At 43.7% G+C, this 141,971-nt stretch overlaps 5 protein-coding genes across 13 annotated transcripts in view; 4 read left to right on the forward strand and 1 right to left on the reverse strand.

The window, feature by feature from the left end:
- The first annotated feature begins 1,652 nt into the window (after nucleotides 1–1,652).
- MARK1 (microtubule affinity regulating kinase 1) lies at nucleotides 1,653–66,031 on the forward strand. Of its 9 annotated transcripts, none has more exons than XM_076334602.1 (18): nucleotides 1,653–1,784; nucleotides 27,219–27,422; nucleotides 28,099–28,152; nucleotides 35,944–35,992; nucleotides 37,128–37,193; nucleotides 38,213–38,283; nucleotides 39,269–39,325; nucleotides 43,154–43,390; nucleotides 43,480–43,599; nucleotides 47,816–47,915; nucleotides 48,519–48,631; nucleotides 49,919–50,093; nucleotides 51,230–51,423; nucleotides 54,623–54,723; nucleotides 57,694–57,855; nucleotides 58,680–58,934; nucleotides 61,769–61,813; nucleotides 63,927–66,031. In XM_076334602.1, exons 1-18 carry the CDS (start codon nucleotides 1,734–1,736, stop codon nucleotides 64,279–64,281), a joined length of 2,409 nt encoding a protein of 802 aa, XP_076190717.1. In that variant the 5' UTR covers nucleotides 1,653–1,733; the 3' UTR covers nucleotides 64,282–66,031. The 9 variants fall into 9 exon arrangements, with proteins under 9 accessions (XP_076190717.1, XP_076190719.1, XP_076190720.1 ...); XM_076334604.1 differs by having other exon boundaries at nucleotides 58,683–58,934; XM_076334605.1 differs by having other exon boundaries at nucleotides 49,919–50,072.
- Nucleotides 66,032–69,574: 3,543 nt separating this feature from the next.
- On the forward strand, nucleotides 69,575–73,830 carry C3H1orf115 (chromosome 3 C1orf115 homolog). Its single transcript, XM_076334612.1, has 2 exons — nucleotides 69,575–69,898; nucleotides 72,324–73,830. The coding sequence occupies exons 1-2, from the start codon at nucleotides 69,614–69,616 to the stop codon at nucleotides 72,441–72,443; spliced, it is 405 nt and encodes a 134-aa protein (XP_076190727.1). The 5' UTR covers nucleotides 69,575–69,613; the 3' UTR covers nucleotides 72,444–73,830.
- Nucleotides 73,831–82,703: 8,873 nt separating this feature from the next.
- PFN3 (profilin 3) lies at nucleotides 82,704–83,965 on the reverse strand. The gene is given in 3 exon segments (XM_076335568.1): nucleotides 82,704–82,817; nucleotides 82,820–82,988; nucleotides 83,525–83,965. Coding segments are annotated over 3 exon segments (399 nt in total). The 5' UTR covers nucleotides 83,641–83,965.
- Nucleotides 83,966–84,508: 543 nt separating this feature from the next.
- On the forward strand, nucleotides 84,509–96,012 carry LOC143158546 (mitochondrial amidoxime reducing component 2-like). The gene is made up of 7 exons (XM_076334613.1): nucleotides 84,509–84,783; nucleotides 85,025–85,198; nucleotides 88,752–88,914; nucleotides 90,592–90,732; nucleotides 92,828–92,889; nucleotides 92,978–93,049; nucleotides 93,586–96,012. The coding sequence occupies exons 1-7, from the start codon at nucleotides 84,509–84,511 to the stop codon at nucleotides 93,710–93,712; spliced, it is 1,014 nt and encodes a 337-aa protein (XP_076190728.1). The 3' UTR covers nucleotides 93,713–96,012.
- A 43,822-nt stretch (nucleotides 96,013–139,834) lies between these two features.
- Nucleotides 139,835–141,971, forward strand: part of HLX (H2.0 like homeobox) — a 3,548-nt gene continuing 1,411 nt past the window's right edge. The window contains exons 1-2 of the mRNA XM_076335569.1: nucleotides 139,835–140,731; nucleotides 141,341–141,520. Coding sequence (XP_076191684.1) covers nucleotides 140,146–140,731; nucleotides 141,341–141,520 — 766 coding nt within the window. The 5' untranslated portion in view covers nucleotides 139,835–140,145. The remainder of the gene's footprint in view (nucleotides 140,732–141,340; nucleotides 141,521–141,971) is intronic.

Raw genomic sequence — 141,971 nt, forward strand, 5'->3', positions numbered from 1 at the left:
CTCTGCCTGTGCCTGCATCAGCTAGAGGAAGAGCTGTTTTCCCAAACATCTGGAAAACTCCACTGTCGGCTGACCAGTGCTGAGGAGCTGAGGGCACCTCTTGAATCCCACCAGAACTAACACAGCCGGAACTAAATATACTCTATTATTTAGTGTGTTTACCTATAAATATAGGTCCATATATATATATATAAAACCTATAAATATGGGTAATAAATAGCAATCCATGCCCTTTCACAAGCACATAAGGGCTTCCTGGAGATAGACATACCACCCATCAAGTGCCTTCCAAAGTTATTTTTCCGGTCTTTCAGAACAAGGATTGTGTTTACAGCATTTACGAACATGTTTACAGCCTCAGCTACAAAAACCTGTCAAAATATTGCAATGGAAATTGAGGCACGTTGTTTTTCTTTTGTTTTTGGTGCAGGGGAGGTTATTTTTTTATTTTTACAGATTATTTTTAGAATTTGGTGAAGGGTTTGGCCAGTTTTATAGCAAAAGCTGCTGTCATGTAAACACTAGTTACTTCTCAAAGACAAAAATGCGTGTATGGTTCTAATTTTAAGTACATGAGGTCATCGGTTAAGTGTTCGAGAACTGTGTGCCGGTCGGACACGAGCAGATAGATGCATCGCAGAGTCTTGTTGATCTGATTTCAGCGTCAAGTGGGTGAAGGACAGTGGCTGGCTCAGGCGCACAAATAAACGTCTTGATTTACAGAGATGCTGACACAGGGTTTTACGAGCCTCCAGAAAGTCTGTGACTTGTGGACTCGGAGCTGTGCGGGAGGCGGGCAGGGCTGCCCCACCGTCCTTTCTAAGGCCGACTCCCGGTAATGGGCGAGTCCCTGTGGCAACCCACTCGCCAAGCTGCAGCGGGCCCCGTCCCCCCCGTGGGCCCCGTCCCGCGTCCCTCACGCAGGGGGCTGGGGGGTCCCCAAGCGACTGACTCCCCGAGCTCCGCTGGCCTCCTCCCGGGGCCCCCCGCATCCCGGCAGGCTGAAGGAAGCGCCCGGCCCCGCCGGCGGGCCCTGACCCAGGGGCACCGGGACGCCCCCTCCTCTCGGCCTCCCCCATGAAGCAGCACACCTGCCCCGGCCCACTTCACCTCGGGTCCGGGCCCAGCGCGCCCTCCCGGCCGGCCCCCGCCCCGGCTGGCCCCGGCGCGGCGCCACCCGTGACGGGTGCCGCGGCGGGAGGAACGGTGGCGCCGGCGGAGGCGGGCCGTTCGTCCGCGTTTGCCGCGCCCGCCCGCACCGCCCGGCGCTTCCTACGGCGCGGGGCGGTGGAGCCTGGCCGGCGGGGCCGGGCCCAGCGCGGCGGGGCGGGGGCGGGGAGGAGGAGGGCAGGGGAGGGGAGAGGAGAGACGGGGAAGGGAGCGCAGGGCAGCGGCGGCAGGAGGAGGAGTCGGTGCCGCCGCCGGATGCTGCGAGGAGGCGCCGCGGCCCCCCTGCGCTGCCGGCCGCTCACCTGAGCGGGCAGGAGGGAGGAGGAGGAGCCGGCGGCCGAGCTGCGCGGAGCCCGGCGGCGGCGAGGCGGGCGGAGGGTCGGCCGGGCGGGTGAGGCCATGGCTCCGGGCGCCTAGCGGGGCCGGCAGCGCGGCAGGAGGCCCGCGTCCCGCCGTGTGCGCCCGGCTGCTGGCGGGGGCAGCCGGCGGCCTCCGCCGCGGCCTAGGAGAGCGGGCGGCCTTCCCCTCAGCGCGCCGGGCGCGGCGCCGCCGCGACCCACAAGATGTCCACTAGGACGCCGCTGCCCACCGTCAACGAGCGGGACACGGAGAACGTAAGTGCCGCGCCGGGCCTCCCTCCGCCGCGCCCCCTCCGCAGCCGCCTTTCCTCGGCACCTGGCGGCGGCCCGGCCTGTCCTGCCGCCCAGGCCAGGTGCCCGAGGGGTGGGCGGGCCGCGGCCGTCCCCTCGCCCGGCGGGCCGGGCGCTCCCCAGTGCCGGGCCGGCACCGCCGCCTGCCCGCGCCTCAGGCTCCTCCATGCGGCGCTGCCGGGGCGGGTCCGGCGCGCTGGGCTCCACGTCGCCGCAGCCCGCCCGCGGCCCCGGGCCTCCCGCAGGGTCGGCGGGCGGCTGCCGCTCCGCTCGGCGGCCGGGCAACCCCTTCCACGCGTTGTTGGGCCAGGCCGGTCCGGTCCGGGCTGCCCTTATATGTACTTGGCTGGAGCCGGCGGCTGTAGGCGCGCACAGGCAGTTGGCTTCGGTTCCCCGCCGGGGAGAGGCCTCTAGCCCCCGCGGGCTGCAGGCCGGGCTGCCCTGCCTTCACGCGTCCCCCACACCGGGCACCCCTGTGCCTGGGTCGGGGCACCCACTCGTGGGGTTTCTAACTGCCTGGCACTCGGCTCCCTCTTGCCTTCTGGGATTCAGCCGTACTTGCTCTTTGTTTGGTTTGCACCTCGGAGATGGTCCCCGGCGTTGCTGTTACTGTACTCCTTCCTCTGTTTTGCTTTGTGTTGCGTCTGAGAGAGGCTGTTGTCGTGTCCTTGGTACCTCCCGAGCTGATTGTTTGGATCTTCCTTTGTGCTCTGTTTAAACATCTTTGCGCTCTTCCTCTGCTCCGCCCAGACTTGATGGTGTACAAGTGTAGGGTTGTTCTCCATTGTGGTGGTCTTCCCACAGAAAATAACCGGTCTCGGTTACAGTAGACAGTGTACCTGAGAAATCTTAAAATCGTGGACCATGTCTGGTCCTGTTCATCAGTGGTGATTATTTAAATAGGAGGTAGTATGGGAGGTGTGAAATTTTCGTCTTGGGTGAGGGGACCAATATTAAAAGAGGTATGTTTGGAATGTATACTAGATATCGTTAGTTGCCTTTGGGGAGGTGACAGAAGGCACAGGAGGGAAAAAGGAGTCGTATGAAATTTAACGCATGCAATTGCACCCAACTTCTAGTTGGGCGGAAAGCGATCAGTAAGAAACGAAGGAAGGTGGCCTGGTGGGTTGAAATGGGTCGAAGAAGATGCTTGTTTGTATTGCATCAAACCATAGAGGTTCTTGCCAAGAGTAGGAGCTCATAATGTTTGTTACTGTATGAGCCAAAGCAGCAGTGTCTGCTGAATAGGTTACTGAATTACATGAAATGAAAAGTGAATACGAGAAGAGGATTTGGAAGACAAAGGTAACAGAAATGAGCTAATATAGTTAAAGAAGTGAAACTCTAGCTTGTTGTATTATTATAATGAGCTTTTAGTATCAGTCACTCAGTGGAAGTTTAATTGACATAGCAATATCAGCGTGGTTCCTAGTTAAAGCTTAAAGCAAGTTAGATGCATTTGGTCTGTCCTTACTCTTCACAGACTGAGTCCTGCATTAGTGTCAGAACAAAAGCAAGTCCTTCAGATGAAAATGAAAGTTTAGATTTAATTAAATGACAAAGTCCACGTTTGAGTGATACATGTTACTTTTGAGTCTCCATTTCAAATGTATATAGGAATGTAGATGAGAGATGACAGGAAGAGATAAGTATTTATGCGTATATCCATTAATATAGCACATAAGACTTGCAGGGTACATTTACACAAGGCAAATGGAAATATTCTCAAACGTCATCAACTTCCATAGAATGAAAACTTCAATTAAAGTGTTCATTTAGAAAATACTATGCTACTTTTGAATGCTCTATTTTGACACCTAGAGATAGGTAAGGATTTTTTTTTATTATTATTATTTCAGTGAGTGCACTGGGTGTCTAAAAGAACAAGGTTTGTACAGGATATCAAAATACTCAAATTTGCACATTTGCTCCTGGAAATCTTGGTATAAGTCTGTAACCTAATACTAATGAATATAATCCTCCAGTCAGATAAACAGTAAAGAGCCGTGCAGTAGTAAGTTCCCAAATCTGCACAAAGTAATTCTAGTGCTGCCATTAGTATGGTGACTGCTGGGTTTTGGAGCAGAGGAGGTTGTCACTTCAGCCTGTGGGGGAGCCTCGGGAAGTCCTCTCTGGTACCTGTGATCTCCCTATGTAAGATCTTTTGCTAAAGTGGCAAACATGGGATGGAGGAGGAGGTGGTCCATTGCTGACTTCCCAAACAGCAGCATTCCTTGATTTAAAATGGACTCTGTCAGGGTAAGGCGAGACTCTTAATTTACTTTTAATGTGCTTCCTCCTGGTAGTAAACACTAATGGACTGGGGAGGTGTTTATGCTGATGGGTCTTGATGCACGCAGTTTAGCTAGTAAGCTCTGGGTAACTGAGGTGCTGAGAAGTTGCAACTAAAGGGAGAATTTGTTGGAAAGAGTGAGGAGTAAGAGTAGCATAAGTATGAGTGGTTTTGGCCTGGTAAATAAATCCATCTTTGCAGTGCATGTTTCCAATTCCCGATACATATATGAGCGAAGCTCTCCCAAGTTTGCAGCTAATGGTGATCTTCGGGAGAGCGCTCTTTTCTGTCTCATACGTGTGGCCATCTCAGCAGTGTTGCTCCATTGTGTGACTCTCAAGGGACAGACTGTAGCTCTGTATCCCGGAGAGAGCTGATTGATGGTTCTGAGTACAAACCTACGTACGCGTCCAGCTGTGCTTTGCACATGGCGTGAGGTCGTTGCATGAAATCATAGGGAACTATTCTACCACTGCCACCCCCTGTCTCTTGGCAGCTGCTTTCAGTGCTCTTTGAAATTTTATTTATTTTCCATTTTAATGTATGCTTTTCTCAGTGAGTATGCAAGCATGTGTTCTGTCATTTGAAAAAAAAAAAAATTGTAATAATTGGATATAGCACCTGTCATAAGAATATACAATCCTTGAGGAATAATGTGAGTTCCTGGTGGGATGGGTGAAAAACATGCGTATTTCCATAATTCTTTGTGCCTTTTATCCCAAAGCGCCCTTTGAAAATAGTATAGAAGGGATAAGATCATGCAGCAGATTACTTGATAAGGTCTTATCAGAGAGCTGGAGTGAAAGGTACAGGCACCGCCGACAGCGGACAAACAACAGGTAGACAAGTGGTTGTGAAACAGTCAGTATGTGTATAGCTGATAGGTCTGCGTTATAGAAATTCACACCCTTTTTTTTTTGTTCTTTTCCTTTTTGCTATTCTTTATGTCTCCCAGTGCTATGTTTAACTTTTCTAGCATATGTCCATAAATATTTTTCATTAGAGTTGTTATTTCTTTTTCATGAAAGTTATGTTTGAGGAAACAGAATATGAGTGCCAAGCACTTATTGCTATTCAGTGGTTTATTGGGGACATTAATGGGTGGAGGCAGTACAGTAAAGATTATTTTCATGCCTACTACTGGATTTATTTTTTTTTCAAGTGAGGGGTAAGAGTAGTATTCAAAATAATAATTTTCCTGTGTTTTGATTTTGTACATGTAACTATTTATAGCTTCCTCTTGATACATTTTATGTAGGCTGTGGTAGGTAATGTTTCGGTGCATTCAAACACTTGCAGTTGGGGTTAGTTTGGGTGAACTGATCTTCCCATCTCTGCTGAGGCTGGAGGAGGAGAGGGACAGGAATCAAAAGCTTTGAGCTAGAGTAGCTCTTTTGTTTTCGTTGAGTTGGTATTAATTGAGGAAAGAGGGGCTTTTATGTTTTTCCCTTCAAATTGTATTGTATTATGTCATTAAATTGGGGAATGGTTTTCCTGAATTAAGGCAAAAGAAAAGAAATATGTTGGTAATATATTCTCTTAAATGTTTTTGGGGAGCTCTGTGTAAGAAAAGACTCGCAGAGATTCAACAGTCAGCTGTAGACTACTTGCTTTAGTAAAATTAATAAAAATGAGAATGCTGTACTTTGCTTTTTCTGACATAAGAACCTCAGTCTGGCATAAGAATACTTTTTTTTTCTATAGTAAGTGTAATTTAACCTTTTGAAGGTATTACTATTATTTGCGAAGGTATTACTATTTATTTGTGTTATGGTGTCACGCATCTAGCTAAGTTTTAAGGTATTGTTTTGCTTTGTACTTTTCAGACACATAAGTTGGTTAATTCTACTGCAGAGATCTTGCATGTTTACGGCGGAAGAAGGAACAAACAAGGCAGGAGTGCTGGATGATAACAGTGGCCAGAGTTGAGGAGGAATGTGGGAATTGCAGTTTGTCTTACCTAGCCAGTGCCATATGAGAACGATTAAGAGAAGTCATGGCAGAGGGAGTTTTAAGGAAGGATAATACAGTGACCCATGATCATGTGATTTGCTTCATTATCATACAAATAATTATAATTTTGACACACGCACACCCATTTGCAGGCTGGCGAGGGAAGGGTGCTGTCTTGGATGCCAGCTAAAGTGGGTGTGGTTAAGGATGACTTCCTGATAGTGGAGGCAAGTAGACAGCTGCATATTAAAGAAAGGAAAAAAAATTGAACAGGGCAAGAGATAAGAGGATGCAATGGAGCGGTCAGGTTGGGGTAATAATAATTATACCATGTTTAATTTCTTTCTGGTTTTTTTTTCCTTCTGGATTTGCTTTTGCACAATAAGAACACATGGTTTTGATTTGGACGGAGGGGGCGTGGGAGAAAGTATCTGACAAGAATTCTTTCGTTCAGTGCCTTAAGCAGAAGAATGGCCTAGTTTCCAGGCCTTATGGGTTCAAGAGTACAGCTGTATCTTTCTTATCCACAGGAGATGGGCTTTAGCAAAGTGGAGAATGCGTGTGTTTTTTCCTTGTAAGATTATTTTCCTTGATCATAAATACACCATTAGGTCGTATGTTTGTTTGAATGGTAAGAACAGGGTATGTTCTCCTAATCTTATTTTGAAGGCTTGTGTTTGCTCTATGCAGACTACTTTTTTTGGTTCTGGTTCAGGTCTTGAGCAAGCTCCTGTGCTGTGGGGTAAAACACATGTTTAGCTAAGCATTATGCACGGAGAGAGCAAGGTTCATTTTGTTATGAGGTATGTTATCCATTTTGAAGTTAACCTTCTGTGTGAATCGGAGAGAGTCATGGGACAGGTGATGTAGATGTTTAGTTTCATTTTCCTTCTGTGAAGAGAAATATTTTGGAACAAATGAGTGAAAATGTAGCTTCATGTTTCAGTGTTCTTTCTAGGCATCGTAAAAGGGTATATAAAGTTCAAAAAGAGTTAATACAGTTTGATTGTACTGCTTGTTTCATTTCATACTTCATAGGTAAACATAAAGTTAGATTGTTTGTGGTTGGTGTTCTGAAAACTGTACTTACATGGTCAGCGGAGTTAAATGCTGAACTAGAACAAGGAGATTATGTTCCATGGAGCCTTGTTGTCGGTGGGATCTCTACCATCGTATTTTTCTGATCACGCAGACTTACTTTTTATATTAATATAGCTTTTTTAATTTTCTGACTCTGCACTTAAAATGTTTTAATCATCAGTAAAGGCAGGATTTTTTTCCCCCATGGCGCCCAATTATATTTGGAAATTAATGTTTCTACTATAAATGTGGTAAGTTTCTACTATGACAGTTGCTGTTGTCTAGCAGAGAGCGCCTGCTAACTTCTAATTGGTATGAATAGGTTAACCATAGAAAAAGTAGTAATTTCATTTTTCTTTCAAGTGCAGATACAGTGATTTCTGTACAATTATGTTCTTGATCAGTGATTTGTATTTGCACTTGCAGGTTTTTTTTTCTTGTTCTCAGAATTTAGTATAGACCTAGCCTTAATATTTTACTGATGCTTGAGAGAGAATTTTAAACACTTTTCCAGTAGTGCAGATTCATTGAGAAACTATCCTGTAAAAAGGAGGGATGATTTTACTTTTAATGTGGAGCTAGAAATCTATGGTGCAACTAAAGCCCTAAGATTTCTTACAAATTGGCCTACTAACAACTTGAGAGTTTGAGCAAACTTTTCAAATGTTCTGATATTAGAGAGAAAGCATTTTATTGCTTCTGTTTAGATACTGTCTTTTAGTAGCTTCAACCTTTCTTTTTTCTCTTTTTTTTTTTTTTTTAAATATACGTTTATACTCTGTGCTGTCCTCCAGGTTAAATATAATACTTGTAAGTTGCTGCAGACAGTGACATGTTTCAAACTTAGCTTATTTGTGTTGTGGTTATGACATGATCTATTTTTTTTGTTGTTGGAAACACAATGCTTGCTTTTTGTGGTTGGTTGGGGTTTTTTAATCTTTCTGGAATTTCAGAATCACAAAAATTTTTTTGATGACTTCACAATTTTTTCTGGGTCTTCATTCTTAAATGTTTATTCCCCTCTAGGTAGTGGTAAATTTAAGAAGAAACATTCTCCACAGTTGAATGTTTCTGAAAACAACTACGAAAGCAGGAAAGTTCCATTGAAACATTCACATCATTCAGTGTAATGAATATAATGCAACTGAATCTGAGTTTTAATAATAAGCTCTTTCTCCACATCAACTACCAAGCCTGTTTAATTGCTAACACTTTTCTACTTTTTTTCACGTTCTAAATTAACATTTTTGTGTTCTCTCTGCTCAGTGCTAAACTAAGCCTTAAATTAGGCCAGTTGTATTTCATCTAAGAAAGAAAATTTCTCCTTTTTTTTTTTTTTTTTTTTTTTTGTTTTCCTGTGAATAACTTAGTAAAATCAAAGGATTGCTGAGATCTCAAGGTCAGTTTAAGACTTCATTGCTGTATGTAATGATGCAGCTTAGACAGTTTCGGTGAGCATTCTAGCGAACCTACGGTTAAAAATTCCAAGAGGATAAGATGGTCCTTGTTTTTAAGGCAGGTTTCCCAGTGCTTGTTTCATCTTATTTTTTCTAAGTAGTGACCAAACACACTATAGCTATGATGGTAAAATAGTTTAAGGCAGAAGCATTGGAAAGTGTGCTCTCTGTGCTTATCATAATTCTGCTTCTTTTTGAACTGAGATGGCAGTTGGAAAAAAAAGTTTGGTTGTTTGTTTTATGGTTTTGTGGTTGTTTTGGTTTTTTTTCTTCAGATGAGCATTTTGTCAGGGATTTTTTTATGTATGCTTTCAAAGAAAACACCAACTTATGCTGAAAGACATATGTTCACAGTTGTAGTAAGGCATCTGCACAGTTAAATTCAGCTGGGCTACAATTAACCTTTAAAGCAACGAACCGGACGTGCTCATGGAGCAGTGCCACAGCTTAGGCTGTAATGATTGATCAATAGAGTGTATTTATGTAAAACCCAAAAGCGCAGGTTTTCTGTGCATCTCTGTAGAATGGAAGATCATTATGTTATTCTGAAATTCTCCATCTTATCAGGGCAGCTGATCGACAGTCACTTTACATCACTTAAATCATCATGGGAAAACAGGCTTTCTTCTGCTGGAATGAATGCATTGTCTGTGTGTTTTCAAGTTCTCGTATTCTGTTGTATATGGATCCAGGAAAAAATAATTTTCCTTCTTTTATCTTGCCGTTCCTATGCTTGTGGGACACCTTAGGTGTGGGCTGTGGGTGTCGCAATGAGAAGTGGTCTGCACTCCACTTATTTGGTTAGCATTAACGTGGTTTATGATCAAGACGACTTTTGTAAAGACTCCTGCTGAGCTGTTCAAGATTTAAGTGCTCACTACCAATGACTCCTGGCCATTTGTGTGCAAACTGTTTCAAGTTTGCAACATTTTATAAAAAATGTAAGACATGTTATAGAAACATACATTCATAATACAGTAATACAATGTGTTTTGAAAAAAAGGATTATTTTTCTTCACACTTGCATTCTTCAAAAGACTGGTAATATATCAGAAAGAGGACTTTGGGTTACAATAAGCTTTAGCCAGTTTCATTGTTTTAATTTCTAAGCTGTGTACAAAATCTAAAGAAGCACTTGCAAAAAAAAAAAAAAGGCAGTAAAACGTTCTTTAAATTGTTCGGTAATTTTGAATGCCCAGTAAGTATAATAACATGATATGTGTGTTCATAGTCCTAAAGATTTCTTAGGTAAGGACTGATAAACATAGTTGAGTTACACTGAGAGAATGAAACACGTTCATGACTTTATATCAGTGTCTGCCTTGTTCACCATGATCATAATGGTGTGTTGGCAGCAAGTAGAATAATAATCCTGTTTTACATTTAAACACGTTGCCTGCAGAATTCACAGAAGTAGCAAAATAAGAGATGTTAATCAGAGCAGAGAATGATATCCGAATGATATATTTTAGTTGATTCAACATGAGGAGCTTTGTCCAGTTGTGTTGCAGAATTGTGTTTTAAACATACATAGTTGTGATATGGATAGCTTGAATAATAAAACAGAACTTTTTCACCTCTGATGAAAGCACTTGTGTAGTACATCCATGTTAGCATAGCTGAACATACAGAGTTACTGGATAGCCCATGGCAGTCTCTTGCAAGAGCAGATAATGATAATATTACTGGTGACAAAGTCTAATTGGTTTTGTATTATAAAGTAATAGTAGTGCATGATAACTTCTAAAATCTCAAGCAGAGACAAAATTAGGCAAGGTTGTTAGGGAGAAGCGATATCTTTCATTAGACAGATGTGGTTGGAGAAAATAGATTAGATTTGGATAGATTAGATTAGGCTGTAGCAGGGCCTGCTGTAAAGGCACCTGCCCAAGGCTAACCTTGTGGTAAAACCTGTAGTGTCTAGTGTCTCTGCGCCGCCGTGCTTCTGTAGGAGGACCCACGCCTTACTCATGATGCAGTAAAACACGCTTCTTCTTGTAAGTGGAGGCACAGCCTTAGTCACTGTGATAGAGTGCTATTTTCAGCTCTCTTGAAGCTTTCCTCCCGGCTTCCTCCTTTCTCCACTGTTGGTTCGTATCTTTTCCATCTTAACCCAATACTTAGGAAGAAAGTAAAAGAAAAAGAAAGTAAAACACCTTTTACTTGTCTCCAAGCAGCCCCCTTTTTCAGAGGGGAAGAGGGCCATTTATTTGTAATCTTAATGTTAAAGGTTATTACATAGACCGTTTTTCTTATTTAATCCCTCAAATATTTGACCAATTTAATTTTAAACCTGGTGATAGTCTATAACCTGCTGTCACAGCAGCTTTATCCTTACATACTTCCCAATATCCATCTCTCTGAGATTCCATTTACCTGTGTTCATTAAGTTGCTGGCCATTTAACACCTGTAATTTCCTATCTTATCACATTCTTGCCCTCCCACCTTGTTTTTCCCCCCCATTTTGCTTACTAACGTGCTTTTGTGCTTGAGCTTGAGTACTTGTTGCCAACTTCCTTATGCTTCTCACTCTTTCTGGGACCTTTTCCAGTTTTGCTCATTTAATGACATAAGCAAAACCAATACAAAGCTTTACTAAAGCTACATAGTTGTAGCTCCTGTTTATCGTTCAAGTAATATCCTTTTGCATGAATCCCAAGGAGCATTTTAGTATGGGAATAATCTGAATTGTAAAGCTAAAGGGAGTGAAGAAATGCTTTGCTGTGGGTGGGTTGGGGGGGGTGTTTCTGGTTTGGGGGTTCTTGAAATTATTAGCAAAAAGGATTGTTACAACTTTAAATACTCATCGGTTAGACTATGTTTTCCTCACTCTGCATTTCCTTCCCTCACCCCTGGTAAAGTTACTGGGCTTTCTGCTTCCAGATAACAGCAGAGAGTAACCAAAGCTTTATAATGATTAGTTAGAAAGGACATACAATTTTACAGTGTCATTTGTAGAGAGAGATTTTCTTCGTAAACTCAGCAGGTACGTGAGGAACTTAATGTGCAAGAATTGCAGAGTTAGGGAAGCGAAGTGGAGGGCGTGCTGCAGTATGTGTAGCAGCAGTGTAAAATACGTACTTGTGCTTAAACAGTAAATATCTGAAATTCCTTTTGAGAGTGCATACTTGGCTTCAGTTGTATATAAGTATCTTTTTAATTCTTAGATGTTTCCATCATTACTTAAAATAAGCAGAGGCATAGCTCAAAAATTCAGAGAATCTCATGCATTAAGAGTCTGATTTTTGCCGTGGAAATTACCTTAGCCTGTTAAATGCTACGTTGGGCTTTTACAGAGGATATGGTTGGTTTCCACAAATGGATTACATGTGTAATGTATTTACTCACATCTCTATTCCAGATAATATTATCGATTGAAGGTAATAGAATTCTTTAAAGCATTTGGATTTTTATTTAGTGATTTTTTTTTTTTCCCAACAGTAATCAGATTTTCTTCCCCCTGCAATTATTACAGTAAGGACTGTCTACCGGTGGTCAAGAAAAATCAGGAAAATGTCATTACTTGGTAAAGGACTAAAACAGTATTTTACTCCTTAGGATCAGACTCCAGAAGGAATAACAATTATAATCATTCAATACAATAAGATGTATACAGAAAATATTATTAATACTGTCTCTGAGCAGTCTTTACCAGGCATACCTATGTACAATAGCTTTTCAAATTTGCTTTTCTTAATTTGATATTAAATGAACAAGGCTGGCTGCTTTTTAGAGTTCTTTCTTCCAGTGATGGACATAAGATGCACATGAACAAAGAAAATTTATGAAAGCACTTCATAATGAAACTCTTGCTCCATCTACTGCATAGTCTAGAGATATCTACAGAAAGTTGGTATGAGCAATGAGGGTCGATCTAATACAGATGCTGGAATTAGTCAATAGAAGACATAATTATTATTAGAGAATATATGCCTACAGCAGTGTTTGTAGACAGGCTAAGGGAAATCTAATCCCTCAACCTGTGCAAAGCAGACTGATAAAATAAAGACTGCATTTAAAGGTCCTTTTTAAGAAAGCTGTTCTTGCTTATCCAGTGATTGTAGAAGCATAGCACTTGTCAAAATCAAATCTGATGTTTTCTAAATACTACAAGATAAAATATTGATGATTTATTATTGCTGTTGTTATTTTGTTTGTGTGACCTTTTGTAAAACTTTGTATTTTGGCATTATGTACAAGTTTTTTCACTGTTACTCGTTAAATCCATTTCTTAGTGGTGTGTAATATTCTGTTTAAATAGAATTATTTTCAAAGTGAGTGGTGTCAAGCCTTCTGGAGCAGCATAGAAGAGGCAAACTGGACTCCTGTATCCATCTGTTTGTTTTTATTCCCTTCACATAATAATTACTAACCTGAAAAAGCTGAATTAAATATAGCACTTGACTATTAGACTAAAGTTATTATGATAAAGTGAAATATTAATGGTGCATGAGCCATTTTCCTAATATGTCTTGATTTAATTGAAGATATTTCTAAGACTAGCTTAGTGGGTGACAAACAGAAAAAAGAAGGAAGCAAACTGGGAGACTGTCAAGTATATTGGCAGGTAGTACGGTTATCATATATTGGAGTTAAGTTTACCTCCAGATAATTTTTGAGAAAGGGTAGAAAGCTGTGCCTGATTTCAGGTCAGTTATTGGGTGGTAGGAAGATGGTAGAAAATGAATAGATTCTTTGTTTGCTGCTTGGTGAAACAAAAAGGTATTTAATGCAATAGCTGTCTTCCCTTGGGATTGGAAGGGTTCTAGTTAGTTTGGTAAATTAAGGAAAAAATTACAGATGGAGTTCCCAGTGAGCCTGTGATAATTTAGGGATTGCAACATTGCATAAGGGGCTACATGATCATCTCTCCTACAGTGCTGTGGCTTTCCTCATCCCTTAAGAGGCAAGGACTGTGGGTGGGAGAGGGACCCTTGGCAGCTTGATGGTGGAAGAGGGAACATAACGTTGCCGTCTGACCCATCCTAAGACTTGGAATAATTCAGTGATGTCCATTTGATATCTGCATAAGGATGACTCTCCTTTAAGGTTTTGAGGACGGATTCCCGATTGCTGGCAGGGAGATTGATAGTTCCTGTCACTTGCTGACACTGTGCTCGGGTTTCCATGACTTCTCTGCTTTCCTGACTTTCCCTTTCGTAAGACTGAATCAAATTAATTCCTGTTTTAATATGAGACAGTGTCTGATTAGGTAAGCCACCTCAACTGGGGACTTCTAGACAGTGAGACACATTGCTCTAATGTTATCCAAACAGTTTCGATGTCCAGCTCAGCACAGAACCAAGAGTTGCCACTGCTAATGGTGAGCTGGAGGCCACCCCAGCTGCTACTGCTTATTTGCTGTACCTCATCATCTAGGTAAAGAAGTCTGATGATGCCTGACTTCGACAGCTTGCAGGCTGGGGTAGTGTCTAAAGACCATAGCTGGGAATCTGGCATTCCTCACCCACTGGTTGTCAAGGACTGGAGAGAAAAAGTTATACTTTCTTTTTGTACTTTTTTCTTATTGTTGGATTGGCTGTTTGTTTTAATGACCATGTTCATTTTGAATACATATTAAGTTTTGTTCAACCCTTTAATCGTAGATTCTTTTGGCTTGTATTCTTAAGCTTTACCCATATATATATATATATATGTACATTATTTCTTCCACATTTTCTTATCTCTTTATTTTAATGGGCTGGGTAAATCCAGCATCTATTGCTTTTAATATTCTCTTTGCCTCCTGTGATGTTTTTTTCGTTCACTTCCTTTGCTGACTTATGTAACATGGACTATTTCATTTGCTATGTTCGTTCTTGTGCTTGGCTTTTACATCTCGGCTATACTCACACATGATTTCTGTTGATGGTTTGAATTCAGTACATTGACAGATATCTGCGGAATATGTGTGATTGTCAGTATTCATTATCTACTGTATTACTGTATCTGCCTGTTTAAAGCATATAAAGAAATATTTTTTTTTTCTAGGTGTATTACGTACTTTGCAAAATCTTTCAGGAATATTGCTGCTGTTTGGGTTTTTTTGCCTTTTTTCAATTTAGCTTCCTAGTTGCATGTATTTCTAAAGTGCTAAATTGTGGTAGTTTGTGATCATAAATAATTGGAGCCCAACGGTTAAAATAGGTGGTTGCATGAGTTTAGAAACAAGGGGCTCTGAGGAGATTGTAGTCTGAGCTCTGTGTAGGGCGCACTCTTTGATCATAAGATATGAGCTGGTCCAAGGGGCATACAGTGTTTGGACAGCTTAAAGTTAAGCATAAATCTGTGCAAGCTTGGGAATATGTTTGCTAAGTTGAAATGTGGTGTAGCATTATCCACATAAAGGTAAATAGTTACTACAGCCCAACTGAGAACACTTTATTTGATCTGTTAATTAACACTTACATGAAAAACAAGGCAGAGAGCACTCAGCAGAAGACTGTCTTCATTTTGCTTTTCTTTTTTTTCCTCCCCCCAAGTTCACCATGTTCCACTGCATCTGCTGGCTTGGATACATCATCATAATCTTGCTCTGTATGTAAAACATGGTTTATGCTTTCAGAAGACCAGTTAAGTTTAGTGGTGTCCTTATAACTTTATCTGCAGCTCCTAACATCAGATCAGACTCTGCTAGACTGTTCTTGGTAGACAAAACCATTGTAACTGAATGCTGCTTGAGTGCAGGCTCATTGGTAGAAGTGTCCTATACCATCTAAGGTGCTTCTTCCTCTTAGGAAGGTGGCTGGTTTTCCTGAGCCAAAATTTGCATTACTCCTCAGAAAGTTAACCTTTGTATCAATGCTTATGAAAAAAATATGTCTGCAGAATGCTGAGTCTGATTAAATCCTGGCTTAAATATTAAAACCATCTTCTTGGCAGATGGGGACCAGTAGGCGCTCTGCAACTCAGTCCTCTGAGGCAAGACTTGTTAATGACATCAGGCAGCCTTGCTGCAGAGAGATGGACCAGAAAATATTATCAAGCCTTGAAGTTGAAGAAACTAAGCTAGTATGCTCTAATGCAAGAGGCCATGAAAGTGCTCTCCAGGTCAGGAAGGATTCCTTGTCCGTCCCCTGAAGGCTGTAGCTGCTGTGGGGGCATGAAATAGGCCCTATTAATCTGCTTGTAGGTCCATGCAATTTTTTCCTCTTCTAATTTTCAACGTGAACTGGTTGCCCAACTACTGTTAGATACGTTTGTGTTGTGTACTGTATTGTGTGAAGGGAAACATTAAGATGAGTCTCTATACCCTTTAAATTAGACTTTTAAGATCCCTTTCAAGATGAGTCTCTATACCCTTTAAATTAGACTTTAAAGACTTTCAAGGTACGTCTCAAAAGAATATTGCAAAATCCTTCTGAATATTGGGTAACTTCATTTGAAACGTAGCTTGACATGATCCTGAAACTTCAGAGTCCTGCGTTGCCCTACAGTTTCTTTTCTAGGACATGTGTGCATCAATTAGTATGTATTGCTATCAGGTTGGATATTTTAATTGGTTATCTCATCACTTTTTAGAAGCAGGCTTTACTTCAGAAAGTTAGTAAGACCTTGAGGTAAAATAGTCTTCAAAATAAGATGGTGATCTGTCTTGATGGATTCATCATTGGATGATGAATCTAAAGACTTTAGAAATGCTGTCCAGCTTGCTAAAGGAATAACTTAATTTTCTCATGTAGCAGAAGTGTTAAGGGTGCTTTGCCCATGCATGTCACTCTTAAAGGGTAGCTTAAGTTTGCATTGTGTGCTCTTCTGTCTCACGCAGCCAGTGCAGGTAAACACCACAAATAAGCAAGTCTATTTGTTTGTGGGATCTTTTTTCGGTGTGTCCATTCCCCCACGCCCCCACCCCCCCCAGTTCTTCTGGTTTTCTACCTTGTTATTGAATAGGAATAAGTATCTCCTAGCTAAAGTTTCACTACTGGTATCGATTTGCCTCTGGATTATCAAGAAAAGTGGTGTGATCAATTTTCTTTTCCATGTCGTTCCTGTCCTGACAGTGTGGTTCCATGAGAGCTTAACATGGAGCTACTGTGGCCCCATCTTCCCCAGGCTGGGCGTTCCCCTTTCTCCTTGGGCCTGCGCTGATGCTTGAGAAACTGGCTGGGGGTGCACGTGCTCAGGGAGAGAGTTGCTAGGTTTTGTCTGGCTTGGTTCCCTGTGTTGGCTCTCCATCCCACTGCACCGGTGGTAGCGCAGTTAGAAGTGGGTGCAGGCATGTAAGCAGTGTTGGATTGGCTTCAGCAGCCATCATGCCACATATGGACTCTTCCAGAGTTGTTTTAGGTATGCATTGGGCAAGGAAAAAATTCCCATTTCATAACCTTTGAGAGAAAGAACGAGTTGGGATTCAGAGCCTGGTCCCAATTAGCTGCATGTGTGTTTTCCTTCTGTAGAAGAAACCTCAGCTGGCCAAGAAGGCTGGTGGTTTGATCGTAAATGTTGGAGACACTTAGCTCTATAGTCTGGTCGCTCTTCTGTGAGTAAACCCTGCCTCTTGCTGCCATTCTCCTCATCTGGAGAAAAGCCTCAGGTTTCCAGATTGTAGGCTCCAGACTGGAGAAACAGCCCTTTCCCCTCAGTTTTGAAGTTTGATATTACAGCATTTTCCATTTCTTGTAGTCCTGCAAACACCTGAGAAGCTCCATGTGCTTGACATGATCCTGAACTGTAAGTTGTTTCATGTCTCTCTTCTCCTGCCTTTCACAGAATCATAGAATAGTTTAGGTTGGAAAAGACCTTTAAGATCATCAAGTCCAGCCGTTAACCTAGCACCACCAAGTCCACCACTAAACCATGTCCCTAAGCACCACATCTACATGTCTATTAAATACCTCCAGGGATGGTCACTCAATCACTTCCCTGGGCAGCCTGTTCCAGTGCTTGACAACCCTTTTGGTGAAGAAATTCTTCCTAATATCCAATCTAAACTTCCCCTGGCACAACGTGAGGCCGTTTCCTCTTGTCCTGTCACTTGTTACTTGGGAGAAGAGACCAACTTCCACCTCGCTACAATCTCCTTTCAGGTGGTTGTAGAGAGCGGTAAGGTTTCCCTTGAGCCTCCTTTTCTCCAGGCTAAACAACCCCAGTTCCCTCAGCCACTCCTCGTAAGACTTGTGCTCTAGACCTTTCACCAGCTTTGTTGCCCTTTGGACATGCTCCAGCACCTCAATGTCTTTCTTGTAGTGAGGGGCCCAAAACTGAACACAGTATTCCAGGTGCGGCCTCACCAGTGCCGAGTGCAGGGGCACGATCACTTCCCTACTCCTGCTGGCCACACTATTTCTGATACAAGCCAGGATGCCATTGGCCTTCTTGGCCGCCTGGGCACACTGCCGGCTCATATTCAGCCAGCTGCTGACCAGCACCCCCAGGTCCTTTTCCGCCAGGCAGCTTTCCAGCCACTCTTTCCCCAAGCCCGTAGCATTGCATGGGGTTGTTGTGACCCAAGTGCAGGACCTGGCACTTGGCCTTGTTGAATCTCATAGTTGGCCTTGGCCCACCGATCCAGGCTGTCCAGATCCCTCTGTACAGCCTTCCTACCCTTGAGCAGATCAACACTCCCGCCCAACTTGGTGTCGTCTGCAAACTTACTGAGGGTGCACTCGATCCCCTCATCCAGATCACTGATAAAGATATTAAACAGAACTGGCCCCAGTACTGAGCCCTGGGGAACACCGCTCGTGACTGGCCACCAACTGGGTTTAACTCCATTCACCACAACTCTTTGGGTCTGGCCATCCAACCAGTTTTTTACCCAGTGAAGAGTACACCCATCCAGGCCACGAGCAGCCAGTTTCTCCAGGAGAATGCTGTGGGAAAATATGTCAAAGGCTTTACTAAAGTCTAGGTAGACAACATCCATAGTCTTTCCCTCATCCGCTAAGCGGGTCACCTGGTCATAGAAGGAGATCAGGTTAGTCAAGCAGGACCTGCCTTTCATAAACCCATGCTGACTGGGCCTGATCACCTGGTTGTCCTGTACGTGCCATGTGGTGGCACTCAAGATGATCTGCTCTATAACCTTCCCTGGCACCGAGGTCAGACTGACAGGCCTGTAGTTCCCCAGATCCTCCTTCCGGGGGGCGTTGCATTTGCTAACTTCCAGTCAACTGGGACCTCCCCCATTAGCCAGGACTGCTGATAAATGATTGAAAGTGGCTTGGTGAGCACTTCTACCAGCTCCCTCAGTACCCTTGGGTGGATCCCATCCGGCCCTATAGACTTGTGTGTGTCTAAGTGGTGTAGCAGGTTACTAACCATTTCCCCTTGGATTATGGGGGGTTCATTCTGCTCCCCGTCCCTGTCTTCCAGCTGTAAGGGCTGGGTACCCTTAGAATGACTGGTCTCACTGTTAAAGACTGAGGCAAGGAAGGCATTAAGTACCTCAGCCTTTTCCTCATCCTTTGTCACTATGTTCCCCCCCGCATCCAATAAAGGATGGAGATTTTCCTTAGCCCTCCTTTTGTTGCTATGTATTTGTAGAAACATTTTTCATTGTCTTTTACAGCAGTAGCTAGTTGGGCTTTGGCCCTTCTAATTTTCTCCCTGCATAACCTCACATCTTTGTAGTCCTCCTGAGTTTCCTGCACCTTCTTCCAAAGGTCATAAACTCCTTTTTTTCCTGAGTTCGAGCCAAAGCTCTCTGTTCAGCCAGGCCGATCTTCTTCCCCACCGGCTCATCTTTTGGCACATGGGGACAGCCTGCTCCTGTGCCTTTAAGATTTCCTTCCTGAAGAATGTCTAGTCTTCCTGGACTCCTTTGCCCTTCAGGACTACCTCCCAAGGGACTCTGACAACCAGTCTCCTAAACAGACCAGAGTCTTCCCTCTGGAAGTCCAAGGTAGCAGTTCTGCTCACCCCCCTCCTTACTTCTCCAAGAATTGAAAACTATGATTTTGTGATTGCTATGCCCAAGACAGCCTCCAACCATCACATCACCCAGAAGTCCTTCTCTGTTCACAAACAACAGGTCTACTGGGGCGCCTTCCTTAGCTGGCTCACTCACCAGCTGTGTCAGGGAGTTATCTTCCACACACTCCAGGAACCTCCTAGACTGTTTCCTCTCTGCTGTATTGTATTTCCAGCAGACATCTGGTAAGTTGAAGTCCACCACGAGAACGAGGGCTAGCAATTGATACTTCTCCCAGCTGCTTATAGAATATTTCATCTGCCTCTTCATCCTGGTTGGGTGGTCTATAACAGACTCCCACCATGGTATCTGCCTTGTTGGCCTTCCCCCTGATTCTTACCCATAAACACTCAACCCTATCATCACCATCATTAAGCTCTGGACAATCAAAACACTTTCTTCAGGCCAGTTGAAAAATTACCTGGCTGCATCATTTATAAGTGCAATAAAAACTCCTGCCAGTTTCCTTTGCCAGAAGTTTTCCTTTCTGGGTGTGTTCCTGTTCTCGTCTGGTTGGTTCAATTAACAATCAACATTAGCATTTTGTTTTCTTTTTGTTTTACTGAGGAGTTTTGAGCAAACTGTGAGTGCCGTGGCATTCAGCAGCAGTGCCCTGTAGCTGCCTGCATCTACGGGTGCTGGCAAGATGTTTTGGGTGAGCTGGGAATGCTTGCTGGGAGCTCTGTGCTGGCGGGTTTGAAGATCTCATTAAATAAGTCAGAAGAGGTTGGGGAGGTTAAACTGATCACCTCCTGAGGAAAGAGCAATGGCTGGCAAGAAACGTTGAAAGAACTCTCTTTGTGTGAAGGGCAGTGTTTAAATGTGTCCAGGAGGCTGCAGGAGGAATAGTCTTTCTCCTTCTTTCCCCCTCCCATATGTCCTTTTCTTCAAAAACACGGGTTCATGTTAGGTTTCATGGGTGAGGGATCTTAACCCTTTTGTTTTGACAAGATAGGAAATATTTTACTCTTTTGCTTGGTAGGGCTGACTGTAGCTTCTAGTACTATACTAAATGGCAAATGAAAGTGAGTAAACATAACAGGATTTTAGGAAAAATTTTTTTTTTTCCTCCCGTTGGTTCCATCTGTGGTTTACTGCAGTAGCTTTTAGCTGGCTTGTCTCAATTTTCACTAGGGCTACAGGGAGGGTTCAGGTTTGTCGTAGCAATTAATGGAGATGATATGGGCCGACTGTCCTGAATTAGCCCTGGAAAATCTTGTTTGTGTGTTTGGGATGAGTCAGGAAGGAAAGTGCCAGGTTGAAATAACTGTGCCAATTCTGAGTGAAATGGAACAAAGGCAGGAAGGTCCTGTTCTGCACCTGCACGCCTGGCCGGGCCGAGGGCTTCAGGCCCAGGGAAAGGAGGAAGCATGTTAGCTGAGTTTGGGTTACAAGATCTGATTTAATGCTATGAAGGTATTTGTTTTTCTGAAATGTTTTGACTGACTTCTCGGGAAGACTGGTGCATTTTTTTTTTTTTTTTTTTTTTTATCCTTTAAATAAAAAGTATCTGTGATTCCATGTGATGATGAACTCCACCCTTCCATATGACATTACTGTTGTGTTTAAAAAAAACAAACAAACAAAAAAAACCCTGGGAGCAAGCTTACTATAGCATGGACAGGATTTATGACAGGGTAGTGTCACCATATGAAAATTACAAGTATTCTGAAGAACCTTGTGTATGAACTTTGGAAACCCACCGGTTAGCTGTGTATGGCGCTGCACTAGTAGATGGTGCGCTGTTTTCTGTCCTAGATGGCTTCAAGTATGGGGTTGTAAACATTGCATCCTGTGTAGTTTGTGATTAGAAAAACAATTCTGTCTCGAAGTTGGCAAACTTATTTCTGATATGTCTCACAAAGCTATGTTGAGCACTTAACAAACAAACAAACCCAAACAAAACAAAACAAAAAAAACCACCAAAACTTCTAAGGGCCTTAGATACCGTAGTAACAAGCAGAGGGTAAGATTTACTCGATGCTCAGCATAAGTTTACCTATCACCAGCATATATATGTATGCTTTTGGAAAGGAATCTTTATTGTGTAATAACATTAAGGAATTGTACTTCACCTTGCAATAGAAATGTTTTGCTATTAGCTTTGAAGTTGGTTTTTTGAAATATAGAATATTACAATTGGGAAGAAAAGAGATTTAAAAAAAAAGAGTAAGGGGAAGTTATTTTGTTTAGTATCTCACTTGATACTATATATTGAACTCCATGCTTATAGTTTGGATTTTTTAAAAAAAGTTTTATATAAAATGCTGTTCAGAGTTACAGCATCAGTTAACGAAATGTTTCCATATGCTTGACTGAGGCCAGCTTTATTCAAAATCATTGTTTCTTATTGCTGATAGCTTCAAGCTCTTTCAAAAGTTCATGCCTGGAATTCCTACATATTATGTAAATCTGATATAAACAGAAAGATGCACATGCATGTGTTTGATTATTTTCTTTGTGCACTTCTGGAAAGCCTGAGTGAGCAGGCTCAGGGTATGGTACAAGTTAAAGACAAACTTTTCACAATTTTGTCTGATTCTGTCCTGTCTCTGCCATGTATTGACCTTGGTATCTGATTTTAAAATCTATATATACTTTTTCCCTCACTGTGGTTTTTTGTTTGTTTGTCCTTTGGGTTTTTCTGAGCTGAGTCCTGCATATTATCCTGTTTCAGTGGAGCAGGTTTACTGCTTTGGGCTTTGTTTTTTTTAATAACAAAGTTTCTATCATGCGCTCCCAATCTAGTATGCATTTAATTGCTGTTGAGAAATTATGAAAAGAATTGTGTGCATACGCACACATTCAGTCTTTTTAATTGTCCCCTCCAAAGCACCCTTACATGTCTGAGAGCTATGAAAAATTAGAGTAGATAGTGCTATATTAATGCTTTGATTGAGATCAGAGATGCTTTAGTAATTGTAGTGTGATGTGACGGGTACATGAGGCAAAAGTAAGGTGTGGTTTTGTGCAGATGTGAGGTTTACCTGTAAGAGGAATGAATCCCCTTCTTCTGGCACTAGCTGATGGATCAGGTACTATCATCCCGTGCAGTTCAGAGTTGCACCATGCTTCATACCTGTAAACCTGGACCGCTGGGTACTCTTGATATGTGATGTAGAAGAAGCTGATCTGAACATCTCTGTTAGTTTCTACATGGAGGTTTACCAAGATCTTTCAAAACATTGGGCTCTTCTAGTTTGGTTTGTTTGTTACTTCAGCAAAAGAAAGAGACTTGCTTGAGGTCATTTGCTAGCAGCTCATAGGTCCTAAAGGAATAGTTATGGACAGCAAGCAGTTAAAACACACAAGCAGCTGGACATCCAGGACATTATTTTTCATCTTTTTCCCCTTTCCTTCCCCTGTATTGTGAATCAAAGCTGTTGCAGATCAGAGCCGTTTAGAAGTTGGCCTTCTAAACCTTTCAGACTCCCTCTGTCTGGGCTAGCTATTTTGATAACCTTGCAAAATATGACATCTGTTGCAAATGCTCATGTGTATGGCACATGCTTGAAAATGTTTGGAGTTATGAATATAAAAATTGGCTGCAAGAAACTTAAGTTCAGAACAGGAGATAATATTGAGGGAGGAAATGTGATGATATGCCTTTCTAGCACCACATGTGCATACTTTGCTTCCATGGGCTGACTGTACCAAGGAATTTGCCTTGCAGTAATTCAAGAAGGGGAAAATTCAGGACTAAGACATTTGCTTAATCGAGTGAGGTGTATTTGTAGGCAGGTCAATGTGTGGAAGTTACCCCGTTACTTGGAAGGACTATAGAGGCCTTCAGTGGTGTTTGATTGAGAGACTGTGGTTTGGTGGCCGGAATAGTTTTGGGGACTTTTTAAGACTACGCTGTAAGAGCAGTTAATATATGTGATGATGTAAGTTTAATTACGGTGTGTAAGCCGTGAGAATACTACTCCAGTGGCTAGCTAAGTGGCTAAAGGATGCTGAATAAGTAAAGTGGTGGAGCACACACTTTGTATCTACTTGGTGGGGTTAGTTCTTCTGCACTTTCTCACAGATAATGTGTCTGGGCATCGTGTCGATCTTGCTTTTGCAAAGCTGCCATGGGTAAACAAGGAAAACGATAGCTTTGAGTCTTGGGGAAGCAATGTGTCAGGTTAACGCTCTTACGATTTTAGTGCCATTGACTTTCTGTAATAATTCTAATGGAATGTGTCAGAAGCAAACCTAGTTAGGAGTAATAAGTGTTAATTGAGCTCTCAGTTGCAATCTAAAATTGAATGCTAGAATTACTTTTTTTGAGATTTCTGAAAAGGTGGTGGGTTTTGTTTTGCATGGTTTTTTCCTTGGTTTTGTTTTTCTTTTTTCTTTTTTTTGAAAGACTTGACTAATGTGTGAAATACCTAAATGGCTGCTCTAATACACTGTTTCAGTTCTAAACTTTTGTTACTGCTGCATCTTTTTTGTTTAAAATTGCATTTTATTTTAAGAAACATCTAATTTTGTGTTTGACTTCTAGACATTTTATTTAACACTGACATAAATGGAACATACAGGGAGTCATGTTTATGATGTACTAGTAAGGTAGTATTTCTCGCTACATTATATATATATTAAGATATATTATCAAGGTATCTAGAGAAATATCAGAATCCCTAATTAAAATCCTGTGTAGGAAATGCAGGTTGTTAGCTGGAATTGTTTTTAGATGGCAGTGAACTTCAAGGACAGTGTTGGGTTTTACAGCCCCCTTGTTTCCAGCACCCTGAAAAATTTCTCAGAATTTAGAGATTGTTCTTCTGAAATGGCATTTTTAAATAGCCATATAGTAGCTGATGCATAATGAATGAACATATTGTAATGGACCAGAAAGATCTTAAAACTACATAGCCTGTCTTTCTAGACAGTGTGGATATTGCATGCTTCCGTGGAATTCAGCTTTAGCATTGTTTGGAAATGCTTTCTGAAATACCGTTATTTGACCTAGCTTGATATCCCCCCCCCCCCCCCCAACATCTTAACCTTGTTATGTTTCAGTTTTGTTGAATGCTGATTTCTAGAAGTTGATGAGTTTCTAGTTTAAATTCCTCTGTACCGTCTAACAATAGCAAGCTGTTTATGTGCAAAAGAGGCCTACTGCAAGACTTAAGAAGAATAATATGAATTTCATTCAGTGCTGTTCAAATTCAGAAATTATATATGTGGCTCACAAACTAAGAAACTTGACCTTCTTTATGCATGTTTTCTGTCATCCTTGGGCATAGCTGGGGAGAAGGGTTGACTCTGAAGATAATCTAAGAGGGAATAATTAAGAAACTGTCCAGAGGGGCTTAGTTTTTCTGTCACAAAAAGACCAAAATCCAGAATCGTCACAACCATGAACCTTGCTACTTTTTTTTTCCCCCTCTTCAGATTTGGTTCTGCGTTATATTGTCATTATGATTAAATAACTGATTTCCCTGTTAAATCTGCATTAAATGATCTGTCCTGTGAAGCCGTCTTTCACTTTGCCTATGGCATTGGTTTTGCTTGCCTATCCAACTGCTTATCTGAAAGATCCCTTCAAGTACCTACTGGAAGTAGGCTAATCCTATGAAGCATATGGAATTGGCAATTGATATTAGGGTTGCTAATGCTTCTGGTAGGCATTGTATTTCAAGTAGTGAAGATCTAATTGTGTGCATAAATAGGCTCAAAGACTTCTAAAGCTTGCTTGTATAGCATAGTGCTGTAGCTCTGGCTGGGGTTCTAGGTACGGCTATAATATTCATTATTGGCACCATACAAATACTGATCTTGCGGAGTGTTTTCTTAGGTGAGACTTTTATTTGGGTTCTGGTTTACCGTATGTAGGCCTAGTGTCTGACGTTGAAAGAACGTTTCAAAGCCTCTGCCTAGAGCTGTCCTGATCCTCTCTTTCCAAGTCCACAGAAAGTATTTTCATTATGTGCTTCTAAAGGATAAATACTATTGCTAGTGTGTTATTTCTTGGTTGAATTAATTTGTCTGATATACAGAATCTAAACATGCCTGGCTTGCTTGGTTCTGCAGTAATTTGGAAAACAGTTTAGCAGTGGGGGTATAGTAGTATTTTGCAGAGAGACTCAGTTAATGAAAAGACAAACAGAAAATTATATTTAGGACCGTTCTCCTGGCCATAGTGAATAATTAATAATACGGGAGGTGATGTAAGCAGAGTTGTGCTACATTTGGGAAGAACATTCTGGTTGTGGTATACTCCTTGTTTTTTCCGGTTGTGTTGCAGCTGTTTGCTAGTTTTCCCAATTCTACTAATGCTTATGTCCTGAAATAACTCCGCTCAGCTCAGTGGGACTATCAGTAAGCCTGGGTGTTTGCAGGAGGGGATTGACTTCAGTCTGTAATAAATGCACACTGAAGTTGGAAGCACTGCTTTAAATTCTGTTTTGTATAAGAAAATAATTACTTGCATAAGGAATGACAAGTGAGATCAGCGTAGACCAACGTTTGGTTGGGTACTGGGAGAAACAGTGAAACCTCCCACTGCCTTCTGACTCTGCTTTCAGCTTAAGGTCAAAGATCTAGAAACCTTTGGTCTGTAAAGAAACAGGCTCTGTTGGTGCTCTGTACAAAGATACCGAGATACCCACTTTTTGATTGAAGCAGTGAATAATGGGGAAAATATTAAGGTGTCTTGAGTTTTGTCGGTGCTTAAGGCTTAGCAGGAACAGAGTGAGCTGGGAGTAAACATGCCTTTCTGTTACAAAATCTAAGAACTGGTCTGAGAAGACACTGTTCCTACCTACAGTATTTGCCTGTCTTAAAATTTGTAACTTAAAAGATTAGAGGCTAAATTTTACCTGTTAAACATTTGTACCCATCTGCCACTAATGTTAGAAAGCATTTGAAATGCTGAAACGCTTAACAACCCCTTTGACATCTTCTGTTATTTTGGTTTCTCCTTGGAACCTTTCCAAGCCCCATCTGTATCTTGCCCCTTATATACTTGGAAGTTAAAGAGTACAGAAGCACTGCAGATTTCAGTGACTAACATTTAGTGTGGGATGATGTGTTGGCATGCGTTAAAAATAACATCCTTTTAGTTCTTCAGACGTTTTGAGATTTAAAATATATTTATGAGGTATCATGGAGTTTTCTTTTTAAGAATAGATTATTATTTTTTAAATAAAGTTGTAGATTGTTCGTTACTTGAATGAGAACATGACTTACAAAAAGATGCAAACAGGTTTGGGGAACAAAGCTCACTTGAAAAAAGTATTTTTTTCTCATAATGTTATTTGAGATGAAGAAAGTTAAGAAAAAAAATAGAGTGCAACCTTGTTTCCAAATATGCCAAAATACAAATATTTTTTACTGTGTATTTTTAAAAGACTAAATTTGGTTATGATTAGACAAGTTTATTTGCAATATAGTGGTGTAGTGTGTAGTTTGGCATAGCTTCATATTAAAAAAAAGTTTGTAATTGTTTGTTGATTACTGCCTAGGTGTCTCTAGTTCTGCTTTTGGAGCTGGTAAAATCCTTCTGCAGACTTTTTTCTTGAGACATGCATCAAACTCTGCCCAAAGACAGCATTTTTTGCTTAAGCTACCATCCAAAGTTATCAGTTATACATGTAAAAGTAAATTAATTACTCCCCTCTACACCTTTTTATGCTTTTAGTCTGTTCTGCTGCAACTGTCTAAAATCCAAGTAGCTAAATTCCCAACTATTTTATCTGCCTTCCAGCATACCTCTGTGGATGGGTATACTGACCCACATGTCCAGCCTATCAAGTCAAGTAGCAGACAAAACATCCCCCGATGTAGAAACTCCATTACATCTACCAATGAAGAGCATCCTCACATTGGAAATTATCGCTTACTGAAAACAATAGGAAAAGGAAATTTTGCCAAAGTGAAACTGGCAAGGCATGTTCTTACTGGAAGAGAGGTAAGCATTAAAAAAAAAACCAAACCTGCTGTCTGTGTTTTATATTCTTTTTGGCTATCTTTATAATAAGTATTTCTACTATTCTTTTACCTTTCTCTTCTGAATAGAAAAAGCGCATTTTTTCTCATCATAAAGGAAGATGCAAAGAGGCTGTTTCAGGATATAAGAAAAATTACCTGAGGTGCCCGAGTTTTCTCCCTCTAACCACTCACCCCTTTTTGTAAAATGTAACTTCTTGGTGAAGAGATCAAAAATTTTGTTGCTCATCAAGGGGTATTTTGGGGCTGGGAGGGGGTCCATTCATCCCCAAGCATTTCCAAAACAGAAGAGAAATCTATTGATAGATAGATTTCATCGATATTGATAGTCTATTGAATAGATAGATCTTGTGTTTGGAGGGCCTGGTTTTGCAGTGGACAGGATAACACTGTTCTGTCCAAACACTGACAGAAGTATAAAACTGGTTCCTTGGTGGTACCATCTGGTGGCAAAGTTCTGAGCTCCTGCTGGTAGATCCTAACAGGTGAGAAATTTTGCTTCATGAAATGCATAAAAGCAGACATATATGCATGTCTTATAGGCACATCTATGCTTTTGCTCACAGAGATGCGATATATTTTTGTTCAAATATTTTTCTGAGTTTAATCATCCGTGGTTCGTTGTTTTTTCCCCCAAGGTTGCCGTGAAAATAATAGATAAAACCCAGCTAAATCCTACTAGTCTGCAAAAGGTAAGAATATACCATAACACCTGAAATTCTATAAACAGTTGAACTGTGATCTTTTATTTACTTGACAAAAATATTTGGTCCCTTTATCTTGCTAAACAAATATCTTTGTGTATGTATGACCTTGGGAGACAGTGGTATCCTGCTGTCTTTGCTATAATGTGCATGTGCCATTTGTCTGAGGGCAGTTACTCTACGTGGTTCCAGTCTAAGCATTGCTTCTTTGCTCTTCCTTCCTCCACCAGCTTTACCCCTTGCTGACAATAAAATTTGCATCTAATTAGGTACACAAGTAGTTTGTCTACATACTAAATCAAGATGTAATGCTGTAAAGGATAGTATTTTTCTTGGATTTTTCTTTAATGTAGTAATTGGGTTTTGTGGACTTACAAGAGCGCCAACTTTTATGGCTTTAATGGTTTTTTTACCTTTGTTTTTATATTCTTTCAACTTTAATAAAGTATTTGTTAAACTCAAGGGATCTTTGGCAATTACTTTTTGTGTATAGAATTGACAAAATGACTGAACGTAATCAGAACATTCTTGTTTGTTTGTGCCTGTAGATAGAAATTCAGAAGTCCTTCATAACCATTGTGATGTGTTTTAACAAAACCCTGGGGTTTTTTTGTTTAGTTTGGGGTTTTTTACTGTTTAACTATGCATATGTTTAGTTTTGGCTGAAGCACAGAAATGTTGTATTGTCCTGCTGGAGGTTGCCTGTTATAAAATTTGGGATATTTTTTGTTTACAAATACTAGACTGCTGCTGTCTGTAGCTGTAGAATGAAAGAAAGAGGCTAGGGCTTATTGCTGTTCTTTTATCTCTGGCTGCTGTGACATTTATTTTATTGTGTAACTTCGGCTATGGGGAGTTATAAACAACTTTGCTCTAATTTCTTTTTTTCTTTGATTTCTTTTAATTCTTTGATTTATTTGCTTTAATTTCTCTTCTGTAGTATTTTTGTTTGAGTATGGGTTCTTCAGGATTTTTTTTTTCTAATTCAACCTGCTGTGCAGAGTTCATGCAAAAGCTTTGCTATCCTTAAGTCCTATATTAAGCAAATCTGTTTGCTAATATTTGAGCTTTGACAGAGCATACTGGGGAAATCCTGTGCTGCTCACGTAGCTTGTTTCCTACCTAGCTTGGTATTTATGCTTGGAGAGCTAGGCAAGTTTGTCTCATTGTTGAGCAATGAGAGGGTAAAAAAAAAACATTAAAACTTTCTGGAAAACTAAACATGAGAAAATTACTTCTGGGATAATTGCTTTAATGATAGATAAGTTGTATTTCACACAAACATATTCAATAACTGGTTAAAAAAAATTAGTGTAAGCATAAATGAAATTTTTATAGCCTATACAAGATGCTGTCACACTGCACAAGTAGTACACAAAATATTCATATAATAGGACATTGCTGCTCTTAATTGTTTTTTTGACTGGGAAGCTGATAACAAAAAAAACATTTTTAGATACAGTTAGAAGCAGTTTATAGCAGAAGTAAACACTGAAGTTAGATTTAGTGATTTAACCACAATTCCATTCTTCGATAACTTCTAGAAGTATTTATCCCATGCATCTTCTGTTTACACTGGAAAGTGTGATCATTTGGTATAAAGTTTTCCTTCTAATATCTTGATTGTAATTTTCGGGGGGGGGGGGGGGAAGTCTTTGTTTTGAAGCTCTAAAAGTCTTTAGCTTCCTACAATTTTCTGAGCATTTTGAGTGAAACTGAATATTGATTCCCTGAAAGCTTTTAAGTAAGCTTTAGCACACTTTTTTGCAGTCACTCAAGCAACTGTAGTTTTTTTAAAGCAAATGGGGTGGGAGGGTAGTTTATCAGCATGCTTAGAATTATTTTTGTTAGTATTTTGATATGCCATTTGTGTACTGTAAATAAATTTTAAAAAAAAATCTTGTTCTATGAACTCTCCATGTTTCACAGTCATCTGTTTTTCTTTCTGCACTGAACTCTCGTGATTCTTTATGTACCACATAGTGTGACTGTAATGTGAATTTTTATAATTTTATCATCAGGATTGTACTGTATGGCTGTACTGTTAAGTAGTCAATTTTTCTTCAAGAGGTAACGTTGGGAAAGGGAAGCGGTGATAGTAGTACTGTTTTAATAGGAACAGAATGTTTGTAGAGAAATACTGTAGTAAGTTTCTGCAACAAAAATAGCACTCCTGAGTTTGAACCCATCTAAACTAGCGTAGTAGAGAGGACAGTCTCTCTACAACTTCGAAGCTGGTAGATTGTATGCAGATCAGCAAAACTTTTAGGCCTTCAATCACTTTTGACACACATTATTAATCAAATAAGACAAATATGTAGTGATCTTTGGTCTTGTGAATGACCCCGTGCCTTGCCTTGTTCCCTCGGTATAATATAAAGGATACCAAGTGCAAGTAGGTTTTGCTTTAGTATTTGCTACTGACCTAATTTAGGTAAAATGAATTGAGGCATCATAGCTTCTCATGCGCTGTTCTGTTTTGTAAACAGAAGTATCTGAGCACATACTTCAGCTGCTGGAAGTGTCATACAAGCTGGGTCTGTAGTTAGTCACGGGTATGAAAGCAGAGAAAGAGTTTAGTTTGTTCTTTGCCACTCTCCAATGTTATTTATGCCATATAAAATGGACAGGGTACTCTGCAGGCATAGTTATTTTAACTTAGACCGGGAGAGATGACAGAAGTAAGCTGACCTTGTGAATTTTTAATTTTTCATCCTTGTGCATGCAATGTGATAGCCTTAAGTTATAATACACTTTTTGCTTCAGGACCTCTACCTCTTTAAACAGATAAACAATGTTGAATTAAGGGCACTGCCTTTTATTTTGTTCTCAGTTTGTTCAATATGCGGTTCCCATCTTACTCAGTTCAGAAGACAGAACTGGCTTTTTTGTGAACTTGCTGTCTTGATAGTAACACATTGTACTGACGTAGCTTTTTCCACTGTCATGATTGTAATTTGTTACCAAATGTAAGTATTTGGGTTTCATCATAACTAGAATTTATATCAAAATAGCTGTTCTATTTTCTGCATGTCTGCTACATTGAAAGTGTCATCTTGTACTGGCTTCACTAGGGATGTTTCTGAAATGGCATTCTGTTGCTCTTCTGTCAACTGCTAGTGGAGCAGAAGGTGCTTTTTTTCTTAATAGGTTTGATTAGCAAGTGGCACTTCAGATTTTCCCTTTTTAGGGGTCAGCGGGCTTCTTTTTATTCTTTAAACATATCTAACACCTCAAACTTAGGTTTTTTTCTGTTGTTAAGAAAAGCAGAACAGAAGTAAAGAAGTAGAAGATTTGGAACAATGTCAATACGTTACCTATTGAAAGCTATGCTTTTTTGCAACATCCCTTCTCAGTAATGATTTAGAAACTGGAGAAGCATTCAAGCACATCTTTCAAAGCAAGCCAAAGCCTTGGTTAACTGAAGATTTTTAGTTTGATTGTAGTGACTTAAAATAGTAAATCTTAAACGTAGATGTCAACCTGACAGCAAGTAGAAGTGTTAGCAATGGTGTGACAGATGATCTTTGTACTTTCTTCAGTCTGTGCCCTGAAAAATGAAACTGGAAAAGCAGGAATTGAATTTTCAAGCTTGTGCCTTTTCCATCGGTACAAGTTCTACGAATTGAGTATGGTGCTGGCTGTCCTCTACTACAAGTGAAGCTATTGAGGCTACAACCCGTTTGCAACAAGGAGATGCTTGTTCAAGAGCTTTTTTTGAATGGTAGCATTCTACCAGTGAAGAGCGGTCCTAAGAAGGTGGGGTGGGGGGAGAGAAGTCAGGGAGCTCTTACACCTTCTGAGAGAGCAGTACACTGCTGCTCAAGAAAATAGAGGTGTGTGTGAATTCTGAGCGCGCTATTTTTTATCAGTAAAATATTGTTACATAATCCTGCAGCTTGCCTTGTTGCAAAAAGAGAACTAATCTCTCTGTTCTGTCCAGATTTCTATAAAACTAACAAACTTGGCATTGTAGGAAATAACTATGGTCTTGTTGCTTTCATACATCTCTTCCTTTGCGTATAGAGGTATCCTGGGTGTTATTGAGGGGTATAGTGGCTATTGTTTAAAGATATCTCTATTTGTGGATACATAGGTATTGGCATAAGGAGTGTTAATGACCAGCATACTTCAGGGGCGGGGGGGGGGGGATATTTATCCCAAAGTAGTGCTCCACGGAATGCAGAGTTACAATGTAAAATAATGTACCCTAATACTTGAATACTGTTAACACTTTTTTTTAATTCAAGTGTTATCCATTGTTCAGAGATTTTCTAGATTGTTTCTCTCGTTAGAGAAAATTGGAGGAGTGAACGTTGGCATTTTCTTAATTTGTATAAATGTGCATTTATACTGGGCCAAATAAAACCCGTGCACATCCCCTTGGACCATATGGGCTAGGAATTACACAAGGTGTAGCATGGCTGTGTTTGTGGTCTCTACGCAGTGCTGTTCCATTATTTCAGTTCTTTCAGCCTTTCAAACAATTGCTTTCTTCCAGCCTTCCCAGGTTGGAAGGTATCTGTCACGCCAAGCAGCTTTAGCAAAGCTGCTTGACTTCAGTTACATAGCAGTATTATGGAATATGTAAGTTACATCTGCCTAATTTGCAAGATGCCTATACCTGAGTTACTTCAGAAAAGGTCTGAAAATGTCGGTTTCCAGGTAAACAACTGCTGGAAACTTGTCAGAAGCCGGTAACAACTGCAAAACATGAACTCTCAGAGGAACAGGCATCTCCCCGTGAAGAAGGCAACCTTGTGTGCTGTAGTTTCAGTAATGGGCAGGCAGCTGGGAGAGGAGTTTTTTAGGGAGTACAACCACTTAGGGTTTTTTAATCTTTTCTCAGAGCAAGCCATTTAGTCAGCAGGTACCTACAGGTAGATTCCAAGATTTCAACTATTCTTTCAATTCTTACTCTGCTGACTTCTCTCTTTCCCTGCTCTCATACGTTTGTAGGGAGGCTGATGCCATCCCGTCTGTAAAATAAAATAGCCAGTTTCCATTCAGCTTATGCTTGACATGATTTGTGTGGATGAGCATCACTGAAGATAACTTCAGCTGCTTCAGCCTTGCCCCGTTCTTGCTCTAAGCATGCAAACGCATTGCAACCAACATTAAAAATGCCTTTGAGTCAAAATCCCCAAACAAACAAGAAGACCACCTCAGAGCCACTAACCACCAAGAAAATACCCAGATTCACCTTGTGACTTCGAGTTCATTTAGAATTTGCCTTAGAATAGCTGCTTCCTTTCAGAAGGTTGAGACTGACTGCTTCCTCTTGAGATACTCATGGTGACTACCAGGGCTGTGTACCTGCTTTTGTATGAGAACATATGCTTCAGTTTTCTGAAAAATGTCTATTCAACAGGATCTATAATACAAGATGTTGTAAAAAATTTTATTGGTGTTTGTATGGAATAAACAAACCTAATCCCATACTTCGGGTCTTGGTGAGGTCTTCTATTCAGAACCAGAGCAAGTAAATGTTTCTTTCATGTAACAAAGTATCTGCATCAGGCTAGAGGTCAGTAACGTTCTGTCTTGAGGAAAATAGACTTTTATGTCCGTTTCCTGATAGGCTGTTTGTGGAAGAAAAAAATTACATATTATGTGGAACAAAATTTCATGTCACTGTGAAATCAATTTGAATCTTATACCAATTAGTAAACTTCTAAATTCTGTGAGAATATCGAATAGAATAATGCACTTTTTTTTTTTGCAATTACTGTGTGCTTCACATTACATGTAAAATTGTTTCTTAATGATCTTTTTTCTAGATTTGAAATTATTTTATTTATAAAGTCTAATATTTTAATCCTGCTGATGAAGACATGCGTTCATTGCTGTAACTTTTATATCAGCATTAATACTGTTAAGTTATGAAATACCTTTCCAGTCTTTGGGCAGGAATTGCAGTTTTCCACATACCTGCTTAGAAGCTCTTCTGAAGCTGTACCATCTATTGATTTAGATTTGTTAGCTTCTGACCAATTGATATTGATTTAGCTGAGAAACTTTTTCTTGTGAACAAATTCAAATACTTAGAAAAACAAAAAAATGCACAAAGAACAGCCTAGTGTGATAGTTTTTTCATGGGAATAAGTGGCTTTATGAGGAAACAAGAATATTTGCTGAAGTTAATTCTAGTGCATAGTATTACATACCCATGTGTTACATTTTGAACACAAGCAAACTGCATCATACTGTTCATGTTTTCTCAGAGAAATGCTTTTATAGTCTTTGCTTTCTTCTGAAATTGTTTTAATGTCAAATATAAGGCAAGTGGGTAGTAACTAGCTTGAAATACTTAAATAATGTAAATACAGAACTGCAATAATATTACTTGATCAAAAGCTAAATTTCAAAAAGATGTTGTTCTATAGTCTTAACCTGTAGAATAAATGCAGAATTTTAGAAATGTTATGACTAAGTTGCACAAATGGAGTAAAATAACATCAGTGGTGTTTAAGCAAAAGAATTTTAATTTCTCTTAACTTGTAGCTTCAGCCGTCATAAAATAGAAACTGAAGTGCTACTGTTTGAGGAGGTGTTCGGTCTCTGGCTTGCATCATTGTACCCTTTTGCAAAGGTAGCATCTGAACAAATGGGACTAATTTTGAAAATGGAGGGAGAGATGTCCTCTGAGACATCAGACAAGCAAAACAGCAACAATGCACTTCTGCGTTGAGCCACGTTCCTCTACAAGGAGGACTGTAGTGCTAAGATGTTTCCAAAATGGCTAAGCATTACGCTGAAGCCAGTGAGCTTTTCTTCCTTCATTTCAGCATCCTACTTCAGTCCAATACGGGACTAAAGAGCGCGCAGCACAGTAAATAGGTTTGACAGTGGGGATATGCTGTTCACTTGAAGTAAAACAGTGCAAACTTACCACTATTGACAGCCTCAAGTATAGAGTGACAGAACTATGTAGTCATTTTGGTTTCCTTTCGTTTGCCTTCTTCCCTTTGAGCCCCTAGGTTAGTCTTGCTCCACCTCTTATTTAATCAATAAACCCATGAATGCTAGAAATTTAAAAGTGAAGACCTCTTGTTTCTGGTTTAAAAAAAAAAAAGTAAAGTAAAACCACCATTGTCTGAAGTGTATATACTTAGGGCTATAAGTTTGTCCAATTGTTTGTAATTATGTGACTCAGGATCATAAACCAGACTTCCATCAATCATAAACCTTCAGGATTTGCCGGGGGGAGGGCGGGACATCGCTGTTTGTGACCCAGTGTAAGATTTGGTATTTGTGAGAAAAGTGAATTCGCCCGCTTCACCTCTGTGGAACGGCAGGACTGGGGGACGTCAGGATTCCTGGTATCTAATTGCATTTTAGTGTTTGTGTGTTCGACTTTGTTGTAGTGCTACACCTTGTATTTGCACCTACAGTTATATATGTATTCAGGGTAGTTAGCTGATCTTGCCAGTCACCAAAGGAGTCAGAGCAAAGAAATAAAAATCCTGTGTGAATAATGTGTTGGTTTTGGTCAATGTGAAACTCCAGAAAGGGCTATAAAACTTATCTGTGTCTCTTTGTATAAAGCTTAAAAATTTAGTCTGTTTTTGATATGTAGCTGGTAGAGGTTATTGTTATATAATGTATAAGATGTAGATTATGTTTTCTGGCGTTCACCGCACTATATTTATCTATATTTTATGCTAATGATATTTTCTGTGGCTTATGCTGTTCCTTTTTGCCATCTAAAATTGCGTATCTTGAATAACTTTTCCCTAATAATCACACTTTAAGAAAATTGTCTTGCTTCCTTGACAGTTGTTTCGAGAAGTACGAATAATGAAGATACTGAATCATCCCAATATTGGTAGGAGCCCTGCATTTCTGCAAACTTTTTTTTATTATACTGTTTACATTTTACTTTCTTTGGCTTTATTTGAATGTACTTTACAGCTATGCTTTTGTTTGTTAAACTTTTTTGAGATAATAGGACAGTGAGCATTCAGTAAATGCTTCATTGTCTCACCTCCTTTATTGACTCTGCTTGAAACAAGAATTTTGCTCTGAGGAGATAAACTGCTCAGTCCAGGAAAGCCTTAACACAAAGTAGGAGATGCTGAGCACTCTGGTTTGTTGAGGGCCCCAACTCCCCTCTGTCCATTGAAGTTACTCTTGAGGCCAAAAAGCATGAGTTTCTTAGGTGAAGGTAGCAAACTCTATTAGTTCAGTCTAGGAAGGACTCCCGCTGACGGATATTTCCAGAAAATTAGAGTTACAAAGTATGTAATTTTCCCTTTCTGCTTTAGTTCTTTCACCTACCCCGCAGCTTTAGGGCCCTACTTTGTGATGACAATTCTTCTGGCTGAGGAGGGCTGGACAGTCTTGTTCCAGAGACAGTTAATGGTCCTGAATTGGCCAGAGGGCTTGTTGCATACAAGGTATGGACGAGGCGTACAAGTTGTTACATGCTAGGCACTCCCTTCTCATCCCTTGAATTGTTTGTTGCTTTTCCAGCATTCTTAGCTTCTGCTGTTTTTTGTTTTCTTGGGGGTGGCGGTGCATTTGTTTTAAATGAGTGGTTACTATTACAATCTGAGGAAAGTCTTCCAGACTTAACGTTTCTGGTGTCCGCTCGGTTTTTAGTTGGTCAGAATCTCAGATTTGTAACTGGGAGCAGTTTACTACCGAAATAGGGAAGGTTTGTATGATCTTAGACATCTGTGTCAATTTAAACACTAATTTCAGCATGAACTCGTTTGTACAGTGTGCATAAACTTCTGAGAAAATCATGAATTAATATGCTTTATTATCAAACATGACTTAGAAATTAATTTTGCTTTTTTACCTTTAAAAGAATGCTAACCTAAAGGATATAAAGTTTTTGTATGGCTTACTGTTATCACTGTCCACAAATTATACTCACTTCACGAGTGTAATTTTTTGTTTGTGCTGTGCTTTTGCTCCCTGCTGCAATCTCTCTCTCTTATTCATTTTTCTTGCAGTAAAATTATTTGAAGTTATTGAAACTGAAAAGACATTGTATTTGGTAATGGAATATGCCAGTGGGGGTAAGTGGATTCTTAATTCTGCTTTAAGGATAAACTGAAATACAGAAAGCCGTGCCGGCTGCATGCCTAGGAACAATTTAAGGATTTTATGGTTAATGGGTTATTCCAATCTGGCCTTCCTAACAGTCCTAGCATACCTCCCAGGGCAGACTTTCTTGCTTGCATCACATTCTGTAAAAGAACCTATTAGATTTGTGCTTAAGGGTAGTTACCATTCTGAGGTTTCTGCTGGAATATCAGGAGATAGTCTGGTGCAGATTCTGGCAAAAGCTTGACTCAGTATTTATCTGCTATATTTAGGCAAGCACTGGTGCCTCATTTTATCTTGAAAATGTGTGCCAAAGCACTTGGAGAGGCAGGTCCAGAGGATGAGAAGAAGGAACGCGGGAAAGGGGACCAGCAGGATCATAAAGAGCATGAGGGATAGTGGGTGCCTGCTTGAGAAGCTGCTTAGCATTTGAATGAGAAATGTTTGAATGTGGGAAGGGAATCCAGCACAGGGCTAGTGACCAGCTAGGAAAGGCTGCTTGTCAGACAGTGCAAAGATGAGGATCTGAAAGGCATTTGAGCAGCTTTATTAGAAAGAGAACAAGACGGAAAAAACAGAAGTAATACAGATACTGTTAAGTGAAGCTGCTAGAGACATGCAAGACAAATCTGGTACATAAGAAATTAGGCGCTTGTTTCCCAGTGTGTCTTATATGCATTGTGAATGTTTTTCATGATTAAAGTCAATCTTTTTTTTGTTTCACAGTGTTTTTAAAATAGATTTATTTTAAAAATTGAAGAAGCCTTACTATGAAGGGTTTCACTTTTATATTTCTTGACTATTACATGTCTGAAAAGTGAAATCCAATGCAAACAGTAAAAAGGAATTTTTCCTGGCTGCTTCTATTTCCTTTCCCTTCAAGAAGGGTGGGGGGTGGGGGGGTGTTTTCAAGCATGATTTGATTGTGCATGACAGTCAAAAAAATAAAACCTGGGCAATAGGACTGATGTTTTGTCCTTGTCATGGCCAGGAGAAGTGTTTGACTACCTAGTTGCACATGGAAGAATGAAAGAGAAAGAGGCTCGTGCAAAATTCAGGCAGGTATGAAATTAACATTCACTCTTTCTTTTGTTTCTGTTTATGGTGTTTTCAGATAGACATGAGTGTGAGCATACTTCTTTTACTTTAAAAAAAAATTCGTTGTTGTGATAATGTTTATTAAAGCTGGAGTGGAAAAAATCCCTGAAGAGAAAAATATCTGCTTCCTACGTATTATCTAAAAATAGTAAGACTGTTTTACATTCGTTTTTAGTGGATGTTCCTAAGAGTCACATTTTTTATTGTGACTCACTTGACGTTTTAATCCTTTTCTGAATATTTTAGAATTTAACAGATTTTCTATCTGGAGATGTCGATATGATGGCATGTATTGCTGTGTCATGTCACATTGTTTTGTATGAAGGGTATTCTGTAACAGGTTTTTATATTCTTCTTACAAACTTTCTCATCTTAATCTTTTTCTTACCCTGTTTTAATGATTATTTTGTGAAAAGCTTTAATTAGATAAACAAAATTTGGTATTTTTCAGAATTAAAGTATATAATTAACATGAAAAGAAACTGCTTTTAACTTGCTATTTCAGACTTGTTTTTTGTTACACGTATGTAAAAAATGTATATGAAAATGTTGAATTAACTATTGTTAGGGATGAATTGCAGAGATATGCTGCAAATATTTCAGAAGATAAAATCTGAGATGATACATCCAGCTATTGGGATGGGGGGTGGAATAGTTTCCTTTATAGTTATTGCTATTGAGTGATCTGCATTTAAAATAGATGTTTCTCCTGTTACCTTGAGGAGTATGTATTAAACTTTTCTTAAGAAGATGAGCTGCTTTTAGGGACTTTTTAGTATTTGAGCTTTAATGAAACTTACATGAATATTTTCTAAAACGAAAGCTTTGTTTATTAATTTCTTACATTCTACTGAATCATATCAGGAGCCAAAATTACTAAATTGTATATGAAAACTTAGTAATAATAAGACTGAAATAAAATATTTCACTGATCATCTTGGTGTTTCAGATTGTATCTGCTGTGCAGTACTGTCATCAGAAATGCATAGTTCATCGTGATCTTAAGGTAGGCTGTTATTATTTTTCATTTTGCTGGCTGACAGTATAGACTTAATTTCGTTCTATATACTTCTCCTTGCCACTGTCTCTGAATGCCTCAAACATGTGAATGAGGGGAACTATCACTTGTATTTTATTCTCAGTTTTCTGAAACACAAAAATAATGTAGCTTGCCTGTTGGAACAGGGGAGAGACAAGAATAGAACATGTGTTACTTTTATTCCAGTTCTGGCTTTAAGAAAAAGGCATGGTCTCCAAAGAATTATACCTGCTGGCATGCAGATATGTACACATTGAAGCTGCAGAAGTTCAATGATACCAGTCAGCACTACTTAATTAGAATATTTTCAGTTAAAATATACTGCAAGATATATAAAACGGTCTTTTCTTAGTGATTCATAAGAAATACGTTAGGTTTTTAATCCATTTGAACTTCTGGTTTATACTCTCGTGTTTAATTCAGGCAGAAAAATAAATCAAAGGTAAACAGAAATTAGTTGAACTTCGGTTTTTTGATGCTTTCTAATAATCTATCTGTATAAACATACCCGACCGTGTTAAAGAGTTCAGCAATTGCAGGTGCAACCTAAGCCTTCAGTCTGAAGTTGTCCTTGTGCCAAGTTTAGATCATGCGACTTGGATCTTCACCTGCTTAAAAGCTGGCTTGTGCTCTTGCTTTGATGTCTTTACGTTTACAAAGAAAACACTGGTGTAGGTTCTTTTTTACTAATGTATCTAAATACTTGGGAAAAGCTGAGGTTGAATAATTCCTAGGTTTTTTTTTCACCAGTATCTTTTGTCTTAACTTTCTCATAATACACTGCAGCATGCTCTCAACCTCTTACTTAGAAATCTGTTCCCTAATACCTGTCGATCTGCCAGCTCCTGCATGTGCATATGGTGCTGGATAATACATCCTTTTCTGCTGAGTCTTCCCTGCCCGAGGACCATTGTTATCTGATGATGGAGGTGCCTGGCCAGCACTCTGAAGTCAAAATGCAAGGAAGGAAAGGGCTGGATCTCACTGAAATCTTGATTAAAAAGAAAAATCCCTCCCCGTCTTGCATGGTGGTTTGGAGCCCGTGAATGTTTTGTCAAGCTCCCTGGAGCTTACTGCAGCCACTGTTGTTGAGCTTTCCAGAAGGCTGCACCTAGGGACCTTGGCTTGATGGACAAGCTGCTTTCACTAGTTTTCTCGGCCCTATACTTGGCTGGGAGTAGGGAGACAGCCATCTCCTCATGCTTATCTGGCACTGGTTTGCTCAGCCCAGCTATATTATTGAGCCTTACTGCATTAACCCCTGCAGTTATTTAGCATCCTGCATCTCACTGTTTCTCCCAGAGCCCGTTACAGTCTCCACCCCTCATTCATTTCTTAGTTCCATAGCACGCATACAGCTCACTGCATTGCCCACAGGACTATCCAAAACTGCTTTGCAGCATTTGTGCGGGATCCCTTTTACCATCTGTCACAAGTACTCTGCTGCTGGTCTCCTTCCTGTTTGTCAGGCAGGCAGGCTGCAAAATAATTTCTTTGTTTGCTTTTCTCTCTCTGTCTTCTCTTGGATGAAGTTATGCTAGACTCATTTGAAAAGTTCAGTGTTAGGTGTGATCAAGAACCAGTCAGCCTAGCCAATGAAAAATACATTCCCCAAAGAAAAAAGGGCTAAACGTATGGCTTTGAGGAGGTGTTCTCACTTTGTCTCTTCTTTCCAAACGTTACGTGTCATCTCTGTCTCACTTAAAACTCTTCTCATGGAGCTGCAGAGAAGGAAGAAGCAACTTTAAAGTTGTGTCTGCATTCACATCTGCTTCTGTTGACTTTCTCCATGGTATCGGCACGCTGACCAATTGACATTGTTAGCACTGCAAGGCAGAGGTCTAGCACCGCTTCAGAGATTTTTGATAAGCCTTTGTGGCTTTAATAACAGAAAGGGTAAACTCCATCAAATGTAAGTTACTTCAGACTAAACTAGGAAGACGTGTAAGAAAATGTGCAAGTTTGTCCAGGCTATTCTGGCAGAAGAGGAGGGAGTGCAAGGCCCGCGGGTACTTACACTATCGCCTTTTAATTTTCTGTGATTATAAACAGCTCGCGTATAATATATACACACCTATAACCAATTCCAACTTTGCTCATCCTGTGATGCACAAAACTTATCTTACCTTTTCAGTGACTGTTAATACTTTCCTCTCTGAACACGTAACCAACAAGAGCATAGTCTCTCTATTTGGCATATTAAAAAGGGTTTTTTTGGTGGTTTTGTTTGAAGTAAGGAACCTAAAAGTGTGGGGTACTTGGGTAGCAGAGTACTGTTGAACTAGGAGGACTATTGTAATCACAGAGCAGCTGCACTGACAGTAATGTTTTCACCACAAGGAAAATGAAGTCTTTGTGCAGTAATGTAGAAGGCTGTCAGATCTGGAAAATATCTCTGTGAGTCTGTCTGCAGGCACATCAGCTGGAACCAGCTGAGATTACAGGTCACGAATTGGGAAAATAAAATATTTTCCAGGATAGTTAGTTTGTAAAAATGGGCTGTATTTTACTCCTTGTAAAGGCTAAATTCTGTTGCGCAGCTATTGGCTTGATAGACTGATAGTTAATTGTCCCCTGTTCTGTTCATTGAGTGCAAGTGAAATTATTAAAAATAAAACAAGACCAACAGACAAACCGACCCAAACAAAATCATGTTTACCCTTTTAATCAAAGTAACTAACAGATTGATTGCTGCTTCTCTGATCCTAAACTAAGACCTTTTTTATTTTCCGGGCTCAATTCTGAGCGCAGCATCCGATGAGAGATGTCTGTGTTTGCTATAAAACTGATGTTTGGCAGTTAGGTGAATCCTCTGCTCTGGCTAATGTCTGTCCTCCTGTTGAAAAAGAAGGATTCCTGCACTGCTCAGTGCTGCTCCTGTGTTGCTGATACGCAGATCGGGAGCTGGGACCCAGTTAGATGAGTAAATATTGCCCAGCTCTGCTGCAGTCCTTGCACAGCATCCTTGCATTTTGAGAAATGCACTTTATTTTTTTTCCAGTAATGTATTAGTATTTCTCTAACCTTGCTCTTTTAATCTTCTGCCCTACCTGTGATACTAAGTATAAGATACTGTTTACTGACTCTCCAGGTTCCTGAATACTCGCATCTATGTCTATGTGATGCATTGCATTCACATGATGATTGCTGCACAGGCGTTAATATTCTTAGATGTATACTACATGCATTTTTTCATGCACAATGTAATACTTCAGTGTTAAACACTTTGGTGGTGTTATTGCTAAAGCAAACGCTAATAATAAAGGGGAGAGAATTTTTTGGTACAGAATGCTAAGATACAGCACGTGGCTTGAAGTATTTCATCTTGCAAGCAGATGAGATCTTCTTTTAAAGTCTTAAATCCCTTCTAACATTTACCCCACCAAAATGGTAGATGATGTCTGGGATTAGATTTATGCTCCTTGGCATCAGAAGTTGGCATGAACCTGTCAAAAGCTGAAACTGCTATTCTGAGATATCTGGATACTTCAGTCTACAGCTGAACTAACCTATTTCTTCCAGAAAAGAAAATCTTGATAGTTGATTCACTAGCTGACTTTCAAGTCTGTTTAGCTACTTTTAACAGTTACATTTTCCTGAGTAAACATAGTCGATTTTCAATCTTTGTAATGTATTCAGGGGGTTTAGTTTCTTTTGTTCTGCAAGAAAGATACAGATGGTGAGCCGTTTTAGAAAAAGAAACATTTTTGCATTTATTGATAAATCATACACTGTAATATATTGATCTTACTCTGATAGGTAAATTGTCCTTTTCCTCTTTTATTTTTCTCTTAGGCAGAAAACCTTCTACTTGATGCAGACATGAACATTAAAATTGCAGACTTTGGTTTTAGTAACGAATTTACAGTCGGTAATAAACTGGACACGTTTTGTGGAAGCCCGCCTTATGCTGCTCCTGAACTTTTCCAAGGAAAGAAATATGATGGTCCTGAAGTGGATGTGTGGAGCCTTGGTGTGATTTTGTACACACTAGTAAGCGGATCATTGCCATTTGATGGTCAGAATCTAAAGGTACAGTTACAATATGAAAGCTTGGCTTTTACTCTCTTTAAATCTTCTATGTCATTAGTAGGCTCACCTTCTAAAACTTTATTTTAAAGGAACTGAGGGAGCGAGTACTGAGGGGGAAGTACCGCATTCCGTTCTATATGTCCACAGACTGTGAAAATCTACTTAAGAAGCTACTAGTACTGAATCCAATAAAACGAGGCAGCTTGGAAGTAAGTAATTTCATCTTGGAAAAAAAGGGGTTTCAGATTAAGAAAGACTAAAATGCAATAATTGCTTAAGACTTCTTTATTTTTCACGATAGGTACTTTCTTCCTGTTTTAAGGGCCCAAAAGTCTTGTTAAAAAAAAAAAAAAAAGAAATAGGAAATGTCCCAGAAACAGTGGAGCTTGAAAATAGAAAGTGTTAATGAATGAAAGTCTAACCTTAATTGTAGCTGACTAAAGACTATTGTTCAAGAGTATTTCAAAGTGCAAACTGCTCCCACTTGTTTTGGTCAGATAATGGAGCTAGTTCAAAATGTATGGAAAGCAGGACAAGACTGTAAATATCTTCTGCTTGGAGTTTTTCAGAAACACAAAAACAGCAGCAGGCAGTACTGTAAGCCTTTTTACTTAACTTACCATTTCCAGCATGACTTCTTACAAAGGAAAGATACAAGAAGAATAACTGTGTTAGAAAACTACGTGGGGTTTTTGTTTGTTTTAGTGCCATAATACAGATAAACACTAAGGACTCTTTGAATGATAAGCTAGTAATTGCTCGTTATTTCTGTTCAGTCCTTTCTTTTCCCCCTTCTGGTATCTTTGTTTCTGAATAGCTGGAAAATTAACATATATAATAATATCTGCTGTGTCCCTCAGCTAAAATGTTTTGAGGATTTCTACTGAGTTATGATTTTTTTTTTTTGTTAGTAAATTAGTTTTTCTCTTCATGGGATGCAGAGAATATCTGTGCATAATTTGTAAGGTGTCTAAAAGGTTCAGTGTTTTTAAGGGGCTGTTTTGTTCAAGTTTGCTGTATTGGCATGTACTTGCTGGATAACTCTGGAGCTGTTATTTAGCAAGTATTTTGTGTAGAGTTCACTCTAAATGCTGCTCTGTTCTGTGAATTCTTTAACAAAGGGAGACTTTTTAAAATAACATCTACTTACCATAGAGATGAAAGTAGAGCAGAAGATAAATAGAATGGTTTTAAAATAGTATTTGCATGAGTTAATCACCAGTGACCTTTGTTTCATCTTTCTATGCATACTTGTGCAGCAGTAAATAGTGTTCCAGAGAATAAATCCCATTTAAGCAGCTTTTTATTTGTAGTGGCATGACTTATGCTTCCTGGCGTGGATGCTACCTGTGCCAAGGAAGCATGCATTTACTGAGCTCTGTCTGCATGCAACTTATTTCAAGCTCATGCTGGTTTGTGACTTGTTATAAATAGTTTTAACTTGAATAAAATCTGTGCTGAAGAGAATAGTGAATGGTGGCTTCTACTTTCCTGATATTCGATATTCATTAATTATGTTGTATTTATTACTGTCTAGAGGACATAGTGATAAGAGCATAGTCACTCAAAGATGGTGAAAGATCGCTTTTTTCCTGTGTCGTGTTTAAGTTTTAGGAAAACATATTTTCCTTTTATTGAACTTTCCTCTGGATTTTCAGCAGTTTCTCTTCAGATCTAATTTCACTTTCGTTCTAGATATTGTAGTGTTATCCAGTTCTTCTAAAATTCCTTCCTGTCCCTGGAGAGAGGTGTTGGATAGCAGCCTCGCTGGAACGGCTTAGTTGTCAGATTGTATGGAAGAGAGCGAGTAAATGTTATGTGTGACAGAGGTGTCTTGAGCCAGTACCAAAATACTGATGATAACAGGCATTGGTCAGTATGCTAATCTGAGGGAGAGAGACATCACAAACTTTTTTAAAATGAATGTTCCTGAAATCACGTTTGTTGATTTAGAAAACTATGGTACGTGGTTTGGAAAGAAATGACTATTTCTGCTATCTGAGCACTTCTAAAAATAGGTATTTAGAATGGAAGTATATATTTATTAGAAGTTTCTAAAAGTGGAGATACAGTGTCATCTTAGGTGGGGAGGATTTTTGTTTGTGCTTTGTCTATTAATTATTTGCTCAGTCCCAGCCATATACCCGCTCAGTTCCCATGCATGTTTTTCCCAGACCATCCAATAGGATGTTTGTCAGTGACATTAAGCATCAAAGCTGAGACTGACACAGGATCAGTACCGTATGGGTTAGGCTTAGCACTCTTCCTCTGGTAAGGACCAGGCAAATTTTTATTAAAATGGTTCGTCTAGACTTTTTCATGGTTGCAGCAGAGAGAAAATATTTTAGAAGCAAGAGAACGTTGTTGTAAAACAGTAAGTCTTTGTAGGAAGAGATGGGAAAAATGTATTGTCAGAAAATATGTGGATCTCTCTTAACTATCAGGATTTCAACAAATTCTTCCTCCTGTCCCAGTCTTCAATTCTTTGCAAAGCAACACCTGTGTGAAATTCCCACAGAGCAGATTTATGCTTACAAAGAGTAATAAAGCAAATAATTTTGAGACAGACAGGTCTTGAGCCAGGCCAGATTTTTATTAGCTAGTTTTCCTGAAAATCAAGGGAAACCTCATCAATAATACCTAGTTGGTTGAAATTCAGTTTGGGTCGATCTTTAGGAAATGCAGTTTCAGTTAGATCTTTAAGTACCCTGACCAAGGCTGCTGCTCTTCAATCGGCTGACTGGAAGCCCAGCTGAACTTACACAGATGTAATATTGATCCTGGAATTGGATCATTTGTGTCACTTCAAAATGCTTGATTGTAGGAGCCTGTTTTAAGAGTTGTGCAATAACTCAGTACGCCTATAAGATCATGTATTTAAAAGACAGAAGCTAGCAGAAGTTTAGATATCTAAACAGATGGAAACCTAGAGCAGATTACATTGAACTATAGATCCACCTACTGAAGAGACATGAAAAACTGTAAGTGGGAATTGCTGGGTTTTCTTATTAATTCAAGAAGGATCAAGAAAGGGAGGTGGGATTTGAGCAGCGTGATTCCTGTCATCCAAACACCTCATCATGCTTAAACTTTAGATTTAATTAACGGTATCTTTAAAAAAAATTGTAATTGCAGATACTGCATAGTACTCTTTGGGGAGTCTATCGTGTTACTGCAAGACTACAAATACATAACCAAAGTCTATTGTCAAATAGACTCGTGCTCTGTGTGCCAGAAATGCAATATAGCAATACGTGTTCACAATCCCTTCCCCTTTATACCCCTCAAAAGCCAAAAAAAAAAAAAATCAATTCTGTGGCAGAACTTTGAACAAATCTTTAAGTCTTATTGTCAGCAAAATGTTAACTGGCCCATGTACAAAGTTCTGTCTTGTTCTTGTAAGGATACAGCTATTTGGGTCTGTAATTTGGCAGCAGCACTACATACAAAGAATTTGGTTGTATCAATGGAAAATTGAGTCTTTTGCTCTTTGTGAGAAATAACTTAATTCGGTGATTGCGAGGCATATTTGGAGCCTGTGGGAAACTTGACTTGCTGGCACTTGTTTCACTCTTTGTCAATCTAGTGAGCAATATTAGCATCTGTCCCTAAAGAGGCATGTGTGTCTGTTGCTGTAGGACGGAAAATGTTTTTAGCTGTTTTAAAAAAGATGAGTATGTCCTTAAGGAGAAATTGTGGTGGTGGTTAGGGATTCCAGCTGGTCAATCTTGCAGGCATATAAAAGATCCAGGCCACAGCAGAAGGAAATCTTCCAAAGAACGCAGGAGAAATTTTTAAAGTAAATATCTGCATGGCATAGAGAGAGTTAAGAGGCATTTCTCCCTCTAGCCAAACTGTGAACATATTTAGGTCAAGTGCAGTCAGAAGATCCATAGGAAAAAATGACCAGTCGGCATCATGATCTTGAAATGAATGATTGTAGGAAGCATCAGCACACTCCTGAAATATTCCTTAGTTTCTAAACACTTCTTTTGTTATTATTTGAAGGAGTTATTTATTGTGATAGAGTTGGTATTGTGGTAACATCTAGAGATCTTAACCAAGATTAGGGCACAAGTGTCAGGCACTCAGCAAGGCGAGATAAAGAGATGGTGGAAATGAAGGGCACAAAATGAAAGATTTTTGTGTGTTGAAAGTGCAGATTTTTTCTCTCTAGTTTTTCTGGTATTTGGGTGGGGGGTGTTGTATTGTAAAGGCTAAATAGGAAGGGGGAATGAATTAATGGAAACAAAAGGATGTGAAAGACAAAAGAAGAAACTGTAAGATGTGAGGGGAAAAGGTGGGAGGGAAAGAGCAGCATTCAGATTAGTAGAATTTTAAGTTGTTTTTCCCCAGATCAGCTAGCACAGATTTAATTGGGTATGGTAAATGGCATATTGACCTAAAGCTCATTTATTTTCTTAGCAAATTATGAAGGATCGGTGGATGAATGTTGGCCATGAAGAAGAAGAACTAAAGCCATATACTGAGCCTGAACCAGATTTTAATGACACCAAGAGAATAGGTAAGACTTTTACAAGGATGTTACATCTGATGATATAGGCAATTGTATCTTGTAAGTCAAACTAAACTATTACTGAATTTGAGATACAATCTCATTGTACACGTAAAATATTTTCTTTTTATTTAAATGAGAAATTTCATTACAATGCCCTCCTTATAGCTACCCTTGTGACTTCACTGAGCTGACATGAATCTACAAGCACAGCAAAAGACAAGATTACAGAATTCAACAGGCAGAAGGAAACAGATTTTGTTATGAGGGCAACAATTTTTATCCGCTGTGGTCAGAGAAAGATACTGTTGGCCCTGTAGCCATTCGCAGTTTCTGTTTGCCAGTGTTTTATTTATTTGTTTGTTGAATAACATTTAATGTTGAATAATGTTGAACTATGTTCAATAACATAGTTGAGAGTTTTCAAGAAGAAAACAATGAAAGAGGGGAGTTGTAGCCTTTTTGATTCTGCACAGAAAAGATTATGCTGGTTGAGCTGAATCCTAGTTACCTGTTAAATTATAAGGGTTTTTTTCTGTTTTCATTGTCCTTAAGTTGTCAGTGAACCCAAGCACTTACTCTGCTAATGTATCTAGCTCTTTTTACTTTTAGACATTATGGTCACAATGGGATTTTCAAGAGAAGAAATCCATGAATCTTTAGTAAACCAAAAGTATGATGAAGTCATGGCTACTTACCTGCTTCTAGGTAGAAAACCACCTGAAGTAAGTGCTACCTAATTTACATCTTCTATTTTGGCCTTTGTATCTGCTTGGGTTGAATATTCTGGTTGTCGATGTTTTTATGAACTATTTCGTAACATCTTTTAAAAAATTGTAATTTATAACTAATTAATGTCTTTCCCTTTTCATATCTTCTTGGATATATTGTTAGTTCCCATATGAAGAAATAGATTGAATATAGTATCTTCACATTTGCTTGTAAATACGTTGAATTGCTTTTTTAAAAAGCTAGCCGTTAATCTGAAGTAGCATAACTTTTAAGTGCTGAATCTTCTTCCTGTCATGTGTTTACAGTTAAAATCTGAAATAGTTGATTTGACTAGAGCAATTACTCTTCTACCTACTAAGATGTGACATCCTTTATTTCTCAGAAATGTACTCATCCTTTCGCACTCGTATACTATACTATAGTATATTTTATTATTTAATAAATAATTGCATTGTAGTCATTAATAAACTTATAATAGAAAATCTCTTGACTGTTTTAGAACTAGAGGGATCTGTAGATCTTTTGGGACCACAGGGATTTTCAAGAAATCAAGCCGAGACCAAGGCTTTCTTTTTGAAAGAATTTTTTTCCTGCTGCTTCATTGGCCTTCCTTTATTTCTAAGATAGTGTAGATCTGATATGTGCATCCTTGAGCGCATTTTCCCACAACATCTCTGAACCAGAATTCCCTGGTGATGGCAGAGCATGGAGGAAATCTGTCTAAAATGATTTTGACTCAAACCGCTTGGAAGAGGATATTTGTCTTTTCCACTGCTCTTACTTACAACTTATGCTTCTTAGATATCGACAAACCAGTGGCTGAGTTACATACTTTATAAAGATGTGTTGAAGGCCATAAAGAATCCTTGAATCAGTAATACTTGCTTTTTTTAGCTCTTCTGACTCAATCCAGTGCATTTTGAAATTGTTCTGAAGCTATCAATGCTCTTTAAGCTTTAAAAAAAAAAAAAAAAAAAAAAAATGCAGGGGGAGCCATTCTTTGGCTTAGGTTTTAAAATAGCACAGTTTTTGTTACTGTCAAGATTCTTCTAATTTTATTTTGAGCATTCATTAACTTCTTAGCTTTTAGCTGTGTGTTTTTTAAAGCGCATTAAACACAGATGAAGTGATAAAATTAATCTTGAAGAAAATTAAACTCTGGATACAATTTTAAATTTAAAAAAAAAAGCCTTTGATTGGAACTCTTCACTTTATTATGCCATAAAAGTACTACTGATGTTGAATTTTGTTTATGCTTTGAAAAACTGTTTTTCTTGTAGTTTGAAGGAGGCGAGTCCTTGTCCAGCAGCAACTTGGGTCAAAGGTCTCGTCCTAGCAGCGACCTCAACAACAGTTCTGTGCAGTCTCCCGCTCACCTGAAGGTCCAGCGGAGTATATCAACTAATCAGAAACAACGGCGGTTCAGTGATCATGGTGGGGATGACATTCCAACAAGTAAAGTAACATACACAATTTAAGTCTGAATGTGCAGTGTTTTGTGAACCCGGCAGGTCCACCACTCTGTGCATTTGTTGTGTATCTCATCGTGCTCCGCTGTGATGCTTTTATTTGTATGAACGCTTCTATGGTAAATCTGGGTCAATGTAATCTACGGATTGAATTTTTTGGACCTGTTACTTGGTTGACTCACTAAATAAGAGCTTGAGGATGTTTCCTGTTTAGGAACTAATGGCAAAATGTTGGTCTGGATAAACTCAAAGGCTGCAAGCCATTATGTTTATCAGTAAATTTGGAGTTGGGGCTAAATTGTTTGTTTCCGAGAGACAACAGTTTTATCAAGTAGTCAGGAAACGTTTTCAGGTGAAAGTGGTTACATCAAAAAGGAGTGCATATTTAAAACATTAAATGAAAGGTGATTTTTCTTTTTTCCCCTCAAAGAGAACCAGCAAATTACTAGACATATTTCTAAAATGTTTGGCCCTTTTCTCTGCCTCACTTACATTGTTCTTTCTAATTTTTTTCCCAAGACTATACTCTCTCTGTGTTAGTGTGGTGGTGTTTTTTCCAAAAAAAGTAACCAATATTTTGAAGATCACCAGCTGATGTAATCTTATTTCAAAGGAATGTAAAATTCTACCAATGGAGGATTTGCCCCAAAGCATTTTAAAGAATGATGAGTGGGAAAGAACTGTGATTTTTCCAAGTATAAACATGCTTTTAAACAAAGTAGTTCTAGGGTTTTCAGGGGAAAAAGATCTTTCATAGAGTTTAGAGGAAAAGATATGCGGCAAAAAGTACTAAAAATAATTTGAAAAGTATCCTCTAATTCCTTTTTTCATAATATTGCACAAATTACATGGGTTTAAAATGAGAATTAAAATACTCTTCTAGGTTTTACGTATTGATATGAAATGGGAACTAATTCTGAACTGCAAATTGGTGATGAAGAGTGGGTAAAAAGAACGTAGGCTGTCAAAGCTCAATTTAATAACTTGGTATATATGCTGAGTTTGCAGTCGTAGTTGTTAAAATGCTTTTTTTGGACTCGGGGAATTATATTTAGACTATTTTGGCCAAGAAAAATGCAGTGATTATTTTTAGTTATTATTAATACTGTTTTTATTTGGCAGTTGGTCCCTCAATTCCTCCTGCTGTGTCATACACAAAAAGGGCTCAGGCAAATAGTGTGGAAAGTGAACAGAAAGAAGACTGGGACAAAGATGTCTCACGCAAACTTAGCAGCACTACAGTGGGATCCAAGGGAGAGATGGCTGCAAGTCCGCTTGTGGGTCCCGAAAGAAAGAAATCGACTACAGTTCCCAGTGTGAGTGTGTGCGCTTTTGGTTTATTATATTTATTTTTCCCTATTTAAACAAAATCTGCAGCATAAGGTTACTATAGACCTAATGGTTACTGAGTAAGCCACTAAGTCTATTTCTGGTAACTCTTACTGGCAGACAGAAATAGGCTACAGTGGATGTCTTTTAAAATAAACCTTTCCCTTCCCCCCACAACTTGACTTTTTCTAACACTAACGTAACAGTACGCACAAGAATGTCTGCATTTGGGCAAACTGAAGATCTGTCAAGACAAATAGTGGATATTTAGGGAAAGAACATAAGAACAGAGCTAATATGGAGTGCTCTTTTTCTGGTTTCTAATGCTTGTATATCTACAAGGAAGTCAAGGGACTTCCTGAATTGGAGTTTTCATCTGAATGATCCTATGTGGTATCTCTTAGGAACTTTTTTCTCTGAATTTGTCCGTTTAGCTTTCTGAAACCACTTCATTTTGGACTTCAGAAATGGGGTGAGGTGAGGGGCAACAACCCACTTGTTCCCTGGCATGTGTGCCTGTTGATGTTATGAGTTACAACCTGGTTCTTGTATTAAGAAATGATTAATTTGCTAGTCCTTCTGTTATGATATCATTCGTAGTTTTGTAAACCGCTATCATATTACTGCCTCAGACATCTTTGTTCCAAATAGGAAAGTCCGTCTCTCCTCATGTGAAAGCATCTACTTTGCCTTGTGGAAGTTCACGTGCGGTAGTACCGGTGTTTAGGATACACAATGAAAAAATATTGCATAGTGTTTAAACAGCTACTTAGGAGCAAGAGTTCATGTGAAGGAAAAAAAAAAAAGAAAAAAAGAAGAAATACGCATGAATCATAATTTAAGATTCAAGTATACTTTTTGCTATTTAAGAGACAGGCTGTATTAAATACAAAAATTCTGGTCATCTTTTAGTACAGTAGACGGGCAGCAGGAATTCTTGTTGTCCTCTGGGATTCTATGTGCTGGCTCCCATCTTGGATATTTTGGGAAGATGATATGCATTTCTGCTAGAATTCTCTTCAAACAAAATACATGCTGAAGTTCATTTAACTCTTAATGTTCTGCAGGCTGTGTCTGCAATATATCCACAGATGCTTTAAACATTGTTTTCAAATTTTAAATAGGTTCCCCCCCCCCCCCCCCCCCCCAAAGAGTCTTGGAAATTATGGCTGTGTGGATTACATGCAGGAACTTTGAGTCTTCTAAGATTAGATTTCGTATCTGAGCTTTCCCAAAACTATATTGCCCCAAAGCTGATTAGTCATGTATGGTACAAGCTGATATGTCAAAAGCATTTCTCTGCTTTGTGAGAACTAATTAAATGGAGTATCTTTGCTATGAAGAATGAGAAATTGATTTACTTGCTAATAACAACTTCAGTATTTGTACAGTTTTAGCTCTGTTACTGTTTTGGGGACTTTGTGAAAGGCTATGTGATGGCCACAATTAAGGAATAGTGGTGTCTGATATTGCAACAGCGGTTAAGGTTGAGCAGCTTACAGAAAAAAGTGAATTTGTTTTTTAAAACTCAAACATTTAAAATGAACAAAGCTAATTTAATGTGGGTAATTTTAAAATACTTTTGTGTAATTTTGAGGGTAACATGATGTTAGGGAAGGCAGGATTTCTTAACGACATATTTATCACCTTCAGTCATATTAGTCTAACTTACAAGAGTTTAATTTCAATAATAGTTACTGCAGTTGTTAATCTTCCTTATGAATTGGCTTTGAAACAGTTTATTCAGTAGTCTCTGCAGGGTGATACTAATGCTGAAAAGCTGTAGATGAGGGAGACCTAAACACACAGTAAATCTTGCAGAGTTCATGGTGTCCTACAGTACCCGAGTTTAGTGTATTTGAATTTTGTGCTAGCATGCATCAGTATGTAATGTTAGCGCTTTGCAAACCTCTCCCACCCCAAATTCAATATGTACTGTATTAAAAACTGAGAATTGTATGTCATGTACTGAAAGTAAGTCTTCAGCATCTAATCTGTGTGTGGCAGGGGGAGGAGGAGAATATAGGTATTTTATGAAGTGTGTGCAAACTGAAATTAGTAACAGGAAGTCCCATCAGTATTTGTTGCTACGAGACCTATTTGCCATGTTATCTGCATCATAATTTCTGGGTTGACTGACACAGATCGATAATCTTTTCATTTTTCTCTTGAAAACTCTTGACAAGGGGCAACAAACTGTAAGGCTGGAGCTCTAGTTGGCTGTCATGGTTTAACCTCAGCCGGCAACTGAGCACCACACAGCCGCTCGCTCGCTCTCCCCCCCCCCCCACCCCCAGTGGGACGGGGGAGAGAATCGGAAGAGTAAAAGTGAGAAAACTCGTGGGTTGAGATAAAGACAGTTTAATAATTGAAATATGATGATGATGATGATAATAATAATAGTAGAATATACAAAGCAAGTGATGCACAGTACAATTGCTCACCACCCGCCGGCCAATGCCCAGCCAGTCCCCGAGCAGCGGCCCCCCCCCCGGCCAGCTTTCCCCAGTTTATGTACTGAGCATGATGTCACGTGGTATGGAATATCCCTTTCGCCAGTTTGGGTCAGCTGTCCCGGCTGTGCCCCCTCCCAGCTTCTTGTGCACCTCCAGCCTTCTCAGTTGGTAGAGCATGGGAAGCTGAAAAGTCCTTGATGAGTGTAAGCACTGCTTAGCAACAACTAAAACATCGGTGTGTTATCAACATTATTCTCCTACTAAATCCAAAACACAGCACTGTACCAGCTACTAGGAAGGAAATTAACTCTATCCCAGCTGAAACCAGGACATCAGCAACTTAATCTGCACAGGGAAGCCTTTCAACCAGACCGATAGATGTGTTCTCTGGGATTCCCGTTTGTTCCTTTGGTCCCAGAGACAAATAATTCAGTAACACAGTATGTGGGAATTGGGTAATAATACTTAATAAAGCAAGTGTCAGCAAAATTAAATTTCTCTGTTTTCTTTTAGCGTACTCTCAATGGTACAGCTATTTTTTTTGGGAAAAAAAAAGCTGATAAAAATTACTTGTGTCAACAGATTAACCTAGTTCATTTGAAGACATTAAGAATATACATAAACGGCTGAAACTCTATTTTGATTTGCTTCCAATGCTTACATTTTTGTACAACATAACATATAGTAGAATAAAGTATTTAATTTAATTTTAGTCTTAATTTTCTTCTAGAATAATGTATTTTCTGGTAGTGGAATGACAAGGAGGAACACTTACGTTTGTGAACGTTCTTCAGATCGCTATTCTGCAATACAGAATGGGAAGGACAACAGGTATTCTTTAACTTTTCTTGCTTATTAATTTGGGTACAAGAACTGAGGCATAGAAGTAGGTTATGCAATTAATCAATACCATTATGAAGCATGGCATGAAATACATAAAGTCCGACTGTATGTTTTCATCTTGTCTTCCACTGCAGTTTCTATGTTTGTGATGAAATTTGTATCTAAATGTGTAGATCTGCCTTTGCCTCTTTTTATGGAATCACGTTTATTACCAAGGGTTGTCTTCCAACACAGAGTAAGGTAACTGTGCTCACAACTAAGTAGGCGATTCTGCTGTGGAGAACTTCAGATGGATCACCCTGACAGTGGAGCCTGATCCTTTTTCATTTCTCGTAGTAATCACTCAAAGAGTTGAAATTGTTAAGACTTGTTGATCCTTTTCGATACCATTTTTTGGCCTAAATAATATTTTAGTAGTGATGGTAACCAATTTGTATCTGTATGTGGGATGATAATTACACTCAGTTTAGTATGTTTTCTTAAATACTATTGTATTTAACATTGACACAATTACTTTTTTAAAAATATGTTCTTTGTTCATCCTTGGTGTTAGTTAACCCCTGTACCTGACTGAAAAATAAAACATTGGCTTTAATGGAGAGTAATAAAAACTGGATTTTTTTTTTTTTTTTTTTTTTTAGTTTAAAGCAATAGATCCTACTCTGATTTTTTTAAGCTATTTAAATAAAACAGTTAAGGTAAAATGAACCAAAAAATCCCTAGCATGAAATAACATAATCTAGTAATCATGCATTTAATTTTGGAAATAGGAAAAGCATAGGGCCCTTGACCTATATTAAAATGATAAGCTATGGAACATGTCAAGTACAGCTATTTCAATTGCTTTAAGGAGGTATGTTAAAAAACACAAAACTAATTTTCAATATTAATTTCAAATTATTAGATGGGTGTTTTCAAAAGTGTCTTTCCAAATTTTTTTATACTGTTCAAAATATTTGAACAACTTTTGTAACAATCCTTGTTTAAAAAGAAACAAGATAACACGTTGTTTAGATTTAGGGTTGAAATATATACTAAAATAGATTTTTCTGATCTCAAAGATTGACACAGTTTTTCTTTCAATAGATTTAATACCAAAACCACTATAATGAGAAGGGATTTTATTTTGAAGTCTTTCATTTTACAATTTTTATTTTTTCTATAGTATTGAAAAGACAGCCGACTCTTAATCCCTATTCCTTTCATCAGTGCAATGAATATGCTCAGTTCTTTGAGCACGTTCTGAAAAATGAAGGACAAGAATTTTCTTTTGAGTTGTATTTTTGCCTTTCCTACATTGTGTTGCAGTGCAGTTCGGATTTGGTGTAGCTGAACATCTTGTGTCATTGGAGTATTCATCTGAAATCTTTACCTCTTTGCTACAGACACTATTTAGCTTTGGGACTGTTGTTGCTAATACATTATTAATGCAACTTCGTTTATGCTTGTAGAAGCAAAGCTGTAGTTTGGCTTAAGTCATTTGACTTTTGTTTTAAAAATTAATAACACAGTAGTTTTGTCGCTACTTTCATCCCTTCCTTGCCACTTAGGCGAAGCAGAAATAGAAGTACCGGTGGAAGGGACTGTGTCTTGAAAGGGTTGGCTCAGCCTAACAGTGGCTGGGATAGAGAGCTGGTACAGAAGGTGAATATTTTTGCTTGAAGCAGAGCAGACCATTTTGTTCCCCTTGGCAAGCAGCCGCAGGTGCTGCTCTGCAAGGCTCAGGAAAGAGCCTTCCCTCGCCTGGGGGGAGCACTGCCTTCCTCCTGGGGTCGGGGGCAGACTTTTACGTCGTGTCTCTGTCAGAGAAGTAAGCTCCTGAGTGAGCTTTTACAGCTTTTCAAAATTTTATTTCACTCAGTGCTTATTTGAAGGCAGGTTGAGGGTTTTTGGTTATCATGTGCCTGTAGGGATTTCATCTTTTGGAAGACATAGAGCATGGCAGCCCCAGGTACTGATAACCAGAGGATTTCTCAAATTGCAGTGCTGTCACTGTCAGGCATTTTATGGCATATTGACATTCTCGAAGGTATTGAAGATGTCTGTCAGAAATGAATACAGTTTTGTGTTGCTGAAAAGTGTAGTAGCCATCTAATAAGGTACAAGCAGTTCCACATACGTAACATTGCAAGGTGTTACCATGATAGAAAACAAAGCGATTAGAAATATAGACATGAGGCTACCTATGTTTTGTTTGTCTTTCATTGTTCCTTAGGGATATAACACCTCTAACTATTTAATGGCTGAAGATATTTGGAAGAACCTAATTAGAATGGAAGGGAATTTTTTTCCTCTCCTGAGAATATTTTGACTGTTTACCAAAAGTTCAAAATTGGCTTTCGTGGCTGTTGAGTGGTTGCTGCCTGTTGACATTCTCTTCCATAGGTCAGGGCTTTCTGATGGAGCTACCTTTCCCTTAAAACACTATGGAGAAGTCCAGAGGAGAAGTACAACTTGGTCCTTTAAAAACACAATCACTTCCAAGTGATAATGTGACAGCAGTTCCAAACGTTTCAAGTTTGAGGTGGTTGAGTTTTAACTGAAAACAAGGGTATTCACTTCACAAAAAGAGAGTCTATTTACTCGGTCTATTTAAGTCTTTTGCAAATTTCTTTTTCAGTATTTTTTACTATTTCCATGTATTCTCTGTAGTCTTTCTTCATTACTTTGAATAACGTGTGTGTAAGCTTTAATCTTGGGAGGAATGAAAAGGCCTAATTTAACATATATGGTGATTTGATTTATGGATGAACATAATTTTCTCAGAATTCTGTATTACTTACTTTAGCTGACTAAGGCAGCCTGGTCACTCAGTCTTCTGGTTATTTAAGCAGCACTTGCTATCTTGTAAAAGAAGAAATTAGTTGTTATTTTCCCTGTTTTCTATGGGGTTTTACACTAACTTTTCTTTTCTCTTTTCATTTGTCCGTCCCTCTTGCCTTGCTGCCATGGTAAAAGCCTAACAGAAATGTCTGCAAGTAGCACATCTTCTGCAGGCTCTACAGTAGCTTCTACTGTATCAACACGGCCTCGACATCAAAAGTCCATGTCTGCCTCTGGACATCCTATAAAAGTTACACTGCCAACCATCAAAGATGGCACTGAAGCTTACCGACCAAGGTAATAAATTGATTATTATTTCTTTAATGCTGTGCACTTTAAAAATGTTGTTGTTCAGTTCATGGTATGCTTCAATATGTTTGTAATCTATTTGAAACTGTCATGTTGCATTCTGTTTCGAAACAGTAGCTTACTCAAGTAGTGTGGGTATTACAGATGATTTAAGCCTGAGCTTGTTCATCACACGTTTGCACACAGTTAAAGATGTTCCTTGACTGCCTCCTCCTGGAAGCTTCTGGAAAACCTAAGTAGTTAAAAATTTAACTAATTTAGACAGGACTGTACAGCACAGACCACCATAAATTCAAATGAAATACTGAAATGTTAACCTCTTGGTTTTGTAGATTGCTAGGCTCATTTCTGTCTAAAAGCACCATAGTATAGTTGCTCTTACTATTAACTGCCCAAATAGCTTTATAGACTTACTATTTGTGCCAGATGATTACTTCTTAAGAAATATCTGTTAAGTTTTTGGAGTGCTTGTGTGTTAAAGGTTTTGATGAACATATTTTTCTGGAAGAGGGCTGGGAACACTTTCAGATCTTACTACAGACTTTTCTGCCTTTTTTCCTTTGTCCTATTATCTGTGTATACATTTTAACTGCTTTTAATACTTGAGATAATTTGATTTTACAATGAAAATATCTCTTGATTATTTCTAAGTATGAATCATAAAAGCAAATCAGTAGCAGATTCAGGTTTTTAAAAATAAAAAAAAAAAAGAATCAAGAGCGGGGGTTTTTTTCCTATCTTTGAGAAATGGTTGTCATGTAGGAGGGTTTCTAGCATAGTCTTTCTCTTTATTTATGCTTCTGTTTTCCCAGCAGTGCAACTCAAAGAGTGCCTGCTGCTTCCCCGTCTGCTCATAGTATTAGCACTACCACTCCAGACCGAACCCGCTTTCCTCGGGGGAGTTCAAGTCGAAGCACTTTCCATGGTGAGCAGCTAAGGGAGCGGCGTAATGCCACTTACAATGGACCGCCCGCCTCACCATCACATGAAACCGGTGCTTTTGCACATGCTAGAAGAGGGACATCAACTGGTATAATAAGCAAGATAACTTCCAAGTTTGTTCGCAGGTTAGTACCTCGATTTTTAAGAGAAAAAAACAAACAAATGGAAAAAAAAGCCCAGCCTATAACTAGGGCCATAATTGCAAAGTCATGGAGAATTTCTAGTTTAAGTCTGAAGTAAATGTAAATTTAGTTAGAATGCTGCTTGTTTTGTGTGTTCCTTCCAGAACCTGCCTTGTTTTACTTCTCTGTGTATATTGTAACCATTGTTTGACCAGCTATTCTGCTTCTTTATCTTAAAGGAGCAAGAGAACGCTACTTAAAAGGGTTTTTTTGCTCATGCCTTACAGCTAAAATACAAAGATGCTACAATTAAGTTAAAATCAAATGAACTTAAATGCTGTGAGCCGTGACTTAAAAATGAGTCATTATTTAATATTAACAATATTTTACTTTTTTTAACTGGGTGCAGTTTGTTGCAAGGGCTATATTTACAGCAATTTTATTGCTGTGCTTAGAGGGAATAGGTATTAACAAATTATTTCAGGGAATTCTAAAATCTGTGAATAAATGAGAAGCTTAGAAGTGGGCAGAAGTCTGGATGTCTGGAAATACTAATATTTCAGTATCATGCAGCCTCTCATATCACGTTACCAGCTTCTTCAAATGTAAGTTCGGGATTCTGAAAGAAGAAAACCCACACATCCTGGACCTGCGTTCAATCCTGTGATGATGCGAACAGTAATAATACTGTGAGGAGAGGTGCTGGGAAAGATTTTCAAATGCACTGTTTAATATCAAGTGACTGTTAACTTAACAGTCACAATAGCTTTCCCAAAAGGGGACTTAATTTTCAGTTTGCCTCTCTCTAACAGTGATTTACGTATAATTCTTAGGCCTACTTACGGATGTGTCCATACTGCATTATTGTCAGTTTTACAACGGAATTATATCTTGGAAACATCTATTTTCTTTACAGAATCATGCTGTTATGTACTGAATTCTCTAATTTGTGTGTGTTTCAAAAAAAAAAAAAAACCCACCCAAAAAAAAGGATAAATTCAAAGCTAGGTTAAGCTAACAGATGCAAATTTGTAAGTAAAATATCATGAATTGCATAAGGTGATATCACAAGGGAAAAGAAGAGAGAAAGCTAGAAATGCAGTGATGTTCCTCATAAAATCGATTTAACCTGGTGAGCTGGTAGTGTGTCTAAGTAATACCTCCTATGATGACCTAAAAAAAAAAAAAAGTATGTGAATTCTTTTCTTTTTTCAGAAACCTGAAGATACAGGACTATGATCCTCCATTATTGGTATCTCCAGCACTTACATAGTTGGGGGGAGAGAGTTTGTTCTCTGGTTTTAAAAAGAGAAAAAAAAGTTAGGTAGTCAACTGTGGTGTCAGTGTAGATTTCCAAATGGGATGAAAGGTATTTTCTGTTAAGTAACTAACCGATTTCAAGAGCATGGGCTGGTTTTTTGCATTATAGCTCATTGTTATTTGCAAGGAATGGTATCGTGAATTTTTTTGAAGAGTCAGATCAAAGAATTAATATTTTCATTATATTAAACTACAATATTAAAATAATATTGTAAACTGTTAACACTGTAAATTGATGTCTTTTAAAATGATCTTTACTATAGAACATTTTTATACCGTTTCCTATTATGTTTTATACTGCTAAAAATACATTTTGCTATAGTGAAGGCCTTGCAGGGTTTTTGTTTGTTGTGTTGCTGGTGGTGGTGGAGTTTTTTGTTGGTGTTTTGTGTGTTTGTTTTTTTTTTTTAAACTTTGGGTTGTTTGAGACTCCTAGTGGCTGGGATTACATGGGTGGAGGTTCGGGGGGGGGGTTGCTGTTCTTTTAGTTGGCTCACATAACTGCATGCCTTTTAACTTCTGTACTGTTCAGGAAATAATGGTTTAAAGCATACTTTGATTAAAAGGTGTCACGAAAGACTTTTTTTACTATCTTTTGGCAAAGGTAAATGCCTTTTCTGGTGAGTATATGAAATAAATGCATAATGAGAATGCTTAATGAATAGGGTATTGAAGTATTTTGTATCAATGGTTTATGTCAAATGATATTTCTCTGATGTTATTTACTAAAGTATTTGTGTTTTGAAGATATTAAATTAATTAGCTAATTGAAATTGGGTGCTAAAATGTTTGTACAGCAGCACTAGGAACATACCTAGGTGGCTTATACAATCTATGGATATATTTCAAGTGGCTTCAGACTAAAAAGGCGTAATACAAAACCGTTCCTTGGTAAAGTACAGCTCTAATTCAACAGGATAAAAAAAGATACGTTTAACCTCAAGCTCACCAGTAATCTTACCTAAGTCAAGGTAACAGCTGATTTGCTTGAAGTTAAGCAGATGCTGAAGTAACCTTTCTGAACTGGGCTCCAAACATTTGGTCTCGCAAACTCTTAGGCACGTCTTCTCTTTAATTACTTGAGTGTGCTTAAGCATGGGCATGTACCTAAATGCTTTCAGGACTGAGGTCTAAAGGCCTGGCCCGGAAGGGTGCAGAGTGGAGCCCCCCTGGACCACCTTGATCGACTACTCCTCTGTGCTTGCTGGAATTACATGTGGCCATTGCTCTGTCTGCAGTAGGTTGAGAACAACACGTTAATTTTACCATCAGTTTAAAAAAAACATTAATCAATTACATGTCAGAGCTGAAAGAAGTTAAGGTATCATAAAGGGAAATTAAAATTACAGCTGTGAAAAAAATACTATTAAACAGTATTAGGTTTGACATTACTATACTGATTTTTTTTTTTTTTTTTTTTTTGTTCAGCAGCTATTTAACGTTGTTCTAGATGTAGGTTTTCTTAACTTTTATTTTTCACCTTTATCATTGAATCTCAACCTTAACTTTGTTTTGAGGGATCCAAGTGAAGGCGAAGCCAGTGGCAGAACTGACACCTCAAGGTGAGGAGCCACTATTAATACTTCGCTCCTAGGTCTTTCGCATCAAGGTTTAAGTGATTTCTTAAAGATTTTTAATCAGGATGTAAAATAGAATAGCGCTTAAGTAATCTGCATTTCAAAAATGTTTTTTATTTGGGGGGAGGGGGTTTTGGTGAGGTTCTTTATCCCTCATTTTTGCTTTCTTGCGAAGTATTTAATATAAAACTTTATTTAAGCATATTCCTTTGAATAATAAAACCCCCTGTAGGAGCTAACCAATCATTTAGGCACTTAAAATCGTGTTTTGGCTTAAATATTTTAATGGTGTTTACTTTTGGTTTCAGTGGAAAATGTAGTATACTTTGTGTGTGTCTGTGTGTATATATGTATATATTAAGCTTTTACTATAGTTACATACTGTGTTCATTACTAAAGCTGCTGTTTGCCAGAAGTAAACACCTTATAGTCCCTGAGAAATGAATGTCACTTTGCACTGAGAAGTAAAATGTGACATTCAGACAAAAAGGGTGGTGACTGCTAAATATTGAATTTGTATGGCAACCGCCATACACAAGCCTATAGATGCTTTGTTAGTAATAAAGCATTCCTTCATATGCTCATTTTCCAGTATATCTGCTCTTTTGCCATGTTTCAGCATTTGGTTCTGCATTTTTGGTGTGCTTAGCACAGTGCATAACTTTTATTTTTATGCTCTCTAATGAACAGGCATTGTAGTTGGCATTCTAAACTGGTCATGTACAGAACATATCGACTTAGTTTTCAAAACAGAAAGCCTTTATTAAAAAAAGCAGCATATTCTTAACAGGATACATTGTTTAATACACAATGCATTTAATCTACGTTAGCCCTTTTCAATTCAAAGTCTATTAGCCATCGAATTCTTGACGTGGAAAGGGAAAAGAGATTAATCAAATGTTCAAATGAAATGAAGTGTGAAGTTGCTTTCAGCTCTTGCTTTCATTCTCTAGCTTCCTCTACTTTTTGTCATCCTACAGTGTCTGTTTTGGGCTAAAAGTCGTTTGAGATCTTATCCCTGCCATGCTCTATCCCTTAATATCGATGTGGTTCTCTGGGGATCACACTGCAAGTTAAATGAAAAATGCTTGTTTTGACTCCTCTCTGAATAGCCACAGTTTATAGACTATCAAAATGAGAACAGCACCTTCCCCCAGCGATGCATGGGGAGGCATCAGGCATCTCAAGTACCTGGGACAAGAACAGAAATAGTTGGCTGTGGAATTACTTTAAAATAATTAGTGCTGGTTCTCAAAATGCTTTCTACAACACAATAAGTAATCTATTAGGTAAGGAAGTGTCAGAGCAAGATCATTCATTGGAAACTACTCCCTTGAAATTTTGTCCAAGTAATTTTATCAACAAAAATACTTGGTGTCTACACGTTTCTTCTGTGAAAAAGCTGCTGGCTGTGTACTCAACTGGTTGACAAACAAGCTGTTTACGACCAAATTACAGCACAAAATTCTGTTTCATCAGTTAAAATAAAGCACATCATTATAAGGTCTTTCTACACAGAGAGAGGTCAAAAATACATAATAAATGCAAAAGGAGGGGAAGGCGGAAAAGAGGGGAGGGAATTAACAGAAGACCTGTGAATCGCAGGGTGGGGGTTCTTCCTCTGCTGCTTTTACAGTATGATTTATGCTTCAGGATTGTGTCCCTCAACTTCAGTTTTGTTGGTGTATGGCATGCTCCAGATCATGAAATCAGCAGAACTTCAGTCATGCTTTTACATAGATTCCACTTTCTTTAGAGCAGTATGGAGTAACGTGTGTCTGCTGCAGTTACCATTGCACATGTTGTCATCAGAACGTTTTAGAGCAGGGGTTTCCAGACTTGCTTTGCTTGTGTGCCACTGCTGGGAGCTGCACCAGTGCTGGTAGCAGCTCCCAGTGCTGTGCCGAAGCGCGCGTGAGAGTAGGAGATGGTGTGCAAGTGTTCCAACAGTATCCACCCAACTCTTTGAATTAGCATGCGTGTGACTAGTGGTGTGTCAGTCGCAGTTTAGAAACCCCAGTTCTAGAACTGTATTTCTCTTCTGTCTCTTGGCTATACTGCTTTTATTTTTGACTATTCTGTATGTCACTTCTTCCAGGAGTGCTTCTGGGGAGCCAAAAGACAGAGAGAAGGAGGATAGTAAAGATTCGAAGCCACGCTCCTTGCGGTTCACGTGGAGTATGAAGACCACCAGTTCTATGGACCCAAATGATATGATGAGAGAGATTCGGAAAGTGTTAGACGCTAATAACTGTGATTATGAACAAAAAGAGAGGTTTTTGCTCTTCTGTGTTCACGGTGACGCACGACAAGATAGCCTTGTTCAGTGGGAGATGGAAGTCTGCAAACTGCCGCGATTGTCGCTCAATGGAGTTCGTTTCAAGAGAATATCTGGGACTTCTATCGCATTTAAGAACATTGCATCCAAGATAGCAAACGAGCTTAAGCTGTAAAGAGTACCTAAATTTTTTGGGATCAGGGAAGATTCATACATGATCTACACTTTGAATGTACTGGTTACGCCTAATGTGATTGGCCTGTGAAACTCCCTATGTAGAAATTGCCCTTATTGCAATAAGGTTATACATAGTTATTCAGAATTGTAAAGTTAAATCCAGTATGACCTATATTAAATAACTGTAGCTAAAGAAGTTATGTTCACATGTACAGGTAAGTATATAGAGCATTCTGTTCATTTTATGTTCATAGAGTTGTATAATAAAAAGATGACTGCTTAAATTCAGATCTTGTATAGTTGTCTAGATTTCTGCACAGAAATGTATGTTTGATGCTTTCAGTTGGAAAAGTTCTTCCCTATCATTTACATTTTTGGTGGTTTTTATAAGTCTTACCTCTATCATGCGTTTTTTAAAAAACTTGTGTCCTGAGTCAAATGCACAAAAATAGTTTTCACAACTGTAGCATGACCATTTTTAATTATTTAAAGGTTGTTCATGATTTGAACCAAAAGTCGATGACTAATCGGCTTTTGATCTACACGAGACTGTTCCTGCTTATCTTTGGCTCTTATCCTTGTTATTGGACAGTGTTTAGTTGGAGGGAAAAAAAAAAAAAAAAAAACATGTTTACAGTGTTGGCACTTACAGTTTAAAAACTTTGTTCTGCCTTGGGCCAGCTCAGAGCTGTGGGGGAACAGAAACCGGGCGTAAGTGATGTTCTGTCTGCAAATTACAGTGCTTGCTCCCATGGCCCATTAACAAATGTAGCACCAAAACGGAGAACCGTAATTATTTCATTTGAATATCATGGTGTAAAATATCACTTGTTTGCTGCCTTCAGAATACTATAAATTCCATTTTATGGAAATATATTAATATTGGGACTGTTTAATAGCACAAGATAATCTGAAGTGTTGACCAATTGTATAAGTTAATAATACCACCTCAGGAATTAGCTTGGCTTTTGGAACATGTGCCCCCAAAGAGTACATGCAATTCCACCTAATATTTTACAGCTAAACATACATTGTTTATAATGATAAATTGTTGATTTATGCTTTCGTGGTTGTACAGTTTGTTCCCATGTAACCTGTTTGTGTTTAATATTTTACCAGATTTCTTGTATTTATTCCACATCATTATGCCTGTAATGTGCAGCTTTGTAATTAGGCACTTGCCTTACAGAAAAGAAAAAAAAGACACCCACATTTTTTTCCTTCATAATTAATGATTATAAACTATGTAAAACCACTAGTACTGGTACATTTTAATACTTGTTATTTTGTACTGAATTAACCATAGAGGTTGGTTGTGCAATGTTATTTAATGTCGTAATTACTGTAATATCAACATATGGGCCCCATCTGCGCACTCTCGTGAAGACTAGAAAGTTCATTAAGAAATTGTCACTTTAAAAAATAAAAATTAAAAAAAAAAAGCTGTGGTAAACTCTGTAACCCTAAGTTAGAAGGCTGTAAGTGTAGTAAATGTGCCATTCTCTGATGGCTTCTTGACCGAGATGGACTTTACATACTGTACTGTGATGTAGCTTTCCTATGTAACAGTTATGTTCGGAAATGGACGTGTATTGTTGCCTTAGAAAAAGGGTGGTGTTTGGAAAGAAAGAACTGTAGCCCCTTTTCTTTTTTTTATCTGATGTTCATTGAAACAAAATCTGATGCAAGTCATCTTGATTCACTGGTGCACTCTATTAAAACTTACTTGAACAGTTCTCATACTAAAATACTTGTTGTTTGCCCTTTATGAAAGCGCAGTCATTACTGCAGGTAGCAAAATAGTCTAAAGGTGTACAGACTTCATCTTCAACACTCTGTGAATTCAGGATTAGCAGCGCGTTGGTTCTGGGGTCCTGCGCTCTCCAGAAAGTATCGGTGGTTTTGCACTTCTTAGAAATGGATGTCCAGGAGCTTTTCCAGAAATTCCCTAAAAATGGGCCTCGGGAGGGGTTTGTGTGTCTGCTCAATTTACCTGCAAATGTCCATGGATGTTCAATTAGCCTTGAAAATACACCACTGGAACGTAACCGTCATGTTAATCCAAGATCGTGTATGAACTTAGTCACGAAGCAAAACCCTTTGCCTTTTCAGAAGGTTCAGTGGAAAAAATACAGGTCATGCTGTGAGACGGTAGAATAAGTACTTAAGCTAGCTTGCCCCTTTACAGGCCGTGTTTTCACAGGGCTGACTTCGCCCTAGATTGTCGCTGGTTTTCAGCGCTTCATGTAACCAGAGCTGTATTAATGTTCCACAAAACACAGGCAGCGTTTCAAGAGGACAGAGGTTACAAACTTTAGTTCAAGTCTGCCATGAAACGCGGCACCCCAAAGTCCCAATTTAATGTTTCTATATATGGACAGTTTGCAAACGGTATTATTTCCAGTAACTGCCAGCAGTGTGAAATTGCCCTGATTCCCAAACCCTGCTGACCTCCTTCCTTCTTTTGCCTTGTGGGAAGATGAGCTGTGAACACACCAAGTGCTTCAGCGGGGGCACAATCCGAGTGCAAAAGGTGTAGCTGCACCCAAACACATCACCTGGCTTTCCAAATCTCCTGTTCCTGGCAGGAATAAGACGGGAAGATCCGAGAAAGAGACTTTTTCAGAACTGCTGGGTTTATGGGCAAGCCGAGTCTACTTAGTGTGGAGATCAGTTAAGATGTTGCATACTGAATCCTCAGTGCCTGTTTTTGAGTCCCTCAACAGCTGCCTTGTTACGTACCTGTCACGTATAAGTTACTCCTTGGGCAAGAGCGGGCTAAGAATGTTTGGATCCAGAATGCAGCTTGACTTTCACGTGGGAGGGGATCAGCGTGGCATTTTATCAGTACAGCTTTAACTTGAGAAATCCGGAAGACGGTTAAATGCCACGTCATGTTCCACAGCTCCAGGAAGGGATAGGGACGTCTCAGATCTTCAGAGGGCTTACCTATTCGGTTGTAATTTCTTGGCAGCATTTCTAGGGGGTGTTTCAGGTGGGTGGGGGGTGAACAGTTAGACTACCACATGGTTCTGCTGTTTTGGGTTGGGGTGGGTTTTTTTGCTTTATTTCTTTCTTTAAGGTATGCAGACACTTTCAAACTAAGTAGATCCCTTTTCATGCAGTCCAATTTAAAACATTAAAAAGTTTATAGGTCGATGAAAGGACTATAAACGTTCACTCCTGCTTCTGTGGATGACAAACAATGCTTGAGGACGAAGTGGCATCATCAATGCCATATAGTTACAATGATGCTAAAATTCTATGAGCTGTTGGACGTGAAACTTTCAATACCCCATGTCATACACCTAAGAGGTACCTTGGACCTCTTAATCTCAGAACATGTTGTGGTTCCCCTGCCGCCACGCAAATGGAGACAGTAATTCTCAGTTGAGAGATGTATTCTCTGAGGTTTTGATAGTTGAACTCCGGAAAATGAAACAAACTCGTGAGGTACGAACCCAGTCTGTGGGGAAAGGCCTGCCCCTCTTGAGGAGACACATTATCTTTCACCATCTTTGCACTTCTCGTTTAGGGGCAAAGTATACATTCAGTAATGGACCTATAAATAGAAAACCTAGACGTAAACACTTTTCAAAGCCCCAGAAAAATATTTAATGCATTTTTTTTTCTTTAAAATTTTTCAAGGTAGCTTGTGGTCAACAAGATGAAAGATCCCATTCAACAGCTGCTTACAGATTATTGGTATTTTATTTCTTGATGCTGCTACTTAATCAGCATCAAGCAATTACTTCATCCCTCAAACTACCTAAGAAAGCAGCACACAAAAACTAACTCCTGTACCTTGCTGCTTCAGGCTCCCTACCATGTGATTATTGTAAAAATAGATACTTGGGACAGGACCTATGGCGCTACTCTGCTTCGCTGTCTCTGCAGCATTTAGGACATACCTGCTCCTCCAGGACGTAGGCAAGTTCAGCGCCCAGCTCCCGGAGGTGGGGGAGAGAACGGGGTGGCTCAGAAACGGGCCCTGCAGGCGCTGCCGCAGCCAAGGCCGGGGAGGAAGGAGGAGCTCCGAGGGCCACGCATGGTCTGTGGTAGGTGTCCATTTGGGACTGGTACTCGGAGCATGAAATCCTGTCCTGGGTTTAGGTCTCCACCTCAACCTTTTGGAGATTTAAATTAAAAACCTGACGATGGTAGCAGGACCGGCGACACCTTTAATATGAAATAGGGGAAGGGATAGAGGACTTTTCCCGTAGTGACAGACCTGAGACTTAGCTCATGTCTTCCACCCTTCAGAGGACTGGCCAGGCTGTCCATTACACAGCTTTCTGGCTGGAGCTGTGGCGATGGTGAAACACCATCCTTGGGGCAGATAACTACGGTAGGTGCAGGATTTACTTGCTGAACGTTAAGGGCACATCTCGGGAAGACGCAGGTTCAAGGCTTTGTTCCTCGGTAAGAAAAATCCACAGTAAAGGATTAGTCTGTCCCCTTATTGCATCTGCTTGTCCTAAGTATTTGTGTATGTATCAAATGTTCATAAATATACCAACTGGTTTAATAAAGGATATCAATCCTCCCTATAGCATCTTGCTTTTCTTGATCTACCCCAGCTACACGAACGCTGCTTAGGAAGTGCCACCATGGAACCGCAGGCCACCCAGCTGCAGAGGCGCGCGGCTGTCAGCCTCCTGCTGCATCTGAGCAAAAAACTTTACCTTTAAATGAAGGCTTTGGTACTTTCTCCTTGGCCCGGGGTAGCAGAACGGGGCTCTGTACGCCAGAGATGCTGTTCACCTGAGGCTGTAGGTAGAAACACCTGTAACAGGGATTACTAGGGAGTTTGGCTCTTTTTCGGACGCGAACATAGCGTGATCTCCAAAACCCGCTGCTGGCGTGGAGCGGTGCGCGCGATGCTGGGGAAGGCACCATTTCAGTGTTTCGCCGACGGTCACGGCGTGGAGGCCGAAGCAGCCCGGGTGCAGCGCAGGGGCTGCGTCCCGCTGTCCCACCGCTAGCGACAGGGTGGGTTTCCCCTCTCCTGAGCTGACGGGGGGCGAGCCCCGGGCTTCCCCCAGCAACTCCCCGCTTCCCCAGCAAGGCGAGACGCGGTTTTCCGCACCAGAGCCGCGGCGGGGCCGGGGCCGGCGCCCGACGCCGCGGCTCCGCCAGCCCTCGCCCGGCTGCCCCGGGCCGGTTTCCGCGGGCACGGCCCGCAGGGCGGCGGGGGCCAGGGCGCCTCTCCCGGCAGCCGTCCCGCCCCGGGGAGGGGGCAGCGGCCGCCTCCGGCCACACCTGTGGCGCGGCGGCGGAGGAGGAAGCGCCCGGAGGTCCGCGCAGACTGGTCGGCACCCGGCGGCACCATGACGGTGGGTGCGCGACTGGGCGCCAAGGCGAGGGGCAGGTACTCCCGCCGCGGGCCCGGCGACGACCAGGTCTCCATCCTGCCCGGCGAGGAGGAGGAGGAGGAGGAAGAGGCGGCGGCCGGGGGCAGCGCGGGAGCCCCGCAGCCGGCGACGCCGGAGGAGGAGGGCGCTGCCTCCAGGAAGGTGCGCTTCGCCCTCCTGCCCGACTCCTACGAGCCGCTGCGCCCGCCGCGGGCCGCCGGCAAGCGGCCCAACGGGAAGCGGCTGAAGAAGTACGGCAAGGTGAGGGCAGAGCGCTCCCGGAGCGGCCGCCGGAGCCGGGACCCTCGGCGCGGGGAGGGAGGGCGGGCGGGCGGCGGGGTCTCGGCGCCGACTTTTCCGAGGGGCTCTCGGAAGTCCCCCTTGCCCTTCGGGCAGCGTAGGCGCCAGCGCTTAGCTGCGAGGCGGGGGTCAGCCCGCTGGCCTGCTCCTGCTCTTGCTCTTGCCGGGGAGGAGCCGGTCCTGCTGGGGAAGGCACGACACCGACCCTCGCCTGGATCGAAGAGGAGAAAATCTGCCGTTTCGGAGTGAAAATGACACTAAGCTGATCCATGTGACGGGTACTTTGCCTTTCTTTGTTCTGCATTTCCCTCGGCGTCATAGTTTTGACACCATTTCTTAAAACTTCCAGTTAATTGGCCTGCTTTTTTTTTCTTCTACTTATGTGACCCGAAGAAAGGGTAATAAAATACCTCCAGTACACATATTTGCCAGTTTACCTTCTAGGTGTCCCCTGAAAATCACTGGTATGAGTTAAAGAAAAAATGCAACATGGTCTTCATTGTGTAACTGCTGTTTTGGCTCAAAGTTGTTCTTTTGCTTTCCTGTGTGGAAAGTCACAAACCCTGCAGTCTGGTGATTATTTTTTCCCCCCCTGGAGGGCGGGTGCCTTTAATTACACAAGTGCTATTTGGAAGAATTCGATTATTTTTCTGTTGTTCCTGTCACTTAAATACAGCTTAGGTAAGTCTTGTATATTTGTAGCAAAACATAGTTTCTGTGTTAGCAGGAAAAACCTGCCTGGAATCTTTTCCTACCGGAGAGATTACAGATGTCAGTACAAGACCTGACTTTCTACTGCGTTCTTTAAAAGAATGATGATTTTGTTAAAGATATGCTTGCTATGTCTGACATCCAGAAAATGCCAGTTAGCTTGGCAAAGTTACTTGATTTTGAAGTTCACAGAATTTACAGATGACGGCGCAGTCATGAGCTGCCTCACAAATACTACTGTTTCGTAAAGAGATGAATAGAATATTTCGTTCTTCCGTGCCGGATTTGATACTTCGAGTTTCCAACACTGTGATTTCCAAGTGGCCGTACACACATGTAGTATGAAGGAGTCTCAAGTCCGAAGAGCTTCCAGTGTAGGCGTGATTTCTACAGAGCAGTTTTGTGAGCACGGTTACGTCGCAGCAGTTCATAAATTTGCTGATGTGCTGTTGCTATATGTGCTGTTGGTATAAGGGCGCTTATAATAGCGTTTAGAGCACAGGGTGGTTCTTGAACGCTGCATATTCCGTTTTGTATTGGTCAGACAACATCCCCACGGGGAAGGTTTGCCAGTTCGGCTTTGGCAGTAAAGACGACTGGTGAAAGCGTTGGTGAGGTCCGGGTAGGTGAGTTGTATGCGGTGCAGGAAGGAGGAAAGAAGTCGCCAGTGCGACATAGTAGGACAGGAGCAGATGTGGGAAGGGAAGGCCCTGCGTCTCCTCCTCCGTCCCCAGGCTCTGCCCCTGGGTTTGAGCTGCCTTTTTATTTTGCCATCTTGACTCCCTTCAAGTAAGTTTCCGTAGGAGTAAATGCAGCAAAATTCAGCTCTGCAGTGACATCATGACAGATGAAGGTTTTCATGTGCCAGTACCACTGTAATCCAGCTTTAAGAAATCCTAGGAATATAATAGATACTGGCTGGATTTCACCGATTTCATTGTATTTAAAAATACATCCTCTGTTTCAGTGTTTTCCATATTACAAGAGATGATTTTGATATAGTCCTACGCAACCATAAAGTATTACCAACAGTTAATTCTGATATTCCTCCCAAACTGACCACATTGTATTAATTCCCCAGTCATGACCAGCCATATGAGCAACAACTACCAAGAGTGAAATTAAAATTATATTAAGGTTTTTAGTTTAAATAATCTGTAGCAAGTTATCTCTAATGCAGTACACAGTTCTTAAACGTGTACAGACGTGTAAGTGGGTCAAAACATGCTTATTTTGACCAAAAAACTCTTGTTTTGACAAAAAGCAATGAAATTTCCGTAAAAGTATTCTCAGTGATTTACTGCCTTCTTGTTCAGCACCAGTTTTAACAGCTTACGTGCTTTTAAGAGTTACTAACATACTTAGAACATGTGTGCGTGGGAAACACGTACCTCTACAAACTAGGTGTGAATTTAAACTAGTTTTATTCTTGAACAGAAGCCCACGTAAAAGCCTGGCTTCCTGTGGAGGCTGCATCCATTCGGTTTAACTGTACTCTGTGGGTGTGTACTTCTATATAAAAATAGATGGTAAAATGTTGTTCCATGCGCCAGCCCTCATTAGCGGTGGGAGAAGTTCATTTTCTGGGTCAGTGACACTGGCTGTCGGAACAATTTTATGTGAAGGTATTTTCTATCACCTCTCCTTTTTTTATCCCCTTCTCCCGTCTCTGCAGAACATCGCCAAAGCTCTGCAGAAGGGATGCCGCTACTTGGTGGTCGGCCTGCAAGGATTAGCGACGGCCTATTCTGCTCCATTTGGGGTGTCAGCTCAGGTGGCATCCTTCATCCGCTAGCACGGCTCCGTGTGCCCCACCGGGGAGGACACGAGGCCATTGCTGCTTTCTTAGGATTAAATCTGAGACCCACATCTGAGAAACCTCTTTGGACAACCAGTTCCAGCCCCAACCCCCTCGGCCAGCCCCTTCCCGCGGACCGAGTGCTCTTCTCTGCAAAAACTTCCAGCGCTTTATAAAATCAGATTGGGTTGAAGAAATGCAAAGATGAGGAAATAATCTTCGACTAATTGAGCTGAAGTTTGTTCTCAGACATGAGTTGGTTTTCTAAAGCTTTGGGCTCTGTGTGGAAGGGAGCCAAGGACGGATGGAAAAGCAAGTAGATGAGGGAGAGAGAAATGAAGGGAAGTGGGGGGGGGGGGTGCAGCTGGGGAGGTGGAGATCAGTGTCTGGCTACTGAGAGGAATTGTCAAAGCAGTGAAGGAAACGGATAACGAGGGATCAGGAAAAGGTAGTCTTTGGTTTTCTGATGTCCCTTTTTTTTTCCCCCTGAGAGGGTTAAGATTATGAGTATACTTTTACTCAGATACAAATGGACTGTGGTCTGAGACATGGTGAGCTTTGCTGCATCACTGTTGTTCATCTCAAACACTGGAAATCACGGGCCTTTAAATCTTAAGGCTGATGTAAAAATCCAGAAAGAAAATGAGGTGTGTTTGTCTTCTGATTTTGGGGCATTAAAGCTTCACTGTGATTAATATTTTAAACTTTTCCTCTGCTGCTGTGAAACCTGCATATACTTCTCTTACTGAGAACGGAGTTTATATCTGACATACCTGATTGTGGAAGCTGGGGCATTAGGAACATCCAGTTCTGTGGTGTTCATTGGAAAAGAAAATGGATTACCAGCTGCATCTGAAAAAAACTACATACAGCATTTGGTATAAGAATGTACAACTGTTTTGTATAAGAATGGGGCCAAATAACCTGCCACCTCCATCTTCATTTCCATAGAGAAATGAAGACATAGAGAATGTCAAGATCAGATGGCTCAGCTCAGTGGTGCGGATGGAGCAGCTTCCATGTCACACCTCCTGGGATATAAATCTTGTATTGATGATACAGGAACAAGGGGGTTTATGGGCCTTCAAAATTCTGTGGGTTTTGGTTTTCTTTTGGGTTTTTTTCTATCAGTCTTTTGTGGTAGCAGTAAATGATTTTCCTGCTAGCACTTTCTCTGTATTATAGATCTTTCTAGTTTTGATAGTGTTTTTGCAATCAAGGAGTTGACTTACCTGGAAAAAAATGCTGTTCATTTGCTTTCTTTGCCTTTTTTGAATGAAGGGGTTTGCACGTCTTGTATTTCTTTTAAATGTAGCAAATGAAACAAAGGTAGATTTTTTTAAATGCTCTTTTCTAACTGGACTGTAAATAAAAGTAATGTGATCCATGTCTTGTGTTTACCTACACGCGTAAGGAAGCGCACAAAGGAGGCATTTCTCAGCGGTGGCCCAAGCAGTGAGGGGAAGCTGCAATGTAAACTTCCCCGTGGTGTTCTGCCCGTGGCCTCAGCACTCTTCTAGAAGGACGTGGTTGTAGCCCAGATTCCATGGAAATGCTCAGAAAAGGCAAGGTGTGGAGATGAGGCTGCAGAGGATCTAAAGCTGCACGAGTTGGGGTAGGAATAGCCACAAAGGGATTTTGCTCATTGATTTCATGCCTTTAGTTTTTTCTCTTGAGCCTTCTTGAGCTTCCCTGTGGGGACGTCCTGTCCGTTCGACCTGCCCCACCAGCATGCCAGAGGGTATTCATAACTGCTGTGTCTTCTGCAGCAAGAACAGGGCTGTCCTGACACCCACATGCCACACCAGCCTGCGTAATTTGGAATTAACTTCAAATTTTGTTACACCACTCTACATTTTATAGCAGGAGTCATTAACGCTTTTTTTTAAATGGCTAAAGCAATGCAGGGGGCATTTGTGTCTCCATTTTTCTGTGTGACAGAAACGACTGTCCCATCTATTTGCCCACATGTCCTCTGAATAGAAAGGCTGCTCCCTCATTGCAACACCCAGGGTCCAACCCATTCAGTGCAGGGACTTTTCCACAAAGGTAAACATGAACTTTGGCTTGTGAACTGCTCAGCACAGTGGTTACCGCTGACTTTTACCTGCTGACCTATGGTCTCTGCTCACCTGGTGCAACTTTAAGGGAATAACCTCGTTGCCATCCATACAGAACCCAAATGATATGTAAATGGTGTTTTTGTGTGAGCCTGAGAAAAGAAAAGCTTGATGCATATTGGTGAGTCAGCTTCTGCTGAACAGTGTTTCTAAAATAGACCAAAAACAAAGAAAGAAAGAGGAAAGAGAAAGAAAAAGTAAGCAAGCAACCTATGCTGTTGCTATAAAACAGCTGGTGATTCATGCCAGCCTATTTTCCTTCCTCAGAGTGAACTGATGGTTCTCACCAAGGCTACCAATTCGTGCTGCTTATCAGTACTCCTTGAGCAGTAATTCACTCCTCAGCTGGCGGAGCGAATTTGTGAGGCCAAGCCTTGGCCTGAAGGTTTGCTATTCTCTTCACCAGCCCAGCTGACACAGCAGCATCTAGAAAATCTGAATCTGGGGGGTGAGGTTCGTTTTTCAGCGGGGCGGATAGCAGAGGGCTGTAGTTCCTGTCAGTCATGGCAGCATCCCTGTTGTGCCAGGTCTACGATGCAAACAGGTGGGACAGGCAGATCCTGCAGCGCTGCTGCTCTATGTTGTCTCAGTGACATGAGAGACAAGACGAAATATTCCCCGACTCACTCAGTATCGGGTGGCAGGCTGTCTGCTCAGCCGACAAGAAACGCCAACCTCCATCTGAAGCAGAGCTGTTGTGTTGGAATTCTGCAAGTGACTCGGAGGAGAGCGAGACGTTGGTGACGGTGAGGGAGGCTGGGCTCTCCAGGGCAGCCCTGACAGCGTGCCAAGCCAGGAGGGCAGTCCAGGGTTAACTCTAGGCTCCTGCACCGGCTTTGTGTGCTCTTGGTGAGGCTGGCCTTGGAGGAGCCACCCCAGCTGGGGGAGCTTTCAGCCCACAGGTGCAGGCAGGCTCTTATTAAAATGGGCTTGTCTGCAGCTTATCTCCTGGTTCCTTTGAGGAACAAAACAGGCATTTGGCCCTCTCATAGACAAAGGTGGGATGTGGTGGATATTACGGTACAGCAGGTACACAGAGAAGATTTGATTTGACATTTGAGCTGGATGAAACGCGTTCCTCCTTTCAGGCACTTGCTTGGCACCTCTACCCATCATTTCACCTCGCAGGTTTTTGTTTACAGTGGTGTGCTACTGTGCTATCTGGTTCCCTTCAGATTTCTACCCGCCTTTCACCATGTTTTATAACAAATGGCAGGATAAATAAGTTTGAGAAGCTGAACACATGCAAGAGTGGCAAGAAGTAGTCAACTTGTCCAAGCTTCTCTCAGGAGTGAACTCCACTAACCTGACAGCCTGGCAAGTCACTTTTAATTTAAATCCCTGCCTATTCCTAGTGCCTGCTAGTGAGTCACGGAGCAGAATAAAGCTTATTTCTGCTGGTTTTGCCAGAGTATTTAATTACTACTCTGGCTTACCGTAGGCTCTGAGGAAATGGGAGAGGACTCACAGCTATTGTCCTTTGTCCTGCAGCACTACCAGCAAGGAAGCACTCTTGCACGGCTTGCTTTTGAAGTGCTGTAACTGAGGAGAGTCATACCACACCACACCACGTCACTTCGGCACTTCCAGGGCTTTGCCAGTCCTGGGCCAAGGTTCACTTCACGGATGAATGACCTTTCTGTCTTCTGCCTGCCTGTAAGACTGGCAGGGGGGCAGGTTTTGTGTTGGGTTGCCGTAAAACCAGTTGTCTCTTTTTCTGTATCCTGAGTACCTTGTTAGCTAGGCTCTGGCCTCTTCTGAGACAAAACTGGTCCTAAAATGTGTACCAAGTTGCTGCAGTTACCTGTACAGAGTGTGCTTTGGAAATCCTTTTTCTTCAAGGAGCAGTAGAGAGCCTAAAGAGCTTGTAGATTAATGGAGATAATTAAATTAAAAGAAAGTAAAGGAATAAAATTCTCCCCTTCCTTCTCCTTGTAGGAAGTAGTGTCAGGCTTCCAGGCCTGTTTTGGGGTGAATCCTAGCCTGAGCTCAGAGAGGGTGTGCTCCTTCCTGAATCCTGTGTCGCCTATGAGGACAGGCTCAGGGCTCTGGGCTGATTCAGCTGGAGGAGGCAAGACTTAGGAGGGACCTGACAGCAGCTTTTCAATACCTAAGAAGGGGTTGCCGACAAGACAGTCAGGCTACTGAGGTCCACAGCCAGACAGCAAGGGGCAACGGTCATAAATTGAAACTGGGGAGTTTCCAGCCGGATATAAGGGGAAAAAAATCACTAATATGATAATTAAGCATGAGAAGAGATTGTCTCAGGAGGCTGGGGAGTCTCTGTCCCTGGAGGCTTTCAAGGCATGTATGCTCGTTTTGGCTGGGATAGAGTTAATTTTCTTCATAGTAGCTGGTATGGGCCTATGTTTTGGATTTGTGCTGGAAACAGTGTTGATCACACAGGGATGTTTTTGTTGTTGCTGAGCAGCGCTTACACAGAGTCAAGGCCTTTTCTGCTTCTCACACCACCCCACCAGCGAGCAGGCTGGGGGTGCACAAGAAGTTGGGAAGGGACACAGCCGGGACAGCTGACCCCAACTGACCAAAGGGATATCCCACGCCATATGACGTCATGCTCAGCATATAAAGCTGGGGGAAGAAGAAGGAAGGGGGGGACGTTTTGGAGTGATGGCGTTTGTCTTCCCAAGTAACCATTATGCGTGATGGAGCCCTGCTTTCCTGGAGATGGCTGAACACCTGCCTGCCCATGGGAAGGAGTGACTGAATTCCCTGTTTTGCTTTGTTTGCGTGCGTGGCTTTTGCTTTGCCTATTAAACTGTCTTTATCTCAACCCACGAGTTTTCTCACTTTTACTCTCCTGATTCTCTCCCCCATCCCACCGTGGGGGGCAGTGAGCGAGTGGCTGTGTGGGGCTTAGTTGCCGGCTGGGGTTAAACCACGACAGCATGACTGCACAAAGTGCAGAGCAACCAGGTGTGAATTCAGTGCTGACCCTGCCGTGAGCAGGAGGCTGGAGGAGAGACCTCCTGGGGTCCTTCCAGCCTGGGTGACTCTCTGAGGCTGTGAGTGGGATCCTGCCATGATAAGCAGAAAGCTTATATTTACCGACTGTATGGGGATGTAAAGACAGAGATCCTCACCCTTGCTAAAAGCACAGATGCTAAGAATAAAGCTTTGCTTCTGATAACAAGGAGCGACTTGTGAAGCTGGCAGTGCAAACTGCCTGAGGAACAGTTTGGCCGCTAGCGAAGTTTCCACTGCATTGCACGATGCCGCCTGAAAGGCAGTTGTCCTTTAGTGCCATCTCCTGGGAAAAAATCAGATTTCCAGCCTTGTCACCCTGCCTCGCTGTTCCATCTCATCTCCTGCAGGGATTTCCTGCCCTCCCCTAGGCTGGCCTCCTGGTTTGTCCAGACCCATCTTCAGGACGTTTGGGTCCCAGCAGTGTAACGTGTGTCTTCACGTATCAGTGTTTTCTACCCAGGTGAATCCTGAGCTTCCTGTTTGCAAGTGTCTCAAATGTAAAGCCATAGGAACGTTGTTCTTGGGTTGTTTTTTTATTTCCTTCAACACCTAAAATTGCATTACACTTTGCCCTGAGGTTCTTGCTGTGCTTTAAAAACATTCATTAAGGATGCTTCACTGGAGGAAAGGGGACAAGCCACAGCCACTTCTTGTTTCTGGATCTCGTCCTCCACTGAAGAGATCACACCTGCTTAAGACAGGACATGTAATTTCAAATGCAGGAGGAATGGAGGTCGGCAGACTGGAATGACCCCCCCAGGAGCTGCCTTGGACCCCAGCTCCAGCACGCTGTCTGTACTTGCCTCCTGATGCTTTCTGTATTCCCCTATTTCTGCTGCCCACAAAGCAATCATTGCTCCTTCCTTTCCTGGGACACTAAGCTAGCATCAGATTGCTTTTTCAGCTGTGCCTGAATTAGGGTGGGTACTTTCCTGTCCTTGGTGAATTCCATCCTCACCCGTGATGGCTGCTAAACCATAGCTGCAGAAGTGTGTTAGTCCTTGTGCTGCAGAGTAAATGCACTGCTCCCCAGTAAAGCCTCTCCTTCGGTCCTTACCTGCTCTCCCAGATGACATGCAGGCCCACCCTGACTATTCAAATTCCTAAAGCTGCTTGACTGATATTATACTCACCTGGAGAACTGCAATTATGGAACATGGGGAGAACTTGTAACATCACTAGCCTGCATTAGTTAATACCGGGCCAAACATTTGCCTGGAACAACCATTTCTGTATTGTCCTGGTGAACTTAGAGAGACTGAGGTTTAGCATTTGACTGGAGGAAAAAGACAATTTTCAATTCATCTTCCTATATGACTGGACAGTGAACAAAGCAGCCTACCCACCTGCCTAGCTTTTATGTATTTACGATTGTCTGTGTAGGAAAAGCCTCACAAAAAAGATCCCTTTATCTCATTGCTCTGAGTCCATTAAAAGGCATCTATCATTAATGACTCTTTTTTTAATTCTATCATCCCGAATTAGTCGCCTGAGATTTTTCCCTACATGAACTTCACTGAGCTCATTGCTAGTGCATGACTCACTGAACTCTGATTTCCTTGAAGATTATAAGAGGAAACAGCAATGCTTTTATCCTCCCCTCCTCTCTGTGAAGGAATCTTTTGAATTTATTGTTTGTTCTAAGTTTGGAAGAAGGATATAATTTGTGTGTGTGTGTGTGTGTGTAATATAATTTTTATCATATCTTGCTGAATTCAGCATAGGATGGCTGCATACTCGGCAGTGTCATCCCCTCATCCCTGCCTTTTGCTGCATTACCAAAGAGTCACTGGAAAAATAACTGGCATGTCCCTGCTGTGGGCATTTAACCCCTATTCCTTTGCTGAGACAAGTCCAGCCTACATTTAGCTCTATCCAAACACCCTGTCACCTAATCTAGGCCAGCGTTTTGCTGTCTTTGTCACTGGGATTTTTTTTTTTTTGTAATGTCCATCCAAATCTCCCCCTCGGTGCAGTATTTGATGCCTCTCCAAACTACAGCACTGTGCACATATGTGAATACCTACAAGATCCCAAGTCACTTGTCTTTTTTTTAGTGGAAACAAGTAAAATTCTTTAAATCTTTCCTCGTCATTCACCTTAGACCTCTGATTGAGCCATTGTTACAAGAGTCTAGCTTTGTCTCTAGAAGAATTATCTCCAATTGCCCACTGCATCTGAAGGCATAAAAAGATTACTTTTTCCATAAAATTTGTTCCACCCGAAAATTTGTCACATGGATGCTTCTGAGCTGACACTATGCTTTCTCAAGATAAGCCAGCATCGTCCGCTTCCGTGACTGAGAGAGCCTGGCCCCAGTTTGCTGTGGGATTGACACTGCAAATCCTCCATCTGATCAGACACATTTTAAGCAGGCTGAGGCAAGGACCTGGTGCAGAGAATTTCAGCACAACTGTCCTGAAGTCTGATGAAGTTATAAGCAATTGAAAACATGGTCATTTCCTTTTAAGTGCAGGTTTACCATGCCCGCTCTGGCTACGGCAAATACAGTGCTGTCACCCAAGAGGCTATGTTTGGATTGTAACAAAAGCAGTACCTACGTTTTGTCTGAATGGCTCTATTCACAACGCTTTATAGCAGAAGGAGTTGGTGGCTCCCAGGTAAGCACAGGTGTGCCTGGGACGGAGGATTACACAAACCTACTGGTCAAGATATTTACTGGAGGCTTTTTGAGGGGTGCCTGGTCTATGGGTGAAGAAGGCTTTTCTCAAAGGCTGCAGTCTTAGGTCTGAAACATTAAGCCACAACCACGCTCTCTGCAGCCATTTCTAATTTTGTGTTCCTTGTATCACAGCAGGAGAGGAGACATTATGCAGATGCTGCCGCCTTCTGTTATTCCTCTTTAAGCTCCTTCATGCCGTAGTCTTCAGGAAGAGTCAGGGCTGAATGTAACAGCTGCTTGTCGGGGCTGGTATGAACAGAATCTCCTTAGACTCCAGGCTGGTAGATTTAGGGAGCGAAAGTTTAAGGTCCTTCTTGGATTTAGAAATAATTTTGTCTCTAAATTAATATGCAATCACTAGCAAAGGCTAGTTATTTCTGAATTTAGTTAACAAATCCTTCAAACTGAATGATACTGGTTTTTTACACCATTGTGCTGCCCATAATGTGTAACTAGGGAGGAGCTGTAGCTATTCACAACACCGTCACGCTATATAGGTCCACACTTTCCAAATTCTCATGCTGGTAAAGTGTATATATATACACTCCAGACCTGTTTTTTCTGGCACCCTGAAGAAGGGAGCAAGCAGTAAATCATCCAAAACGATTTTCTCTTATTCCAAATCCTGTCATTTTTGATGCCTCTTAGACTGAAGTTCGGAGGGCGAAAGCTTTCTGCATTTTGTGATTTGCACAGTGGAGAATACTACCACTGCTCAAGAAATTGCAGAAGATAGTTACTCATTTTTGCCTTAAGCTTGTGAAAATAAGCAGCAATGTTAATTAGGAATGCCTTTGCTTTTTGAAAAACTTGTGGCCAGCATAAATATTAACATTTTTTTCATTTATTTATTTCATTTGATGCATTGCTTTTATTGTTAGATTTGAAAACCAGTTTGCGTTTTTGTGTTTTTTTTCCCTTTAGTACTTACGTTGATTTGTTTTGATTCATGCTTGTAAGCACTGCTTATCAAACAGTGCTTACTCACTAGACAGTCATTGCAGTTTTGTTGAAGATTTGCTAATACATTAGATGTCTGGTTCCCCTTATAGTGTTTTTCTGCTCCTGTGGGTGTGGTTGCAGATTGAAGATCTCTGTGTGAATTCAATTAAATTACAAAATATTGCCTCCGTGTTAAATGAGAAGATTAACTGAGAGCGTGCAAGTGCTCTCAGTCTGCTCAGCAGGGCTGGCTCTCCTCTCGTGTCTGTGGCAGTGTCATAAAAAGTCATCACGAGTAATTATTTGTGACTCAGTGGGTCAACGATTTGAAGGTGGTGGGGGAGGTCTGGTCAAACCAGACCAAGCAGTTTAGCACCCGTGATTTACCTGGCGCAATGTGGGGAGGTCCCAGGGGTATGGAGGACGGGGTGTCTCACCGTGGGTGAGTGGTCACAGCCCGCCTGTGCTGCAGCCGGACGGCATGTGGTGGGTTCAGGCTTGCTGACAGGCAGCTGCCACAGCTGCCAGGAGCAATGGAGCAAGGAAAGCCCGCCTGTGAGGAGATCGGCCCTGCTGGAGATACCCCTTGAGTCTTCCCTGTGTCGGTCCCATCTCAAGCGCACCAGTTCTGCCTCATTTCAGAGTGGCCATTTAGGGTTACAAGCGGGAGCAGGAGGGGAGGGCTGTACTGGTGAATGGAGGAAGAAATCTGCAGCGTTAGGCACAACTCTGTGTCCTCCCGGGTGTCCTGGGCGGCTTACAGGGACTCCTGTGATCTTGAGGCCAGACAGTGTGACTAAGCAGGATGGAAAGGAAGCAACCTTCAGAAGATCTCCATGCCACAGATGCAAGACAGGTAACTTATCTCATAAAAAACCCAATTTGGCCAGTAAAGTAGTGTAAGAAGGGGTTTCAAGTGATGTGGAAGGTGAACAGGTGGCAGACTATCTCTGCACGTGCCTCCCACACAGTCCAACAGCAGCATAAGGCTCTGCTGATCAATAGTTAATCTCCAGAATGAGCTGGGCTTGTTCTAGGGGCAAATTCAAAATAAACAGTAAGTCCTGCTTATCCTTAGTGTTGTGGCCTACTTGTAGAAGGAGGAAGGTCTCAAAACCCATGAATGGCATTAAGGCATAATTTAAACAGCAAAGTGGTAAACAAGAGGGTAAAGGGATTGCCCTCCCTCCTGCCCTTTCCCAAAGCTAATGTTATCAGAGACCTTCACCCCAAAACCAGTCAGTAAAATGAGAATAACAGGGAGCAACTACCCAAGATGGCTGGGAGGCCACTCAAGTAATACTGAGCATCCTGATGAGGAATATAGATGTTACTCCCTTCTGCACCACAGCTGGTCAGGTAGACTGTTAGTGTCCCAGCACTGCTGCCTGCCCAGCACCCCCCCACCTGAAAGAAGCAGGCAAAGATACGTGCAACACAATCAGGTTTATTTCCCTTCTCTGCTACAGCAACGACCGTGCCCCTGTGCTCAGGCAGATGTCTGTCTCTTTGGCACTATCTGTTTCATGCTTTCATGCTCACAATCATATCATGGACCCTTTGGTTGAGGGCTCGTCCGTGGACTCCCTTCTTGCCCATGAGGAAGATCAGGGCTTTGGGGGTCTTGCCCTCATGGATCTGCTGTCACTGCCTTTGCTTCTGACATCCATCATGTTGTCTTCATCCACCAGCAGGTTGTCACAAATCACACTGCACTTTTTGCCAGCTACGGTGATTCCCATTAGCAGGAACGTTTTCCGATCCTGGCCTGTGATCAAGGCCAGTTCTTGAGGCGAGATGGCTGCGAGTGTTATCATTTAACTCCCGAAACACAGAGAAAAGACTACGTTTAGGAAGGAGACATTGCTTTATTCGATAGTGCGCAGAATCGGACACTCGGGGAAAGTTCCCCAAATTGAGTGTAAGGTTAAACAGAAAACTTAGCATATTTATATGCTCAAGTTTGCATAATTCATTAGTATGGCATATACGTCACGTTGACCCTTCTTATCTACTATATTTACATATTGCTAATGTTGCAAAACTATACTAAGCATGCACGGGAGTCCCGAGTGGTCGTCGGTGGTCGTTTGGGTAGGTGCCCCCTACTCATTCCGAGGCATAGTTAACTTCAGGACGCCACTATGGATGTTATTTTTCCAAAGGCTTTGTAAGCATTCTATACATCCGTAATTGCTCAAGTCCTCGTGGTTGTTATTCTAAGATAAGTTCTTGTTACAAAATTCCATCCTTGACCTCATGAATGCTCTGCACGATAGCTAAAGCTACAACAACTAGAGCATATTTACATAAGGTTATGTTTAAACTCTGCTGGTATCATGAGGAGCCCTCCTGGCTTGGCCGCCCACACGCACTTGTTGTCAGAGAGGCCCACGATAGCCACATCTTCAACGTTCCTGTCTGCCACGATGCCGTTGATGTAGTACTTCCAGTAATCCATTGTGGCCGGGCTGTCCGAATCTCTCAGAAATGCCCAACACCAAGCTTCCCCGTCTTCTGCCTGCTGGGGCTTTGGTCTGGGCACACCGATCCTAAAAATTTCAATTTGTGAGTTCGACCTTCAGATCCTTGCAAGCCTGAACGGAGGAGCTGGGGAAAATCAATAGCCAAGGCTCTTGCTTTGCCTGTGAGGAGAGACCTGTGACGATAGCAGCGTTTGCCACTCCAGCCTGTTCTATGATGTTATATTTGCCTCGCAGCCGGCTGTCCCATGAAGTGACTTCCCCACGACTCTGCCAACAAGAGGGAAGCTCTTGGAGGGGGTCTCACAAGTTTGGTGCCAGACAGCTGGCATGCACAGACACCCCAAGGCGCCCAAACGGCACAGGATCCCCCATCCCAACCTCAGGCACCACCATTTGCCACCCCCGACACCAGCTCTTTGCCTCCAGCACCTGTTTCCCCCGTCTTCTCCGAGTCACCCCAAATGGCTGAATTTCACGTACTCATGTATTTCTACACAGTTCATACTTTTCCTGCAACATTGCTTTTAATAAAAGCCCACATACTAAAAGAAACACATTTGCTGCCTGTATTTTGTCAACCTGGACACTGACAGCGTGCACTCAATCTTTTCTTTTCCACGCTGTGATCGTGCTCGTTCTTCCACCAAAGGTCTTGGCCCCGCGGAGGCCCCGGCCTGGGGCAGCGGGCAGGTGCCGGGGAAAGCCCCGTAGGCCGCTCCCCGCAGCGAGGCCCGTTAGGCGCCAGGCGCGGCGGGGCCGGAGGGGGGCGGCCGCCGGCCCGCGACCCGCCCCCGGCCCCGGCCCCTTCAGGCGCCGCGCCGCCGCCGGCGAGGCCCAGTCGCCATGAGCGGGGCGCGGGGCGCGCTGGGCCTGTCGCTGCGGGCGGCGAGGCCGGGTTGGCTGTGGGGGGCGGCGGCGCTGCTGGCGCTGGGCGCCCTGCTGGGGGCCTGGCGGTGGGCCGGCGGGCGGAGGCGGGCGGCGGGGCGCCGCCGCCGCTTGCAGCGGGTGGGGACGGTGTTGAGCCTCTTCGTGTACCCGGTGAAATCGTGTCGGGGGGTGGCGGTGCGGCGGGCGCAGGTGACGCCGATGGGGCTGCGGAGCGGGGAGCTGCGGGACAGGTACGGCGGGGACGGGTCGGGGAGCGGGGCGAGGCGCGGTGCGCCTGCCCGCTCCGAACCGGGGGCAGGCCCTGCTGCCAGGCCTCGGTTCTGGCTCCACATTGTCAAATGTTTTCTTCAGCGCCTTTGAAGAGGCGCCTGTTGTGCTGCCCGGCACGCAGCAGGGCTGCGGGAGTACCCCGTACCCGGCGTCGGCCTTTAACGTTGTTCAACGCGTTTCTGTCCCCCTGTCACGCTACAGGTTTTGGCTTGTGACCAAGGAAGATGGGCACATGGTTACAGCTCGCCAGGAGCCACGGCTGGTCCTCATCTCTGTCAGCTGTGAAAATGGGCACTTGACCTTGGAAGCCCCAGAAATGGAGAAGCTCAGCTTGCCTATAAAGGTCCCCGGGAAAAATCCCGTGCAGAACTGCAGGTACTGAAGAAGGGGGGTTTTCCCTCCCTTCTCTCTAAATACTGTCTCTCACATGCTTTGCTTTTCAGGACCGTGTGATGGTTTGCATTCTCTTATGCAGAAATTGGAGTGTGAAAGTTGGGTGTCTCTGCTTCTTTTCTGTGGGGGTCTGTCTCCCAATCTGCATAATGGAGAGAGACTTCTGACTAAGGCCTGTAGTGACAGGACAAGGGGCGATGGTTTTAAACTAAAAGAGGGTAGGTTTAGATTAGACATAAGGAAGAAATTTTTTACGATGAGGGTGGTGGGGCACTGGAACAGGTTGCCCAGAGAAATTGTGGATGCCCCATCATTGGAAGTGTTCAAGGCCAGGCTGGATGGGGCTCTGAGCAACCTGATCTAGTTGAAGATGTCCCTGCCCATGGCAGGGGGGTTGGACTAGATGAGCTTTAAAGGTTCCAACCAACCCAAACCATTCTGTGATCCTGTGAAATTCTCTGCCGTGTGTTATACAGGAGGCTAGGATTGATTGTCATAACAAAAGGTCTAGTTTTAATCTGCTAAACACTGGTGAAAACAAATCTCAGGAAAAGATGACACAATGTTCAAAAAACATACATTATACATTTGCCAAATGAACTGTAATCTTCAATCTTCATAGACTCTCATGTTTACTCATTTGTGTTTACTTCCAGTGTTTTCATTTTTGCTTGGGTGAGCAACTCCATCTCAGAGCCTCAGTCATGCATATTGGTATTTCTTGGTCACCAGTAGTATATGCATCAACATTTTGGATACACACTGGCCATTTGGAATTGGTGAGATGTCGGTGTTTTGATTCCCTCACCCCTGTCTGGGCATTTAACTGAGGTGCCTAAATTAAAAACTTGGTTGCCCGAGGTTTACTCTGTGGTCACAGGGGAAAGACGGGCATCCTCAGAGAGCAGGTAATTCCCTGTAGCTGCTACCTCAAAGGGGTTTCAGGTGAATGGGTTACAAACATAGTCATTTCGCTGCGTGCCTAGAGTTTTGTTATATGAATGCAGGCCTAATTATTTTATCCACGTATTGAAATCCATGCTGGAAAATGGCCAGGGGGAAGCAGAAAACATTTTCTCTCCTAAAATGTCGATTCATATGTAAGACTACTTAGTAACTGTAAATGGTGTTAGCCCCTACAAATATACTGATAAGTGTTTTTCCTTTGGATAGCAGAGAAGGTTAATCTACCAGCTGCTATAATTGAAACCAAGAGAGCGCTGGAAAGGAACTGCATTCGCTAGCTTTTAGCATAAATCTGTTGCTGTGGAAACCCTTGATCAGCAGAGCTCAGTATCTCTGTTTATACAAGGCAGGTGCAGGTTACAAATGATAGCATTTCTCGTGTAGAAATAGGACAGTCTTTTAAAAATCTGTCTATAATGTGTATATGTTAGCCAATGACACATACGCTACAAAAACATGCAGTTTTCAAGATGTTATTTTTCTAAAACTTGTTGTGCCATTAGAAAAATATTTAAATAGACCAAATACATTTCAGTAATGAAAAATTATCTTGGATTTCCCAATTTAAAATTTCAGTGATTTGTTCTCTTGATTTTTTTCTTTGTTTGCCTTAATAAACTGTTGCACTCTCTGGCTTTAAAATTGCTAGAATTTGGGAATGCAAATAAGCAAAAGTTAGATGCATGTAAATGGACTTTAAAAATTACCAAGTTGTCTGGTATTGTAGGTGGTGTCATAGGATGTGAAATTAGCAATACCCATAGTTAAACGTTGCCTTGTACTTCTCAGGAAGAATCCTGAGATTTTGCATGACTCTGCTGTGCTTCAAACAGTTTGCCATTTGTCAGCTCAAGGCTGATTCTTTCTGATCCACTCAGCTGCTCGTAAGAATGAGGTTTGGGAATAGTACTATATTGAGGCAAATGAAGATTCGGCTTTTGCTCCGAGATTCTTCCCTTCCAGCTTGTGCGTGGGAGTAGCTGTCTTACTGCACGGTACGCCCTGCCAGCAAGGACCTCTGCACAGATTTGTATTTATTCTCCCGCTGGGTGAGCACAATGCCTTCGGATTGGTGCTGGCTCGTGCCTGGTAGTTTGGAGCTAAGGCAATGCAATAGCGCGTCTGGCTGCAAAAGGCTGTGCAGGTGCTAATCTTTAAAACTGGTAAGTCCAGTTGCAGATTTTACTTGGGTATTTAAAAATCCTGTGTTTTGGGGAGCCAAATGTAGGACTGAAGCCATTGTGTAGGCACAGTTTCTATTTGTGCAAATAATATCCTAGAGGGTTTTTACAGCCCTCTGGTTAAGAAGCCTCCGTGTTCTTCATTTGTGGCCTTTGTCCGTATGTGTTGTGATACTTAAATTGCATGATGTATTCCTGTGGATCCCTGTACCACCGAGTGCTTAGGGTAGATCTGCTTTGTGGGTAGAAAACAGTAGTGTTGGAAGCTGTAAGACCCTCACCTTTGTTATGCCAGCCAGAAGGCAAACAGGGACTGAGAGAATGGAGGGAAGAGAAAGGCAGTTGAGTGCTCTGTAGGGCAATGGCATTTAGTCCCAACCTGTGCCACAGAGTTGATACAGGGATCCCAGCAAACAGAGCAGGAATATTGCTGACAGCACCCTGATGATTCATCTCTCCCCCAGATGAGTAAAGGAGGGCTCCTAGGAGCTGGGCTCAGGCTAGGTGAACTGCCTGGGCATCTCTGTGCTTTAAGCTGTCCTGGATATGATTGCAGAGGTAGAGGAAACTGCACTGCATGTGGGTCAAAACCGCTACTTTGAAGAGAGTGGTAAAACTACTCGTGACTGGTGTTGAAGTTTATTGGAAGATTGAGTTCAGGTTTACTTTTTCTTGCCAGGAAAATGTTCATTGTGTAAACTTGTTTGTATTCTGCTGCCAGTGGCTTTTTATGCCCCACGGACTTTGCTTCCATTATAAATCTTTAACCTCTCAGCATATAGAATAGCTCAGTATCTTAAGTTTGAGGTTAAGAGTTTCACTCAGCTCTGGCTAAATTTTTACAGCACTAAAATCTGAAGGAAAGCTTCCTTAACAATCAGGGACATTTACAATTAATAACATTTGTAAATGTCAATTACAGTAACTAACCACATCCTTTCAAACTATCGTTCATTTTCAGAAATCAATTACCTTTCAGTTGATTTCTGGGCAAATCTTCTGGTGTTGCAGTCACATGCAAATGCAAGAGTAGACCGTTTTTTTGCTTGAAAGTACGGCAAACAGGTAGGTTTGTTACTGGTCATTGATGTGACAGTTAGCTCTGGGCACCTAAAGGCTATTTCATGGCTCATTCTTTCACCAGCTGGTATCGTCTGGCCATGTCCATGTTACTTAGCTTCCAAAACAAGATGACCATAAGGAGATTGCGCACTGGGAATGATCCTTGTGCCAAATTCAGAAACCAACTTCCACCTAGTTATAATTCAGGTGGTTTGTTTACTGTGTCTTGCTACTACTTTAAAACAAGTGGTTTGCCTTTGAATAATAAGCATGCTTGAGCCTTCGGCTTTCCAACTAACTTGCTGATGTGTCTTGTGATCCTTCAGGGTGTTTGGACTGGATATCCAAGGCAGGGACTGTGGAGATGAAGTGGCTCAGTGGATCACCACTTTCCTGAATTCAGAGCCATATCGACTGGTGCACTTTGAGCCCTCTATGGTGCCAAGAAAGTCAAAGGACATAATAAACCTTTTCCGAACCACAGATGAGGTAAATGAATGTTCTTTTTCTCAGAAGTACTTTCTTTTAACCATTTCCCACCCACCCACCGAAACCTGCCCATTCCATCATTGGTGACTGAGCCCAGTTTAGCAAGGTGTGTAGTCATGTACTTAAACCACATGAATATTCTGCTTTTCTATGATGAGATGACTGGCTTAAATTTTACTTTAAATCTGTTCCAAATTATTGACTGTTCACAGCTAAAGAGTCTGATACTGATATTTGAAGAGGAATTATTACACTGCAGAATAGCATTCCTTTTGTGCCTCAGTGAATAGAAAAAAGTTTTTTAAAGATGTTTTGATGATGTAATCTGTGTTTCATAAAAACCTCCGTTCCCTGTCCCTTGTTAGGTCTAGGAGTGTACTGATATGAATTGTGTTACCTCGTATTTTGTTTAAAGGAACAATGCTTAACCCAGGGCTCTATAGTTGTGGGCCTAGGAATTAAAATCCAAAGAAGGTTACAGAGGTTTCATCTCTCTCTCTTTCTGTGGGAAGAGGCTTGAAAGTGTGATATTAGAGAAAGTTAATGCAGGTAGGGAAAGGAGATGCTGTGCTCAGATGTCCTTATATCATTGGAGCCACTGATGCCCTTCTTTTTGTCTGAACAACTCTCTCAGGTGAAGATGGTTTGAACTGTACCTGATGAGTGTAAGCTTTTTAAGCAAATGCAGTTTGTGAGAACCTTGCCTTACTGATGTGATGTTATTATCTGCAGGGCATTGGTGTTTTGCTTGTTGTTGCACAAAGAGAAGAAGGTATATTCAGTTATGGACTTCTATAGTTATGCATGTATTATGTAAGGGCACTGAGATCAATACAGAAGACTAGGTTTCAGCAAAAGGGATGTCAGACTAAGAGGGGTGACATTCAGGAATCCTAGCATGAAAAGAGGGCAGAATTGTTTGTATAGTTATTTCAACACTCATCATCTTGTGGTTGTAAAGGCATGTACAATGCAGGGGAAAGGATAATATAAGAGAGAGGAGGAGGGCTATACACTAAAATTCTTGCCAAAATTTCTCTTTTTTTTTTTTTTCCCCTGTGAAACTAGCATATATAGGAGTTTTCTTTTAATACTGTTCATTGGCCTTGTTTGCTAAACTGACAGCCCTCCCACTTCCAAGCAAACTTATACTGACGAATGGACAGTTGCAATTTAGTATTGCTATTCTGTATGTGAAACTCCCTCTGGTGTTGTCATAAGATAGATTCATTATATAGAAAAATCCAGTTAGTTGATTATAGTCATTATAGTCAACCAGATAAGTTCAGCAGGTCCATAAACGTCTTAAGTACCTTTCATAACTTAACATGTTTTACTGATATACTTAGTTCCGTCTGTAATACCGAGAATAAATGTCTGGGACATGCATACAGTATTATTTTGTGAGAACTTGTAGTACCTTATATAATTTTGCTTTAATTCTATAAATAGAAGTTTAATTTTGTAATTTGAGCAAATGAAACTTGCCGTGGTTACTGAAATAGGAAAGGGCACGTTATTTTACTTGTTAACTTGTTACTTCCAGGAAAATTAAAACCTGAATGCAGCAGCCTAAGTCAGGCCACTGGTTCCGACATATCTGTCCTTTGCCATTCAGTAACTTTGCTCCCGTGCTCTTACAGCAGCCTTAGGATTTTTTTGTGTTTGTTTATGTAGGTTGCCTATCCTGACTGTAGCCCAGTCTTGATCCTCTCAGAAGCTTCACTGGAAGATCTAAATACCAGGCTGGAGAAGAAAGTTAAGATACAGAACTTCAGGCCAAATATTCTTGTGACAGATTGCAGTGCTTTTGAGGAGGTAAAATAACTGCCTTAAATGTCTTTTTGAAGGCTTGGTTATGTTTCTTTGTAACTCAATTTCCTTGAGTGATGGTGCCTACAAGGATGAGGAAAGCTGCTGTTCTGTGATTTTTACAACTGGATTCCAGAGGGATACGGCTTCTGCTCACATCAGTGCATGTGAAACATTGAGGGAGGAGACAGGTCTGTGAATGCTTATTTATAGAATCATAGAATCATAGAATAGTTTGGGTTGGAAGGGACCTCTAAAGGTCATCTAGTCCAACCCCCCTGCCGTGGGCAGGGACATCTTCAACTAGATCAGGTTGCTCAGAGCCCCGTCCAGCCTGACCTTGAATGTTTCCAGGGATGGGGCATCTACCACCTCTCTGGGCAACCTGTGCCAGTGTTTCACCACCCTCAGCGTAAACAATTTCTTCCTTATATCTAGTCTGAATCTACCCCCCTTTAGTTTAAAGCCATTCCCCCTTGTCCAGTTGCAACAGGCCCTGCTAAAAAGTTTGCCACCTTCTTTTTTATAGGCCCCCTTTAAGTACTGATAGGCTGCAACAAAGTCTCCCCAAAGCCTTCTCTTCTCTAGGCTGAACAACCCCAACTCTCTCAGCCTTTCTTCATGGGAGAGGTGTTCCATCCCCTGATCATTTTCGTGGCCCTCCTCTGGACCCACTCCAACAGGTCCGTGTCTTTCTTATGCTGAGGGCTCCAGAGCTGGACGCACTGCTCCAGGTGGGGTCTCACCAGAGCAGAGCAGAGCAGAGGGGCAGAATCACCTCCCTCGACCTGCTGGCCACGCTTCTTTGGATGCAGCCCAGGATACGACTGGCCTTCTGGGCTGCGAGCACAAATTGCCGGCTCATGTCCAGCTTTTCATCCACCAGTACCCCCAAGTCCTTCTCGGCAGGGCTGCTCTCAATCCCTTCATCCCCCAGCTTGTACTGATACTGGGGGTTGCCCTGACCCAGGTGCAGGACCTTGCCCTTGGCCTTGTTAAACCTCATGAGGTTCACATGGGCCCGCTTCTCAAGCTTGTCCAGGTCCCTCTGGATGGCATCCTGTCCCTCTGGCGCATCGACCGCACCACTCAGCTTGGTGTCATCTGCAAACTTGCTGAGGGTGCACTCGATCCCACTGTCTATGTCATTGATGAAGATATTATTAAACAGTACCGGTCCCAATACGGACCCCTGCGGGACGCCACTCGTCACCAATCTCCATCTGGACATTGAGCTGTTGACCACTACCCTCTGGATGCGACCATCCAACCAATTCCTCACCCAATTTAGCTTAGCAAAGGATAAAATAAGTGTATTTAAATGACAGGCTTGCTACTGAAAGCACATCTTGTAAGTGTAAACTAGGGAAAGCTATGCATGCTATAATTGATCAATTAATGATACAAATGAACAATTTGTAGATTGACAGTGTGATGTTTTATAGCCTTTGGCACAGGAGTAAAACTGACCCTTGCAATACTGCAGTCTATCACTGCATCTCTGACAATATTCTGGTTGTTCAAAAAACACTAGGAAGGTATCTGGTGATGAAGTGAACTGGTGATGGTGGCTGCTAAGTGCTTTTATGTCATGCTGCCGTTTTTCCAAAGAGTTCTGCTCTGGATAGATCTGATAATTTCCTAAATCTAAGAAGTTCCTAAAATGGGAATGGGTTTTTGTCTTCCAAGAAGGATTGCAAGAGGAAGCTTGTGTAGACAAGAAGTGAAAACTTACTTCCACTAAAAATTTTCTTTCTGTAAAAATAGTGACTTACCAGAGGTCACAGATCAGGTTATTATACATACAGTAAGAATAAGCTTGCTTTAGGTTCAGACAAGTGTACGATGCAGAACGGGATTTATTACTTGTGTATCTTTCTTTCCAGATATAATTGCTAGTGGGTCCTGAACTGGATGAATGCGGTGACCGTAAGGTTTTCATTAAAATAATACCATAATATAACTGTACTTGTTTTGAAGGTGCAAGTAAAGGTGATCATCTGCAATGGTACTGCTGCTTCTAGGAGCGACTGTGCCACTTCTGGAAAAATGCTTGCATGTGGATATGTCTAATCTGTGCATAACATTTACCTTCCCTCAGGACACCTGGGAGGAGATTCTTATTGGCAATGCGGAGATGAAAGGGACAGTGTGTTGTGCCAGGTAAACATTTGAGACTGTTATTTTATATAGATGTATAGAGATTTATGATAAGAAGCTGTTACTGATTTGGCGCTGTCTGTCATTGCAGGTGTATTTTAACAACTATTAACCCAGACACTGGGGTCCTGGACAGGAAGGAGCCCCTGGAAACATTGAAAAGGTGGTAAAAATACCAGTGCCTCTTAGGCTGTGGGAGTGGATTTAGGCTAGGTCCCAACAGATGTTAGACTAGTGTTTTAAAAGTGGTTTGAAGTATGTGTGGGACTTAATGTAGTGTAAAGGTCTCTGTGTATTGGCTTCCATTCTACTTTCTGCAATTCTGTATGGTAAGAAAATTCAGGAAGTTCTCTCTTCTTTCTTGCAAACTTTACATTCCCCGTCTCTTTCATCTCTGCTAGGGTGAATGCCTGGGGTAACAGGTATTTAAGGTATTTAAAGGTCTAACTTTGCAACTTTGGCATTTCTTTTTATAAAGTCTTTTGTATGTATATTATACACGGATGTGTGAACACAATCAGGCTTTTTTTCTCCATTTGAACTGCTTGTTTCTCTTAATTATAATATTTATGTAGTTTTTAGTCTAGTATGGTGACCAAAACAGGGCATCATTATTCATATGTCCTCTCTCTCATCACTGATATTTTGATGTTTAGAGATTGCTACCACTGATTCTAAAGAAGTGCTGTCTCTTTGCAGTTACCGCTTATGTGATCCGTCTGAGCGACACATACACAAATCCAGCCCTCTCTTTGGAAGATACTTTGCCGTTGACAAAACTGGAACGGTGCAAGTTGGAGACCCTGTGTACAAGATGGTCCAGTAATGAAACTTTGATCGGAAGTCGCCTTTTCGCTTTGATGCGCAAATTGTTTTCCCATGAACACAGTCACCAGCATAACTTCTTCTTATTCCTTGCAATATTTTTTGTGCTATGTTCCTTTGTAAGGTGCAGGGGGGTCTTTGAGGCTATGAAGTGCCAGTCATTTCAGATCATGTCATCTGTTAGCGTGCCTGTAGCAACCATGTCTTTAGTTTTTCTGGAGGCTGTGATAGAAGAAACTCTAATCCAAGACAGACTTCACAGCACTACTGTGAGTATCACACCTCCTAAAATTTTATGTCAAGCTCGATACCGGAATCCAAAATTACGTGTAAGGGCTTTGCATCGTGTATTAGATACATTCAGTGCCTATAAAGAACCACAAAAACAGTCATGCCAAGTGTAAAGTAAGTACGTTGGTCACGGAGCTGCCTTTACAGGTGAACAGGGAGTGCAGATGGCAAGGCTCTATCTTAGACTCCACCCTTCTTTGGTCCTAAGCATCTGACCTTACCTATGTCTGGAAGTACTTTCTTGCAATGTTTCTTATCCTGCAGTCACTTCTGAAGATTGCTACTGTTTTTCGAGATTGGAGCAATATCAGAAGAAGGGTTGTGAGCTGACTAAATGCTACTCTGATCTAGAGGTGGGAACATTGGCTAATGATGTGTAAGACTGGGGGGTTCGTTAGTTTATGATCTCTGCGTGATAGAGTTTGAACCATTAGTTTTTTAATCCTGTGAAGCATACTATAACAGCTAGGCCGTAGAGCAGTGATGCATTTGTTAATGTATCAGTAGAACTTCCAGTTTGACTAAAAGAATTAGATGTTCACTGGATCAGAGACTTTATGCACATGGGAGGGGAAGAAAAGCTGTTGGGAGTGATCTGATTCTGAGCCTGCCCCGTTCAAGCTGATGTCCAGACCAATAGTGTAGGGCTTTGTGTTCATGCGTAGTTCCTCTCTGGCTCAGTGAACCTCTTAGTGTAGAAAGTTAGGCTGCTAAGCAGATGTTTGGGAAGCTGCGGTTTTGGACTGAGCATGTTAACATCCTTACCGGTTACGCGTTTAGATCTCTGGTTGCCCCCCACCCCTGCCCCTATTCTGACCAAAATGTCAGCCATTTGTAGGAAGCTGATAATTATATTTTCTGCTATATTTTATACTGCATAAAACAGATAGGGGAGGAAACTAGTTGGATGATGGCAGTAGTATCTTTTCTTTAAATGTTATATGATTATTTTAAAAAAAAAAAAGTGGACTCCAAGACAAAAGCCAGCCATCTTTCAAATGCTTGGCTGCCTGTTACTTTGTTATGGATTACTAGATCTAGAAAGAGTGTTGAACTAGCCAGAAAGAGGAATCTAATTAAGTGTAAAGAAGGACAAATATGACCCAATTTGGTGTTTAGATTCTTTGTTTTCTGTTGTGAATATGAAGCTGCAATTTTGCTGCATGTTCACAACTCAGACCTGTAAAATGAAGAGCCGTCGTGCCTTTGAGCAAATTCAGATGGATGTACGTGGCAAGCCTGAAGCAGGCGTATGGGGAAGGTAGTTTTCTATTACTTTTGAACTCAGAGTTGCTCCAAATATCCTTTCTGTGGCAGAGTGCTCTGTAAGTATTAAGTTTTCCTGTGACAGACAAGTTCCCAGTTCAGACTGCACGTTGCATATTTGTGTATTGTTATGCCTGATGCAGCAGCTAGTGGGAGGAAGTGAGAGAAAAAGCATCTTTTGAAAAGGAATATAATCCTGAGGTTGACTTTTAAAAAGCATATGTTATAGATTCTTAATATTAGAAGCTGCAACCTTGTGGAATTCCTAATGGTATTATTAAGCAAAGACAGCCTGCTGGCCTGCCAAAGCAATTAGTTAAGTGTGTGTCTCTTCATTAAGTCAAAGAAGCGGAAGGAAAGAGAGCTGAATAAAAGCCCCTTAGAAGAATTTGGCTAGAATCCTACAACAGGTATGTGTCTGAGTACAACACATTTCACAAAGGACACTTAAATCAATTATGTGATGAAAGAGGGCCATTCTGGGAAGTGGAGACCGTAGCTTATGAACATTACAATATAAATATCTTCATATAAATGTTGAACTGCTGTAATGGTAGGAATTGTATTTGATTTTGCTAAAGCCATTTAGGAAATTGACTGAAAACACGTCAATCATAAAACACTGTTTTTTAAATTGTGTACCTAAAAATGTTAATTGCTTTTTTAACTCTAGAGGAAGAAGGCAAAAGTATAAACTTCTATTGAATCCAAACTCTTGTAAGGTGTAAAATTTGTGAATCTTCTCTTTTCTTTGTTTTCTGTTTTGGCATTTAACTTCTGCTGCTGTTTCCAGGACCTCGTATGTAATTAACAGTGATATTTTTTTTTTTTTTTTTTTTTTTTTAATCTTACCTCTAAGTTCAGGAAAATATGCCGTTAACCAGAGGAAGCCATATGCATAAGAAAGCAGAACCATCAGATATAAGTGGTCTTCACTCAATTTTACAACCCTTATGATCTAGATGATGAAAAAGATATTTGCAGACTATCTTCTTTTTTCCACAGACATACGAAAATAGGGAAAAATGGGTTTGAAAGTAGGAAAGTTTAGTACACTCAAGTCAACGCAAGGTCATGTTTCCTATTTCAGGCCTCTAAGTATAAAGCCAAAACTTGTTTTACAGCACTTAACTGCACCAACATAATTCTTGCAGAAGATTGTATGAGAGAGGGACAGTCCTTGCAGGCAGAAATTTCCTGGTTGCTTAAGATGGGTACATCTTCAGCCAAGACTGCCGCCCCAAAAAAAGAGAAAGATACGTGCTTCTGTATCTTAAGGAGAAAAAAAGCCTTCCAAGGGCATTGCTCCACTTCTCCATAAGAAGAGGAGAGATTTCTGGCCCTTGCCACTCCAAATGGCAAAGGTTTCAAAAAGGGCTGCCACAGGGTGTTCATTTCTGGTCTGTTCTAGCACCTTAAATTGCCATATTATCATTTTGAGATCCATAAGAAATTCCCTGTACTGGGCGGCTGCAGGGTTGAGGACTACACCTGCAAAGTCTTTGTTTCTTTTGGACAGAAGGTTCTTAAAAAATAATGCAGGCATCAAAACCACATGTGTATCAGTCTTTTCAGCTGGAAGAGAGGCAGCATTCATACCTCATAAAGGTTCCTATTTTTACATATTCAACATAGCCATTGTGTTAATGTTAACAATCTCTACTTAGAATGTCACTGTTAACTAGTAATTATTTTTGCGTTTTACCCAGAGACACCGGTGAAGTCAGTAAGGGTTTCAGACACTGGGCCTCTTCCGAAACAAATCTGCTTACTCAACATGACAATATTTGGATTCTGGAGCGAGAATCTTCACTTGTATTGACTTTCCTGGTGTGGGACAAGGGTTGTCACCTGTAGATGTACTTTCCATTTTCTTCACTTTTATTTATTGGTGTTCATTTTCAAGTATCTTGAAACAGTGCCATGCCTGCCTGCTAGCTGGGCTGTTCTCTGGGCAGTGTGTGGAAGACACTCACAGTGCAGAGGGGAGTGCTGGATGCTGCTGTGTGACTTCATCGTGTTGCGTGGGAGCACGTGGTACTGATCAGTGCTGGTGAAGCAGAGGTTAATACCTCTTGGCTCTTCAGCTAGTAGATGCGCGTTTGGGATTGTTACAACCAGGATGTGGGCAGTCAAGCCTAGAAATGAAGCTTGGACTGAAATTGTGGTGAAGGTGGATATAATATGCTGCAGTCGAGACTGGCATGAAGTGAAGAGAGCTAAGGAGGTGCCCATCCACAGCAAAGGGAAGGGTGGTGTCAGCATGGCAAGTGGCTGTTTGCTTGGAGGAGTCAGGCAAACCAGGAGCAGGAATGGTTGGAAGGGGAAAGGAGGTGAGCAAGGCTCAGGTGTGTAGAGGGCGTGTGTCAGGGCTGGAGCTGCAAGAGATGGGGCTGTGAATCAAGGCAGGGAACTGGGTGGTTGCATGTTCTCGGGCATTTCTGTGCAGACAGATTAAGAATGAAGCTTAGTTGTGGGGTAGGGTCAACTTCCAGTACTCATCACAGCCACTTGTAGCCTGGCCTGAGGAATGCCACACTCCCAAAAGGGCAACAGCTCATCACATTGACTTAAGGAACTTAAAACACAAGTAATTGTAGCCAGAGCTAAACAGCAGATAGAGAATATCTCCTACCCGCGCAGACCATAGACATGGAGAAGACTGTGGTATGTCGTCGTGAAGAGTTTGGGTGGGAACGTCTCTCATCTCCCCTTTGTTCTTGGACCATTATGCACTGGGCACCTAGCTGACTGAAATCTCGCTTTCCTCCAGGGCCAGCATTGCAGAGCAGAATTGTATCTCCTCTAGTGCACAAAATTGCTCCGACAGCTTATCACTGCTTTTTTACCAGCTGGCTGTTTTCACTGTCTTTAGGAGCTAGATAATAAGCACAGTTGAAACAATTATCATGCTTCATTGATGCACTGTCATAGCCTCTTCACTGTTGAAATCCAAAAAACAGCTGCATTTGTCATTAATTGAGGTTTGTCTTCCAGAGGTTATGAAGGAGGATGATTCTTCGGTCGTAGCAGGCATGATTATATGCACTGACTCATGGACAGTTATTTTCAGCAGACCTACCTATATCACCTTGGCATAAGTAAAAGGTGATGGCTAAATCTCTTCATTTTATCAAGATTTCACTCATAGAAGTGTAGGACTGAAGGAAACCAGCTGGGTCACAGAGTGTAGTCTTCTCTGACTGCAGAAAACAAAGCAATAGACATTAAATTCAGACTTGGAAAATACCTGCCTCATCTCTCCCCACATACCGTGGGCCACAGGACACTTCCCGTTATGCTATGAAAACTTTAGATTTTTAGTAAAAGATCAAAAGCCACAGTGACAGCTGAACTGCAGGAAGATCACAGGAGAGATCAAGAGTACCAACAATGTCCTAGATCCTTTCAAAGGTAAAGACTGAACTTCCTCAAAACAGAAATCTTCCACTGCGTTTACAGTTGTGCGGTTTGGTGGTCAACGTTAACTCTCCATTCCTTGGGTTCATATAAGGTATATGAAGGAACATCAGCTTCTTTCCAATTAGCTCAAGTGGCAGGTGACATGACCATTCATTTTCCTCAGCTCTTTATTTCTGTCTAATAGAGCTAAAGCTGTCTGATTATAGTTTACTGCCTCCCAGGCTGTGTGGCCTTCAGCAGAACTAACTCTCTTCCAGGTCATGTTCGTGTGTTCAGAAATGTGAGTGACATCCTAATTGGGCGTGTGAGGGTTGCTATGTAATTAATCCTGGAAGGGCACCAGGCAGCCAACTAGGTCCATCAGTCTAAATTTAGCTGTAAAAAGTCTGGGAAAATACCTGATCCTTTTAGACTTCATAAAAACTATCTGCTCAGCCCTGGAAGTGGTTGTAGGCTGGGTTTACTTGAAATGCAAGGGCACATAACTTGAATCCTTCAACAGCCAATTCACAAAAGTGAAGGCTCTTGGGCACTGTGTCTGATGGAGCAGAAGGTCTGTGCTGAACCTCACTTCTGTGCAACCCCACGTGTAACTGCTGTCTAACTGGGCAAACTATACCATTTTGTGTGACCGAAACACCTACGTAAGCAGTCGGCTCGAGATCTCATTGCATGACTCTTCATCTGCTAAATAGGGTGGCAGTGTTGGCTGTGCCCTCTGGGAGGACCTGTTCTGGGAGCAGCTGTGCTCCAGGAAGCCGCTGTGACTTGCCAGCCCCTTGGAGGATGCTGAGAGCAGATAGAACTTGAGCAACTTGCTAGGATTTCTCTGGCACTGCTGAGAACCTGGCTGTTTCTTTTCTGGGCTCAGCTTGGCCTTGTGGAGTCTATCATTGGAAGTGGTGGTGGCAGTGCTGGAATCAAGTGGTGTGCATCCGTGAAGGGGTAAGCAACATATGTACTTATTTTAAGGTTGCCAACAAGAGCAAAGTCCATCTGATTAATTTGAACATGCAGCTGGGCCCAAGGGAAGGCAGGCAGTGCAGCAGACAAGGGAAAGCTGCTAGAGCAAATAAAAAGATTAGCATGCTTTTCCCTTCTTTATTCTGTTGCACTTGCCAACTGTAGAGAAACCACAAACATGAATGGCATGGTTAAATATTCTTGCATGGGGAGCAGAAGAGGTTAGCTCCTGCACCCAGAGAGGTTAGAGGTATCGGTGTGCCTGAAGCACACTGAAGTGCTTCCAAAGCGTGCCTGCAACTCTGGTGCTGTTGGAAATACTCTGGAGCCTCGGTGCCCCTGGCCCTGGCTGAGAGCTGCTAAGCCCCAAACGCCACGGGAGCTGCGGGCAGGGTGTGTGTGAGGCAGGTCCCAGCTGGGGCTTCTTTGGACGCTTTGAGTATGGCAGGTTTCCTCCAGAGTGGCACGAAGCTGAACTCCAACTATACTCCGAACTAAAAAGGGGCAGCCTGGTACACCCCTCTTCCCATGGTGTCTCATTTCCACACAAAGCCTTAGTTACTTAGTTTGACTACCTAATTCAATGCCATTAAAGCTTTTTTAGCATTTGCTTTTCAAGAGGGCAGGAGAAAATTAGCACTTCTTTTAAAATATGGTTTCATTTAACTTAAACAGACAAACAAAAAACCCAACCAAAACCAAACCCTAAAACCAAAAAAACCTGGTTTTTTTTTTTGTTCGTTATAAAAAAGATTCCTAACACCTCAACTCCAAGCAAAGGAAAAGCCATATTGCTGATCAACAAGTGGGGTCTTTTACTTAACACGTGTAATCATTATGGAACCATCTACCAGCATCTCTCTACTAAAAATGTGTTTTCCTAAAAAGCCCTGTCAAGTTCAGCATCCTTACAAGAGCCTTGGAACACCAATGCTTGTCTTGTATTCCTCTGACCTTTCTGCAACCCAAAAATAGCTGTTCCTAGCCCACTAAACTTTCTACATCCATAAATACATTTGATGCCAACTACATTTGAAGAAAATAGACTATATTTAAAGCTATTAGTTAGCATCACAGATAGTTCCTGCCCTCCCTGGTCCCCCTGGGATTGTTTGCCCTTTTTAAATGGAGTAGGTTTGCATAAAGTATGTGTCTCTGGCATGACTGTTCTGAAGGGGCCTCCCACAGATGCTATTTAATATATCCTCCAATAATTCAAGTAGGAGAGGTTAGTGTATTTTATCTGTTCATCTAGATGGAGCTGTCAAAGTGGATTTGGAGCTGGATTTGAAGACATCAAGATATGTAAATTTAAGAGGGGGAAGCATGCCCACAGGTGAGTCTGAATACAACTACACTTACACTAAGCTTATTCTTAAAAAAAAAAAAAAAAAAAATTTGTGCAGTATTCGTAATAGACTTCAGATAATGCTTTTGGTTTTGTTTAGAGTTTATTTGTGGAGTGTCAATGTTTATTGTCTGCACGGTCTCCCAAAAATTACAAAGCCCTGAAATTCTCCACAAAAATTGTACAACACAAATGTGGTTTTGAAAAAGCAATTCAATTCCTCCTGTCCTTTCTCACTTTCTTTAGGGGGTAATGCAATATGGACATTGCATTTCATTCACTCTTAAACCCTTACTGTAGTCAGCTGTTTATAGAGAGTGTGTGTGTGTATATATGTATGCATGCATATTTATAGTTGAATGTATAAGAACTCAACCTCTGTTTCAAAATGGAGTGGTTTGCATTTATACTCAACTACTTTGTTTTGTCAGGCTCCCCTGCCCCAAACAAATGTCTGAAGCCATCTCAAGTTGGCAAGATAATCAGCTCTGACCACTTTATTTCCATTCCTGATTGCTTACTTTTTCCCATGAGAAAATTCTTTTGAATTACATATTTAACTTGTGTAAGGGAATGGAAGCTCCATTCCTGCAAAATGTGAAGGTTCCCTGGCTTGCTATTCTTGTTTCATGCTCACCACCACCTATTATAGATGTATGCGTGCATTTTTTTGTTTTCTTCCCTGGCAGGTTTCCACCAAAAAATGGAGGCGTCGCTTTTGGTGCATCCTCTGGACTAAAAGGCTCTTGGCATCAGGGAAATAAAGCAAGATGGTACGTAGTGTCCCAGCCCTGAGTGAAGTTGTAATAATTAGCTTTTGAACCTTTAAAACGTGTCTTTTTTTTTTTTTCCCTTTATTTTTCTTGGCTTATTTTTCTTTCTCCTTTCTCCATCTTTAGTGACTGGAAAATGACCTGGTGTAAGGGACCTTAAAAGAAGCTTTCTGTAAATGTCCAGCCTCAGTGCTTCCTGCTGCAATTTAAGTCCCTCTCTATCATACCGATGGTGCATCCTTTAGCATATTTGAGTACTTGGTCACCTTTTCTGCAGGTTGAACATCTTTCCTAGCACTACAGTGGCTCTTAGTCCAGTTGCTCACGTAGCCTTTCGGGGTGTAGTTCAGCCAGATGGGAAGTGGGCGATGGGATGGCATGGGGACTCTCTGCTCACCTTAGTGTGTAGTGAGGTCAGGGAAAGGAAAGGGAGAAGAAGAACTATCATAATTCATTAGAATGGTAAATAGTTTGGGATTTCTGTTTGCCAAGGCCCAGGGGATAATGTGTTTCTGCTGTGTAAGGGCAAGTTCTGTGAGAACTTAGGACCCTTGCTGTTGCTCCCGGGCTTCCGCATTTTACCCCAGCATGCTCAGCAGGTTCCTAGAGACCAGTGCACGGTCATAAATGCAGCCCTGTCCTGAAAACACCAACCTCCAGCACATGGTGGGGTGCACCTGGCTGCATCGCAGGTATATGCACTTTATAGGGTGTCTGTAAGGCTGGGGTGAGCTGGGGTTTCCACCAACTGTACCAGCAGCATCTGCGAGGGGACTATGCAGGGAGGTGGGGAACTGACCCTGCAGCCTCCCCCAGTGCCACAGAGCCGGACAGCAGCTCCGTCGTGTGCACATCTATGCAGCCTTATGAAATAAGCCTCTGCGTGCTGGATGGCATCAGTGGCATCCCCTGAGGTATCCAGTGGAATTGGAAACCAGCCTTGTGTGTGTATTAGTGACCAACTGCAGCATGTAGTCTGCTTTAGCTTTTGCTGTGGCTGGGAGATACTCTCTGCTGAAGGCTGTCTTCTGGCCTTCTCTGGAGAACGATGTTGCTTATCTTGGTTTTGCAACTTCAGTAAATCTTCTGCTAACTGTCTTTACCAAGTGATCTCTTAGGTGCACTGTTCTGGGACGTGGGGTTTTCCAGTGCAATACACTTTCCTATACGTTGATTGTGCCTGTACTGTCGCAGAAGCTTTTGATTAATGTATCACCTGGCTTTTCCGTAGATGCATGCCAAACATCTACCTCTTGAAGATGATATACGTAGAAAGAAAGATGCAAAATCAATTTGGGATGTAGGACGTCCCAGGCTTACTGGGTTAGAGTGAATGTATTTATGTCTAATCCTATTGGTGTCAGGAGTTCTGCTTCTCTGCTTTGAATCTTCACCCCATATTGAAATTAAAGTCTTGGCAATCAGCAGTGCCAAGAAATAAATAACTGACCGAGATTCTCTTTTCAAATCTGTCCTGAGTGAAGTTTTGTGCATGATTATTTTTGTTTCAGTTGCAGCTGTGACTGGAACCAGTCCCTGCCAGTGGCATGGCTGAACAGCAGCCTGTGCTTTAGGGAGCCTTCCATCAACTGCGTGGGACAAGCCCAAGCCAGGCAGGAACACAAGGGTGACAATAAACACATGAAGGTTTCACGCAGATGAGCTGCTTGAAAATGCTGCACATGCTATCAGTCGCTGAGAAGGAATAACTACGTTAGGCAAAATCTTGCAAGCTGCTTCTCTGCTTTAAGATGCCCTCGCAAATTCTGCAACAGGAACTAAACAAGTGGGAAAGCAATCACCTAGAAAGGAAATCTCTGGGAGCCACTTTCAAGGCAGGCGTAAGTGACATCACAGAAATGATGCTTCATTCAGCAAAGCAGTTCTTTCAGGGAGTCTTTTCTAAAGTCAGGGCAGGATTTATCTGTAATAACCTACCATTGCTGAATCGGTACGTGACTAGCTGAAGTAACCAAAAAGCTATCCGTGAACATGTGGGCATGTAATGACTGGGCAGCGCACCCTGAGTGAAGGTGCTGTGATAACGGTGTTCCTGGGGTGTGCAGTACTGGCGAGGAAGGGAGAGGGGGCTCCTGTTTTCCAGAACACGGCTTCCTGGAAATGGTTTTGCTTCTCATATGCCTTCCTTTTGGCCAGAAGTTCAGTATTTTTAACATCATTCTTTTAACATCCTTTTGATGGATCAGACCAAATGGAAAAAAGCACTCTTCATGTGTTACAAAAAACCAGGTGCACTTCCACTACATTTTGGAAGAGCACTGGGGTGCTGCCCAGCCCCAGGCACCAGCCTGCTTTGCATTGCTGCCCAGCGGCACCGTGCCAGCTGCGTGCAATGGAGGTGGCGCCGGCGGGTGGTGGAGGGCACTGAGAGTCTCCAGTCTCTCTTGTTTTTTATCTCGGTGGTAACAAGCTCATGAAAACGTTGTTGAGTGTTGTTTCTGCAGCCAACTGGCGGAGCAGGAAAACACTTCTGAATTAGAGCCAGGAGTCACTTGTAAAATACTCCGCTGGCCACCCCGTGAAGGACTTGCAGCACCTCGGACGTGTTAATTCAGCACGTGGCAGGCTTCGGGCTTCTTACAAACCCCAAGGGGAATGGATAATTGTCCTCTCGGAGAGGGGCAGAATGAAACATGAGAGGTGAAATGCCCTGATAATGACAGTCGGCTCCTGCCAGCATTTTGCAGTCAGAAAGCAATGGCTCCTGGAGGGCTGCCAGGTGTTTCTCAGAGACAGGCAGGAGCCTGTGTGTGCCACGCAGGGCATGCGCAGTAAGCCTGCAGCATCCAGGAGCCTCTGGTGTGCCAGCAGGCAGACTGCACGTAACCTGGGTCTGGAAGCCCCATGGTGGTGCTGGCTGAGGGACCCCAATGCAGCAGTGGGTGAAGGCTGGCACCCAGGGCTTTGCTAGGTTGAGCCCAGAATGGAGGTAACACATGAAGCCTGCTGAGGAGTATCTTTGCTTGGCACTCAGCTGTGCTGTAAGGAGCTTGGGTTGGTGCTCCAGGAGGTATTTTTGTCTTGTGCTTGGCTTTGCGGGGTAGAGACACCTTTAGGTCCTCTTCCCTTGAGGTATGGGTTGTAGTCGTCTCCTTTTCTGAAGCAAAGGCTGATGATAATGGTGTGTTATCATCACGGGTCACTGGGGCTGATCCACAGCTTCTCTGCATTGGAGGCAAAATTGCATTTTGTCCTTTTGAGGAGGAGGGCAAAAGGCTCATCCAGGATTTAATGCTGCCTGCTGGAAGAGGAACAGGAATGGCTTCTCTGCGAGTCATCCTATGTTCCGAACTTTACTGCAGCCCGAGCAGTCTGCCCTCATAAACAGATAGGATTTAAGCAGACCTGTATGTACGGCAGTGCTCAGTTTGTGGGTAGCTGAGCAGCAGAGCTTGTCCAGGTTAGGCATCGGGAAAACGTTGCTGAGTGGCAAAGACGGGGAGAAGCTGGACTGGATTGTGCGGGCATCGGGAGAGGCTTTGCTACTGGAGATCTTGAAGGGCAAGTTGGGCAAACTTTGCCCAGAAATAACATACATGCAGCTGATCATACCTTGGGGCAGGGATTAAATTGGATGATTTATCACAGTCCTTTCCAGGCCCCTTGTTCTGTTTTTTTGCTTTGCTACTTTAGTCTGTAAATTCTTTCTATATGTGCTAGCGCAGCAATTACCGTAGTGATGTCGTCTCCCAAGGGTGCTGGCAGCATAGACATGTTATAACCTCCCTCTTCCCTGCTTATAAAAACATGTTAGCCTGTGCTGATGCACTCTCCCAAATAGAAGTGGTCTTTGGGGGATGTAAGTAAAATGAATGCATAGGTATAGCACAGCTGGTAGGGCCTGGAAAGGTGTTTAAAACATTGTAGCCTATGGGTTCAGCCACTCACATTATAGATCTGGCATTTTAAGTCATTAAAAACAAACGCTAATTTCTGCCTATGCTGGAATAGATAGCTTTGGATAGAAAACTCTGTACAAAGAATAGACAGACTGAAAGTGATTTAGATTGTTATTGAACTCTCCTTTTACCTTCTGGGAAAAACAAAACAAAACAAACCTATGGCATATGTAACCTGTGGACACAATGAAAAGCTGAATTAGCCTCACATATCCAGAGAGCACAACAAACCTGCGTGGTTTCATTACAGTTTTCATTTATACTTGTCAAAACTCACAGCACAATATGGTACATTTTCACCCTCAGTTTCCACTGGAAATTGCTTTTAGAGTGACTCATTCCTTATTTGTGTTCTTTGTGTGGTTCCTGACATGTTCCACGTTTCAGCAGCTCTTCATTTGAATACATACAGCCTTAATCACTGGCATTTTTAGTTATCTTCTTTGAACTGCTAAAGTTAAGGGTTTGTAAGCCCTAAGAAGCCACATATCCAGCATCTCCAAGAGTGAGACCTGAAACTGAAGAATCATTTCACCTGAATAAGGTGAGTAGGATTTGACTTGAGATCTCAATGTGCTACAGATGATCTTTGCCTTTCTCCTTTCTTCAAGATGTTTTTGTTGCAAAATACTGCAGGGATTTGTGCTGCTGCTTCTTCAGAGCTCTGTTTTTTTGTGTGAGCTGTTTAGCCTGATAAACTTTCCATGCAGGAGCATCCCTGGTTTTGTTACTGTGTTATTTATTTATGTACAAAAACGCAGCACTGGAAACGTTGCGCTTCTGCAGCAGGACCTGTTCCAGCTGAAGTCCACATCCAAGAAGTCCTGATGCGGTCTGCTACCATGTACCTGCTCACTAGGACATCTGTGTGAATAAATGAGAACTGTGTCTATAAGGGACTTCAATGCAAATAAACTTAACTCTGACCATCTTACAAAACTCATAAACTTCTCCCAGATGAAAGAATTCAGCATGAGCTCTCTAGCCTGTCTTAGGACTGTGCATGAACTTTAAGCTCCCAGAAATATAACAAAGTGTAGGTTTCCAGGAAAGGGAATCATTAATTAGAGGGACTGATGTCCTTTGCTGCATCCTGGAGGACAGATCCAGCTGAGGATCCTTTACTCTTGCCTGGAGAGGCTTTGCATTTGGCAACACTGGGTCCTAAATCTGTGCTAGCTCTACAGTTGTCAGCAAACTATTTTCCTACCCCTATCCTCTTCCAGATGCTCAAGAAGTAAAGCTGCATTTTACTCTTATCGTCAGCTGTTTGACAGTGCTGCTGCTTTTTAAATAAATAAAAAAGTTAAGATCTTAAATCACTGATAAAGTATAAATACACTTTAAAACCACATTTGAATAGAGTCGCTGTTGCTCACCTGTCAGGGCTCTCTTGCTATTACTGGAGCTCAGCTCACCCTTGGCTGAATGTTTCAGGGAGCTTGCTTTGCTCCCCTTACTATTTAGGTGTTTCGGTATTACTGGAAATGCAACTCTTTCAGCTGGGATCTTGGGAGAGATCTCCTTCTTCCGTGTGCTGCTTGTGGTGTGTGCACAAACACACCGCTGGCTGTTCTACTGTTGAATTGTCTGCCCTGTGTATCAGTGGAAGTTTTGCCATTGTTTTCCACAGAAAGAGGATCAGGCCTTTAACAGTTTAAGATTTTATGGGCTTTCCTTATTTTACAGCATTTCAATTCACTTGTTGAACCCTAGGAAAAATGTGTAATAAAACTGGTGAAAGAGGCCAGCCATACTAGGCAACCTGTAGCCTTACAAATTCTCCCAGATACACTTCTCTGCTCCTTACAAATCCAGAAAGCGCCCACCCAGCTCTTTTGGTACCAAGTGAGGGGTTTCTGATGATGAGCTGGGAGAGAAAGCAGAGCTTTGAATATCCACAAACAGGCATTGTAAACACATTACACTGCAATATGTGTTGCCCCCTTTTGTTGCTGGAGGAAGAAAAGCGCCAGCTAAAACCTGTGCTTTAGAGTCAGCGTTTCTGCTTTTGATGATGGTGAGTTTAACTTTTACTGGTACTTGAGGCACAACCTAAATGATCCTTCTCTGAATCATCTTAACAAACTGGTTTCACTTCCAGTGAGGGTCTTTAATAAAGTATCAGCTGCTTGGAGATGCATTTCAGTGTGGAGATGCCTTCTTGAAAACTTCCCACCTAGCTGCAGGGTCCAGCAGAGGAGACTGGAGTTAGCGGGGCCAAACCACCCTCAAGAGATGCCTCTGTCTTTCTCCGAACTACGAAGAAAGCCAAGACAATCTGGTACCTGGAGTTGGGTGGGAGGAATCCAGGCTCTCACTTACAAACTGAGCAAGGGAATACACTTTCAGCTATCTGACAATATTTTTTTCTGAATCCATGTTTCTGAAATAACTACCATGTTCCCTTCTGATTTGGGTTTTGCATCGCATAGACCTCTGGAAAAATAATATCCCTATACAGATCTTATGGCTTGCCAAACTTTATTTATTCTTTCCTGTCATGTCACCAGGTGATATACTGATGTTTGATCTTCAAGCTTTCTTTACAGCATGCGCGTACTCATTCTAGTAGAACAACAGATCCTCCTGGAAGCTATGCTAAGGCACATGGAGGACAGGGAGGTGATTCGAGACAGCCAGCATGGCTTCACCAAGGGCAAGTCCTGCCTGACTAACCTAGTGTCCTTCTGTGATGGAGTGACTACATCAGTGGACACGGGAAGGGCTACAGATGTCGTCTGTCTGGACCTCTGTAAGGCCTTTGACACGGTCCCCCACAACATCCTTCTCTCTAAACTGGAGAGGTATGGACTTGATGGGTGGACTGTCTGGTGGGTGAGGAATTGGTTGGATGGTTGCATCCAGAGGGTAGTGGTCAACGGCTCAACGTCCAGATGGAGGTTGGTGACGAGTGGCGTCCCGCAGGGGTCCGTATTGGGACCGGTACTGTTTAATATTTTCATCAATGACATAGTGGGATTGAGTGCACCCTCAGCAAGTTTGCAGATGACACCAAGCTGAGTGGTGCAGTTGACACGCCAGAGGGATGGGATGCCATCCAGAGGGACCTGGGCAAGCTCAAGAAGTGGGCCTGTGTGAACCTCATGAGGTTTAACAAGGCCAAGTGCAAGGTCCTGCACCTGGGTCAGGGCAACCCCCAGTATCAGGCTGGAGGATGAAGGGATTGAGAGCAGCCCTGCCGAGAAGGACTTGGGGGTACTGGTGGATGAAAAGCTGGACATGAGCCGGCAATGTGCGCTCGCAGCCCAGAAGGCCAAGCGTATCCTGGGCTGCATCAAAAGAAGCGTGGCCAGCAGGTCGAGGGAGGGGATTCTGCCCCTCTGCTCTGCTCTGCTCTGGTGAGACCCCACCTGGAGCAGTGCGTCCAGCTCTGGAGCCCTCAGCATAAGAAAGACACGGACCTGTTGGAGTGGGTCCAGAGGAAGGCCACGAAAATGATCAGCGGGATGGAACACCTCTCCAATGAAGAAAGGCTGAGAGAGCTGGGGTTGTTCAGCCTAGAGAAGAGAAGGCTTTGGGGAGACTTTGTTACAGCCTATCAGTACTTAAAGGGGGCTTATAAAAAAGAAGGTGGCAAACTTTTTAGCAGGGCCTGTTGCAACAGGACAAGGGGGAATGGCTTTAAACTAAAGGGGGGTAGATTTAGACTAGATATAAGGAAGAAATTGTTTACGCTGAGGGTGGTGAAACACTGGCACAGGTTGCCCAGAGAGGTGGTGGATGCCCCATCCCTGGAAACATTCAAGGTCAGGTTGGACGGGGCTCTGAGCAACCTGATCTAGTTGAAGATGTTCCTGCCCACGGCAGGGGGGTTGGATGAGATGACCTTTAGAGGTCCCTTCCAACCCAAACTATTCTATGATTCTATGAAATGAATATGAAGTATATTTTAGACCATATGTCTTATCTGATAAGCAGAGTAATGAGGCAGAAGGAATATTGCAAGGAAGGCAATCCTGGTTTACTGTACTTTTTCTAGCAGACCAGTGTCACTAGAACACAGGTTAGATGAGAGGGATGAGATGGCTTTGCTTTCTTTTCTATGCTATTATAGCTTGGACAATGTCCTGAAAAAATATTGTCAAGCAGAAGGAATGCTGTGAAATGGCTGTGGAGAGTCATTTCATCATGAGCATCGCTACCTGTATTGCAGTAGTATTTATTCATTTGCTTTCTTCACCACTTGTCTGCTCTCCCTGTGCTAATCTGTCCTTGTGGTTTTACTTCGTCATTGCTCACCGGTGTTCATGTTGTTGTTCCTTGCTCTTGCTCTCTTTCCTAGTAACACCCAGGAGTTACTGTAGCTGGTAATGGATAATTCTTGCTCAGACTCCCATTGACTTCAACAAGACCTCGTTTCTGTGTGCTTTTCCTGAAGGGGCAGATACTCTGGCAAGTGCTAAGGTGCTGGAAAGCAAGTGCCATAGTGCTGGGCTCTGCTGCCCTCTTAGCAGTGCCGAGCAGATCCTCAGGCAGGGCTTGGCGAGCTGGAGCTTGCCACACTTCTGCACAAGCACCGAGAGGAGATGCACCCTCCTGCAGCCTGCCCATCGCTGCCTGTTTCTAAGACTCTGAAGCAATGAAGCACAGTTACAGTGAGCGTAACCGTGTGCAGGAGAAAGGAGGGAAGAGGCAGTGTGATTTAGCCACAGGATATGCTCTGTCAGTGTCTTGAAATCTAGTGATTCTGCTACAGGATCAGCTTTTATCAGAAAAGGGGCTGGAAGTTTTTCTGAGAAAGAAATTCAAAGTTAGGCTTCATGCTGAGGCCACAGACTTTAGATCTCCCAAAGTCAGGAACCAGCATACAGCGTGGTAGCAGGTGTGGGTGTCAGTGCCGGTTTCCAGAAATTAAGAATATGTTGGGGCAGCAATTGTACTCTTCGCTGGATAAAAAACTGGCTGGATGGCCAGGCCCAAAGAATTGTGGTGAATGGAGTTAAATCCAATTGGCAGCCAGTCACAAGTGATGTTCCCCAGGGCTCAGTAGAGGCCAGTTCTGTTTAATGTCTTTATTGATCCCCTCGTCCAGATCATTAGGTGCACCCTCAGTAAGTTTGCAGATGACACCAAGTTGGGCGGGAGTGTTCGTGAGGATAGGAAGGCTGTACAGAGGGATCTGGACAGCCTGGATCGATGGGCCGAGGCCAAGTGTATGAGGTTCAACAAGGCCAAGTGCCAGGTCCTGCACTTGGGTTACAACAACCCCATGCAGCGCTACAGGCTTGAGGAAGAGTGGCTGGAAAGCTGCCTGGCGGAAAAGGACCTGGGGGTGTTGGTCAGCAGCTGGCTGAATATGAGCCAGCAGCGTGCCCAGGCGGCCAAGAAGGCCAATGGCATCCTGGCCTGTATCAGAAATAGTGTGGCCAGCAGGAGCAGGGAAGTGATCGTGCCCCTGTACTCGGCACTGGTGAGGCCGCACCTGGAATATTGTGTTCAGTTTTGGGCCCCTCACTACAAGAAGGACACTGAGGTGCTGGAGCGTGTCCAAAGAAGGGCAACGAAGCTGGTGAAGGGGCTAGAGCACAAGTCTTATGAGGAGCGGCTGAGGGAACTGGGGTTGTTCAGCCTGGAGGAAAGGAGGCTCAAGGGAGAACTCTCTACAACTACCTGAAAGGAGCTTGTAGTGAGGTGGGTGTTGGTCTCTTCTCCCAAGTAACAAGCGATAGGACAAGAGGAAACGGCCTCACGTTGTGCCAGGGGAAGTTTAGATTGGATATTAGGAAGACTTTCTTCACCAAAAGGGTTGTCAAGCACTGGAACAGGCTGCCCAGGGAAGTGGTTGAGCGACCATCCCTGGAGGTATTTAATAGATGTGTAGATGTGGTGCTTAGGGACATGGTTTAGTGGTGGACTTGGTGGTGCTAGGTTAACAGCTGCACTTGATGATCTTAAAGGTCTGTTCCAACCTAAACGGTTCTATGATTCTATGATTCTATCGCTGATGTGCCGTGTATAGTCAGCCCTTTCTTGAATGGGGCTGCTGGAAAAGAGAGTGGTTGGAGTACCAGAGAGGTTTAATCATCTGGGACAAAAGTGGGTATGGCAAGGTGAAATAAATCAAAAGATGATTTCATTTACATTATCCACAGTCAGCCTTTTTAGGAAAAGAAAGTGAAAGCAGCAATCTTACCTTCATGCTAGTGTAGCTACATTAGCCTAGCATTATTGGGTTCCATTAACTTATTAGAATTACATTAGAAATAATATTGTCCAGTCATTATTACCATTAAAAATGAATTAATATATGGGATCAATTTTCCAACTAACTGCATAAAATGGTATGCTATCTGTTGTAGATGGGACTGTGACTCAGATATTCAAAAGGTAGAGACTCTTTTGAGGATATGTGACCTTGGGAAGGTTCAGCTATCACTTTTGTGAGTGATAGCTCTCACTTTTTACTCATGACTGCTTCATTCTTTGATCTGAATAAGCAGCTCAGACCTTGTGCAAATGAACAGTGTTTCCAATACATGTGTATATTTATAGTGCATTTCATGTATAAGAGCTCAAATCACCTGAAATGCTAAAAAGTTTGTTTAAATCAGATTTTTTTTTTTTAATAAAAAGGAGTCTAGATATACATGACTTCATGTTATGGGTTTTCATTTTGATCAGCTCCTGGTCTTTATGTTGTATGTGTTTTGTACATCTCCGTCCCTAAACTCATGTATGCAGCCACAAAGAAACCCCAAAACAAACCACAATTCTCAGGTGAGAGTCACACACTTGAAAGAAGAGGTGGTTGCTTTTAGAGGCATGTCTATCAAAAGCAGCATTGACTAGATTCCTTCTACACAGACTTTTGTATTAGATGGTTAAGTATCTTGAGAAGTAGCTCATGGTAACAGAGATAAATGTATTGGAAGGGTGGTGATGCACATTTTATCCATCTATTTTCTGGCTGTAGCTGCATGATGGGAATCAGGGTTTCCCTGTTCTCCTGAATTTCCTCTTTGCAGTGGCTAATGCAGAAGAGCCGATACTCTCGTTCGCTTTTTGTTTTGTTAGTGGTTATCTCTTAATTTGTCTGTTAGTGAAAGCAGACAGGTGGGATTTTACCTGTGGGCAGCCTATAGCTTATAGGAATGGCATAATCATTTAGAGGAGAGTAGCGGAGCGAAATGGATGAGACTTTTGTTTAGACAGGGATTCTGTTCCTAGCTCTGCCTAAAGTGACCCTGCACAGCCTTTCTGAGCCTCCTGTACTTTATCTCTGACATGGGTGGATTGATACTCCTCCCTCATAAAGTGGAAAGATGGAGCTGTGCTTAGTAATAAACGATCTGAAGTGTCAGTATCGTTAGGCGTAATCAGGGGAAGAAGTAAAAGTAGGACTCCTGGGTCCCCTCCAAGCCTTCCCCTGGCTAGCGAGGCACTCCAGCAATCCCAGCTGTTCTTCCAGGAAGCGCTCGGGTTTGCTGGTTTTGTTTTTGTAAACGATGCAGAGGGGACAGTGGGTTCAAGAACCATGCGTAGGATGGGTAGGTAAAGCCTCTTTAGAAGTGCTAAAAAAGCATACAAAAAGTGAGATTTTTCTTTTTTCAGCGAGTGGATTTCTCAGCGGTGCCACACCACCTCTCAAATCCTGTTGGACTCTCTTCTTGCCAGAATCTGAATTCTTACTACAAGCCCTAGAAATATAACAAGCTTTTTAAAGGTATGCTGTTAAAACTCTAGTTTTTCCTGCCCTTATTTCTAGAAAGTAGATGCAGGTCAATGTAAAGGGTGAAATGTTTCCTAAAGTATGCACACATCTTTTGCATTCAGTCTGAAAAAGAAAACAAAATTAAACTGAGGCTGATTGATCAGGGTAAATATCAAAAGGTTAAGGTAGGATTTTTCATTTGCTAGTAATTTTGAAAAAACAGAATCTCCAACTCTGTAATCACTTCTTTTTGGTATCACAGATGGCACCTTGAGAATCTAGCCTGAACACAACGGGAATGGCAGCATGAAAGATTTTACTGTTTCAGGTTTTTCTCAGTTTTGTTTCATCAGGAAATATTAGCAGCGTTCAGACGTTATTCTGTGAAGTCCCATGTATAAACATTTTCCTGCTGTCTGCATTTACCCTAAGCATTAGTGTTCCTCATCAGCTTCATCATGTAGAGGAAACTTTAAAAAAAAAAAATTTAGCTCCACTCCGATCAGCTCTTTTTGTTGCTTTGCACTTGATTACACTGTGTTTATGTGCAGATTTTCTCAGTTCCTTTTGTATGGCAGTTTTCCCTGGTTTGGATGGGTCTTTCAAACCAAAAAAGGCAAAAAGAGCATAGATTAGAGAGAGCTGAAGGTGTGATATTTAAACCTCTTTAAATCTTACTCATTTGTGGTTGAAAAAGATTTCAGCGTAACAACTTTGTTAGGGTCTGGGGTAAACAATCACTACATAATGAGAAAAATGTAATTTAATCAGAGCAGATTAATTATGTGTATTAATGCGACCAAAATGTGTATACGTATCCTCAATACACCATGTACAGGAAAGCTTACTTGGGATTTCATGTACTGAATTTTGAGCAAGAGCTAGATTTTGGTTGCTTGAACGTCCTTTTCCCTGCTCCGGTCTCCTCTCTTATCATCACCGCAGCCCTGGGTCTTTGATATTTTGACACCTGCTGGGTCTCAGGTTGAACCCAGTTAATTAGTCCATATGTTGTTGTTTATTTCAATAAAAATACCAGATTACTTACAGAGAAATTAAGCAATCTTTTCAGCTTCTGAGCACAGCCTCCTGGGACAGCCAAGGACAGCTGTAAAGTTCTTCTTTTTGAGAAGTTCTGGTTAATGTCAGCTGAGAAAGCTCTCAGTAAACAAATGAATAATTGATTGCTCAGCTTTCACATAGCTACTGCGTTTCTGGGCTCACATGACTCATTTGTGAACCATTCCTGTCGTCCTAATGCCATAACATTGGAGAAATGATGATTGTTTCTTGGAGGATTCTTCTGTGGACATAGTTGCCAAGACCAAAGCTGTAATGGTTTGTTATTATGACCTTTGTTATTCCATTAGGCTCAATAGCTTTAAAAAAAATGATGTGTGCATACTTTAGGAAAGTTTTTACCCTTTACATTGACCTGACATCATAGTTTATACTACAAAATGTATTAATGACAAAGTAGTGTTTTCATGTCAGGAGGACAAATTTTAACAACTATAATCTGCCCTTAGTCATCATAAATACAAATGTATTGGTAAAACAGGCCTTGTTAATGCAGCCAAGACAAATGCTAGACCATATTTCAAATCAATTGAAGCACTAGTCTATACACTCCACGATTTTTTGTGGAGCTTCAAATACATTATTGTCAAACCGCTCTTAACATGCGTTTTCCAGTGGGTATTGTAGAACAGTAATGACCGATCAGATGCAATCTAGGTCGTTTTTCTCGATTGCTTGAAGATGTGTAAATGTCTTTGAGGATATGGAAGGGCATAGGGAGCATTCAATTAATACTGTTTTGATGGGGTTTTTTAATACTTGAAAAGTCAACATTAAAAAACCTTGTGAGCATGACAGTACTTGCAAATTGCCGTGTACAGTAAACAGTTTAATATGCAATAAATTCTGTGCATTATAGTTAACTGAAGTACACCCTATTCAGTACCCCCTGCTCACTGCAGTGATGATATAAAGTAGGCTCACTGTTTTCAATTGCTCTAGCACTTCAAAGCTGATACATTGTCCACAAGCACTCCTTTCTGGTCCTGGTTCCATAATTCATTAACTATATGCAAAAGGCAGGTGTGCTTTCTTCCTCAGCTTACACCGGCTTGGGCACACAGGTCTCTCAGGGGATAGAATGGGACCCTGAAAGAATCACAGAATCATAGAATCGTTTAGGTTGGAAAAGACCTTTAAGATCGTCAAGTCCAGCCGTTAACCTAGCACCACCAAGTCCACCGCTAAACCATGTCCCTAAGCACCACATCTACACGTCTATTAAATACCTCCAGGGATGGTCACTCAACCACTTCCCTGGGCAGCCTGTTCCAGTGCTTGACAACCCTTTTGGTGAAGAAAGTCTTCCTAATATCCAATCTAAACTTCCCCTGGCACAACGTGAGGCCGTTTCCTCTTGTCCTGTCACTTGTTACTTGGGAGAAGAGACCAACACCCACCTCACTACAACCTCCTTTCAGGTAGTTGTAGAGAGCAGTAAGGTCTCCCTTGAGCCTCCTTTTCTGCAGGCTAAACAACCCCAGTTCCCTCAGCCGCTCCTCATAAGACTTGTGCTCTAGCCCCTTCACCAGCTTCGTTGCCCTTCTCTGGACACGCTCCAGCACCTCGACGTCCTTCTTGTAGTGAGGGGCCCAAAACTGAACACAGTATTCGAGGTGTGGCCTCACCAGGGCCGAGTACAGGGGCACGATCACTTCCCTACTCCTGCTGGCCACACTATTTCTGATACAAGCCAGGATGCTATCAGCCTGGCCGATTAGCCACCTGGGCACGCTGCTGGCTCATATTCAGCCAGCTGTCAACCAACATCCCCAGGCACTTTTCCGCCAGGCAGCTTTCCAGCCACTCTTCCCCAAGCCTGTAGCGCTGCATGGGGTTGTTGTGGCCGAAGTGCAGGACCTGGCACTTGGCCTTGTTGAATCTCATACACTTGGCCTTGGCCCATCAATCCAGGCTGTCCAGGTCCCTCTGCAGAGCCTTCCTACCCTCGAGCAGATCAACACTCCCGCCCAACTTGATGTCGTCTACAAACGTACTGAGGGTGCACTCGATCCCCTCATCCAGATCACTGATAAAGATATTAAACAGAACTGGCCCCAATACTGAGCCCTGGGGAACACCACTTGTGACCGGCTGCCAACTGGGTTTAACTCCATTCACCGCAGAAGCTATGAAACAGAAAGCCTACTTGCTTTCTTCCAGCTCCTGTTCGTGTTTCCTAGCTAGCATTTGAAGAGCCGTTATCATATGGATAGACCTGCTCTGAGAGGTCCTGAGGAAATGTGTAAGAAACTCTTGGTCTCTGTTTCTTCCAGTGCCTTTCTGGAGGGAAATGGCCTGTCACTGTACCTATCTCTGACACCAGTGTACTACCTGCACAATTGAGTCTCTCCTCATGGAGACTTTGCTGTATGGAATTCATGCAGAGAAAGGAAATAATGAACTTTCAAAACTCTCTCATAGATTTGCAAGGAAGCAGAATTGAGGCAAATCTGGGTATTTGTGCGTGGGGTTGGGGCAAAGGGAAATTTCTTCACTCTGCTTGCACATGTTGAGCTCACCAAAGAGACATTTACAGGAGAAATGCACCAGAACGTCTCACTCCTGTTAACAATGATACTGAAGAAATGTTTCTGTCACTTAAAATGACACTGCAGTAAGGCCGTGAGAATACTTGTCCTATCCAGAACGTAGGCTGAGGAAACAGGTATTTACTGCTACAAAAAAGTGAGGAGTCATTCTTAATGTCAGGGAGCAAGAAGAAAATTAGCTCAGTATCTCTCTGCAAGGAGAAAACGTCCAGTACATGTTGTTATCCCGTGCAAATGGATAAGAGCATATTTAGAGACTCATCTTTCTGGTTTTAGACCTAAATCCTTGTGGAAAACTGTGTGCATCTTAGGAATCCTGGATGCAAAATTATCATGCTTCTGCTTGGTGCTGTTTAACTGCTGAATTAATCAAGTACAATTGCTTAAGGCCCTGGAGGGAAGGATGTAATAAATCTTGGGAGTATTTGTTCTGGTTTATGGCTGGGAGAAACTGCGTAACATTAAATCAAATGTTATAAACATTTGCAATGGCACATTTTCCTTACTCGGGGCATTGTGGCATGAGTCTTGAGAAACTTTAAAGAGGGTATTTCTTATTATTTTTTTATAATTGACGGCATTGCTTTGCGAGGGGTTGGATTGGGTCGGGTTGCTCAGCCAGCCTCACACTGTACATCCCGCGCCGTCGGGTAGAGGGCAGTCGGATACAGCAGACGGTGCGGGGAGCCTGGTGCCTGCTTCCCTCGCCTGCCTGCCCTGGGGGTAGACAGTACTCCCCCATCCCCAAATAAACTTTAACTTGATTGGAGAGACAGAGAGATTGATTCATTGTACCTGGACTCTGATATTCCTCTGGAGTTGGACAAATTGCTGATGGTACGTGGGGCTTCTCCGTCGCACTGCGAGCAGGAACTGACTGCAGAGACATGTAACAATGAGTTGAAAAAATTGTCCTGCCTTAAATATGAATTTTCCAGAGTTTAAAATGGAGCTGCCTTGAGTTGTTTTCCTCACTGCAGTGGGGGACAGTCCCAGTGCACTGTGCCGAGCAGAACGTGTGCTGTTCTCATGCACGGCATGTCCTGCCCTCTGGGACCTCGGTCTCTGGAAGCAGAGCGAGGAGGCAGATCCTCTTTCCCCAGAAAAGACACATGCCTGCCATTCCAGCAAAGGGAGCTTTGTCTCCACTTCAGGGGACAATGTCCTGAGACAGTTGTGGGTTTTTTTCCTCCTAATTTACAAGTACCTGAACAGGCCGGTTGCACTGTGCTTGCTCACTGCATGCTTTGCTCTGAGACCTTCAAGGCTGCTTAGGACCTTTGGAAAGTGTAAATGGTGTCAACCTGGATGAACGGCTGAGGCTGGACCCCTCTTGTTCCAGGGAGGGAAGGGTGAGCTGAAGTTGAGCTGGGTTGAGCTGGGTTGAGCCCTGAAGGGCCAGCCCTGCTCCTTCTGCTCCAGCCAGGGATGGGCAAGGAGCTGCTGTTTCTGCCCCCTGTGCCCCGGCCTCCCTCCGCAGGAGTCGCTTGCTGACTTGCTGGGTGAAGCAGGCAGAAGGGCTGTGATTATTGCATTGTCCTGGTAGTCTGCAGCCCTAGTCCTCGTGCCAAGAGCTGGTGGTGGTTGGTACTCCAAGGTCAACACCAGAACTGTGAAGGCCTGGGCTGTTCTCGGGGAATACCAAGCCCCTGCGGTACAAGGTCTTCTTCTTGCTCAGATATTTGAGAGCCTCTGGATGATGGGAGGATGCAGCTGCTTGAATTGCTGGAAAGGGTCACTTGTGAAATGGCTGCAGAAGCTGCATTGCAGAATTTGAGCTTTTATTGTTCCACTTGTTTAAAGGAAGGCAGAAGACAAAAGACAACCAGGCTTTTGTGGTGGGGAAGAACACGGTGATCCCAGTATAAATCAGCGTGTTGTCATAAGTCCGAGTCTGCAGCCAGCCTGAAACAAGAAGCGAGCAGCCCTGTTTACCTCAGGGCTATTTAAAAAATGTCAGTGCTGTCCCTTGGTCCCCCTACACTGCTGAAAAGTGTAGCCGTTACTTCAAGTGTTTTGGTATTTCATGGCCACGTTGTTGGCCATGAGGTGGATGGTGGGCTGGGCAACCAGGGACAAGTGCCTGCTGCTGAGGCTGAGCAGGTACCGCTCACTCATCCCCTTGGACTGTAAAAGCCCAGCAGGGACCGGTGGGATCACCTTGCTTGCACCAATATTGAGTCTGGTCCCCGTGCTGCTGCATGTGCTGGGCCATCTCACCCAGTTTCCGTGGGCTCTCCAGACCTTCCCAGTAGGAGCTGCACAGTCACCGGGCAGCGTATCAACAGAGAAATCAGCCATGCTTTAAAAATGCAGCTGAAAACATAAACGATGCGGGACGGAGCTGCGTCTGGGGAGGGGGCCGGGGGCTCTTCTGCTTCACGTCTTGCAGTGGCTGCAGCGTAAACACATCCCCAGAGCTGCACAGGGCGGGAGCCGCCTGCCACAGCAGCCTTGCAAACACCCCGGCCAGCCGGCTGCTTCCCAGCTGGTGTTGGAAATCTCATTAGGAAAGTGCTCCCAGCTGAGGGGCTTTTACTCATCAGAGTGATATTTTTGTCCTGTTTCCTATTGGGTTGGTGAGAGTGTGGCTTGCGAGCATCTGGACGTGCTTGGGCAGCGGAGGGACCTTCCCCTCTCTGGCAGCGGTGGCCGGGCGGGAGCTGCAATGCTGAAATGCCTCAGGGTTTGCCTATCACAGCCTCAAATCCAAACAAATAAATTCCTGGCTCTGGTGCTAGCAGCGCTGGGGATGCTGCCGGTGCCCGCGGGCGCAGCCTCGGCCGGTGCCTCCATCTCTCTGCTCGCCAGCGCCTGCCTTCCCTGTGCCAGCGCATCTGGGCTGCCTGGACCACGCGTGTGCATCTCATGCGTGGTGCCTCGGTCCTGACAGCTCAACGCTGCACCGGTTTTGTTTGCAACAGCTGTAGAGAGCAGCAAGGCCACACCATGAAGTATAATCATTTTTTTATTAGAACAATTTCCTGGGGAGCTTTTTTTTTTTTTCCTTTTTTTTTTTCTCTTTTTCCTTCTGTAACGTTGCTTTAGGTTTTAACAGGGGAAGGAAAATAATAAATAGTCTAGAGAAAATAGATTGCCGGGACCGTGTCGTATAACACTGGAACAAAGGGGCATTCAATGAAATTAGAAGGTGGCAAATTAAAAACAGATCAGAGGAAGTATTTTTATACGACGTGTGTTCAGGCTGAGGAGCTCCCTGCTACGGCAGACAGCGGAGGCCAGCAATGTGTCAGGTTTTAAAAGGGCTGACGTTTGGATGGGCAGTGTGAATGCTGAGACTTACCAAAGTCAAGAGGGGGCGCATTGTATTGATTGGGTAGAAATACTAAGCTTTCAGGGAAAAGATGACCTCTGATTATCACAGACTAGGACCTGAAGTGGGACGGGTTACTTCAGCACTCGGTGGGACTCCAGGAGCAGATTTGAACATCCCCGGGACAAACCAGTGATGCGGAGAGGGTCATACAGGGAGCCTGCGGCAGCACCAAAATATGAGCACAGGTCCCCTGAGTGCCAGCCACAGGGCCACCCTTCCTCTCACAGCCAGGCTCTGGCTTTCAGAGGTGCTCTTCATGTGAACAAGGTGAGCAGGGCTTGGCCACAGACACGCTGGACTTGCCTCTGGTGAGAAGTTGTAATTGCGAGTGTCAAGAAACTTGCATTTTATTCCTCTGCTTCAATGTTGTTATAAAAATAAATCTCTTTGGAGATATTCATAAAAGTTAATGGAAGTCTTGAATAGAGCTTGAAGTCTTGAATAAAGCTTTTTTTTTTTCCTCCTACCAACCTAATAAAATGTATTGCTTTTTCTCCCAAGTATTTTTATATTAGCAGGCCGTGGCTGCTGCTGGAGGAGAACCGTTCTAGTGCTATAAAATGACTCCGGATGGAGACCCTCTCGCTGGCCACTGACTTCAGGCCCAAGCAAAGCTGAAACGTAATGCTCGTCCTGATGGTCACCATCCTCGGCCAGGAAATACGGCAATGTGGTTGGCTCGGGGAACAGCAGCGTTCTCCCCTTAAGACGTCTGATTTATTGTATGTCTGTTAAAACAATAATTTTGTTTTGGAATAATTTTTAGATTTGCTTTAAGAAAAGGAAGAAAATGAGGATGAATGAAATGGGACTGGTGCTCTGGGCTTGACAGGTGTAGCACAGAAGTCAGTCCCCACAGACTTGGTGCTAAAAGTCACACTGAACGTCTGGATCCAGTGCTCCTGGCAGATCATTTTTCCATCTGCTTGGGAAAGTCACCGCTACTCTCTCCCAACAGCTGACTTGGGGGATGCAGCCCTGGCAGGCTGAGCTGGCAAGGGCTGTGGGTGCCCACCACCATTGGGACCAAATACCGTCAAAAAAATTAAAAATATAAAACTTGAGTGGTGCCCACTGTGCAGGGAAAGAAAAGAAACCTTTTTCCTGTGTGCAGAGGTACATCGCTGCCGCGGCAGCAGCGAGGCAAGGGGCTGAGCTTGCCCTGGGCTCAGGACATCTCCGCAGAGCATCTGGTGAAGATGCTGCTGCAGCACCAGGAGGGCATCCAGGCTGGAAAGACGATACCACCGCCAGGATACGCAGCAGCAGTAGTGGGATGAGGATTTTCTGTGCCTTAGCACTGAAATGGTTCAGGGTTTACCTATCACGGTCTCAAATCCAAACAAAGAAAATCCTGGCTCTGGTGAGGCAGCGAACAGATGCTGCCTCTTGTTCCTTCTGCTCTGGAGAAGGCAAAGGAAATTATCTATTAGCTGATCCAAGCTAAGGCGTATAGTACGAAGGATCTTTGAGTCATCCCCCATTTTTACTGTTGCAGAAAACCCACCCTTTCTCGTCTAGCAGATAATTTGTGCATGTTGCGTGTTTTCTTTGGAAGTGACTTGCGCTACACTAAATTTTGATTCTTTTTCTGTAGTCTGCCAGGTTTTCTGTGCTTTTCTAAGTGACCTGCACTTAAACAGCTTGTCCTGGCTGCCGTGCTATTGTTCTGCACACATGTGCTTTCGCCGCTATTGCTGACGGACTGTTTGTCTTTTGATTACGTGTGGCTTGAAGATTAAGCCTCAATGAGCCGGCACCGTTAGGTTCGCATGAGTTTTCCTCTCCTGCAGCAGCTCAGCCTGGCAGGTGACTTTGGCATTGTTGTGCCGTGTGGGGCTACGTACGCACGTAGGAAGTTCACAGGGGAGATTTGCTAAGCTTTCCTTTCCTGGCGAGTGCACGCTCTCAAAGCCAAGCATTTGAATTTTCTGTTATCCTCATGGCAACACGCTGAGGATCAGCTGTGCGCCACCCTTTTTTCTCCCTTCAGAAAAATCAGAGATTTCAAGGAGGTGAATTGTAATCCATTGTTGGATACCAGTTCTGTCGGGTTTCCTTCGCCGCCGAAAACAGTCGACAGGAAAGTAATTACAGGAGCAGATGTGACTTGTGACGCAAATGTTACTTCTGGCCTTTTTTTTTCTTTTTTTTTTTTTTTTAAAGTAGTCCAGCAGGGTGATTCCAAAGCAACAGTCAACTGGTACATGAGACACATGGGCCTGTGCTGGCCTTTTCAAGCTTTTCCTTGACTCAGTCAGGTCCAGGGACAATTTGCAATACCTTACAAGTCACTTTTTCAAATGAAATTAGCAAGTAAGACAAATTTTCGGAGCAGCTTCAATATGTGCATCCTGCGTAACTGCCTGCATGAATCCCACCACTTTATCCACTGACTTACTGATGTCTCTGTCCTGAGCAAGATATTGAAGTGCTGCTTGTAACTCTTTTGGAATAATAAATCAGGAAGTATTTTGCATCTCACGTTTCTCTTGAAGACACGCTAATGCCATCGTCTAAAGTCTGGAAATAGAGCTGGATTAAACCATTTAGGTCTTTTAAACCACCTCATTTTCAGGATGTCATGTAATTTCTGCTGAATCAGATGCAGCTGTAACAGAGTAAGTGTGTTTGTAACCTTTCTAGATGCTCACTCGTCCGGGTGTTTTGTAAGGGTAAGCCCAGTGAGCTGTCACGTTTGATGTCCCTCTGTGCCCGCGTCGAGGCCAGCAGTCCGGCCGACCGCTGGCCCCTTGGCACAGCCCCTTCCCCCAAGCGGTCTGGTGCCAGTGGGTCACCCCGGGGGCTGTGAACTGTCCCCCCAGGCAGCTGCAGCCCGAGAGCTTGTGTCTTCCTGCACCAACAGCTGGATGTGTCCCTGAGCTTCCTTGGTGCCAGCACAGCGGTGCCTCAGTGCTGTCCTCGAGCTACGCGCCGGCCTCGGAGGCTCAGAGAGCGGTGACCACAACTGCTGTAGCCCCAGGAGTCGGGCCCTGAGGATGCTCATCTCTATGCACAAGACTTTAATTCTTCCCAAACTCACCTGGCAATGTCTGCCCAAAGCTCCTGTGTCAGCTGGAAGGTGGACGCACAGGCTATTACCGGCTGGCGGACCATCAGCCGGTGGCAGAGCCAGGAGTAACGGGTACACATCTCATGCGGGGGCTCGTCTCGGTGCCTGTCGTGGGGGGGGAGAGAGCACGCCTGCTGCTCGCCTTGCCGCTGCCCAGCGCTGCAGGGTCCCTCTCCCTGCCCGCAGCCCCTGAGCGCTGCAGCCGTGCAGAGACACTAGAAATAGTAGTGGTTGTTATGCCCTCTCGCGAAGTAGGGCACGCTGGAGCTTTATTTATTTCGTGCCCTTCGCTGGCAAAGGTTTTGTTTTCATATTCTGGAGGGATGGCCGAGGAAAGGAGGTTGGCAGCCGCAGCTGGCAGGAGTGGCCACCAGCGTGCTGCAGCTCCGAGTGGCACCTGTTTATACGATGGCTGACTTCGTCTCACGTTAAGTTATTCATACGCTCTTATTTCTGGCCAGAAAAACGTTCTTCCAAAATGTGCCCTGCCTCATTAACAGTCCCCACCCAGGGACCTCCTTTCAACCTCGCCAAGCTTCCCAGCACCTCGCCGCAGGGACCGGTCGGGGACACAATAGCTCTGGCGTGTTTATTTCATTTCACTTTTCCTCTCCGCTTGGCTGGCAGCCAGCAGAGATGTTCTTTGCAAAGATAATAGTTTCAACTTAATCATTCACCTCTTATGTGTCTAAAAGGAGTTAAGGAGACTGGAAGTTTCCAAGAAAAATAAATGAACAGAACTCGTTCAAGGGGGCCTCTTTAAGGCTGTTTTATTGATTTAAAAAAAAAAAAAAGCAGCAAGCTGTTCTGCACATCACCCATGCCCTATTTATTTTTTAAATGCGTGTTTAAATTTGAAGGGACAGTCATGAATAGAAGGATTATGAAGTGTTTCTCTTTGCGAAGGGATTTGCAGCGGGTTTGGAGAGATGGCTTCAAAGTGAAATTCTAGTCGTGTTCATTTTGGGGGTTGTAGAGCTGGATCTGGACCTTGGGGGACTCCTTCCTAGGCCTGCATGTGGGTGACAGGCAAAACCGCACCCATTTGTTTGTTTTTGTTTGTTTTTTTTAAGGGGACTGTGATTCTGCCTGGTTCCTTTGGGGGTTATTCATTTTGTCACACCCTAAAGGTCTGACGTTTCAGGAAGTTGGAGGACCCAGTCCCTTAATGACGGATCCCATTGTGTTGTCTCTAGTTAAGCAGCCTCTGTCACCAATTTCTTTTGGAAATAAGGCCTTCGTTTAAGCCACAGAAAAAACATCTTCCTTCCACCTGGCCCAGCTGAGGGACAGTGATTAAAACCCATATCTTTCTTGCTCACATATCCTGTCCATAGAGCTGTTGAGAAAATGCATGTCCTTGGGAATTTGTTGATAAAAATGAAAGGTTTCTCTTTCAAAAGCATTTGACATGGACACTTTCCAGTTTTACTGAAAACCTGAAAAATGGGATGTTTTTGGTGAAGAAGCAAGAGAAATCCCTGCTCACTTGTAGCTGGGGGTGGATTAAGACACCAGCAATAAGCCTGAACCTGAGGAATAAACTCCTAAATCATACGACCTCAGGGGAATCCAGACTTTCATTTAACCATCAAACCAAAAGCAACATTATGGTTGAGCCTAAATCATAGGAACGTGCCCTGGGAAGAAACGAATGCCAGCTGGAAAGGCTGGAAGGACCCGGCGGGCTGCCCTGGGCTCAGGGCGGGGAGCCCGGCAGTGGGGGCTGCTCTTCTGCCCGCTCAGGTTTCCCGGCTCTCTGGAGCGAGGTGGTGGGTGGCTTCTCCAGAGCATCTCCAAGAGGAGAGGTTGCTCCTGCCGTTACTGTCATTTCAGCCGGAGATGGGAGAGGCAGAGCCTGCCAGAGCCTGCAGAGCCATGGCAAGAGAGCAGCGTGCAATCCACAGCGGGGATCTACTGTAATCCAGTTGAACCGGTAACGCGGACAGATCCCTCCTCCCCTACTGTGTCTCTCTGTGTTTCTCCCTGCCTTCAAAGAAGCTCCCTTCTGGAAAAGAGTGAAATACCTGAATCCATTCCTCCCCTTTCATCGCCCCGGCTCCATCCTCCAAGCAAAGTGTCTGTGCGGTGCTGTGGGCTCTCTGGTGCAGTGCTGCCCTTTGCCTACGCGTGCATATGTATATATGAATGTATATGTACTTAGCACACTCTCCCTGCAGGTATGGAGGGTCTCTGCCTGATGCCACCTTTGGAAAGCGGGCTTTCTGGTGGGTACAGATTGGAGGACTCACTTAAATCTCCATAAAATAGTGGAAAAAGGAATAAAGTTGTAACTGTCATCACCTATTCAGAAAAATTCCTGCAGTGCAGACACCCATTTTCCAGCCTTTGATGACTAGGGGAAAAATTATCTTGCCAGGTGGAGTGTGATTTCTAGTTCTTCTCTTTGGCAAAGGAAGGGCTGAATTTAGCAACTTTGGAGTGAGATGGAAGCGAACCTTCCCTCCTTCTCCTCCCCCTCTTCTTCCCTCTCCCCCGGGCAAGCAGCACCCTCCTCGTTAAAGAACACATCTTCACAGACGTGTTAATTTTTGTAAGGCCGTGATGAGGCTCTGGGCTGGGAGCTTGTTTCCCTTCCCCCTTGCCGAGCACTCCAGTAACCACACGTTACCCAAGCCGAGCACTTTCTGCATGAGTCAGATATTTTTTTTTAAGAACTAGAATCCAATGGACGTTTTCCTCACTGATACCACTGGGACTAGAAGGTCTTTTTTTTCCCACCAACCTTAAAAACATGCTGATATACTGCAATTTTTTTTTCCTTTTCAATATTTTGTTGTTATTAAAACAGCACCAAGTCCCACAGCACCAAAGGATGGGATCTCTCCTGCTCTTTTCTCCCTTCCTCAACAGCTAAGAAAAAAAAAAAGGGTAGTTATCCATAAAAGAAAACATTAAAGGACACTTGGACCATCCTTGATGGCTGGGCTGAACTGGGGGCACTGGCGGCGCAGGATGGGGCCACAGCACAGGTCCCCATCACCTGCAGCTGAACCACCCCCACCCCGGGGTGCAAATGCGAGGAGGAGGAGCAGCCAAGGATTAGCGTCCCATCATCACCGCCATGCTGAGGATGGGTCATGCTGGACACAACCTGCACCTTTCTTAGACCTAAGGCATCCGACCAAGGCTGGGCGTGCGTCGGCCGATGCCAGGTGAAGAGTGGAAATTGCCTTAGTGAAGGCAAAGGTAGCGACCTGAGTCCCTCTGTAAGCCAGGACCTTGGTCTCAAATACAAACAGAAGTGCCGAGGGGACGATTAGGTTGAACAGCAAGGCAGCGAGCTCCCACAGGGAGGTGTCTGAAGCCAAGGAGGGGGGTTTTGCAAGGACTGCAGCCAGCTTCGGTTGCAACAAAAGGCAGCACATACAACCTGCATGACCTCCTGTGCTGGAAACGTAGCTCTACAGTGGATGTCCGGGCGGGTGCACGCTTGTGCCTGCTGGGCAGTGGGGATGGCCCAGCCCTGAGCCTCCCCTGAAACCACAAGTGACATGTGGAGCCAACGTGTGTTTTCTTGTGTGAATCTCGACAAGTTCAAATGAACAGGTTTGGGGCCACAGTTTCCATCTGCCGTTGGCTGCTCGACATGATTATTCAACCCTGAATTCCTTCAATTGACAGCCGCGCTATTTCCAGTCTCTTAGTCAGCATATACCACTCCGCTTCCCAGTCTGATGAGACCTGGATTTTCCCACACTCCCCCTTAAATGGAAACACATTGTTCATCTTCATTTTATTTATTTATTTGGTACAAAAAAAACAAGATACTGCTATGACTTTGAAGTGCTGGCTCTACAATGGTTGGTTCCTTTTTGGAGCAATGGGTTTTCCTAAAAGCCACTCTCAGCAAGATCCTTATCAAACTTTCCTTAGCAGGAGACAATGAACATTTCACAGCATGAAGAAGAAAAAAATAAAAAGGTCGGTGAGAAGACAAATGCTCTATGTGAAGAGATAGCCAGCGTGCAGATGAGCTCCTCCAGCCTTGTAAACACAGATTATTTTCTGTCTAACCTACAGTTTCTGAACGTTTCACTCATTGAGTCAGCTCCAGAGTTTATTGAGGGGTGAAAACGGGGACCTGAGTATCGTCTGGATGCTTCCATCTGGGACCCATAAACCCCACCCTGACGTGTCCGAATACCAAGGGCCTCACTGCCTGCAGCTGCCAGGGGCAGCAATTAGGGTGGGATCTGGGGGGACATATGTGCCTCTGCAAGCTGCCGGGGGTGACTTTCCACGACAGGTCGCACTGGAACCGGTTTATTTCCTACTGGGCTGCAAAACCAGTGGGTGACCTGCATGGTGGCACAGCACTTTCCCGCGGCTTGGGGAGGTAGGGAGAGAAAGGGACTGAGGAAACCTCCCGGGGGAGCCCGGCTGCCCAAACCTCACAGTGAAGGGGCACCATCTTCTCCCACAGCCTGCCCAAAACCTCTTCCGTGTCAGGCAGCTGCCAAAGGATGCTCTGAGCAGGGACAGCCCGGGGTCAGCTTCAGACCTGACCTCTCCTAAAAATGCCGGTGCCACTGGATAGCTGATCTGGGAGATGAACAAGCACAGTAGGGGGTTGTCCCCACCCAGGACCTGCCAAATTTGAACCGATCCCCCCCAGCTCGGCTCCATGAGGGGGCACGCACTGGGGGTGGCCCATGCTCTGGGTCTAGGTAGGGGCTTGGGTTTTGGTTTTGCTGGGGGTGATCACTGCTTTGCTCTGGCTGAGTCGGAGCAGCTCCGTGCAGGCGGGTGGCAGCTTTTTGTGGAGAAAATGTGTCGGCTGGCGTCTGCCATGGTTTTTTTTTTTTCTTTTAGCCTAATTGTATTTTTAATTATTTGGCGGATGGTTTCGAGCCAAGACTATGCAATCAGTCAATGTTTGTTGGTTAAAATAGAAGTAAACACTAGGTTAATATAAACAAAGGAGCACTCTGGTTTATTGCCCAGGGATAACGCCGGCATTGTTGTGTGGATCCTCATCTGAAGGCTTTGAAGATCACTTGCTCTATTTATTTTTCTAAAGATGGGTAACTTTGTTCTATTTGCTCAGCTTCTTATGGGCTTGAATAGACAAGAGGTGAAGTGTGGTAAAGGTGGGCCTGGCTCTGAAGGAGCCTGGAGGGAAAATGTGTTTTTGGATTCTGATCTCATCCAAAAAATGTCCCGCATTTCAATACCCTTAGATAGCTTACACGTTGGAAATGCCAAGGAACCGGAAACTTCTGCTCCAAAGTCAACTCTGCTTTCATTAATAATTATTTTAAGACGGCGTTCACAGAACAAAACAGTATAATATGGAGCAGAAAGAGACCCGTGAGGAATTAGGGGCTGAGCAAGAGTTCAGCCCACCATCCCCACTCTCACGAGTGTCGAGGATTAGCGTCCCGAGATGCAGGTGAGGTGATTGGGTGAAGTGACCGCGAGGGGCACAATGAAGGGGAGAAAGCAGAGCTGCCCTCCAAACGATAACAGCAACAGCAGAGTCCGGCCACCACCAGGGGAAGGCAGGCAGTGGGATGGGCAGGACTGCGTGCCCGGGGCCATGGAGGGGCTGAGCCCAGCTCAGAAGACCCCCAGCACCCATGAAGGCAAACTCCGGGGAGCGCGTGTCCTCCTTATTTCTTCAGGTGGTAGAGATGTGTTCTCGACCCCATTCTACAGATGGGAAAACCGAGTCACAGAACACGAAGATGCACATTTTACTGACAAATGTGGAACTGAACTTTGTCCTTCGGACCTGACCTGGCATCATCCCTCGCCTTGTCTTCCTGTCATAAAGTCACCGCCTGTGCCTGTAATCTGCTTCTGCAAGTCCTGTAGATCATTACAAATAGTATTAGATTTATCACTTCTGTACGTAACGCGCCAATCCTGGCAGCACGTTTTGAAAGCACAACAGCAACAAGAAGCATATGTTCTGAGAGTCAAGTTAGTGGGATTTTTTTTTCCTGCCAAGGACAATAATTTTTTTTTCTTTCTTTTTTTTTTTTTTTTTTCAAAATAAACATCACGCTGGAATGTGCTGCAGCAAATGGCTTGGGCTCTATTATATTTCATGCAGCTTTCTAAACAATTTTCAACCCTGCTGGCCCAGTGTCAAACAGAAGGCAACCAACAATAGCAAAATCCCATTAAAGCTGAGAAGGTTCCTTCCTGAGGTGAACACGTCCAGAAATAGTAATCTTGGCTCTCTTTTCAATTTGGCATTGGGGACTAATAATGCCTGTTCTCCTAATGGAAATTATCTAATTTCATCCAAGTGCAGCTCCAGAGAGAGCTGGGCTGACGCACCAACAGTCAATATAACAACATTCTTCTTGAAGAGCTGAACAATGGGGCTTTGGTGGGACCGTGATTAACAACGTCAAACTAAGAACAAACAGAAGGTGTAAAAATAGGCATCTGAGGAGTTGACACAACGGACTATTTTTCATCTGTAAGGCCAGAGGAGAATAGCTTGTTAAATTGTATGCTTGGAGCACTTCATCAGATGTTGTGTGGAAGGACAAAAAAAAAACAAAACCCAACAAACTCCCATTTCCCATCTGGATCTGAATGTACGAAGGAACTGCACATGCCTTATTAATATAAATCACGCTAGGAGTATAATTCCCATTAGCATTAAAGAACCATTTTTCAATGAAATACTCTTGCACCAGGAACACCTAACGGGAAATTATGATGTTTGCTTCATTTAAAGAGAATAGTAAAATGCAGTGTGGAGATGGAGAAGGTAAAGAGCCGTTTCTTCTCTCCAACGCTATGGGTTTTCGTGGCTGTCGTAAGATATCCCCTTCCCAGCCCAGCAGGGCCGTATCCAGCCGCAGTGCAGATGCCCCCAGAGGTGATAGGGAATGGGGAGGGGCGAAGGGGTGTTCCAGAAAATTGGAGCATCGCTATGGCCCAGGGGCAAAGTGCTGCTGCCCTGTTTCCCGCAGGCCCCCACGGCTGCCCGGGCTGGGCGAGGGAAGGGGTCCAGCCTCCCTCCGCCCACCCCAGCTTCCTCCCCAGCGCAGCCGCACATTTGGAGAGCGATGGGATGGCTTCGGGCCACCTCCACCCCCTTACCCGCACGGTCCAACCTCACCCTGGAACTCCTTGTCGTTGACCTAAAAATAGCACTCCCCAAAAACAAATCACAGCCCCGGCCATTATTTATCACGTCTCAAGAAAAAGCATCGCTCCCTACATTTCCCTTTAACACTGAAGCCACAGCTGGACTTACCATGTGCCCGGTACATTAAAAAGCAGAAGCATTAGAGGTAGGTGAAATCGCCGCATAGCTCATTAGCTCTGGTGCCTCACCTGCTCTCCCCAGGGCTCTGGCTTTGGTATTTGCCCCGTGAGGAGCCACGTGTGCCCGGGGTGAGGGCTCACCCCCGTGTTTGTGTGGGCACACGCTGGCTCCTGAACCTCAGCGTCACCTTGGTTTGACACTGAGGGATTTATTCTCCTTCCCCACCTTAAGTGCCGCAGCTCCCTTCTAGCTCTGAATGAAAGAAAGGTCTAGCCTTGAAACGTTAGACAAAATTTCCACCTCTGGTTAAGCAGGTATGGGTTTTTTTAATTTTTCCGAAATCTCGAGTAGCTGTTTACTTGCTGTTGTTTTTATAGTGTGAGAGGGGAGCTCCGTGTTTTCATAAAATCCCTAGATGTGCGCTGGGGCAATGGGATTTTGTGTGGGACATGACACAGTTAACTTGTCTCCAGGTTGTGGCCGATGGCATCCAGGAATGACCCCGCTCCCCCTCGCTCACCCCGCAGGTCACCCCCTGCTCAGGGTCTGCCAAAATTGTGTCGTTTTCTTGTTCTCCTTCCTCCTAACAACAATAAAACTGGTGAAACCTATGGAAATTGCTAGTAATGAGAGAAAAGCGCACCAGAAGTAATGCAACACCACATTGCCCTCAGCCTCGGCTTTCGCAGCCCGCTAGTCCCCAAATCTCCCAGAAAGCAGCGCCTTTCTCCGTGCGAAAGTCCCGGTCCAGCTGAATCTTAAAAGTGTCCAATGTTGGGGAATCCACCACTTCCCTGGGGAGATTATTCCAATGGCTGGTTGTTCTCGTTGTCAAAAATTTTCCTCTTGTGTCCAATCGGGATGTCCCCAGGAGTAACTTGTACCCATTACCCCTGGTCTTTTCCATGTGGCTCCTTGTAAAAAGGGAGTCTCCATCTTCTCCGTAGCCACCCTTTAAATACTGGAACATGGTGATAAGGTCTTCCCTAAGCCTTCTTTTCTCAAGGCTGAACAAACCCAGTTCTCTCAGCCTTTCCTCATATGGCAGGCTTCCCAGTCCCTTCATCATCTTTGTGGCCCTTCTCTGGACCCTCTCCAGCCTGTCCACACCTTTTTTGTACAGCGGGGACCAAAGCTGAACACGGTCTTCCAGGTGTGGCCTGACAAGCGCTGAGTAGAGTGGGATAATGACTACTTTCTCTCTGCTGGTGATGCCCTTGTTGATGCAACCCAGCACCCTGTTGGCTTTCTTTGCCGCAGCAGCACACTGTTCACTCCTATTGAGCGGGCACACCCGCTCGGAGAAATGAAAGCAGCAAGGCACGATGGTGAGTCTGTGCTGCCTGCCTGCAGGCGGTGCTGCCACCTGGGTCTGCCGGAGACCTGGGCAACGTCCAGCATCCGACGGGTGCCCAAAGCATCCATGGGGGTCCTAGGGAGGAAATCTGGAAAAGCTTCAGAGCACAGAAAGGAAAAGCCTTGTGGCTGAGCTCATCCCCAGCGGTTCCAGTGACGATGCACCAAGACTGAATTTGTCCCAGGAGGGTTGTTTTTATTGAGGATTTTATTGTTAGCTTGCGTGAGAGGGTGCTACTCCATTAGTGTTTGGGAAAGATCACAGTAATGAGACCGTGTTCAATGTCTTTCTTCCTTGTGAAGTTAGGCTGAGACTTGAAACGTGTTGAGATTCATATTACCATTCAGCGTGGCTTCAAAATGAAATGGATCGCTTAGCTGGGAAAAAGAGAATGTCTTGGCTTGGAAAAGAGTTTATACATCTGGGGGGCAAGGGTAAGCATTTGGGTTAGACATAGTGACAAATGAAAGGAAAAACTGGTCAGCCTTGCCTTTTTTCTCTCCATTTCACAATTTCGGGATGACTGGATGCCTCAAGGAGCTGACTGAGAAATTAGAAGGAAAAAAATAAGGACAGTGAACGCAGGCACGGGAGATAATGAATCTTTGGAATTCACCGCTGCAGGACAGATAATCAAAATCTCATGATAAAGTTTTCTAGAAGAAATAAAAGCAAAATACATTTTATGACCACTACAGTCTTTTGGCTAAGATAAGGGTAACCAGATCCCAGGCATCGAGATATAAAATGATGTGTTAGAGGTATCAGTAGGAAATGACTTCCCCTGTGTGCTGCGTTGCTCCGTTGACTGCACCTCCTCTGTTTTTGTTTCCATTTGCCGAAGGCGCGGAGGAATGGCTATTGCTGTAGGCAGCATCCCAGACCCGCAGCTGGGAAGGGGATACCTTATGCTGCGCTGCTCAGCTCCAAGACCATCTCCCCACCCTCCCGGGTGTTTCACAGGGAGGGGACCTGGGTCTTCCAAGACCTGGTGGAGCCTGGCACGGGGAAGCCGTGAGTTGCCTGGGGAGCTGAGAAGCCATGGTTGGACTTTATGTAGGGCAAATTCAGTTCCAGTGAGGGAAGCGGGTCCGGAGGGTGCTGTGTACATGCTATATAATCTGGCATGTTTATTTACTGGACTATAAAACTTCTCTGACTGGCACTTCCATTTGGTATTCACCAGAAAGCATTTCCCTTGGGCAAAAAGGATTAAAATGGGATTTTTTTTAATGGCCAAGATGGCATTATTCTGCTGGGATTTTATATATGCTGATAGCCAGGGAAGAGCTGGTTTTAAAGCTGGACTGATGTGTACCTACTGCGTTTAAGTCCACTTAGAACATGAAAGGAGGGTTGGAAGAAAAACAGTAACTGTTCTCAAATCCAGATGAGTTTTACAGAGTAACTTTGTTCTAGAAACTTGACTTCCTTCAGGGGTTGATTTTGCCTTTTATACGGCTGCATTCTGATAGCTTTATTTCTAGCTTCCCCACAATTTTGACCGCTGTTGGCAAGAAGGAGGAAACTGTTTCTTACTAAAACTTTTATTAGGCAGTTATTAGTATTTCCTTTTTCGGTATTGAATGGCTTTTCTGCACAGTGACTTTAACGTACTGCTGCTGGAGGGGCAGTGGGCCTAATGCATCAGCTTGGTTTTGTAGAAATAGGTGGGGTTGCTCCGACCAAACCATAGGGGTGATGACCTGCTACGGGAATAAAAAATCCCCCGTTCAGTTTCCATCTGTGCATCTACAAATATGTTACTTGCACTGAGACATCCTGAGCCTCTCCTCAACAGCAGCAGTTTGCCTCAGTTAAGGAGCTGCCCCTTTGGGTCTCAGCTGAAAACGGGTGTAATTATACTCTCCTGTCAGATTTAGGAAATACCCACGAATGATCCTCCTGCGCTGAGAGTTGAATCGCCTTCATTTTATGCAATGATGCTTGTTTTCAGTCGCTGCGCACTGTGTAAACTAAATCCGGCGTGCGCGTGCAAATGCTTCTCTCATCAGCGGTTGCACATTAGAGCGGGAGGTCAACACTTCTGCGCGTCACGTCACCTTTAATCAGCTGTCGGGGGGGATGATTGCAGACCAGCTCTCTGCAGACCTCTCTGTTGGTGTGGCCTGGAAAATCGCAGCTAGCCCATGATAACTCCCTCTGCAAGCAGATTACGGTCTGACTGGGGTGTAAAGGTGGAGTAACCTATGAAATCAGTGATGCTGATGGAAATGAAAGCAAACTCAGGGTCTTTCCGTGCAAGAAGGACCTGTTTTAGACTGCAGGAAGCAGCTCCAAGAGGCAACACTTAAATTAAGGGGTGACCTGGTGAGAGGTTAGAGCAGACTAGAAGAGGGTCGCAGCGGTCCTGCCACCCCCCCTCCCCACATGCGTGTTTCCCCCAGCTCCCTCACCCTGGCTAGCCACACGATAAAGAAGTTAGTTTGGGGAACTATGACAGAAAAAAACTTTTCGTACTGGCAGAGTTAATTTTCTACAGTTTGACATCCCTGGGGTTGGGAACAGGCAGGCAGGGATGGAGCGAGTGTGGGAGACTGGCACTTCAATTTAGAGCAGCTTAAGCCATTACGGCGTCGCAGGCTCACAGTGCCCGGCTCCCGGCACAGCATCAGATGCCTAAAAATGGGCTTCAGGAAAGCCAGCACAGTGGGCAGGACCTGCCTGCTCTAACCCGTAGGAAACCCCGAGGAAGGGACCGTCCCGACCCTGCTGCTCCTCAGAACACAGTCTCCTTTCCCAGCACTGTGGAGAGGCGCTTCTTTCCAACTGCTATTTATTACCCTGACCCTTCTTGAATATTTATGTATCTGCAGCTTTTCATGCAAAAAAAAAGAAGAAGGGGGGGGGAACAAAACAAAAAGGAAGGGAAGGTCACCCCTTCCTCTGTAAACATGGCTGTGGAAAGATGCAGCGCCCTCCCACATCCCAGATCTCTGAGCCAGGCACTCATGGGCAGAGGGGAATCAGTGTTTTCAGGTCCCCCCTCTGTCTGAAGGGACTTGAGGGACTACACAGCATTTGGGAGAATGCAAAAATCCTCTCCGCTTGAAACCCGCCAGCTTCACATGATCTAATGTATTTATTTCATCAGACCAGCGGTTGAAAGAAAGACAGAGAGAGAGCGCAAACGTGCAAGTGTGAGAACAAGTCGCCAGCTCAGTGGCTGGTGTGTTGTCCCTGGAGCTGGGAGCCTTGGGTTTTCATCCGCTCTAACGTACGGACCTGCTCAGTGGGACCTGTTCTCCTATAACATATGGAAAATTCTCAGGACTGCTCACATGCAGAAAACCCCGTGGAGTTTTCAAACAACTACAGCGGGGGCATGTCAGAGGGATTTTGCTTCAGAGTAATTTTAGCATGCCCTGTGGACTCAATTCCCATCAGGGATTCCTGCTTGTGCAGCCCGAGACCTCTCCGTGATGCAAAGCTGCCAAGTGATCAGGATCAGGTGGTTCCCTCCCAAAGCACACTCTGACCCAAACTCAAACACTCGTGCAAATGCACCCGCAGGAGACTTGAAATCCTGTCCTACCGCACGGAAACCCAGACCCTGCCTGTTTTCAGGCACCTTCCACTTATGTTCAGCAAATGACATAACATTAGTCGTTACTCACTGACACAGGTATTCAACTAAATAACGCATGAAACAATAGAAAGGAAATGTCAAGGAGTTGACCAGCTTGGACACTTAATTCACTTGTGGTTCTGGGCAGTTCCTGCCGGCAGCGCCTGCGCTTCACTTGAGCATTTCAGATAACAAACTGTTGATCAGCTGAGGGAAGTCCAACCAGCCCTGCGGCGCACGTTTGTGGCCTGCCTCCAGCTGCGGATCCCCGGGGCGGGGAGGGGGGGGGGGATCGGCCTGCGGTCAGATTTGGCGGCCCCGCTGTAGCGCTCCCGGCTTCCCGGGGCGGTGCTGGGGGAGCACCGGCAACAGCCGGCAGAAAACCCCCGGCAATCTGCAAAACGCTCCTGCCCACCCTGCAACCACGAGCTTTGGCGGGGGAGGGGGGGGATCGTAATAGTTTTTGCGCTTGGCTTCCAAAATTTGCTTGCTCCCCGCTCGCACGGGCCCGGGAGCGGGGGAACTTGGAGGGGAGAGCCACGTCGCGGGGGTGCCTCGCGTGGGGGTCCGCGCCCGGCCCCGGCCCGCTCGGCAGGTGGCGACAGAGAACGGGCTTTGGGGCCCGGGCCGTGCCGGGCCGGGCCGGGCGGCGCCCGCCGGGTGCTCGGCGCTGCGCAGCGCGGGCCGCGGGCGGGGCGGCTCGGCGAGACCCCGGGCGGGAGCAGCGACCCCGCTAGCGCCGCCCGAGCAAACCATCTCCCTGGAGGGTTTGCAACGAGGTTTAAATAATTATTTTCAAAAGTACTCCGACAGAGAGAGAGAGAGTAGGATTTTTAAAATGCTTCTCCTTGTTTTAATCTATTTTATATGTATGTTTCTATATACAGATATAGGTATAGACAGAACGACAGATGTAAGCCTAAAAGCCAACGGGCAAGGCGCCCAGCGCCCGGTCGCGCTGGCCGCGGGCGGAGGAGGAGGGCCGGGAGGCCGCTCCGGCAGCACCCCGGGAGGGCTCGGAACCGCGCACCCGGCTCACCCCCGCCCCGGGGAGAGCGCGGCTGGGCCGCCGAGCGCCGCTGGCAGTGAAGGGGAGGCCCCGAGCCCCCAGCGGGGGCTGCGCGGCGGATGAACAGCCCGCGTCGGGGACGGGCACCGCCCGGGGCTTGCTGCCGGCCGGGCTGCGGGGGGCGGCGGCCGGGGGCTCTGGCTGCGAGCGCCCCGGCGGGGTCCGTCGGCTCGACCTGCCGCCCGCGGCTCGACGCGGGGACGGGGAGCTCGAAGGGGCAGGGATAGCCGAAAGAGCGGCCCGTCCTCCCCGTGGGGCGCGGGCGGGCAGGGCCCGGCCCTTTCCGGGATGCTGCCGGCCCGGTGCCCGCGAGCGGGGACCGGGAGCTGCGGCGCCTCGGGCTTAGCCCTTCTATTTTGCCCTCGTAAGAACTCGAATAATTTTTTTTTTCCACCTCCTTTGTCGGCCTCGGGGAGAAAGAAAAAAAAAAAAATCCTTCGAGACTCCATTCCTCAAAAAAAAAAAAAAAAACCAAAACCAAAAAACAAACCCACCAAGAAAAAAAAAAGCATCGCTCCTGCCTGCACAGTTCATTCGCCTCCTTCTCGAGTCCCTCGGAAAGCAAGATTAAAGGGGAAAGTCGCAGCTGTATATTTATGTTTTCATTGCTAGAAGGGAATTGATTTCCTTGCATTTATTTTTGTAGTTGCAATACACAAGGGCGGATTTGCGTCACCAAAGCAACTTGCTGGTCGAGATAAAGTTGCACAAATATTGAAAAGGGAAGTGCTCGCGCTCATTATGAAGTTTTTCTCCGGAAGAAATAAGGATTTCTGCTGTATCCTAAAATACTAAAGCCGCTTCTATTTTGGGACAAATCTCGCAGGCACATCCGCTCATTTAGTCCGAGTTGGAACCTCTCAAAAAACAGGAGATGACCTGGACTGCAGCGAGCCCCGGGTTTCCTGCAGCCTTCGCCCTCCTTGCGCGGGGAGGAGGGGCTGCCGCCTCCCTCGGCCAGCGCTCCCCCGGCCAGCGCGGCCGCGCAGCCCCGCTCCTCCCCGGCCGCCGGGGAGGAAGGTGCGCGGGCAGGGAGGCCTGCGGAGGCCTTTGGGGAGAGGGGACGGCCCTGTCCCCCGGGAGAGGGAGCGGCCTGGGGGGGGGGGGGGGGGAGGCAGGTGCTCCCGGTTTCGCCCGCGGAGGATGGGCCGGCCGCGGAGCGGGGCGGGTCCCGGGAAGGCAGCTGCCCCCGCGGCTCGGGCTCCCCAGCTCCCTCGCCCTCCCCAGGCCCAGCCCGGGGGTCAAGTGCTTTAGTGCGACGCGTTTAGTGTTTCCTTTCGGGTTATTTTAGTCCCCGCGGGATGACGGCGCGGAAGGAGCGCTGCTTCTCTGCGCGCCGGCCCGCGGGACCAGCGGGCTCCCGGGCACCGGCAGCGCCGAGGGGAGCGGAGCCGCGGCCGCGCCCCGGGTCGGGGCTGCCCGGGGCCCCCGCAAACGGGCGCTTCCCTCCGGCGCTGCTCACCGCCGGGCGCTGCGCGGCAGCGAGGCGAGCGGGGCTTTGAAATAAGCTCCTAAAAAAAAATAAAATAAAAACACCGTGGCCGTTCCCCCCACCCCCCCCCCCCGACTGCCTGGCGAGCAGCCCCGCGGTGGTACGACAGCGATATCCGTACGATGGCAATGACAGCAGTAATTGTACGAAGCGGTTTGCAGCTGGGATGCAGCGGGCAGAGCAGACTTCGTTGCCCTTCCCTCAGGCGGGCTGATGGCGCGGCTCTGCCCGGCGGTGGAAACGCAAGTGAAACTGGAGTCGTTTGATCCGATTTGAGAGCAACGGGCTGGCGCTCGGGTCAACTGCGCCGGGGGGAATGAAGGGGGGGGGGGGTGCAAGGAAAAGGGGCTTTCCGCTGTCGAAGCAGGAAAAGTTCAAACCTAATCGACCCTTTCTCTCACCGGCTTCGGTTTTCGGACACACCTTGGCAAGCCAGCCCGTCTTTATTTTTCGGTTTCGTCTCGTTAATAAAAACCAAACCGAAGCCAAGCGGTGCCTGGCTTTTCCTGGGGACCCAGCCTCACCTTTACCGGGCGCAGGGTTACGCCTAAGGAACGCGTTCACTCGCGGGTGGTTTCGATATTCACACAGAAGCTACGTCTTCATACCTGGCGAAAGAAAAATAGTTTGCCTTTCTGGCGGTTCCCCGAAAACCTTCAGAATTTGGGAAGCTATTTGCAAAAAAAATATAATAATCTTTGAAACAAAACCAAAGCAAACCTGCCATCGACCGACCCGGGAGCCTGCTCAAAACGGCAGCGACTAGTTTACGTGCACGAAAACTAAACTTAAAGAAATGCTTTTTTTTTTTCGGAGTCAGGTCGGGGCAAATGTGGATGCTAGAGGGGAGAAAAAAAGCGCAAAAGACGCTTTGACAAATTTGTCCCTAAATTATTGCAGCGAATGTAAGCTTGTGATTGTATTCTAAAAAAAAAAAAATTAAAAAGAGGGTAATTCTGTTGTAAAAGGTTTGCAAAATTACAAACTGATCTTTAAGGTGAAATTGGTGTGGAAGCAGACGCAGCCACCCGGCTGGAGAACACGGTAAAAATCTATAAAATTACATTGTCGACAAGATACGATTAATTAATTAATCAATCGCTGCTAATGCGGGATCCAACGTGTCCCGGGCCCAGAATAGCTCGGAGCTCGCATAAATAACGTAAGTTGCGTGCATGAGCGTAGACTCATTTTCTTCCAGACTATCCCAGGCTCATTTATCCGGGAAGGAAACACATTTCCTTGGGAATCATTTCCTGACTCCCATCGCGAAGACTTTTCCTGCGCGTTTCTTTTCAAACGTTTGGAAATCGCGGCGGCAAGCGCAGCGCCCTTGCGCTGATTTGGGGGGGTGGGGGTGTGTTTCGAACTCGAGGGCGGAATTTAAGGAGGGGGGGGGGGTGGGGAGGGGGGGGGTGGGATACCTTGCGGGGCAAACCGGGCAGGGCCGGGTCGCGGCTACGGGCCACCGCGCCGCCAGCGCGCAGTTGCGCGCTGGCGGCGCGGTGGCCCGTAGCCGCGACCCGGCCCTGCGTGGGCGTGTCGGCGGGCGGTGCTGCCCGGCCCCGCGGATCGGGGATTGGGCGCGGGGAGGGAGCGAGGGCTGCTCCGGAGCCGGGAGTGTCGCTGCCAGAGAAAGTTTTGGGGAGGGGTGGATATTTTTTTTTTTTTTTCCCCCAGTGCGAGGAAAGGGGGTTTGGTTTGGGTTTGTTTTGTTTGCGCCGCTCCGCTCCTCGCCCGCTCGCTCTCTCCGTCTCGCCGTGGGTTTTGGGGACTTTTTCCTTTTTCTTTTTTTCTTTTTTTTTTTTTTTTTGGTGGTTGGTTTTCCCCCCCTTGCCCCTCCGGCAAGTGCTCCGCCAGCCGTCTCTCGCCCCGCCATCCCTCCCCATGCGCCCGGGGCAGCGGGCAGCTCCGCGGCGCTCACCCCGGAGCTGAGCTGCGGAGCGGCGCGTCCCCTCCCCGGGCAGGATGTACACGGCCGGGCTGGCTCCTTTCTACGCCTCCAACTTCAGCTTGTGGTCAGCGGCGTACTGCTCGGCATCGGGGCCGGCAGCCGGCGGCTGCTTCCCGCTGGACGCCGCCGCGGCGGCGAAGAAGCCGTCCTTCTGCATCGCCGACATCCTCCACGCCGGCGGCGAGGCGGCGGGAGGACCCGCCGACAGCCTGCCCGGAGGTCCCGGCACCGGGATGCCGGCGGCGCTGGGAGCCGTCCACCACGGCGGTCCCTTCCACGCCACCGCCTCGCCGCTCCGGCCCACGCCCGTCGTGGCCCCCGACGCCCCCGCCGCCGCCTTCCCGCCGCGCCTCTCGCCGCTCTCCGCCGCCTACCACTCCCACCACCACCGCCCCCCGCAGCACCGGTCCCCCGCGGCGGCGGCGGCGGCGGCGGCGGCGGCGGCGGGCGGCGGAGGAGCCCCGGCCCCCGCCCGGCTGCCGGGCGGCCACACGCACGGCTCGGCGCCGGCGCCCGCCAGCAAGGACCTGAAATTCGGCATCGACCGCATTTTATCGGCGGAGTTTGACCCCAAAGTCAAGGAAGGCAACACGCTGAGAGGTAGAGAAATTGGCTCGTCCGCTTTCATGCTAGCGCGCTCGGTGCTCTTTTATTTATTTTACTCTTATTATTTTTAGCGTCTGTAGATACCCGCGATTTGAAAACTTTTCCATCTAGCCGAGAAAAGAGTCATTAAAAAAAGCGTTAGAAATCCGAGTTTCTAACAGCGCTCACTGAAACAGCCCCCCCGGCCCCGCGCACGGCAGCAGCCCGCGGCACAGGACTTGCGCCGCTGGGAAAAATAGCGGTAGCGTAAAAATAGCGAATGAAACGGTGTCCGCTTCCCAAAGCGGGCCCAGGATTTTGCCCCAGAGGGCACAGCCCGTTTTAAAGGCTTTCGCTGCAAGCCATCTCCCCTCGCGGCGTGTAAACATCCTGGCCAAGGGAGTAAATATACCGGAGGATGTCTGATTGCCGGGGCACGGCCGCCTCTCCCCAGGAGAGCCCCCGGGGCGGGGAGGCGGCTGCCCGGTTCCCCCCCCCCCCCCAGCCCCTCCGGCCGGGGACCCGCTCCGCCCGGCCCCGGCCCCGGCCCTGTCGCTCGGAGCGTGCCGGGGTGTCGGTTTCGACCGCGGTATAACAGAGCTCTCCTTGTTCCTGTGCTCGCAGATCTGACCTCCTTATTAACTACCAGCCGCCAAACTGGGGTTCATCTCCCCAACTTGCAGCCTTCCGCCGGCCAGTTCTTCGCGTCTCTAGACCCCATTAACGAGGCCTCTGCTATTCTGGGTCCCTTAAACACAAACCCAAGGAGCTCAGTTCAGCACCAGTTTCAAGACACTTTTCCAGGTACATCTCGTCCCTCGTCGACCCTCCCGTGGCGCAGGGCCCTCCGTCCCGGAGCAGCCCCCCCGGCCCAGGCGCTCTCCTCCCGGAGGGACTCGCCAGGCGCTTTTGAAAGGCCAGGGCGTATGTTTTCTAGCGAGGCTCAGATTTTGGGCGAAAGCCGGGCTGCGTGGGGGGGAGGAAGAGCCGGCTAGGGCCCGACCCGGAGGACCATCCCATCTAATACAAAATAATACCTGGGCCGAGAGAGAAGGGGCGGGGAGGGGGGAAAGGAAGAAATTCGGGTTCCAAACCGCTCCATCCTTGCCCGAGGAATCACACGCTGACAGGACTCGTACCCAGCCGGCAGGCAGGGCCACTCCGGCCCGGGCCTTCCCCGCACACCGCAGTCCAGCTGTTATTTTGATCGATTTAAGGCTCCCTTTCAGGCATCGATATTAATAACGCCGTCTCC

Source organism: Aptenodytes patagonicus, chromosome 3, assembly GCF_965638725.1.
Source record: "Aptenodytes patagonicus chromosome 3, bAptPat1.pri.cur, whole genome shotgun sequence".
Taxonomy (NCBI): Eukaryota; Metazoa; Chordata; class Aves; order Sphenisciformes; family Spheniscidae; genus Aptenodytes; species Aptenodytes patagonicus.

Excerpts from the sequence above, each read along its gene's own strand:
- MARK1 (XM_076334602.1), top strand. The coding sequence starts at position 1,734 with ATGTCCACTAGGACGCCGCTGCCCACCGTCAACGAGCGGGACACGGAG. Across the intron at positions 47,916-48,518 it reads TAATGACACCAAGAGAATAG|ACATTATGGTCACAATGGGA; the intron begins GTAAGACTTTTA and ends TTTTACTTTTAG. Across the intron at positions 50,094-51,229 it reads TGGGGATGACATTCCAACAA|TTGGTCCCTCAATTCCTCCT; the intron begins GTAAAGTAACAT and ends TTTATTTGGCAG.
- C3H1orf115 (XM_076334612.1), top strand. The coding sequence starts at position 69,614 with ATGACGGTGGGTGCGCGACTGGGCGCCAAGGCGAGGGGCAGGTACTCC. Across the intron at positions 69,899-72,323 it reads GGCTGAAGAAGTACGGCAAG|AACATCGCCAAAGCTCTGCA; the intron begins GTGAGGGCAGAG and ends CCGTCTCTGCAG.
- LOC143158546 (XM_076334613.1), top strand. The coding sequence starts at position 84,509 with ATGAGCGGGGCGCGGGGCGCGCTGGGCCTGTCGCTGCGGGCGGCGAGG. Across the intron at positions 84,784-85,024 it reads AGCGGGGAGCTGCGGGACAG|GTTTTGGCTTGTGACCAAGG; the intron begins GTACGGCGGGGA and ends GTCACGCTACAG. Across the intron at positions 92,890-92,977 it reads GGGACAGTGTGTTGTGCCAG|GTGTATTTTAACAACTATTA; the intron begins GTAAACATTTGA and ends CTGTCATTGCAG.